Source organism: Thamnophis elegans, chromosome 10 (genome assembly GCF_009769535.1).
Source record: "Thamnophis elegans isolate rThaEle1 chromosome 10, rThaEle1.pri, whole genome shotgun sequence".
Lineage (NCBI taxonomy): Eukaryota > Metazoa > Chordata > Lepidosauria > Squamata > Colubridae > Thamnophis > Thamnophis elegans.
The window spans coordinates 10,460,110-10,604,288 of record NC_045550.1 but is presented as its reverse complement, the minus strand read 5'-3'; the positions used below and the strand labels follow the sequence as shown (position 1 = coordinate 10,604,288).

At 38.3% G+C, this 144,179-nt stretch overlaps 3 protein-coding genes across 4 annotated transcripts; 2 read left to right on the top strand and 1 right to left on the bottom strand.

The window, feature by feature from the left end:
- The first annotated feature begins 26,542 nt into the window (after positions 1–26,542).
- Positions 26,543–80,138, top strand: INPP5F (inositol polyphosphate-5-phosphatase F). The gene is made up of 20 exons (XM_032225310.1): positions 26,543–26,853; positions 37,085–37,165; positions 44,724–44,860; positions 45,767–45,895; positions 49,166–49,333; positions 52,033–52,089; positions 54,409–54,607; positions 55,699–55,878; positions 61,839–61,906; positions 63,488–63,612; positions 63,992–64,069; positions 64,839–64,959; positions 66,062–66,190; positions 67,079–67,196; positions 67,733–67,931; positions 74,548–74,619; positions 74,730–74,803; positions 76,301–76,429; positions 77,059–77,146; positions 78,203–80,138. Exons 1-20 carry the CDS (start codon positions 26,757–26,759, stop codon positions 79,356–79,358), a joined length of 3,405 nt encoding a protein of 1,134 aa, XP_032081201.1. The 5' UTR covers positions 26,543–26,756; the 3' UTR covers positions 79,359–80,138.
- A 141-nt stretch (positions 80,139–80,279) lies between these two features.
- MCMBP (minichromosome maintenance complex binding protein) lies at positions 80,280–107,773 on the bottom strand. Of its 2 annotated transcripts, none has more exons than XM_032225312.1 (16): positions 107,685–107,773; positions 102,501–102,586; positions 101,416–101,556; positions 100,398–100,439; positions 98,875–98,976; positions 97,139–97,268; positions 96,015–96,166; positions 95,215–95,315; positions 94,136–94,311; positions 91,441–91,564; positions 90,334–90,451; positions 88,727–88,892; positions 85,586–85,719; positions 84,928–85,092; positions 84,154–84,242; positions 80,280–82,020 (listed from the first exon to the last, which is right to left on the bottom strand). In XM_032225312.1, the coding sequence occupies exons 1-16, from the start codon at positions 107,740–107,742 to the stop codon at positions 81,894–81,896; spliced, it is 1,911 nt and encodes a 636-aa protein (XP_032081203.1). In that variant the 5' UTR covers positions 107,743–107,773; the 3' UTR covers positions 80,280–81,893. The 2 variants fall into 2 exon arrangements, with proteins under 2 accessions (XP_032081203.1, XP_032081204.1); XM_032225313.1 differs by lacking the exon at positions 107,685–107,773 and adding an exon at positions 105,576–105,840.
- Positions 107,774–108,023: 250 nt separating this feature from the next.
- Positions 108,024–139,763, top strand: SEC23IP (SEC23 interacting protein). The gene is made up of 19 exons (XM_032225311.1): positions 108,024–108,242; positions 110,902–111,440; positions 112,155–112,341; positions 113,228–113,421; positions 114,666–114,755; positions 116,304–116,424; positions 116,803–116,892; positions 117,768–117,909; positions 119,460–119,668; positions 119,806–119,918; positions 121,539–121,709; positions 125,810–125,905; positions 126,703–126,894; positions 127,346–127,501; positions 128,620–128,722; positions 130,021–130,206; positions 131,299–131,458; positions 134,760–134,868; positions 138,120–139,763. Exons 1-18 carry the CDS (start codon positions 108,074–108,076, stop codon positions 134,839–134,841), a joined length of 3,000 nt encoding a protein of 999 aa, XP_032081202.1. The 5' UTR covers positions 108,024–108,073; the 3' UTR covers positions 134,842–134,868; positions 138,120–139,763.
- Positions 139,764–144,179: the final 4,416 nt, after the last annotated feature.

Below are 144,179 nucleotides of genomic sequence, written 5' to 3'. Positions count from 1 at the left end.
ACGTTAACAGTTAGGTTTAGGGTTAGGTTTAGGGTTAGGTTAAGGGTTAGGTTTAGGGTTAGGTTTGGGGGGGTTAGGTTTATGTTTACGCGTTAATTTTAGCTTTACCGCTCACAGCGTGCATTTTTGTCGCGCTGTGATGACGTCAGGTACGCGGTTTCGTCGAGCGCGCTTTAGTCGACCGTGGTTTTGTGGTGGAACCGTATTTTCTTTGATATTCTCTCAGCTAATCTGGCTGCATAATATTGTTTTGCCCAAACTTCAGTTCAATCTCTTAGCCAATCATGGATAGCCCTGCTTTAAACCAGAGTTGGAAAAGACAAGAATCATGTAGAAGTATAGAATTTTGGCCGTGAAATGTAGAACGATTCTGAAATGACAGAAAAATGAACTTCCTACCCTTGGCTAATTTCCACAAGCCAGGGCAAATGAAGATCTATTTAGATAATCATTTACAGTATACACTGCTTTTTGTGTTGGGCGAGTCATGTTTCAACAAGATGATGGCAGGTGTGCCTTTGTGGAACCTCCAAAAACAAAAGGCAACATTGCTTAATGAGATGGTATTTAGGTTGATCCCTTACATCCTGGATAATTCTTCAAGCAAGGATGATATTTGCAGGAGTGCCTCCACTGCACCACAATTCTAATTGTCTCAGTTTTTATTTCTACAATTTGGAACCAATATTTTTTTCAGTACGTTTATACCATGCAGTGTGTGTAAAGAACCTTATTCTTGGCATTTGTATTATGTAGTATTCCTGACTTTCTAAAAGTTGATTTCAACTATAGCAGTGTTTCTCAACCTTAGCAACTTGAAGATGTCCAGACTTCAACTCCCAGAATTCCCCAGCCAGCGAATGCTGGCTGGGGAATTCTGGGAGTTGAAGTCCGGACATCTTCAAGTTGCCAAGGTTGAGAAACACTGAACTATAGGTATAACAATAGCAATGGTCAGAAAGCTGTAAAATATAGACTTTTAGATATCAAAGATATCACTTTTCTATAGTACATCATTGTTAAATCTTGGAATCCAATAACTTTAAAGGCCAAATAGCAACAGCAGATGGTGTGCTTGTTTTTTTTAATTAATTAATTTCCCCCTATAACGAGGGGGGTGGAGAGAAATTTAGACTAACCAAACCAAAAGCCATTTAAAAATCTCTGGGACACAACTGAAATCTGAATTTTGCGAAAAGTGATAGTTTTCTCAAATATAAGCCACAAAAAATACCCCGTGTTTATTTTGAATCATATTTTGTAAAGCCTTGTTGCTATTTTCTTTTTACGTCAGAGAGTGCATTTTCAGTAGATTAAGTTTGCTACAACCTCAAGATGTGTTTTTCAAAATCATTTTGATGTGTAACACTAGACTAGCTTTGGCAGTATCTGCAGTTTACATTATAATACTGTAAAATCTCAGATTTCTCCATTATTTTCTACAGAAAGCTTTCATTTCCTCCTCAAGACAGAAAATAAGATTACCCAGTTTAAAGGTGAGGGTTTCTCCTTACTTTTTTCTTTTTATGGCTAATTGGAAAAATCTTGTATGGTTGGTTTATGTGATCATATTACCTTCATTGCCCTTTTGTTCTAAAAAACAAGACTAAGACTTCTTTGCATTCCTTGACGTCTAACAGGAGGTTGACACTAAACAGGCATTTCTAAAGACCCCAAAATAGAAGTGCCATTGAAAACATCCACTAACAATGTCCACTCATTAAGAAATTTAAAAGACAAAATGTACTAGCGCAGTGGTGGGTTTCAAAAATTGTTTGAAGCTACTCTGTGGGTGTGGCCTCCTTTGTGGGAGTGGCTTGCCGCCCATGTGACCGGATGGGAGTGGCTTGCTGCCCATGTGACCGGATATGAAGATGCCGACGACACTTGTCAGAACCACCTTAAATTACCTCACACACAGCACTGGCATGCATAAGAATAGGATGTAAACTTGTTTTTTAAAAGGCATCTTTGGTTTGCGTTAAAACAACTTCAACACACGCAATGTTCTGATTGCACCACAAACGCAGAAGTCATCCTTACCTTTCACAGAGGCACTGAGTTTTATAAATATGAGCATGATAGTGTAGAATAATCATATCCAAGGACCAGTGGTGGGTTTCAAAAAAATGTGGAACCTCTTCTGTAAGTGTGGCCTGCTTTCCGGGTCCACTGGTGGAACCTCCTCTAACTGGTTTGGTAGATTTGACGAACCGGTTCTACCGAATAGGTACAAACTGGTAGGAACCCACCTCTGTACTAGCGTGTCATATAGCATGTATGAAATAGATACAAATCTCTGTTATGGTAAAATGGGTGACAAACTCTGGCAGTTTAGAAAAATACTTTTATAAAATAGCACAATTGGTGATGCTTGTTTTTAATAAATTCAAAGGTAAGTAACTAGTTGTGTAGGTGGCAGGGATGTAGTGCATCAACTAGTCTGTGGAGGTGAATAGATGATGCAATTCTACACACAGTCACCTGTGAATAAATTGCACTGTTTTCAGTAGGAACTTGACTTCTAGATGGACCTATATAGTGTTGCGTCTTAATCTGACAGTTGCAGTACTGCTGGTTTGCTCGTGTGTGCATGCACACTTGATGCACACTGCATATGCATGATGCCCGCTGCGCAAGCATGCACAGTGCAATTAAAATTGTTCTGAGCATGTGCAGAACCCAAAAACAAGATGGCGACACCCACAGCGGTGCCAGAGAATCAGTTCGGGAGCGTGGCAGGACTGGGTCGCTGCCAGTTCCAGTGACCCAGGGCGCAAACCACTACTGGTTCAGCCAAACCGGTCTGAACCAGTAGGAATCCACCACTGATACATACACACCCACACACCCCACAGGCTAAAATACCCAAAATAGGTCAAAGCTTGACTGGTTGTCATATTCCTGACTCTTGTGCTCCATCCATATGGATGTTCCTACACTATAACCATATACTGATGGAAAACTGGAAAAGTTCAAGCTGGAAATTTATGTCAAGTGAAGAAGGGTCAGTAATGGAACTAAAGTCATTAAAAGAAAGCCAGGACCAACCCATTTTTGAAATTTGTGAAGAACATGACACCAGTAAAAAGACATGATCCAGGGCAGTGGTGGGATTCAAAAATTTTTACTGCCAGTTTTGTGGGCGTGGCTTGGTGTGCGTGGCAGAGGAAGGATACTACAAAATCCCCATTCCCTCCCCACTCTTGGGGGAAAATTACTGCAAAATCCCCATTCCTTCCCCACCCCACTAACCTGCTTTCCAGCTCTGTTCTTCTGTTCAGAGCAAGAAAAGAAGATCAGCTGGGAGACAGCGGGGGCGAGGCCAGCCTATTTGCCGGTTCTCCGAACTACTCAAAATTTCAGCTACCGGTTCTCCAGAACCTATCAGAACTGGCTGAATACCACCTCTGATCCAGGGGTATCATGTAGGCACTGAAATTTCCCAAGAAGTAGATATTAATAAAAAAATAATAAACTGACATTAATCCTATACTAAGATATATTGAGATGATTGCCATTCAGTGTTATAATAGATGGGAAAGGATTTGCAAAAGACAAATTAAGCTTCCTAAATTGGCTTTTGGCCTCATTCAGGCAGACAAAACAACGGGGTCACAAAGGAAATGATGATCTGATCTTTTAATCTGTTCTTTTTTCTCTATTTTTTATTTCTTTATTCTTTTTTAAATATGTATTTCTGTAAGCCCCCGGAGCCCTTCGGGATTGGGCTGCCTATAAATTTATTAAATACTTAAAATACTTAATACTTTCTTGCTTTTGTCAGAATGATGGAAGCTTCAGAATATTGTGCTTCAGAATCTGTTCCTTTGGCCATGTCTGAGATGTTGTGATACATATAGTAAAGAGACAGACTTGTGATAAACTGCTTTGACATTATTTTTGTGAGTCTGATCTCTCTTGATCCTCAACACCCCCTCATAACCCCACTCCTACGTGGATGCTGCCCAACTGAAAGTTTCATGTAGTAGGCTTGAGTAGACAAATTGAGAGACACCATAATATATATTTTTCCATTGTTATGCATACAATAACATGTAAAATTCAATATATGAATTTTATACAGTATGTCTTGGCAGAACTGTACAAATATTGCATTATTAATAGTTTAAAAATTAAATGATAATGGAAAAATAAATGCTAACATCTAGATACTGTATCCGTAGATTTATAAAATATATTTAGAGAACATTACATATAAACAAAGAAACCTGACTGCTTTATATTTCTCTTAAACCTTAATATTGTGTAATTGTATCGTAAGAATGATGGTATCGGCTATATTACTAATAATTATATTGTTTAGCCCATTAACACTGAAAAGCCAAAGTGTCCTTTTCTGCCAACTGCTAGAAAAATAAATTTCGTGTAACATTCGTTTCTCCATTTTACTGAACAACCAAGAAAATTATTATACACATGTACTGATGGTTAATTTAAACATAATAAATTGAAAATAATTAAGACTATTAGCTGTACCTTAGTATAATAAACAGTGGCCTGAGTTTCAATCTTATCAATTGCAATCTCAGTTTTATCAGTTTGTTATATAAATGTATGTAGCAGCAAACTTGCTAGGGTTGAAAAACAGGTCAAACTGTTTTCTTTTGGCCCTTCTAATCTACTGCCAGAACTCAAGTGCTGCTGTTATAGCGTCCATGTTCATATTGCACAATAAGCATTTTATAAAATTAATACCTTCCGCAAGAAAGATATTAAGATATATTTCATGAAACGATTGAATGGAACATTCTGACTTTGATGTTGTTCATTTCTAAATGAGTAAGCAACCTGTTAGGATTTCACAAGACATAAATTGCTTTTGAAATCCCACCTTTGGAGTCTAGGGATTTTCACAAAGTTTCAGTGAATGCACACAAGCACTGTTGTTCACTGACTCATCTAGCCAACAAGAAAGGCAAAAGCAAAATGCTCCATAAATTGGTTTACATATTGTGGTTTAGTTTGCTATGTTTCAGCTTAGTCCACCCAATTTGCCAAGCCATAAATTATGGGTGTTTTTTTAAATAACGCTTAGGTTTACAAAACAGAGGAATCCTCAAACTAAGAAGCCTCCATGTAGCTCCGCTTGCTCTGATGTACATAGGATCCTTTGTGTGGTAAACCTTGTTGTTGGTAAACCGACCTGCTAGACAAGATAGCTGTTCCGCCACTCGCTTCCACCTCTTCCCTGTATTTAAAACAGTTGGGATTATACCTTTTCTGACTGTTGTGTTTAACGTTGCTATGGGAAAATAAAAATCATCTTTAGAATCATAAGATGTGTTTATTTGTCAGAATGGTGATTGCAACATGTTGCATGCCAGACAACTAGAGGAGCACTTCATCTGGCACAATTTCATCATTGTACATTATTTATCCATGGGGGTTTCTTGGTATAATACAGAAAGATTTACCACTGTCTTCTCCTGCTCATCTGCTCATCTCCTGCTCGTCCACCTCTTGCCTCTTCCTATATTGCTGCTACCTAATTTATTATAGATGTTGGCTTGCTTCAGCTGAGCAGTTGGAATGAGCTTCATGTCTCAGGCGATCCTACTGGAACTGTAGGCTCTTGGCGTTCTTCCCAGAGTTCTTCGTTTACATTTCCCAGAACCAACTCCACAACGAATAGCAATAGCAGTTAGACTTATATACCGCTTCATAGGGCTTTCAGCCCTCTCTAAGCGGTTTACAGAGTCAGCATATCGCCCCCACAGTCTGGGTCCTCATTTCACCCACCTCGGAAGGATGGAAGGCTGAGTCAACCTTGAGCCGGTGAGATTAGAACCGCTGAAATGCAGATAACAGTCAGCTGACGTGGCCTGCAGTACTGCACCCTAACCACTGCGCCACCTCGGCTCGAAACAGCATCGGATGGCTTAACCCAGTGTTTTTCAACCTTTTTTGTGCAAAGGCACACTTTTTTCATGAAAAAAATCACGAGGCACACCACCATTAGAAAATGTTAAAAATTTTTAACTCTGTGCCTATATTGACTATATATAAGGTGTTTTTCCCACGGCACACCTTACACTATGTCACGGCACACTAGTGTGCCGTGGCACAGTGGTTGAAAAACATTGGCTTAACCTGCCCACTATTTGGTGGTGAAGGTCATGGTTTTTTTGAATTCAAGCAAAAATTTTCCAGGTACAATTGCTTTATTAGATAAAACAGCCTTTCCTGATTTGTAGCTCCAAATGGGCTACGGCTAAAACTCCCACAACATGGATGGAAAATCGGGAAGTTGCAATCCCGAAATAATGGGATTGCAGCAGGGATGGGTTGCTGCTGGCATTACTGCCAGTTTGGTGCCTGTGCAATTTTACATGCACTCACTCGCTTCACTCACGCGCCTGGGCAGTTGCCCCTAAATAGGTCCGCGCATGCGCAGAACATTAAAAAATGAAAAATTCCGTGCCGACTGAGGAACCAGTTCCAAGGCATGGCAGGCCTGGGCCACTGCCGGATCCAGTGACCCAGGCTGGCAAATCACTACCGGTTCGGGTCTGAACCAGTAGGAACCCATCTCTGAATTGCAGTAATGAATTGGGTGCAGCTGCTCTTTAATCAAAAATGAATCTTTCCCTGCCTTTGCCAGCAGAGGGCATTTCTCTACCATGTATGTAAGTGAACAAAACCTTCACCTCCCATTGCTCCTTTCTGTTTCTCTGCCTTCCAACCTGTAATAAGAGTTTCTTGTAGACTAGTAAACATTACAATGAAAATATCCTGCAGCAAAATTTCAGCAAATGTACAAAAAGGAGAAAAGCATTTCATGTGATTTTATTCTCCTTTTCAAAGTTATATCCTTTGCAGTCCAATGCAGAATACCAGTCTCTATCAAAGTCACTCTGCCTTCTACTTAAAAAGGTAAATGTAAAGCTTCCCCTCGCACATATCTGCTATTTGTTCCCGACTCTAGGGGGGATGCTCACCTTCAATACAAAGCCGAAGAGCCAGTCTGTCTGAAGACGTTTCTGTGGTCATGTGGTCGGCATGACTAAATGCCGAAGGCGCATAGAATGCTGTTACCTTCCCACCAAAGGTGGTCCCTATTTTTCTACTTGCATTTTTACGTGCTTTTGAACTGCTAGGTTGGCAGAAGCTGGGACAAGTAACAGGAGCTCACTCTGTTACACAGCACTAGGGATTCGAACCGCCGAACTGCCAATCTTTCTGATTGTCAAGCTCAGCATCTTAGCCACTGAGTCCCTTCTACACCAAGTAGAAGTCTACTTCTCCTTGGTGTTTGCCAAATATGGCTTAGTCTCTGGCCCCGATATTCCCAGACACCAATAAGGCACCGAGGTAGGACGATCACTTACGATTTATTCAGAACATTTTGATTTAGCAATAGCAATAGCAATAGCAGTTAGACTTATCTACCGCTTCATAGGGCTTTCAGCCCTCTCTAAGCGGTTTACAGAGTCAGCATATTGCCCCCAACAATCCGGGTCCTCATTTTACCCACCTCGGAAGGATGGAAGGCTGAGTCAACCTTGAGCCTGGTGGGATATGAACAGCCGAAGTGCAGAACTGCAGTCAGCTGAAGTAGCCTGCAGTGCTGCATTTAACCACTGCGCCACCTCAGCTCTTTAAAAGGTTCCTCTCAAAGAGGGAACCCCGAGTTCAAATATTTGAACCCAACTATTGAATTCAAAATAAATAATGTAATTTCTTGGTGGCTGCAACTTTAATTTGAAATAAACACATGAAATGTCAAATACAGTTGTTAGCCCACTTTTAAATGCTGTCAACCACTGCCTGGGAACTATTAAACATTCACGTTTAAGGTGTAATAATGAAGGCAAATATTAAGTATAAGTTATTATAATTTAGTTATGAAATGTCAGAGGGAAAACCAAACACACACACACACACAGAGTTTAAGGAGAATAGAAAAAATGAATAGAAGCATTATTTACCTTAAATCTCAACAGTGCAAAGCAATGAACTTTCCCAGTTCAGTCTGTTTAGCATAAAGATCTGATAAAAGATCTGAGAAGCAGTAGAATATAAAACAGTTGTATCTTGAAGTTGTGCAGTCATATCTGAACTGTGAATAGATTTATGAAATCTATTTTTAGAAATCAGCAATGATAATAATGCCCTGTGCAACTCCAAAGAGGTTTCCAAATTATTAAGTTTTGGCGTTTTCTATGAAAAATAATACATTATTAAAATCTGAATCTTTTAACACAAAAGTCACAAGCTGAATAAGTTATTTGATTGTTCAGAATGCTAGGATATTCAGAATCGTGCGCTGTGAAATAAATCTGAGAAAAGTGGGTCGTAAATGTTTGTGTTACGTCTGTGTGTGTAGGATTTGCTGTTTACAAAAACAATTATGTTCTGCTGGGAGAAAAATTACAAGTGATTATGCAATTATGCGTTTGGTGTTATTGTACTTTTTTATAGTGATCTGTCAGAACACATAAGCTGAAAAGGTTAATGGGTTGAACTTTCTTTTCCCACTACTGTGCCCCAGTTAGTCTTTGGCTTGTATAAGTTGAATACCATCTCTCTTCTCTGCCACTCTGGATCATATGGCAATCCAATATCTAACTATCTGTCTGTCTGTCCATTCATCCAATTCATAGTTCACTTGCAGAGCCATCCTGGCAGCTAATGGGATTTAAAAACCTCACACTACAAGATAACGATAGAAAAATGAGAGTTCACCGACAAATGCGCGCTCGACAAAAGCGCGCCGACAAAACTGCTGTGAAAAAACCGCAAGTTCGAAATCGCGCTGACGAATGAGCGCAGAAGCGCGATGACAACAGTGCACCGACAGAAGTGCGCTCTAAACCTAACCCTAAACCTAACCCTAAACCTAACTCTTAACCTAACCCTAAACCTAACCCTTAACCTAACCCTAAACTTAACCCCTAAACCTAACCCTAAACCTAACCCTAAACCTAACCCTAAACCTAACCCTTACCTTAACCATAATCGCGCTTCTGTCGGCACCCTTTTGTCGACGTGCCTTTGTGGGTATGCTGTCGACATCGCGGTTTTATCGCCGCGGTTTTGTCAGGCGCGCTGTTGTTGGGCGCGCATTTGTCAGGTCACGAAAAATGAGACACACACTGGTGCATCAGGAACAAAAATCATTCACATATTTCAGTCTGGCTCAGTGCCTGGAGGAGATACAGGTCTTCATAGTCTTTTCAACAGCAGGTGAAGTCAGGAGATATTGTTACCAAGGGCAGGTGGTAGAACAAAGAAACAGTGCCTTTTGGATTACATCAGATGACATTAATTGATAGGACCCAGAACATGTCAACCTTGCTGAGTTTTGTGGGGCAGGCAGAGATAATTGGAAACAGACAGTTCCCTTATATATCCAGATCCTTCCTGTGCTCTTTCAAAATTGAACAGACCTTTAAAAAGTGAGATAACTCAGGGGCCGACTTTTTGTTTGCATTTAGGATCAACAATCACCCTAAGAGCATTCAAACTCTTAGGCCTCATACTTCAGGCCAGGGGTGAAATTTAGTAGGTTCTGGAGAACCGGTAGCCGAAATTTTGAGTAGTTTGGAGAACCAGCAAATACCAACTCTGGCTGGCTGGGGAGGGAATGGGAATTTTGCAGTATCCTTCCCCTGCCACGCCCATCAAGCACAGAACCAGTAGTAAAAAAAAATTGAATTTCACTACTGCTTGAGGCCTATGCATGGTGTTACAGCCCAACTACCTGGTTACTAGTATTGGATATGCAGGAAGGGCCTCCCTCCCCAGAATGAAATATTCCACAGAATAAGAAAAGAAGCAGAATACAATATTCCCCTAAAGAAAGAGAAAAGTGTTCTTAACAAAGGCAAAAAACAAGCCACAGTTTTTCCTCTACTAAAACAGCCTGAAAGTTTTAAGGAAATTAAGTTCGAAATCGCGCCGACGAATGAGCGCAGAAGCGATGACAACAGTGCACCGACAGAAGTGCGCTCTAAACCTAACCCTAAACCTAACCCTTAACCTAACCCTAAACTTAACCCCTAAACCTAATCCTAATCCTAAACCTAACCCTAAACCTAACCCTAAACCTAACCTTAACCCTAACCCTAAACCTAACCCTTACCTTAACCATAATCCCTCTTTTCTGTTCAGGAGCTCAAGCCATGTGATATTGTCCACCATTAAACCATCTTTCCAAGCAATAGCAATAGCAGTTAGACTTATATACCACTTCATAGGCCTTTCAGCCCTCTCTAAGCGGTTTACAGAGTCAGCATATCGCCCCCACAGTCTGGGTCCTCATTTCACCCACCTCAGAAGGATGGAAGGCTGAGTCAACCTTGAGCCGGTGAGATTTGAACAGCCGAACTGCAGAACTGCAGTCAGCTGAAGTAGCCTGCAGTGCTGCATTCTAACCCAGTGTTTTTCAACCTTTTTGTGCAAAGGCACACTTTTTTCATGAAAAAAATCACGAGGCACACCACCATTAGAAAATGTTAAAAAAATTTAACTCTGTGCCTATATTGACTATAGGCAGGTGTTTTTCCCACGGCACACCTTACACTATGTCACGGCACACTAGTGTGCCGCGGCACAGTGGTTGAAAAACACTGTTCTAACCACTGCGCCACCTCGGCTCATCCTATGCAGCCTCCATGTTTCCAGTGTCTTTTTCCCCACTTGGAACTGAACCCAGAAGGACATTTCTTCCAACAGTTCTCTTTGTATTTTGTGGATGGCTAACTGCCAAAAAACACAGGCTGCTCTGCCTTTCTCTCTTATGCCATCACTGAAGTATTTAAAGCAAGAGGAATTGATCTGTTTATCCCATCCTTGGTTATTTTTTTACATTGTTATTAAGGTGTGAAGTGAACAGTTATGTAACAGTATAGAAAGAAGAAACCGGCAAATTCTTATGCCCTCTTCTTAAATGTAAAAGACTTCATATCATCTCTACCTTGCCAGGATCAACATTTATTATTTATAATTACAGTCTTTGCTCAAAGAGTAAAGGACAGTTGTAAAGGGCTTCCCTGATCAACCATCCTTCCCATGATTTAACTGCATAAAGCTGTGGCTGACTCCTGTGATATATCCTTGCACTTATCGATGAACTGCTTACATGATGCAGTATGGATGATATAAGGAAAGAGAAATGCACCAATTTGGGAGAGGTGACTCAGTATTCTTACTGAGAATTCATGAATGAAAGGAAGGATAAAAGACAAGGGGTCCTTTGAAAAGAACACATTTATTATACTTCTGTGACAGCAGAAATAATACTCAAGGTCACATTGTCAGAAGGAAAAAACTGCCGGACATTTTTTGGTTGCTAAATCCTTTTGGATAATTGCAAAGGTATATCTATCCCTCTGCCAAGGTTATGGACTTGGCTATATATAATAAATGACTGGGGTAAACATTTTTAAATTATTAAAAATGATAGTGTTTAGCAATTCCAATTTGGAGAGTAAATGAAATGATTTCAGAGAGAGCTGCTTTCCTTTAATCTTTCTGTTCTCCCTTTTGAAATAAGAAAAAATGTTCAGTAATGTTATGCAAAAACATTCTGAAAGCAGCCATTTGATGCCCTAGTTAGGGAGAAAGACATAGATGATTATACTCTTTAATTCAGAAGTTAACTTTTGTAGATCTCTTGTAATACTGCAGAACAAAATGTCCCAAAGAAAAAGTCTAACATAAAATGAAAGGTTTTTATAAAAAAAAAAAGTCATTCTAGAAATTCTTGTGGGCGATGTGAGATACATGGTTCAAAACAGATACACCCTATCGTATGGAATATTTTATGCTTTTGAATCAGTTGTCAGCCAGTTTTATTTAAGTGCTTTTAAAGCTATTAATGGTAAATCATCCCCAACACTCTAGGGAATGTTTTTCAAAAAGCGTTGGAATTAATTTAACAAAAGTAAAGTGCACACATTTTACTTCAGCACATAAAAGTTCTACAGTTTGACTCATCTCCGCTTTATGTACCATCTAGTTAAAAGGAAACCTGGTGGGAATTACTTAACAAGCAAATAAATGGAAGCATTGGCATGTTCTGGTTTCATTATATCCAATATCCAGTGCGGTACAAAAAAACAGCAGCCTCCAAGCATTCCTTTTGTAGCCCCAGAAGAACGGTGTTAAAAATATTAGCTGTTTTTGGTACCTTTAGATTTGCAGTTGCTTAATGCAGTTCTTTCATCCCTTTCGCTTCCTAACCTTCCTTCCAAAATGGGTACTGAACCAGCCTGCTTTTAATTTGCTCCCCAGCTTGCCACACAAAGCCAGCTGCATCCCTCTGGCTGATGGAAATTTCACAGCTTTGCAATTCAGTCCTAGAGGAATGCTTTTATCACATTCACATTAGCGATATGCCCGCTTTCTAAGCCAGGTTTTCTGAAAAAAAGGCCTAGAAACAAATATTATTAGAGTCAATAATACAAAACATATAATGCCACCAGTTCTAGGGATGCAAAAATCTGGACAACCACTAGATGACAAGAAAAAGGTAGAAAACTAAGGCTATCTCATGGTCATCCAAATTGTGGCAACCATGTTTGTTCTTTTATCTTTGATCCATTCAAGTTCTTCTCCAGTTTGCACTCTCTAAATGTATTATTATTGGATATATTATTTATTTATTTGAATCAAATACTTTTTTATTTCCCATTTTCATAACATACAATCACATGTATACTATTACATAGCCAGTATCCTATTGTATTAAGTAGTAATTACATCAGTTCCTCTTGTCATCAATGCATTAGCTCTTCTGCTCTCCATACACCTCTTTCTTCTACCTCTCTTCCTACCTCCTTTCTTTCCTTCATCATCCTTTCCTACTCTACTTCCCCTTCCTTTCTCCTTCTCCTCTCTCTACATTCCACTCCTCCTTATCTTCCTCATCTTTCCCCCTTACCCTCTCTCCTATCCCTCTCTTCCCATCTTTCTTCTCTCTTCTGTTTCCCACTCTTCCTCTCATTGGTGTATTTCCGCTTCTGAGCAAACTCCAATCTATGTTGATGGTATTTATGCTTCCATATCAATATACTTAACATATCCTAGTTTTAAAGATATATTATTTATTATCACTATATCTGACCATCAAAATGGCTTGCCACATTAAAAATACATATGTTAAACTAAGACAGCATTAATGCATTTTAAATACTGATAAAGTAATGAATATTAAAATAACTTGGATTCAGGGGTGGGATTCTACCGGTTCAGACTGCTTCAGGAGAACTGTTAGCTCCGACTATCAGCTGGGAGTGAACCGGTTCGCTCCAACTTTCAGCTGGGCCCATCTGCCCCTGTGCTTTACTCACCTATATTCCCTTTTCTGAAGCCAAGTTGACAGGTGCGGCAGAGTGGATTGTCTCACTTCAGCTGTTTTCCTCCCCAGCAGTAATGCTGAAGGTGATTTCTCTGTAAAAACTGCACATGTGCACTCAGCAAAACAGTTGTTAAACCGGTAGGATCCCATCCCTGCTTGGATTACAGTTCTTATCATTCTAAGAAGCTTTGCTCCAGTTTATTAAAACTGTGGAATTTGTAGTCCCTTATATCACGATAGCCTGTTTGTTTGGTCTGTTGGCTTCTGTTGTGTGCTTTTGTTCTAAAATGGAGATAGTAATGCGCGAACCCATTCAGACATAATTCACATTGTCATCCTTGTGTGCACTGTTCCCTCTAAGGTGTGCGGCTGCGTGGCCGTGCACGTGGCAAGAAAACACTGTGCGGCAGTTTTTAACTGCCGCACAGTGATTTCTGTCACAGGCTCCAGAAGCTGAAGGGGCCTCAGAAAATCTAGGGTTAGCACGGCACAGCCGGTTTCCTAGGACCTCCTAGGCGCTGGCTGCACCGCTCACTACTGTCAGTCGCCCCGTGTTCAGCAAAGCAAACATGGGGAAGTCCTTTGCAGGTGGCTAGAACTGGAGCCCGCAAAGGACCTCCCCAGACTTGTTTTGATGAGCACGGATTGACTGATGGTAGTTTGCGCTGGCCGCGGCTGCCCAATCCTAGCCACTTGCGCTCGGCGCTATAGCTGAAGTGAAACCGCCAAACCTCCGCTGCCACTGGAATATCTGCTGCCACCTCTTCCTCCTCCAACAGCACTGCCGGATTTCCCGCCTAACGCTGCGGCTGAGGTGAAGCCACCAAAGCTCCCGCAGGCACCCCTGCCCATGGCAGTGGTGCCTCCCCCTCCATGCGGAGCACCTGAACTGGGCCCCACGTTATCCGTCGCCCCTCCTCCTCCGTCATGCTTTTGATGAGCCATGAGACCGCGGGAGCCAGTAGGAGGCGGCGGAGGAGGCGGGAGCAGGAAAAAAAGGCCTCATGGCTTCTCAAAAGCATGGTGGAGGAGGAAGTGGTGGCAGGGGTAATGCAGAGCCCAGCTCAGGTGCTCCGAGCGGAGGGGGAGGCACCGCCGCTGCTGCCACGGGCAGGGGCACCAGCGGGAGCTTTGGCGGCTTCACCTCAGCCGCAGCACTGGGCAGCAAATGTGGTGGTGATGTTGTAGGAGGAGGAGGAGGAGGCGGCAGCAGTTATTCTGGTGGTGGCGGGGCCTCGTCAGCATCTTCAGTGGCAGCCCTGCCCCCAGTGAAAAAAATGAAGATGGAGCAGATCCATGCAGATGATGTCGTCGCAACATGACTGGAGGAGGAATTCTAGGAGTTGAAGTCCACAAGTCTTAAAGCTGTCAGGTTTGAAGACCCCTGGGTTTTTTTTCCTAAAGGGTTATGGGTGCAAGGATTTTGTAACAACAGCTTTAAGACTTGCGTGCTTCAAATGCCAGACTTTCTGAGCCAACATTTTGGTTGCTAAGGAGGAGCGTTGTTAAGTGATACTGATATTATATAACTCTTTTAATTAAGCAGGTACCTTGAATAAACATAACTTTGAGTTTCAAATAATACTGATTTCGTTGTTGTCTTAGGTGACATCTGTGAAAAAAATTCAGGTGCTCAGGCATGAAAATGTGCTGCTCAAACACTATACTTTTCTGCTCACACTGAAAAAAAATTAGAGGGAACATTGCTTGTGTGTTTTCATCTGTATGACACATCTGTTTCTGCTGGCCTTCACTGTACCTTTAGCCAGACATAAAGGGAAATAAATGTGGATTTTAAATATTCAAACTATAATTTGATCTAATTGTCAAGAGAAAATTATGCATTGTTATTTATACGGGAAATGCTACACAATTAATCTTCATCAGGACCCATCTGCAAGTGTATTCCAAATAAACTGTGTTAAAATATGATATATGGCATCATTGCCTAATTAAAACATCTGCTCAAACCCATGAACACTAATGGCTTACTCTGTAATCCCTGATCTTTGAACGAGTTGATTTACCAGAGAGACTTAATTGCCTGCTGATGCTGCCACTGAAATGTAATATGTTTTCCCCCAAATAAGAGTTATTTCCACAAAATTGTGGAAATTTGGAGACAGCAACTAATTATTTTTCCTGAAGTAGCAATACTTGTATCTTAGATTTGTTATTAACCATGGGAAACTTTTACTTCATTTTGCTCCTATGTGGAACTTCAAACATCTTGTGAAATATCAGAAAAAGATGCCTTCCAACTCCCTTCCATTAGCCAGTGACTGTATTAGGTTTTGCCATAGATTTAAGTCCCATACTGGCATGAAACCTAGTATGGTGATTGTCATAAGTAATTACATGCTGTCACATACTACAGTGAAGTGGAAGCAACAATTGATTTTTTTCCCCCAAAGCCTTGTATACCTTTTTTGTTGTAGTTCTTGCTTAAACCATGTGTTCATTGACTACTTCTGGCACATCACATTTTTATGCATTGTAAATATCTGTCGTTGCCCCTATACAGCCACTAGGGTTAATGAAATGAAGGTATGTGGCATCTTTCCAGACAGATCATAACTTAGAAATGATGTCATTCTTAAAATGACAAGAATAAATAATGTAACCAAAGAGGTTTTCAAGGAAATGGAATGGTAGGAATGGTAATTTAGAAAATTTGGCACTGGTGGGTTCAATGAAACACACACAATTTTTATTAAAGAAGCTTGTCCGCAGAGTAAAAACCAGAGGTGGGTTCCTACCAGTTCGCACCTATTCGGTAGAACCGGTTCGTCAAATCTACCGAACCGGTTAGAAGAGTTTCCACCAGTGGACCCGGAAAGCAGGCCACACCTACAGAAGAGGTTTCAAAAATTTTTGAAACCCACCACTGGTCCTTGGATATGATTATTCTACACTATCATGCTCATATTTATAAAACTCAGTGCCTCTGTGAAAGGTAAGGATGACTACTGCGTTTGTGGTGCAATCAGAACATTGCGTGTGTTGAAGTTGTTTTAACGCAAACCAAAGATGCCTTTTAAAAAACAAGTTTGCATCCTATTCTTATGCATGCCAGTGCTGTGTGTGAGGTAATTTAAGGTGGTTCTGACAAGTGTCGTCGGCTTCTTCATATCCGGTCACATGGGCGGCAAGCTACTCCCATCTGGTCACATGGCGGTAAGCCACTCCCACAAAGGAGGCCACACCCACAGAGTAGGTTCAAACAATTTTTGAAACCCACCACTGGTAAAAACAATACAAATTTTGAGTTAAAGATAAGAGAAATTGGGAAAAGTATGTTAAGTCATAAATTCTTTACACTGATTAGGCTATCAATCTTGTTGCCTGCCAGCAGTCTATGAGTGTATATATATCTAATAAATAACAAGCAATTCTGCATCTGCTTTTAGTAGCTCTTACTCATCTTTATGAAGACTGTAGTGCCAGATCTCGCAGCAATTAATCTTTCTTTTTTTCCAGTCAAGAAAGAAAAAGCTCAGAGCCCATTATTTATGGTCTGGTGCCTGATCCTGGAGCTCTCCTGCAAAGATTTATTGCTTTATATGCCAAAATCAGGCTTACTAAGTAAATGCTAAAGTGCAAATATACCTTGAAGAAATCGGAAACAGCATGACATTCTTATACTAATCTCATAAACACCTGTACCTTAATTTGATTAGAACTAGCAAGTCAAAAGGATTTCAGATATTTCACTCCCTTCGCAGCCTTCCCCTGTGTAGAAAGTCAGCACCCTCCCTCCCTCCTGGAGAATGAAATAGTAAAAAGGCAGGATAGAATATTTCCACTAAAGGAGAAATGGTAAAAATCTTAATGGAGGCAGAAACCAGCCCCAATCTCCCTACACCAAGCAGAAACTGAGGAAGCCAGCTTTTAGAAATGCAGATTTGGTAATCCACTCAGAAAGACTGAACAGATACTTCAGATAAGCAATACAAGTAGGCAAGGGAAAGGTTGATAAGATTAGCTCAGACAAACACCTAAGATTTGCATTTCCCTAAGGCAGAGGAAGAATGGGAGGGAATGTAAGAGTAGGAAAGAGGGGAGGAATGGGAAGAAGAGGGGAAGGGTAAAGGTGAGGAAGGGGAAGGAGAGAAGGGAAAGGAGAGGAGGAAGGAAGGAAGGAGAGAAGAAAGAGAAGAAAGGGGGGTAGGAAGGAGGGAGGGAAGGAGGGAGGGAAGCAAGGAGGGAAGGAAGGAGGGAAGGAAGGAGAGAAGGAGAGAAGAAAGGAGGGAAGGAAGGAGGGAAGGAAGGAGAGAAGGAGAGAAGAAAAGAGGGAAGGAAGGAGGGAATGTAGGAGAGAAGGAAGGGGGAAGGAAGGAGGAAAGGAAGGGGGGAAGGAAGGAGAGAAGGAGGAAAGAAAGGAGGGAAGGAAGGAAGGAGGGAAGGAAGGAGAGAAGGAGAGAAGGAGGGAAGGGGAAGGAGGGAGGGAAGGAAGGGGAGTAGGAGAGAAGAAACGAGGGAAGGAAAGAGGGAGGGAGGGAAGAAGAAGTAGGACCGTTGTAAGATAAGATGGCTCTATGGGATGTTAAAAAAGCAATCTTCAAGTATATTGTCAACAGTAGGGGAAAATTGTTATAAATACATATTATTAATAACAGTTATGAGATCATATAATTGTGAATGTATATATGAAATTGATAAAATTAAAATAATTAAAAAAAAAAAGATTTGCATTTCCCCTTCTGCCTATAGAGCCAGCCATGACCCCACAGGAATCTGACAACATCCATTAGAATATTAAAGGACATGTTCTTGCACAGGAACAGGAATCTCAAATACCAAGGCCAAAGAAGGTATAAAAATCCATCCACTCTCAACTCCATTTTGTCAGCTGTGCCAGAACTGCAGGCTGTGTGTGTGTTCATCGATAAACAGAATCTTTCTTTCCAATCAGCCTCCATTTTATTTCCGGCTTGGCCCTGGAGCTGGATATTTCTTCCAACACCTGCCATTGCTTAGGTGACTTGAGAGAAAAATTGCTAAGTTAAAATAATCTGCTCATAGCATTCTGTTTGGAATGATGCTGTGCTTTCTTTGCCATTGCTACTCACACCCTCAAAATTATTTTTAATTGAGTGATTTATAAGGACTTTGTCCTTTCTGCATTTAGTTCTATACATTAGCTTTAGCTGCAGTTGCAGCTGATCGAACGGTGACTTGCATTGCCAAAATATCATTCTATTTCTGATAAGAGTAGTAGAGTTGCTTAGTTGATGTGTTGAATTTGTACTCCCTAAGGAAATATACTTCAATAAATATGCATTTGTTTCTCCTCTTGGCTATTGAAATACTCCTATGGCTGGAGGAGGGGGCTTTATTCTATTGTTATTGCAACATGGCTGAAACTTTCACACCACTTCCATAAATTGCAAGATGTATTGTTCTTGCATGCTGGAGTGTACTAGAGGCATATTTTAGTTAATGTTTTAACAATTCAATATTTACAGAAGGAGGTTCTTTGAAGTTTTCTATTGTGTATTAATATGCAAGTTTCAGTAAGGACACAGGTTATAACAGGCTCCTGGTGAAGGGCATTAGCAAAATGACCCAGCCTCTAAGGTTACTGGTGGTTTCGAATTTCTTTTAAAAGGAAGAGGATGCCAGTTAAGATTGCTCTGCATATTTGTAGCATATGTTTTGGAGGACAAAGGACATGAGCAGGCACTATAATAGCTATACTAGAGCGATCATACTGTATTCGGCACAGAAATCTTTTTGCTATAGTAGCAAGTAGACACTAAAACTGCCCACCCTTTGTTGCCATAGAATAACTGTCTGTATTAATTATTATTTATTTACATTTATTACCAGCTCAACTCCAATGAACTCTGGGTGGCATAGAAAAATACACAGAAAAAGCTAACACATTAAATCAGACAACCAAGTGTGGTAAGATCATCCAGCCCTCTTCCAGAAAAATGAAATATCCTAGGAAATATTGAAAAGGCAGAATATTTCTCTGGATGTGAAAAGAAAGAAACATGCTTTAAAAGACAGAATAGTTTCCTGTAGCTTCCTGCCCATCCACACTTTCTCAATAGGCCATTGAGGAGGTCAGGCTAGCCCACTTTACATAATAAAGACTTCCCCACTGCAGCTGTAGGGGGAAGGGATATTACTCAACTCTCCGCATGGCATCTGAGAACTCATACCTGTATTCAAAACAGCCTAGAGAGTAGCCCCCTGCATGGCACCATGGGAGTCTGACAACCAATCAGAATACATTTCTTACACAGGAACAGGAAACAGAGAGGTGGGACTAAACAGGTTATAAAAAGGCTAGCAAGCCCCTCCCTCAGCCCTTCTCTTCTTCTCCACCAACATTGAAGCATGTGATCACCTTTTCTGGTCAGGGCTCAAGCCATGTGGCCCTGTCCAACAATAAACCATCTTTCCAAGCAGCCTCCATGTCTCCGGTGTCTTCTTCCCCACTTGGAGCTGAACCCAGAAGGACATTTCTTTCAACACAAGATTAAAATGATCTAATAAAAAACAAAAGCAGAATAGGGTCTTATATAAATAATCATCATCAACCCAAGGCCTGGAACCAAATAGGTCAGCTGCCAAATACAGTATAAAGGGTTACAGGGAAGATGGCCATATTTGATAACACTTTCACATTGTTTCCATAATGGTACTGTGATTACCACCAACTATAATGGCATTACTACCCCACATTTCTTAATGAAAATCTAAGATCTGACCTTTAGCTGCCATATTATCATCTGTCTTATAAATCTATATTCAGCTACTGTTCTTTGTATTATTAAACAAATAGCGGAATTTTTACTGTCTCAATATGGAGGAAAATGGACCTCACATTCAATACCTTAATTTCTTTTTGTCAACAGAGAATCCAATGTTGGAGCTCAAGGTTTGCATATATTTATTTCCAGGCTCCTGCAATAATGTACTGGCAAATATTCATAAAATGTACCAGGTGCCTACAAAAACAATCTGGCGTGCATATGATCATTGAAGTGATTGCTAATATTGCCTGAAGCTTGGTAAGAAGCCTTTGGGAACACCTGTAACTCTGTTCCTGAATCTTGATTCATTTGAACACCAATCTCTTTTTTCACAATATTCTTCTACTGAGAAGTTAATTAAGAATGCAAATAGCTATTAACCTTTTCAAACTAATCAGATATTATTATTATGCATTTCAAATTACAGTAGACTCTCTGGTCACGACCATAATTTGTTCCATAACTTTGGTCGCAACCCGATTTGGTTGTGATCCGAATCTAATTTTGGAAATTTGGTACTTACAAAAAATGGCGCAGAAGGGGAAATTGGCTGCGGGGAAAAAAATCTGATTTTTTGGGTTGGAACCCGATTTGGTCGTGGTCAGAAGTGTTTGTGACCAGAGATTCTATTGTATAAGATCTTCTTCCTAGTGAATTCCCGCAACTGCAGGATTCGGTTTTTGGATTATTGAACGCCATTTTGCATGGTCAGCTGCATTTCCAGCGTGCAGGCCCATGGTTTGCATATGGTTTCTTGCCATACTTGGACACCTACAAGGTTGCTGGCCATTGACTTTTAGGTGGTAGGAAGTCTTGGCAATGGTGGAAAGTGCTGCTTTCTGGACATATCCATACCAGCGGAGTGGGCCTTCTCTCATCTTCTCTATAATTGGTGCCACACCAAAATGCTGTTGAATGGTGTCATTTGTGATGTGGTCAAGAAGGGAGATGCCCAATACCAACAGACCATTCGCATTTCCATGGCATGAAGATAGCTTTCAGTTCCTGTTGTTGCTACCCAGCATTCAGTGTCATACAGTGCAACAGGGCAGATGGTTCAGTGCAACAGGGCAGATGGCTGTCTTGTAAATCTTAGATTTAATTCCAAATTATAAGATCCTTCTCTTTAAATATTCAGGTTAAACTTCCCAGGAGTTGAAATATTAAATCTGACTGCATAAACAAAATAGAAATATTTTTTACATTGAATCGCAACTCATGTTGGTAGGATAGTATTTTTAGCAAAAGTGGGAAAACATAGAATAGCTGTCATAATCATGTCTATTTTTGTCTGGAGACAAATTCAGGTTTTCATGATTAGGCAATTTCATCATATCCTAAGCAGTTAATAGACATTATTAATGGGTTGGTACTTTTAGTTAATGAAGAGAAGGATTAGAAAACATCATAGGTTGGGAACTACTGATGATATAAGGAAGTTTAAATTTGTGCCTGAAGATTGTGGAATTTCCTAACTCAGTGTATTGAAAACAAGAGATGATGTTGAAACCTCACAGCTAAATATAAGTGTCAGCTGCAAAAAGCCAGGGCCACACATGAAGGTCCAACTGAATTGATTTATTGCTAAAAGTCTTATCCACAGGAATATTCTCAACTAACAGCCTCTGCTTTAAGATAAGGGTCAATGGAATTCAAAGGAATGGGGATTAGACAGTTCACTTGTGGCTAAGTAGAGATTCTAAGATGATCTTTTAACTCTGCTCCCAGGTTCTGCCACTCCTTCTCTTATGTTGGAAGAAATCTTGTCCATCTTGCTGGGAGAAAGGTGCTGGAAATAGAATGGAAGCTGATTGGAAAGAAAGTTTATCGATAAGCAGACCCACAGGGTGCAGTTCTGGGATAACTGACAAATTATCTTGATGAGTGCAAGGATTTTTACAGAGTTTACAGAGTTTTGTAATTTTGAGGTTTGCTTTGTGTGGTTTTATTATTTGATTGGTTTAACTTGTTTCCGCAAAGGCTCATGATGGGTCTTAATTATCAGCTTCCTCTCCAAATTACACATGGATTTTATCTTGTTATCTATTGCCTCTAGCCTGCCTTTCTTAATGGATCGGTATTGTTTCCACCTTTCTCAATGAATGCGGTTAAGGTCATGCCCTGTCCTTTAGCCCATCACCTGGAGGTGAAGGTTTTTTGTTTGTGAATAGGCTTGACCCAGGATTTCTTAATGGGCATCTGTTTAATAAGAAAGAGGAGGGGGGGTGCTTTCTGCCTCTAAGAACATGTTTCTCTAGATCTCCTTTGGGGAAATGTAATATTCTACCTCTTTTAATATTCCCCAAAATATTTCAGTCTCTAGGAGTGGGCAGGGGGAACCTTCCCACAGCTACAATAAACAAAATTCTTGAAGGAATTAAAAATAAGTATGTAAAAAAATAACTGAACAGGAATGTTCAGGGAAGCTTTATTACAATGCTTTTAGTATTACGTATATTACATATTTCTATAATATTACATATTATATGACTATAAATATGTATGGCCAAGGTGTTCTCAGAGCTGGAAAGCAATAGAGTACACTTGGTTCATTTCTTAATGTATAACTGATGAAAGAAATGTCCTTCTGGGTTTGGCTCCGTATGTGTTTGAATAAATTAATATTACATGTCTGAATATGCACAGATTTGTGCTGTACATTTTAGTTTCTAGTGTCATTGTTTCCAGGGGGATACAATTCCTCAATAATTCTCTGAGAATAAGCATCATTTATTTCAGGCAACAGAAAGAGATCTTAATCTTCAGATCTCTCTTCCACTGCAGCTGAAATAAACAAACTATCCCTTACCTGCTTTGCTTTCTGAGAAGAGAAAGATTAAAGAGATTGTTTCCAGTAAGGAACATATGACTCAGAATGAAAGTAAAATGGAGTAGAGAGAATAGAGAAAAAGACCTTATTAAATGAAAAAAAGAACCTGAGAAAAATAAAGAAAATGCTCAATCTTTATGTATTTTTCACAAATAAATATGTTGTTGATATGAATCAATGTCACTATTGTACCAACTGATTCATGTTCAATAGCCTTGCAAAGATATGTAGTCTGCAGATACATAAATTGATTTAAACACGGATAATTCAAGTTTATAGGAAGATGTTAAGTTGTGGCAAAAAGAAAAAAAGTTTTCAGAGACAAACAATGCACTTTAGACCTTATGAGAGTATAAACTATAATTGTGACCAGATAGCAAAAATTGTGTTCTATATAGTTTCTATTTGAAAAATGGTACCTGGCAATTTTGTTTTTAATTTGAAAAAGCAATAGTCATCAAAAGGGTGCTGATTGATTCCTATCCCAGGCAGAGTTGGGGGGCAGGAAGGGGCTTCAGTTGTACTACAGGTAAGTCCTCAACTACAACAGTTAGTTTAGTGACTGTTCAAAGTTACACTGGCACTGAAAAAAAAATTGAATTATGATCGGTTTTCACACTTATGACTGTTACAGCATCCCCATGGTCATGTGATCAAAATTCAGATGCTTGACAAGTGGTTCATATTTGTGACCATTGCAGCATCCCGAAGTCATGTGATCCTCTTTTGTAACCTTCTGACAAGCCAAGTCAGTGGGGAAGCCAGATTCACTTATTAACCAGGTTCAGAGGTGGGTTCCTACCAGTTTGCCGTGACCCATCAAAACCGCGGTCCACAAAAGCGCGCTCAACGAAAGCGCGCATTTGACGTCATCACAGCGCGACGAAAAAAATTAAAAATTGAAATAAAAATAAAATTAAAGCAAGCCGATTCACATAAAGGTAAGGGTTAGGGTTAGGGTTAGGGTTAGGGTTAGGTTAAGGGTTAGGGTTAGGTTTAGAGCGTTAGGGTTACGTTTAGCGTTAGGTTAAGGGTTAGCGTTAGGTTTAGCGTTAGGTTAAGGGTTAGGTTTAGGGTTAGGTTAAGGGTTAGGTTTAGGGTTAGGTTAAGGGTTAGGGTTAGGGTTAGGTTTGGGGGGGTTAGTGTAAGGTTTTCGCTTTATTTTTACATTTATCGATCACAGCGCGATGTTTTCGTCGCGCTGTGATGACGTCAAATGCGCGCTTTCGTCGAGCGCGATTTTGTCATCCGCGGTTTTGTGGTGGAACCCCAGTTTGCACCTATTCGGTAGAACCGGTTCGTCAAATCTACCGAACCGGTTAGAAGAGGTTCCACCAGTGGACCCGGAAAGCCGCCACACCTACAGAAGAGGTTCCAAAAAATTTTGAAACCCACCACTGGTCCTTGGATATGATTATTCTACACTGTCATGCTCATATTTATAAAACTCAGTGCCTCTGTGAAAGGTAAAGATGACTACTGCGTTTGTGGTGTAATCAGAACATTGCCTGTGTTGAAGTTGTTTTGACGCAAACCAAAGATGCCTTTTAAAAAACAAGTTTATATCATATTCTTATGCATGCCAGTGCTGTGTGTGAGGTAATTTAAGGTGATTCTGACAAGTGTCGTCGGCATCTTCATATCCGGTCACATGGGCAGCAAGCCACTCCCATCCAGTCACATGTGTGGCAAGCCACTCCCACAAAAGAGGCCACACCCACAGAGTAGGTTCGAACAATTTTTGAAACCCACCACTGACCAGGTTACTAACTTATCAACTGCAGTGATTCACTTAACTGTGGCAAGAAAATGGGGCAAAACTCACTCACCTCATCTTAACAACATAAATTTTGGGCTCAATTGTTTGTTGTCAAGGACCATCGGTAGTTGCCGGGTTGACTTTTTTGACCACACCCAACTCAGCCCACTTACCTCACAGGGCTGTTGATGTTCTGGGGAAAATAAAAACGAGGACGCTCTGTGTATGTTGCCTTAAGCTCCCAAGGGAAGATGGATACAGGTGATCCTCAACTTACGACCACAATTGAGTCCCAAATTTATGTCGTTGAAACATTTGTTAAGTGAGTCTGCTCCATTTTACGACTTTCCTCGCCACATTTGTTAAGTGAACCACTGCAGTTCTTAAATTAGCAACATGGTTGCTAAGCGAATCTAGTCTCCCCATTTGACTTTTGCTTGTCAGAAGGTTGCAAAAGGGGATTGTATAACTCCGGGACACCACAACAGTCATAAATATGAGTCAGCTCAGGGGTGGGTTTCAACCGGTTCGCGGCGGTCCCCGCGAACCGGTTGGTCGGCGAACCCGGAAGTAAGTAACTTCCGGGAACGGCGAAGGGCCCACCCGCCCGCCCGCGCTCCTTACCGGTCTTTGAAGGCTTCTGCACTTCCACGCAGGCGCATGGCACATACAGCGCCTGCGCGATGCTCCGCGAGCAGCTGGATGGCACTTACAGCGCCTGCGCGAGTCGCCGCGAGCAGCTGGAGCATCGCGCAGGCGCTAAGACGCATGCGTGAACTGCGCGCGTGCACGAGGACGCCGCCGGCCCCGTTTCCAACCCAACCGGTTGGAACGGGATTAGCAACCCACCCCTGAGTCAGCGGCTAATCAGGTGAATTTGAATTTTGATCAGGTGACCAACTCTGCCTGGGATAGGAATCAATCAGCACCCTTTTGATGACTATTGCTTTTGCAAAATTGAAAACAAAATTGCCAGGTACCATTTTTCAAATAGAAACTATATAGAGCACAGTTTTTGCTATCTGGTCATCACGGTTATAGTTTATACTCTCATAAGGTCTATGGAGCAACGGTCGTAAGTGTGAAAAATGGTCCTCCATCACTCCCTCCTCACCCCCCCACCCGTGCCCTTGTAACTTTGAACAGGTCACTAAAATGAACTGTTGCAAGCCGAGATCTACACGTGTTTAACTTGAGCCCCCTTAACCCAGTGTTTCTCAACCTTGGCCACTTGAAGATGTCTGGACTTCAACTCCCAGAATTCCCCAGCCAGCGAATGCTGGCTGGGGAATTCTGGGAGTTGAAGTCCAGACATCTTCAAGTGGCCAAGGTTGAGAAACACTGCCCTAGAGTGACACAAGTTACTGTCCCTTGAGCCACATTGGCTGCTGGTCTGCTTCCAGATGCAGTTCAAGATGTTGGTTATTACCTTTAAAGCCGCTCATAAGATACCCACACACCAATTAGAGATCAGTGTTTCTCAATCTTGGCAACTTGAAGATGTCCGGACTTCAACTCCCAGAATTCCCCAGCCAGCATTCGCAAGTGTGAAAAAATGGCATTCGCTGGCTGGGGAATTCTGGGAGTTGAAGTCCAGACATCTTCCAAGCGGCCAAGGTTGAGAAACACTGCCCTAACCAATCAACCAAGAGACGGAAATAGATCGATTTATTTCGCGCGCACAAACCCCCCCCCCCGCCCCTCCGAATTCCCTTCACGCGAAGCCGCGACGTTTTCTCTTTAAACGACAAAAAAAAAAGGAGGGGGGAGGAGGAGGTAAAGGGAAGGTCACGTGCCCACCGGTATGCGCGCGCCGGAACCCGTCCGGCCGGAGCAGAAACCAACGAGCTCGGCGGCGGCGGCGGGTGTCGCGCGCGTCTCCGCGGCTCTTCCCGGAATAGCCGCCCTTTAAGAGGGGTTGGGTCGCGCCCGGTTTCGTCGGCGGCGGGGGGGGGGGGGGGAAGTGTCCGGTCGGGTTTGGCTGCCGCTTCTCCGGCTAGGGCTTCCCTGAGCGCGGCGGTTGCTCTCTTGCCTTTCCTGCCTGCCTGCCTTTCCATTGGCTGCCCCGCCATGGAGCTTTTCCAAGCCAAGGATCACTACATCTTGCAACAGGAGAACCGGGCGCTCTGGTGTAGCCGCGCCGACGGCAGCCTCCAGCTCCGACCCGGTGAGTTGGTGGGCAGACGGGTGGCCCGGATCGAGCCACCCCGCTGGGCGAAAGGAGCGGGGAGCGGGAGCAAGAACTCTTTAGCGGGAGGTAAACCTGGCGTCGGCGGGGTTTTGCCGGCTCCGAGGAAGGGAAGAGAGGTCGGGGTGGCTACGGGGTAGCTGGGAGGAGGAGGAAGGGCACCTACTGAGAGGCAGAAGGGAGAGGCGGCTCTCGGAGTGCCGAGAGGGCGGGTGGGCGGTTTATCCACTGGGCGAGGGAGTTGCAGGTTGACTCACCTGGAGATACAAATAAACAGAGTTGGAAGGGACCTTATAGGTCATCTAGTCCACCCCCCCCAGAAGGTGTCCCCTGTTACTGGAAGGGGGAAAGTGCAACACCTCCAAATAGAGGAGTGGACAAGTCCTCTCAGCTTCCCTTGACGTGGAGAAATGAGCACATAGGGCAGTGTTTTTCAACCACTGTGCCGTGGCACACTAGTGTGCCGTGACATAGTGTAAGGTGTGCCGTGGGAAAAACACTTTATATATAGTCAATATAGGCACAGAGTTAAATTTTTTTAACATTTTCTAATGGTGGTGTGCCTCGTGATTTTTTTTCATGAAAAAAGTGTGCCTTTGCACAAAAAGGTTGAAAAACACTGACATAGGGGGATAGCAATAGCAATAGCAGTTAGACTTATATACCGCTTCATAGGGCTTTCAGCCCTCTCTAAGCGGTTTACAGAGTCAGCATATTGCCCCCAACAATCCGGGTCCTCATTTTACCCACCTCGGAAGGATGGAAGGCTGAGTCAACCCTGAGCCGGTGAGATTTGAACAGCCAAACTGCCAAACTAGCAATCAGCTGAAGTAGCCTGCAGTACTGCACTCTAACCACTGCGCCACCTTGGCTCAGGATGTTGGGACCTCGGGATGTTGGGACCTGAGGGAAGAGGGGGGGGGTGTCTTTAAATTCCTGAAGTCCAGGTAGTCCTTGACTTACGGCCACAACTGAGCCCAAAATTTATGTTGTTGAGTGAGACGTTTGTTAGGTGAGTCCCCATTTTATGACCTTTGTTGCCACATTTGTTAAACGAATCGCTGCCGTTGTTGAATTAGTAACTTAACGGTTTGTTAAGTGAATCTGGGTTTCTCCATTGACTTGGCTTGTCAGAAGGTTGCAGAAGGTGATCACATGACCCCAGGGAAACTGCAACGGTCATAACTATGAGTCAGTTGTCAAGCATCCAGATGTAATTCACATGACCGTGGGGGAGGTTGCAATGGTCATAAGTGCAAAAAATGGTCGTAAGTTACTTTTTTCAGTGCCGTTGTAACTTTGAACGGTCACTAAACGAACTTTTGTAAGTCGAGAGCTACCTGTACTTGGAGTAAACCAGTAAAGGGCCTTGGGATACATTGGATCTTACGGTACCTGTGGCGGTTTTATCTTTCCCTAATACCTTCTCTCAGGATGGTAACATTTGTCTCATCATAGCCTTCCTTTTTCTACTGTTGGCTGTGGATTTCCTGTGCCAATATCTCTGGGCTTGTTGCATTTGACATTTAGAGAGTTAAAAAGCATGGGGGTTCTGGGGTTTACTGTGGATATATCCAACGACCGGTTTGAAATATTGGTATATGGCCTTTTTTCCTTCTTCCTATTTTAATGTTTGAATTGTAACAGGTTATTTGGGCAATGGGAATAAAGTTGAGACCTGGTTTAATGGATGTAATGTTTGTCAAATGGTCAGTTTGTCTTACCAATAATCAGTTGGATATATGCGTAAGAGATTTTGTTTGCCATTTGGAAAAGAGATCTGGGAGTGGGAGCTAGGCTTGTAGCAGTGATAACGTGCTATCCACCTGTCCTTGGGATTATAGCACTGCTGTACCATCATGGAATTAGTTCCCATTGCTAAATTGCTAATTCTGCAATCTTCCTTTTATTGGCATATGGTAGCGTGCTGCTTGTATAACTATAGCGTGTCACTGTAAGCAATGTACCCGTAAGTAAAATCCTCTTTTTCTTGATGGGAATCCATCTATCAATCAGAGTGATGTGAAAGTGAGTTTTGAAAGATGGCTGAGCCACGTCTTCTTCCTATGTGGGTCAAAGCAGGAGTGAAACCTGGGGGAGAGGCCCAGTAAAACAGAAGAACCAGTTCTCTCAAAAATCCAGCAGCTCTCTCCTATGATGATCAGCTCTGCTGCTTTACTTAGAGCTGCCCAGAGTTTTGTGGGGCTGGGTTTTTTGAAAGAGTAATCGCTTTTCATTTGCTTCCCAACTTCCCCCACTGCTGATCAGCTATTGGCAAGGCTGGTGGGTGAGGGACCCTGCTGGATTTTTAAATAGTTGTCTCTCTCACTTTATCATACAGCTTTCCTGTATAATTATATATGGAGATGACCTTGGGAGGCAGAGCCTAGGGAATGGTTAGGTAAGAGACAGCATCGTCTATAGATGTATAATGGGCAGGGTGAGAGACTCAGAAGAGACCCTAATTTCTTCGGTTGTAAAGGAGACTGGGAGAATTGCATAATAAAGTAGAATTAGCTCATCTGATCAGGTTTTCTTTGTGGTCTACTGGTAACCTGACATCAGCTGTGGTTGATCAGCTGTGGTTTTCACCTCCCCAACTCCCATTGGGGAATTACCCTATAAAGTGGGAGAGGGTCCCTACTGCACTTTCCCCATCGTTTCGGTCAGCTCTTTTGCAGGCTTCTTTACACAACAGATTTAGTGCTCATACATTGGTAAGCTGACACAGCCAGATGAGTTAACCTACTTACAGTCATACAGAGAATAAAATTATTAAGTGTTGGTGAAGAGTATGAAGTTCTAAAAATATGTCCATTTAGGAGAATTATGGTGATTTTAGTATATTAATAGCAAGATCCTTTATAGAAAAAGAGGTAGGTATACTCCTGGAAAATGATGTAGCCACATCATTTATTATTCTACTTTAGAGATGAAGTTGCTTAGAGAAGGTTGTTAAAGAAATTGGGGTACTTGACACATAGTAAAATGGCAAGATAAAGTCTTCAGCTAAGCCTTGAATGGATTATTTCATTTTTTCATGTATTTTTTAAAAGGTTCTCCTCATACAAGTATGCAGTTGTGTTTTTTTAACCTTTTATCTCTGTTATAATTCAGATAAGTGAGACTTACCAGTCTCATAATTTGAAGAAGTGCCAATAATGGATTGCTGATATGTCTTACAAAGAGCTCTTGATGGTAGCTTTGCTGCTCTTTTTCTGACATTGTTCTAAGCTGGTTTCTGAACATTTTAGGAAGAATCATAGCTATATTGTCTGTGACAGGAGATTTGACTAAGCACTGAATTCCTGCTGATTGAGCAGAGTCATTGAAACGTATTGAAATGACAATATGCTTGTTTTTTTATTATCCTTGTCTGAAGATAGTTTTTGCTTCAAAGACAATCTGTTCACATTTTCTATTTTTGAGTTTAGAGTTTGTGCTGATGAAATGGTTGGTTAGCTAAAATGGTTGGTTGGTTTATTTGGGGCATTATGTAGCAAAGTTTGCTATCCTGGCTTTTTCAAACTGTGTAAGCAGTTTAACAACAATGGCCAAATTTGCCAGTTACATACAAGTAGTCCTAGGTTTTCAGGACTGTTGCAGCATCCCCATGGTCGCGTAATCAAAATTTGGATGCTTGTCAACCGGTTCATATTTATGACAGTTGCAGTGTCCTGGGATCAGCTTTTGTGCCCTTCTGACAAGCAAAGTCAATGGTGTAGCCAGATTCACTTAATCATGTTAATAATTTAACAACTGCAACGATTTATTTGACAATTGTGGCAAGAAAGGTCGTAAAATGGGGCAAAACTCACTTAAAATTCAGCAACATAAATTTTGGGCTCACTTGTGGTCGTAAGTCAAGATTTACCTGTAATTTATCCACAACAATTTTAATTGGATGTATTTGGGGGTCTATATTTTTTCTTTTTTCCCCCCAATATGGCACAACAGGTTTGTGTAATTAAATTTGTGATTAAATAAAGAATCCCTGATACTGTAGATACTCAAACATTACTTGGCAATCAGTTATTGCAAAAAATATTTCTTGAAGGTAAATATTGGAAAATCACTGTCAAATTAATGCATTTGCTAGAATTTTAAACATACTTTGAAGATTGAATTTTGAAATTCTGTAATAAGAACTATATTATCTTTGAAGAAAATACATTAGCATTAGGAAGGTTCTTTGGCATTCTCTGATGCCTGGAAGGATTTTCCTTGATACTATACTGATTTTGGAGATACTTAAAAAGCAGCACAACTTTCTGATGTATTATTTCCAGTATTTTCAATAGCACATCTATGTTTTCTCTTGAATTTCAAATTGCATAGGGATCCTCTTTCCCCTTGGTTTCATTTTGGAATCCCTTGGATTGTCATTTTTAAGAGGTGTTTGGAATTGTGGAAAACTATTCATTTTGAAACAGATAATTTGTGTAATTATTTGCTTTTGGTGTTTCTGCTTTCAAGTCAGTCTCGACTACTAACAACTATATGGACAAATCAATATATGGACAGTTTTTTCAGCAACCTTTTCAGAAGTGGTAACTGACTAGAAATTGTCCTTGGCTTAGTGCCTAGCCCTAGGTCATAGTCTTCGTCCAGTTAGCTTAGTTTCTAGGCAAGACTAGAACTTATAGTCTTCCAGTTTCTAGCTCTATGTCTTTAACCTCAACTCCAAAGTAGCTTTTAATTTGCTAGTGGTTGAAATTAAATCAGATTCCATTTCCCACTACTTCTTCCTACTTTTAGAATGCCTCTCTTTGACTATTGACCAAATGTGACCCATAATTTGAAAAAAAAAGTGTATTCCTGCCATAGGGTATCATGCTATGGCCAATTTATTTTACATTCATGAAGTGAAACATTTAAAACTAGATGATTTTGAGTTCTCTTGCTGTGATTCCCATTTATCACATACAACTGTAATTACTCTGTTCTTTATCAATCACTTCTTTGCCAAATATCTAAGAATATATCCAATTAACAATTGATTAATTTTTGTGTTACATGTAGTTTGGTCTGAAACATATTGAAATTTGTACCTTGTTCTTCCAATGTCTATTCTTCACTTGGGTGCTGAAAAATGTAAAGAAATAAAATGCGGAAATACAAACCAGAAAAATAAAATGCAATAAAAATTGCTGCTGTACAGTTAAAATAGTTTGATGTAAACTATATTTGCTGTTAAACAAATGTTTCTTTGAATAAGATGTTTATTAACACAATACAGAACTCTTAATTAATTTCCTGTATTGTTTTAGGTTCTTCATTTTTGTTGTGGGAAGATGTTCCTGCATTTTTCTGCTTCCACTTCCCCAATACTCATATATTGAAGTTTAACTTTAATAATATTGTATAAGGGTTTGATTTAAAAATACAGTAGAGCTAGATTACTGTAATTTCAGATAGTGAAGTGGACAAGGAGTCTGGTACCAGTTTCTGAATGCTTCTGTATCATTGAATTATGAAACATGATAGATCTCTTTTGGTTTTACCTTAAAATAAGCTATGGTAGTTTGTTTGAACTGTGTATGGTAAAAGCTGTAAAGAAAGAAGGTACAGTGCTCTGTAACTGTGTAAGGCTACCTTTGTAATTAAGTTTAAGTCTGTGTTAAGTGAATTGTTTAAATGAATTTTCAGAGCTATTTTTGTGCATTTACTTTTGTTGAAGATTCTTTTTCTGGGTTGAACAATTACACTTCTTTTATAATGCAGTTTACTCCTTTGAATTAAGAAAAAAAAATCTTTGTTAATCTTAGTCAACTTTAGACATATGTGTCAAAAGAGAAACTTGTAAAAATTTCTAATAAGGAATCTTAAAATCTGAACTTAGAGGGAATCCATTTTTATTATTTTCATTTCAAAGTAGTGAATATTAGGTTGCCCATTTTCCTCTTCCTAAAAATTTCTTGTCTCTGTTGTATCTCCCCATGGGTTTTGTGGCCCTGCTTCAACAGAATTAAAGATCAGCAAGGAACTCAACAGAATCTTTCATCCTGTCCTCATTAGTATAATGATAAAATTTGTGTTTGATGCTACAACTGTTTGATGGCTTCATAATTGGCTGAATGACCTCAGCTACAGTTATAAATTGCTCTGCATTAGCTGAATAAAACTGAATAGGGTGCTAAGGGTCCTTTCTTTGTTGTTCCACATTTATATTTAAATCATTTATATGCCTTCTGACTCCCAGCAATAGACGATTTACAAATAGTTTTAAATATTTTTTAAAAAAATAAGAGTACAAAAATACAAGATTGCAAAGAAAATTAACCTGGATGGGAACAAGGGAAAGGATGAAAGGAAGCATAAATTATCCTTGCCAAATAGCTGGGGGAATAGCTTTGCCAAATAGCTTTGTCTTCAAAATATCACAGGGTGGGGGACGTTTGAATCTTAAGGCGAACCTCTTTCCATGAGGCAGGTGTTGCTGCAGAGAATATATTTTCCTGGGTCGCAAAAGATGGTATTGTTTAGTTGTTGGAACCCAGAATGTGCCAGCCCTGCTGGATTGAATTTGCCAAGCAGATATATGGGAGATTGGTGGCCCCTCAAGTAACCATGTTCTCTGCCATGTTAGGCTTTAGAGGTAATGACCAGCTCCTTGAATTCACACAGAAGCAACGTAGCAAGCAAAGCAGATATTGCACGTAAACCATTAAAGGGAAAGGGAAGATTGGACACTGGTTAATAGATATCGAAGACTGTTGGATCTAATGGTGGCTCTTGAGAAATATTCCACCACCTCTTTTAAGACTGGTGCATTGCCCCGCTCTGTCAGAGAGGCTACTATTATGATCCAGAAAGCAGCTGGATCCAGTGAACAGATGACAGTATGTGGAGCCATGTCTGTTTCCTCAGGAGTTACCATCATAAACCTATCCCAGATCACATCACCAGACTGTAGTTCAGGCACTGTTGCCTGACATAATCAGAGTTCAAGGCAGAGTGAAACTGAGTGATTTTATCTTATAGCCAGCCAGAATAATCTAAAAAAAAAATGCCTCAGATGTTCTGGACAGAGCCCTCCTTACCCAGCAGAACTGAGTTATAGGAAACAGTTCTGCTGGATGGTTATTAGCAGATGCAATAAGAGTGAAGAAACACTGACATTTTGCCACTCTCATTGCGATGAGGTAATGCCTGATATGGCTCTTTACATGGGGCTGGTCAAAATTCACTTTGAGTTTTCCTCCAATTGCAGAAGATTTCTTCCTCCTGGCATCTCTTCCAGCACTTCATTTTCCAGAGCTGTTAATAAAGTAGTTGTACTTGAATTGGCATACAGGAAGAGGCCAAATCCAAGGCCTCACCCACCCATCTATTGCAGGCAGGGACTTTATCATATCCTACAATGTAATGCACTCTACATGGGGCTGCCCTTGAAGAGTGTTCGAAGACTTCAGTTAATCCAGAACGCAGCCGCGCGAGCGATTGTGGGTGCACCCAGGTACACCCACGTCACACCTATCCTCCGTGAGCTGCACTGGCTACCCATTAGTCTTCGAATCCGCTTCAAGGTGCTGGTCGCTACCTATAAAGCCCTACATGGCATCGGACCTGGGTACCTGAGAGACCGCCTCCTGCCGATTACCTCCCATAGACCGATCAGATCTCACAGGTTAGGTCTCCTCCGGATTCCATCCGCCAGCCAATGTCGGCTGGCAACCCCCCGGGGGAGAGCCTTCTCTGTTGCAGCTCCAGCCCTCTGGAATGATCTCCCTGTCGAGATCCGGACCCTTACGACCCTCCCGGCTTTCCGCAAAGCCACCAAGTCCTGGCTGCTCCAGCAGGCCGGGGGGCCTGTGAAACATCCAGCCCCCGCGGAAATTGTGAATGTTGCGGTTTTGTTTTTAAAGTGTCTTTGTCTAGTCTTCCCCCTTCCCTTGTCTATTGTGAGCTGCCCGGAGTCCTTCGGGAGTGGGCTGCATACAAGACAAATAAATACAAATACAACAACTAAGGGATTGGACTAGGTGATTTCTGATCATATTTTACAGCTGTAAGATTGTATGATCTCTCTTGTTGTGAGGCACTGTAAGAAAATGTTTTCTTGTCTTGTCTTACGTACCACATTCATGATACTGACATACTAACTTTCACATACGAGCTTTGAGAAATCTGAGAGAACTAGCAAAGTGCCAGGAGAAGAACAAATGCTCCTATTTTTTAAAAGTAAGAAAAGGAAAATGTAGAAAGTTATATAGCAGTCTGACAATGCTGTTTGGGAAGATTCTTAAGGAAATCATAAGATGGTTGATTAAAAGCACCTTGAAAACATTCCGTTAATTACTAGAAGTCAGCATGGATAGGAAAATAATAATTATTGGCTTTTTTTTGCTTTCTGATAAGGCAATTTCCTTGGTTAGCTATGAGAATAATAGACATAGTTGATTTTAAAGGATTTGATAATGTGCATCATATTTTTTGATTAGAAAGCTAGTTAAATATGGACTGTGGGATATGAGAATTAATAGAATATATAATTGAGATGAAAATTATGCTCAAAGAAAAGTTCCTTTAAATTGGAGTAAATATTGAGATGCCACAGGGTTTAGCTTGCTATCCCCAATCTTTAATATTTTTATTAATATGTTATAAGGTGTGTTCAAGTTTCACAAAACTTTGGATGGAAAACAAATCCAAAATACTTTTGAGAAGTTAGAGAAATGGTATAAACAACAGAATAAAAATAACAGAGGCAACCAAAGTTCTTTATTTAGGAAATTATGCATAAGAAAGGGCTTGGAAATATTTGGTTCATTAATACTGCTTGTGAAAAAAATGGGAATATTAATTGATTACAAACTGAATATGTGTCAACAGGATGATGTGGCTATAAAATAATCAAGTGGAGTTTTTGGCTTTATCAACAGGACCACTGTTTCCAAACAGCTCAATTTTATTCCAGTTTGGACAGACCTCCTCATGAACAATTGTGTTCAGTCGTGGGGATGATACTTGAAAAATTTAGAGAACTTGAAACAAGTTCAGAAAAAGACAACGAAAGATCAGGGGATTAGTAATTAAGTCCTATAGAATGGTATGGAAGAATGTTTAGCTTTGAAACAAAGGAACGAAGGAAAGTTAGCACTCCTCAGGTATCTGAATAACATGGAAAAATGGATTTAAGTTATGAGAAGGCAGTGAATGTAGGTAAAAGAAGCTTGACAGTAATTACTTGGAGAGGTAGTTGGCTCCCTGTCACTGGAGGGGTTCAAGAATATGTTAGAGAGTTTTATAGACATCTGTCTGTGATGTTGCATTTCTGCAGTGGGCAGGATGTTAGATTTGTTGGCATCATTCATCTCTATAATTCAATAATTCTCAAGAGCTGCTTGTGTAAGCTGATAATAACTATTGATTTTATTTAGATTCTCTGTGTTAGAAGTGTTGCTTTTCTTGTTTTTCCCCCTGGTGTTTCCTTTTCCCAATAAAATGCACTTTTATTTCTAGAATTTGGGAATCAATGGTTTTAAAGAATATTTAATTAAAACTAAAAGTATATTGATAAAAATTACGGGAAACTTTGCCAATTGAGTATTGTTTCCTTATGTATTTAGTTCCCTGAAGCCACCTGAAGAAGGAATTCAGAACTCAGAATCACCCACTTATATGTTTTCTGCTAGCAATATTAAACATGTTAGGTGGTAAGAATAGGCAATAAAAACATTGGCAGAGCTTTTATACACATTCTAAAACTTGTTGGTTTTCCAGGTATCTTATTTTGTTTAATATTATGTAGAAATGACTGAGTTCCATTTTCTTTATTTTGAAGAAGGTGGCCCAGCCAGGAAACAGTGCTATGTACATTTCTTCATAACAGAATTAGGAAAGAATGAATATATTGTCTTATGAAATTGGACTTTCCAAGGAGTTAATCCTACTTTGATTAAGAACCACTATCCTGTTGGTAAAGGGACATGGCAGGTTTTGAATTGCTCTTCCTAATGTCTTGGCTGGGGGAAAAAAATGAAACTTAATTTTAGTCAGGGCATTAGATCAAGAAATATATGTTTTCTTAAAAGGAATTGTTCTTAACTAGATGGAGTAGTATGTACCTAGTATGTTTACACTATCATCTTGCATAGTAGAAACCCAATTTTTCCAGATAAGTAATAAAACAAGAAATGTGTATTTGAATTATATGGATAAAACAGTTTATATTTACGTGTCTAACTAAACTCCTCTTCCTCTGCAGCTACTGATCTTCTTTTGGCTTGGAATCCAGTTTGTCTGGGTTTGATCGAAGGAATTATTGGCAAAATTCAGCTTCATACAGGTATGGACAATAAAATATTTCTACAGTCTACAGCCTACAGAAATAGTTAAAATAATACTCAGTTTCTTATGCCTATTGGGTTAGGAAACTCCACTCTAAAATTACCTATGACTGACAAAATATATCTGATCTTTGCCAATGCTTCTATCAATATAATGTGTCACTTTTTTGTTGAATTAATAAAGAATTGGAAAGGAAATGGCTGTTCAAAACTATGTCATAGTTCTTGATGAATTGTGTTTTTGTGATTTATCAAATGACATTAGGAAAGAAAAATATACACACATGAATGAAAATATATACACGTTCACAAACGTATTATGGAAGTTTGAAAAGGTTTAAGTTCAGTCATTAGTAATTTATGTATAATATATTAGTAATATGTGGCTGTAAAATATTAATGAGAATTCTTGTCACTGTAAATTTGGTTGGAATTATAAATAAATGCTGAATTGAAAATTCTGGAAGAAACATAGAAATTTCACCAATATTATATGAAAAAGCAGCTTTTTGAAGAGCCAATTACCGTATTAATTGATCTCTACAAAGCATTTAAAAAAGATGCCTTACAAAACATGTTGTTATGAATATAGTACTTTTTTTCAGAGCTTTGAAGGGTGTTCCTGGCTTTCTTCTTTGTGTTTATATACACATTCCTTGCTATTAATCACATCAGAAGTGCCTGGGTATGCACATACATGCAGAGGTGCTTTGGGGACAACTTTTGAAACTCTGGTATGATACTCCAAAGGATAACAATTGCTTTTATGCTCTGAAGAAAGGTGCTTCATTCATGCTAGCATGCTTTGTGTATCACTTTTTCCCAAATGGTTTGCACAATCCAAGTTACTACAAATTATTAAAGATTTACTTCTCTTAAGTGGTTTCATGTGCTTTACATTACTGTAAAAGCTAGACAAGTTGTCTATGGTAGTAGCCCCATACCTTTTGTGCACCAGGAACCGGTTCCATGGAACAAGGTTTTTGTGTTGAACGGAGAGGTTGTGGTTTCGCATGCTGCCTGCATTTCGTGGATGGGGCTTCACTTGTTTGTACGACCTGGTTTCTGGCATTCTGCATTCCGGACCAGGACCAATCTATGGACTAAGGGATGGGGACCTCAATCATTAAAGTCATAGTTGTCCCAAAGATGTTTTTTTTTTTTTACTCAAAAGGCAACTGAAAAGAAAGTCAGGTGAAAAATGGCCCAAAAACATTCTGAAAAATGCCCACAAAACAGGCTGTTCTTTGGACTGTTTTCCAGGCCCAAATCAGCCCCCAAATAACCTGAAAACAGCCTCCAAAAAACCAGCTTATCCAGCTTCTCTTCCTCTTGCAGCAGCTTTCCCAGTCTAGCTTGATGCATTTTTTGTCTCTCTCTCTCTCCCTCTCTCTCTCACACACACTCACACACAATCTCCCCCCCCCGATTCCCTCCCCAACCCTGCCTGTCCCATATAAGTACCACCCACAAAAGTGACGTAGAGTTGGCCATGCCCACTCAGTGACATGACTCCCAAGCCATGCCCACCCAGCAGATAAGCGGTTAAAAATTTGGAACCACTGGACATACTGCTGAAAAATAGAATAGTATTGTGCACACACCTTAAATATTTCAGAAGTGAGGTCAGCCTGTTTTAGATTCTCTTGGCTTGTCCTCTGACTTTCTTTACCTCATTTTAAAATAATACTTAGGCAAGCAATATCTCTTGTGAATTGTTTGTGATGATTACTACAGATCGGTTAATACAATTACCTTATTTTTCAGAGTATAAGACAGAGAGTATAAAAATGAGGGTGAAAATCTGGGTGCGTCTTATACACCGAATACAGCACTTTTGGCCTACCAAACCCTGTCCCATGCATCCCTTTTTTTCACAAAAATTGATGCACAGAGAGTTTGGGAAGCCTGGGGGCCAGGGAGGGCAAACCCTTTTTTAAAAAAAAAATCTCTTCAAAAACCTGGTGCGTCTTATAGTCGGAAAAATACGGTATTTCTCACAAACCAAATTGAAGCATAAAATTCAAGCTAATTTCAAATTAAAAAATGGTCTACACATTTTACTTTCATTTGTCTGGCTTGTTCCAGTATTTTGAAAGAAAGCTAGGTATGAGAAACTACCATATGCTGTATTTGTCATAATATGCTACTTAAAGATGCAGCAAACTAGATTTTATTCTAGAACTTGAAACCTGTACATAGATTTTATAGTTTGCATTTTATGTCCATAAAGTACTGATTATTAATATTGATGCTCTGAGGAAATAAGTTTAAAAGAAACTTGAATGTTTGTGTCTCTTAGCATTTTACAAAGGTATATACTTGGGAACAAGCTTTCATTGATAATTGGTTTCAGTACCTCCTTTATCCTGTTAGAAAGCTATAAGGAAAGTAAGTATAGTGGATTGTACCTAGAGAATCAATACATAAATTTAAGTACTCCCCGCCTTTTTGGAAGTGTTTGTGTGAGGCAACCCCCCCCCCCCCTTTCGCAATCTAGTCCAATGTTTCTACTGTATCCTGCAAAAATCTAATGGGATGGTAAACTATTTCTTAGAGATAATAGAGCCTGTTTCAGAAAATGCAACAGGGAGCTACTGTGGACTGTTTTTGTAAGTCTATTTTGCAGATATAGCTCAGTTCTCTGTGGCCTTAAACTGAGCAAGCTGTACTTTGTGAATGTTTCCTCTGACAGTTATGGGTGGAAAATCTATCCCACTGCTGTTTCTTCATCCTCTTTCTGAAAAATTGCTAAGAGGATAGTGTTACTTCATTTAGAATTTTAGAAAAGCAAAGAATTGATGCTACTATTTTTCGTTCTCATTCATAAGAAATTAAAGGAAGAAGGGAAACTTTATTTTTAGATATGTTTATTGTAGCAAAGAAGTTTGTTGATTAAGGGTCAGTCAGAAGAGCCAAGGTGGCGCAGTGGTTAAATGCAGCACTGCAGGCTACTGCTAGATCAGCAGGTCAGCGGTTCAAATCTCACCGGCTCAGGGTTGACTCAGCCTTCCATCCTTCCGAGGTGGGTAAAATGAGGACCCAGATTGTTGGGGGCAATATGCTGACTCTCTGTAAACCGCTTAGAGAGGCCTGAAAGGCCTATGAAGCGGTATATAAGTCTACTGCTATATTGCTATATATTGCTATATCCCCAGGAATTCCTGCCAATGGAAAAGTAGGACTGTAGTTGAGGGATAACATTGGGTATTTTGCAAAGGAAGAATGGTGTTACACTATTTTATAGGGAACTATATGAGAATTCTATGGGATAGTCCAAAATATTCCTTGATATTTTAAGGATTTATTATGAAAATGTAATTTAGAGTTTGAAGCTCATTCTAGTAGCAGAAATGGAATTTTGTAGTTGTTGTGTGTATATGGTTTAAAATAGCTCCTCAGAAATTCAGTTTTATTAATTTTTGCATATTTATGGGTTTAATTGTTTTGCTGTAAAAGCAAGTAACGTATTCAACTGAGAGACTGTTTTTCAAATAATTTACCTCCAAAATCAAACAAAAATTAAATACCTCACAAGTACAATAACGTAGTCACATATTTTTGAATATATGAAGTTTTGAATATTTTAAATATAGTAAATTTATTTATAATGAATAAATAAATAGTCTGGGTACTATCGTATTCTAAATCTGTTTGAACAAATTACTGCTGAAAATATATTCATATCCCTGTTTTTCCCTTCCTCTCTGGAGGCAGATTAATAGAAGGGACTGCATTGTGATTGGATACAAAGGGTATTTAGTTGGAACATTAGAGATAAAAAGGGTTTTCATTTTTTTTTTTTTGGCAGCAAAATTGTTTTCTAGATGCTGCAGATAAAATACAAAAACCAATTGTCAACACCGTCATTGAACTGTGTATATAAACAATTGCAGCATTAGTAACAGCTTGCTTCATCTTGCCTGGTATGGGGTTTGCTCCTGTTGTTGAAAGATGGGCATGTATTCTGTTTATTTCATTTGTATGCCGCCCTTTTCCCCCCAGGGGGACTCAGGGCGGCTCACAGCTCAAAGGGAAGAGGGGATACAAACAATTTAACAACAACATAAAACAATACATAATTTAAAAGCGCAACAATCATACCATTCGAGATAGGGGCACGGTTCTTTAGCCCCAGGCCTGTCGGAACAGCCAGGTTTTAAGGGCTTTGCGGAAGGCCTGGAGGGTGGTGAGGGTTATTAGTCAAAACAAGAGAAATATCCACTGTGTTTTGAGGTGGGTGGAGCCGTAATTTTTTTTTGCTTGTTTCTTCCTGGCTGTAAATACTGCTTTCTCCCAGACCCAGCATCGTCCATGATTATGAGGAATACTTTCATTTACATTTGAATGATTGTAACAAGGTCTAAAACAGAAGAAACATGTTTGAAGATCATCTCATGAATGGTCCCATTGTTCTTTTAAGATCTTCAGATACTTAAGGGAAAGCCTGAACAAAGTGGTCAATGCGAGACAACAGATAGATTAGTAGACTTGTTTTAATGTAACTTGTGCCACTCAAGTTGGATCTTTCTTTTATTTGTGCAATGACCTATTTTTTTTTTAAAAAAATCTTGCTTATGCTTTATAATATATTTTTAATCAGATAAGCATACTTGCCCAAAAGAAAATTAGATATTTTTTTTATCCTCAAGAAAAAAAAAACTTAATTTAACATGGTCTTCTCAAAATAGGCAAGTAAATAATAAAAAAGACAGAAAATCCTTTGAAACACCTATGTATAAATCTGGTATGAAAACTTGGAGATCTTACCCTTCCAATTAATCTCTGCATAGCTATGTATGGCCATGAGGTACACACCCACACACACCCACACTTGGCCTGAAACTCTACTCTAGAAGAAAATAGGGCCACAACAACAGCAAAATGAAATGGATATTTATTCATCAAAATATCTATATATAAAAAAAATGGCTGTGTGTGTGTGTGTTCCAGCATAACTCAGGAACGCCTCGAGCAATTTTAACCAAGTTTGGTACACAGATGACTTACTCTGTGGAGAAAAAAATATTGTGTAGGACACCCCTAACACTCCCCGTGGTATGTGTTTTGTTAAGATACAGCCTGTTGTTCCATTCTACTGTACAGCGCAGTGGAGTTGCCATGGTAATGGCTTCATAGTACTCCGTAAGGGGGAAAAATCTAAGATTAGAAATAACATTTGGTCCGGACATTTTCCCCTATAAATAAATACCTGGGCAACACGGGGTTATCGGCTAGTTGCCTATAAACATGAAATGATAAAAGTCATTTGATCTTTCTTCCTCTCGCCAAATAAAACAATCATTCTCTTTTCTCACACACAAACCACTGTCATAAAGGAAAACATGTATAGAAACCCCTCATCTTTTCTTCAACTGAAATTAGTTATGAAACAACATTACATAAGTAGAAGTCTGTTTGCATGATTGCATTTTCTTCACCTCACAGGAACTGCAAAGAATATTCTTCTCCCAATCCTAACAACGATTTTGAGAACATATAGGCTGGTTGATAGATTGTGATGTCATAAAGCATTTGAAAAGACATAAACACCTGGGGAATTATTTCTTTTGTGGATGGAAGAGTTCTTTTCATCCGTGAAAGACCCTGAGATTAAGTTGCTTCCTTTTGAAAGATGTGATGGAACTATTTTTACCAATTCCCTCTTCAGCCCCCTGCCATTTTCCAATTTGTTGTTGTTTTTTGAAACAGCTTGTCACAGGCTATAAGAAGCTTAAAGGGCAAGGGGGCAAAGGGGAATTACTTTTCCTGAAGATTTTTTTTCTTTTGCTGTTAGAGCATCTCTTAAGTGGAGTTGTACAGTTGTAACTATGGATATACGCTATTTGAGATTTTTAAGTCTTATTTAGTTCAGCAATGAAACAAACAGATGCATTAGTTCTCCTTCAGCTACAAAAATAAAGTCACTATTGATGCCGACCAATGGAAACGAATATTAGCATAAACATTATCCTTTAGGTACAGTGTATTTTACTGTTCTGTAAATGAAGTTGTAATTACATGAATTATCTATTCCGATTCTGGTTTTGGGTTTTATTACAATGATAGCACGCTATTGTATCATTCCCTTTTAAAGTATTTGTAAAAAAAGTAAGCTGGAAGCATTAAATTTGAATCGTCAGAACATGTTTAATGCGTGCATTGTCATTAAATGTTATATAGTCTTCATAAGGACTGAAAAACATTCTGCAAAAATCATCAAAATATAGGTTTTTGTTATTGTGTCTCTGATTTAGTGGGATATTCAAGGTAAGTAACAGTGATTAAGATGCAGACCATAAACTAAAACATAACTGGAATCAGCAAGCTTGTGGCAAAACGACTATAGATAATGTTAGTCAGATGTGGCTCTCCTGAGAGTGTATGCTGCAGGCCTAGAGATTTTGCAGTAACTCTGATTTTGCATTTCAATAAAAAATCCCCCTACTTGGTAAATACATTACTATTTATTGGATTTAAATCCCATTTGTTTTGGGGGCTCAAATCAGTGCTACTCATTTTATCATAGCCTGGGTTAAGAATGATTGGGCCAAAGCTCCCCAAAAAGTAACAATGCCCCATATGATTCATAGTCTAACATATTAACTTGATTAATAAGTTATTTAATAGCATTGTAAACCAGATTGTATATGCCGTGCAGTGGTGGGTTTCAAAAATTGTTCGAACCTACTCTGTGGGTGTGGCCTCCTTTGTGGGAGTGGCTTGCCTCCCATGTGACCGGATGGGAGTGGCTTGCTGCCCATGTGACCGGATATGAAATTATGAATTAGTACTTAGGTCGGTCCAAGTAGCTATTCAGAAACTCTGGCATTGAAGCATGCAGGTCTTAAAGCTGTCAAGTTACAAGATCCTTGCACCCCTAACCCTTTAGAAAAAAAAACCTAGGGGTCTTCAAACCTGACAGTTTTAAGACATGGACTTCATCTCCCAGAATTCCTCCTCCAGTCATGTTGGCTCAGAAACTCTGGCATTGAAGCATGCAAGTCAGTGGTGGGTTTCAAAAAATTTTGGAACCTCTTCTGTAGGTGTGGCCTGCTTTCCGGGTCCACTGGTGGAACCTCTTCTAACCGGTTTGGTAGATTTGACGAACCGGTTCTACCAAATAGGTGCGAACTGGTAGGAACCCACCTCTGATGCCGTGTTAGCATGGTTAGGCAAGTGGCAGGGCACAGGAAGAATAATTAGGATGAACTTAAATTAAAACTGAAAAATTTAAACTGTAAAAATGTATTTTTTTATTTTAACCACCATGTTCATTATTAGAAAAATACCAAAAATCCTCTCTGTCTTGGGAAGGGACAGATGATGGTTTGTTCTAGTGGAAGAAAAATAATATTTTTTTCCCCCAGTTTTTCCAGCCCTGGGGTTCTGTAACTCTTAATTCCATATTGAGAAGAGGCTTTTCCACTTAAGTGTTAGACTGTAATTTTGTCAGCCTGAATGGAGAGAATATATACATTTAAAGGTTGCTATTCACCCGGTAAAAATTATAATTAAAATTTTCTTTCCAAACTAATAGATTTGTATTTCTTACAGATTTGCCTTGGTGGCTGCTTCTAATTCGCCAAAAAGTAGTTGTTGGCAAGCTTCCAGGAGATCATGATGTATGTAAAATTACAAAAATTGTTGCAATACCACTTTCTGAAGCAGAACCTCAGGATCTGGACTTGGAGGTAAGAGGGGATCCCAGCAATTCATAAAATGAATGCTCCAACCAATTTAACATGATTGGAATGATATTTAAGTGGAAATGAAAGTTACGTGATCAAATCAGGCAGCCATGCTGAATAACAATTTTTAGGTAAACATTTATTATGTGATCATTAACATCAAGGTTGATTTCCATCCTTCTGAGGTCGGTAAAATGAGGACCCAGCTTGTTGGGGGCAATAGGCTGATTTGTAAACCACTTAGAAAGGGCTCTAAAGTCCTGTGAAGTGGTATATAAGTCTAAGTGCTATTGCTATTATTTTGACCCAAAGGATAACTGAATAGTAAATGGATGTAAACATTTCTTATCAAACATTTGGAACCATCTTTCCATCTCTCAAATGCTGTCTTTTACTGTACAGTTTATTTACTCCATTTATATCTTGTTTCTTCTCTACAGTCATTTGCATTGTATCAGATATCTTTTTAATGAGATGTCTCTGCTGCGATTAGATATACAAATGACAATTAGTTTTGCCAAAAATCTTACTCCAACCGATTTGTTAATTAAATCTTTGACAGTGACCTTTCTCAAGGTTAGACAGTAGATGGGGTAGAAAAAGCTTTTTAAAATGTAGAACTTTCTAATTTTTAGCAGATACTAGATAATTCTTCAGTGATAGCTAGAATGAATTCTATACAACTTTTCCAGGTTTTTTAGCTGTTTATTATCCTTGTTTTATTGTAAGTATACAGAATATGAAGGGTAGTAGTATATATTCAATAAATAAATATTTTAAAAATGTATTTGATATCATGCAAATGTTAGCTTTTATTTAATGTTCTTAAAAGAATATTAATCAGTGAATTCATATTTTATATAACTAAATTCATTAAGCATCTTCTTAACAAAATGTATTGCTTTACAGCCCTGTAAAAAACATCATTTTGGAATATACAAAACAGAAAAAATTACACAGTCTCCAGATGATTCTAAATTTCTGCTGAGAACCTTCACTCAGATAAAAACAAATGTTTCCTCTTCTAATAAAAAGAAGGTGAGAATTATTTTTAGATTTTAAAGAATTTTGGATGGTAGACACTTTAAACACTACTCACCTATTTATTTAATTTTGTACTTTTCCTTCAATGAGTTGATTAACAAAGTCACAAATATTTAAACATATTTCTAATTCACTTGTTTTGGTTAAACTTCTTGATTAAATTTCCCCTTTCACCTTGTCTTCCACTGTTTATTCTGCTGCCTTTTTTTCCTGTTATAGTTCTGAACTTTGCTAAAATTCCCACAAGCATGATCAAGGGCACTATTTGCCAGGTCAATTGTTTATTTCCTATTTTCATTCTGCTTAGATACAGTCGACCAAACTTTACTACTTGAAGCCCTTTAGGCCTTTATATGATTTGACTGGTTCCATATTCCCATTTGTCAGATTCACTACTAATAGTGCCTTTACTTTGTTCTTTCTCTCTCCTTGGGCCCCCAAATATATGTATTTACTGTTCTCACTTGGAATTTTGTGGGCACTGTCTTTCAGTATTTCATGTGAGTTTGAAACTCTGCTCTATTCCTGATAATTTCTAACTGGACAATTGTATAAGCTCTAATTATATATTTCAGATTACTACTTGGCTATGTTATCACCATTTCAATCAATATGTTCAATACTGCTTCTAATCTCTCTTCTAAAGTTCTTCTCCAAATATGCCCCTGTCTGCCTGCATCTGTTTTCCCCATGAAAGAATCCCTAGGAACACTTTAAACAATTTATTGTTTTTATCAGTTGCAAAGCCTTGGATTCATTTGCCTTTTTTGTTTCCTACATTCAGTTTGTGATTGACTCCACTATGTTACTGTTGAACTTTGCAACAATGTTTAGTTTCTCCCCCCCCCCCAACCGCCCTCTCCGTTCATAGTCAAATCTCAGAAATTTCAGCTTTCTATTTGATTTTCTACAGTTATATTTTTGTCTTCTTGTGTCTGGCTACAATTGTATGCTGATATTCATATGGTCATTCATGCTGATATCAACAGTAATCTCAGTATTGTTTCCCCCCCTCTGTTTTAAGATACAGATTAAATTTATTATCCTTAATTGCTAATAGGTTATTATCCCATGAATTTCCAACTTTGCAACTGAATCATGCTTTTCTCATAAATGGCTATATTTTGTCTTTTTAAATTAGCTGTATTTGCTGTCATGCCCTGGTGATTGTCTGTTTTTTTTTTAACTTAAAGGAGGTCAGTCCACATGAAAAAGAAATTAAAAATATAATTCCCTCCTGATTGTGTTTAGGAACTGAAATATAGTGCAGTACAGAATATGATAACATTTACTACTTTATGTTTCAAATGAAATTAGTCTGATTCTGCACTACCAACTAGTGTTTCATACATTAAACCTCCTTATTCTGAAAATATATATATATAGAATTTCAGGATACTAGTTTCTAGATGATGAACAGCAAGGGCAATAAAGGACATCCTACAATTATCTGGAGGCCCTTGTGCAATAAAAGACGTTGATCCTTTGCTGATGATGTGGAACCAAAAGCAATATTGAAAATGCAGTGAGGGAAAGGGTGAAAATCAAATACTAAAACTATTACTGCATAGTAGATTATTAGTAACATCAATTCCCATTCAACATATTCCCTACTAAAGCATATAACAAAAACAAAATGTCTGAGTACTAGAGAGAGAAAAAATACAACTCGTGATACAAATGCTTCGATATGCACATCAGTAAATATTAAATATGGTAACCACATTAATAGCCATGGTCTATAGAGCATATAAGAATGTAGACTAATATGTTATTTTGAAACACAACTGGGTATAAATCAAAGTTACAATGCCTCCATTATTATAATTTCTCCATAAATACATTTTTCAACAGAAATTTATACGCTGTAGTTGCTTTGAATTGTTTCCATTAATGCTGATTCAGAAAATGTTTAATGCAATATTAGCATACATCTTACATTTATATGGGACTTCCCTTGAAATGCATTCAGCAGCTTCAAATGGTACAAAGTACGGCAGCACAATTAGTCTTTGTGGCCCAAGGAGTGACCCAAGTTACAGCACTGTTTTACGAGCTGGCAGTTTGCTTCCAGGGGCAAAGATATTGGTTATGATCTTCAAAACGCTACATAGGATAGATCCAGATTACTTGATGAACCATTTTGCCCTTCTAAGACAAGCCCATTGGTCAAGGAACTCCAACTGATGGGATCCAGGAGAATGGGATCTCTGCTGTAGCCTTCTGGAACATTCTGCCCTCCTGGATGAGGTTTGCCCTCATCCTCCTATTTTTCCCTCAAGGTCCTGAAGACCTGATCCCACCTCTCCCCTGCACTTCTTGTTCTCCCCTGCTCATCTTTTTAATTTCATATTAATGTACTTCCATTATTTACCGTTTTATTCCTTTGCTATTGTTGTTTACATTTTTAATTACCCCCCCCCCATTTTGTTGCATCCAGAAAAGTCCCATGGCAAGATGGAAATTAAACAAATAAGTAAATAATTAAATACCAACCTCCTGAGTAGACTTAATGGATCATGTCTTCATTTATGAAGTCTATCAATTATTAATTGCTGTATTTTGAAGCAAATAGATTTTGTGGTTCAGGAGAAGAAATTATATTTACAATTCACAACTTTTGAAGTGCTTTATTTATGAATGGCCATTTGCAGTAAGCATCTAGAAAGATTGTCTTTTGAAGTTGTGTATACAGGATTTAAAGCTTATGAGCAGTACTTTTAAAAAAAATAGGAGATGTGATTCCTCTTTCTTTCATCAAATAAAAATAGTACCTTTTACATTTTTTTATTTAGGACGTTGTTGGAATATGTTTGAGTAACATTACGTAATATATAAAACTAGTACAATCCTACCCTGTTTCCCTGAAAATAAGCCCTCCCCGGATGATAAGCCCTCCCTGTCTTTATTTTCGGGAAACACGGTATCTAATGAAGATTCTGTGCAGTCTTTCCTCCTGTGACTCTATATGTTTCTTTATACTATTCTTGGTCATAAATTTTGTAGGTAACTTTACTTGAAGTGTTATTTCTTAGCCTTGTAGAATATAATAATAAATAGCAGCATATTTTATATTGGAAACGTATCTGCAAAGTTGCAATTCTCACTGTATTTCTTTGAAAAGACATAATCTATGAAGGGTTTATAATTCTTTTATTTAAACAAAAGCAAATGGTTGATGGTACATTATGGAAAATCATGTTTAGGTTAGTGACAGGTATCTAACTCACTGTACTGAAATAGAACATTCTGCCCTTTTTTTAGGTTAAAGAAAGTAAAGAGAAAGAAAGACTGGAGAGGCGTCTATTGGAAGAACTGTTCAAAATGTTTATGGATGCTGATTCTTTTTATTATAGTGTGACCTATGACTTAACAAACTGTGTACAAAGGCAAAGTGCATGTGAGAAGACTAACTTGCCCCTCTGGAAAAAGGTAATAATATGTCTCTTGAAAGATTAGCCATAGATACATATGGGCATATATTTAAAGGAAAGAAACAGTGTTTCCTTATCTTTCTCAAATGAAGTTCTTTTTCCTGGACTGTTTTGATCAATATAAATCAGTGGTTCCCAAAGTGGGCGGTACCGCCCCCCGGGGGGGGGGGGCGGTGGGATGACTTAGGGCGGTGGCGCTAAAAGGGCGAGGAAAAAAGGATTGTGTATTGTGTTGGCTGCAGAGGGCGTTGCCCCTAGGTTGGCAGCTTCCCCATAGCTAATTCTCAGATGGACAGGAGAAACTTGCCAAGCAGAAGATGGACTTTTTAAAGCCCATCGGCACGGGCAGGATGAAATTACCCAAACAAACCTGGAAATAGCTGCGGATTTCCCTTTAAGCAACGTCACCACTCTCCCCTCCAATCACCGCCTTCCTCCCAGGAGAGAAGCATGCGCTGCTTCAATTGCCCACCCCCCAACACCGCCGGCGTCTTAACTGACCGGCTTGGCTTGTGAAAAGGTTTTTTTTTTAAACGGTCGTTGGGCGGAGAGATCGTGCACGGTGTTGTTAGGGGGAAAAAGACCCCCACCAATCAAATTCTAGTTGAGCTTGCGAGAGAACTCTTTGCCACTGGTTTAAAAAACCGTCACATATTTCGTGCCATCCTTTTCCTTTGCATGGAGACGCTGCTGGGTAAAAGTAACTGGGGGGAGAGGGTGATGAGCAGAAGTGCGGTCGCTCCCTTTTGATGATGTGGAGTTTGGTTAGGGAGGTTTGGATTACCAGCAGGAGGGAGCTCTCATTGCAATCTTCCATTTCTAGCCTTGGAAATATGGGTGTTGTTAAACTCACGGGAGCTTTCTTTGATATAGGTATATTATACTATATATATACTATATATATACTACTATAGCATAGGTCAGGAGTCCCCAAACTTGGCAACTTTAAGACATGTGGACTTTAACTCCCACAATTCTCCAGCCAGCATAGCTGGGAATTGAAGTCCATAGCTGTCTGGAGAATTCTGGGAGTCCACAAGTCTTAAAGTTGCCAAGTTTGAAGACCTCTGGTATAGGTTCTCCTGCTTGAGCAGGGGGCTGGACCAGAAGACCTCCAAGGTCCCTTCCAGCTCATTTATTCTAATCTAAAGCTTATAAAAGCTCCATTCAATGCTAGTTGCGGGTTAGGATGTGTTTAGTTTTTGAAATATCCCCATTCCCATCCTCTCTCCTTGCAGAGTTATTGGTTTTGAATAGTTGGTTAGGCGAGCAGAAGTTTAGCCATTGAAACCACGTAAGCATTTAAAGGCAGAATGTCTGTGTCGTGCAAAATAATTGGCAATCTGAAGGAGATAAGATTATATTGTATGCCTTTGTATGTATGTGTGGATATGTGCACACATAAATTTTGCAGCAGGGTTAACAATGACCAGAGCACCTCTTGGTTAGCATAGCCAATAAGAAATTTGGCTAATAATATTAAGGCAAGTATGAGTAATTATCTGTCCATGGTTGCTTAAAAAAATGACACAAGGGTTTCTTGCCATTTTTGGATGGGGACTGGATGAAAACAGTAATACAAATCTTAAAATTGAGATTTTTTTTAAAAAAAGGAAAAATACATTGTACTTCAGTTTTGCTTAGATGTGTGATGTGAATCAACCGTTTTTGATATTTAGACCACCAAATCTTAAAACTCTGCAGATGGTTTGGAAGAGGTTAGTAGCAAAGCTAGTGTTGATATTGTTGAAATTAATAAAACTGAAAATTACAATGATGTTATTGCAGGGATGTGACTATCCAGCTAAAGTTGTTTCTCTGACATTCTAAAACTTAGATGTCTGAGTGATATCAGAATCTTCTTTTGATGGAAATTCCAGATTGGGTGATAAATCCATTTTCAGATACTGAGGAAGATGGGGTAGTGGAGGAACAACTCATAGAGCTACATTGAGCTGAAGCCAAAGTTTAAGAAATCGTACCAAGAGTTTTGGTTACAGAAAGAAATTTCTGGTCACTACCCTGCATTATGGACAGTGGTTAAGAAGCTTCTTGTTGCATTTCCAACATCATATTTGGTGGAACGTGGCTTCAGTGTGGTCATCCAACTTCTCTCCAAGCAAAGAAATCGACTCCAGATTACTGAATGTGGCGATTTAAGACTTCTGTTAAGTGACTTAAAACCAGATATTGGGAAACTGGTATCGCTTCATCAAACCCATCCATCACATTAAGAATTTACTGAACAGTGAAGTAGTTACTAAATTTTACTGAGTTTACTAAGTTACTAGTTACTAAGGTTCTTGATAAATGACTATCAGACTTTGAAAACCTGGTATCACTGGATCATGGTCAACAGTTTTGTTGAATTAACATTAACTAAAAAGTTTTTTAAATTGGATTTTGAATAAATGTGCAATTAATTGTTACAGTTTTGAGTTTTACTGTTACTATCTTCCTTCCGTCATGCAAACCGCCCAGTCACATGACTCCCCCCAGCCACACCCACAGAACCGGTAGTAAAAAAAATTGAATTCCACCACTGGGTGGGGAGCACTGAGTATCAGTTTGTAGCACCAACGGGGCAGTGGACTGAAAAAGTTTGGGAACCACTGATATAAATTGTTCTGTAGTCTTCAAGATTTCACACTTTTCTGTAATATTTGTATACAAAAGGTTTATTTTTATGTGTTTCAGGTTGATGATAGATTCTTTTGGAATAAGCACATGATTGAAGATCTGATAAACCTTGGAGTAAGTAATATTCCATATACTTATGGTTCCTTGAATTAATCAGATAATGCTCTTTTCTTGATACCATTTAGTCTAAAGAACTCATTAATGTTTCATGTAATTTATCCTAATTTTGTGTGACATGAAAATTTAGGTTTCTAATAGAGCTTCTATTTAAGTAACAAGTGGAATTGTTACTGACTTAAAATGACTTTTCCATCTGTAATATCATACATTCCTCCATGATTCCAGCTTTCTCAGATATGTGATTTCTGATGCTCCCTGCTAGCTTCCCCACAAGGAAACTCAATGGGCAGGCTGGCAGGAAGTGGGAAGTTACTTTTGCTCCCACTGATTTTTTGCCCGCCCATGTTCATTGTTTTTTCTGTTTAAGTGAGGAAATACCTTTGAAACAATGACTCAATGGAACACAGGTTGTCTAGTGAATTATATAGCCCAAAGCCTGAGCAAAAAAGAAAATATTACAATAAAGCATAAAGTAGAGAAATTGTATAGTGTCTTAAGATGGGGATACACATAAAGCAATGAAGAAAAGATTTGGGAATATCTTCCAGATATATAAGCCATAGAAATAAAAAATCTAACATATCACATATCAATCATGAAACACTATATATTTTTGTAAGAATTTTTTTAATTTAAAAAAATGTGAAAAGAGTATATTTTTTTTCTTGGGTTTGTCACCTTTCAACAAGTTATGATACCTAGATTGGCAATAAGCATGTTATGAGTTTCTTGAAAGAGCTTTCCTAGCAGATAAATAATGAAGCTTGAACACACTGGCAGATATTCACCCCATTCAGATGGCTTTATCTGCTGCTGGAAAAGTATTTCTTAGTTGCCTTTTGATCTAGATCAGTGTTTCTCAACCTTGGCGACTTTAAGTCCCGTGGACTTCAACTCCCAGAATCCCCCAGCCAGCAGAGCTGGGGGTTGAAGTCCATGGGACTTAAAGTCGCCAAGGTTGAGAAACACTGATCTAGATAACACTACAAAGGTGGCCTGCAACTAAGTATTTTAAAGCAAACTAAAAAACATCATTCAACTCAAGCTGGAAAAAGTAGATTAAAAAAACAAAGTTGATAACACTTTAAAATGACTTTGGGTAGAAATGTGCAGAACAAAAATATTTCTACAGTCCATCTAAAATATAATTCATAAAACTATATGCAGCATGTTTTAAGTGACTCGGTTCTAGCTAACCTGTACTAGCAAAATCCTTTCGTAAAATAACAGTTTATATGGTATCAAATGTGACTGTTGGGTGGAACAAAAGCAACAAGAGTGTCTTTACTCTCTTTCCTTGAAAGATAATCTGTTGAAAAGTATTTAGTTTCATTCTGTCTCTCTGTTGCCATCATTTGTTGTACAACCTTGGTTGGAAAAGGGATATTGAAGACTCATTATTAATCATCTAAGTTTTTCATCTAAGTTTCTTTTAGAGGAAGATAAACTTCCAAATAACTCCTATTTATGACCATGTAATCCTTTATAAACATTCATAATTCCCACTAAGCAGTTACTTGGTGTTTTCCATCTAATTGTCAGGTTCCGAAGTGTTAATGAAACAGCCAAACACAGAAACGGTTTGTAAATGTAGTTTGTATTCTTCCTTCGGCACGATCTGACCAACAAAGCACTAAGGCAATGAATAAATTGTCAGAGCTGCCACCCTGTGCTTCCTACCACCTTTTATAGCTACATTGGTAATTAAGATAAGCCGCACCCCGTGCGTGCGCACACCCATCAACTTGTGACCCAGAGTGAAACCACTTGGGAATTAATCGTGGATTCTTAGCAGGAGTTTCTTCAGCTTGTTTAGGTGGGACGGTGAGTCTTGGCAGCTGGCCCAGTCTTCTCCCCTCAATGGCAGCTCCAGGCCTCTGAGCTGTCCGGAGCTGACACTAATTTTATTAGCTCATATTGGTAAGATTCAAATAGTCAGTAGTCCAAGTGTCCCTGAATTTATTTTGGATTGTCTATTGAATTTGTTTTCTTAATTTTTAATAGTTACTTTTAAGTTTAGCTATGTAGTAAAATTATTATTATTATGCGCTAGAACTTCCTAATATATTAAATATAGTAATAAATGAAACTGTCCAGAGTCGCTGCAACAATAAGATTACATATAAATTAAATAAATAAATTACAGAGCAAAAAAAATTGCTTAGCTATTTTATTGTTATCTATAGTCAGATATTTATTAAACAAATTTAAAATTTAAAATAAGAACTCTGTATATTACTGTTGCAGCTATTTCCATTTACTTAAACTTTGGGTTCTATAAATTTCATGTATATATGTTTTAATATCCTGCAGCAACCTGAAGTGGACTTTTGGATTATCCCCATCATCCAGGGATTTGTGCAAATTGAAGAACTTGTAGTGAATTACAATGAAGCAGCAGATGAGGAGAAAAGCAGCCCTGAAACGCCATCTCAGGAGCCTGTTTGCGTAGATTACATTCATCCAAGTTTCCTTGTGGCGCTTATCTCACGGAGAAGCCGTCACAGAGCGGGTAAGTTTACTCGGTATAGCCTAGAGCAGTGTTTCTCAACCTTGGCAACTTGAAGATGTCCGGACTTCAACTCCCAGAATTCCCCAGCCAGCATTCGCTGGCTGGGGAATTCTGGGAGTTGAAGTCCAGACATCTTCAAGTTGCCAAGGTTGAGAAACACTGGTCTAGAGACCAAAAAGTTTTAGTGATAATTTTTTATGGAAACAAGTACTTAAATCCTATTTGCATTTCTATACAGAAATTAAAAGTCTCACTTAAGGCCATAAGAAGCAGTTGAAAAATTAGACAAGACTTGACTTCTTTCAGACAATATCTCCTCCATTCAGAGAGCAGGACTTGTTTCCTTTCTTTGTGGGATGTGGGTAGAATGAAGGGGATGTTCGTGCTAAGGATATTATATGCTTGCCTGTGTTGTAATGAATTTCACCAGTTAATTATGCAATGTATGCATTGAAGTCATATGGAAACTGTTTGAATCCCATGATTGAGAGACCGCCTGCTGCCAATTACCTCCCACAGACCCATTAGATCTCACAAGGTTGGCCTCCTCCGGGTGCCATCTACCAGCCAATGCCACCTGGCTATTACCCGGGGGAGGGCCTTCTCTGTGGCAGCTCCGGCCCTCTGGAATGAACTCCCCGCAGGGATTCGGAGCCTTACCTCTCTCCAGGCCTTCCGAAAAGCCGTCAAAACCTGGCTTTGCCGGCAGGCCTGGGGGGGATGAGTTCCCTCCCCTCTCGACATGTATGGCTGTGCGACTGTTGTCTACTTTTATTATTTGTATTTTGTCTTTTATGTTCCCCCTTTTTTCCCCCTTGAATTGTTCGCCGCCCTGAGTCCTCCCGGAGAAGGGCGGCATACAAATAATAAAATACAAATACAAATACAAATGATCATATTGTGTGTGGAGTTCCTTGAGCTGTATTATCTCATAAATGCTAATATTTTTGAGAGACTTTGACGAGGAATTTTATGAAAGACTTTTGGAAATGCAATATTAAGTAGCTAGGGTGTTAAATGAACAAATGTTATATGAGAAATTAACATGCGTGTTCAATCTTTTTCCTGAAATTCTTTGCTTTTCTCCTTAGGGATGCGTTACAAACGAAGAGGAGTGGATAAAAATGGGAATGTAGCAAATTATGTAGAGACGGAACAGTTGATCCATGTTCATAATCACACTCTATCTTTTGTTCAGACAAGAGGCTCTGTGCCTGTTTTCTGGAGTCAGGTTGGTTATAGATACAACCCACGGCCACGTCTTGATAAGTGTAAGTATTTATATATAATACAGTTACAACATTATTGAATCCTTTTTCAAATTAATGTGGTAATTTTTATCTTTGATAACTTTTCTGTTTACCATATTTTTCGGAGTATAAGATGCTCCAAAGTATAAGACGCACCTAGCTTTTGGGGAAGAAAACAAGGGACAAATATCTGCCTCTTGCCTCCTAGCAATTTGCCTCCTTGCAGCAAACAGCAAACAGTACATACAATATACAGTTTGTACTGTTTCATTTCAGACTATGCTTGTACAGATGCTGTTAAAATTGATGTGCTTTCTGGAAGTGTAAGTTATTCTCTGCTCTTTAAAAGAAGATACAATAGTACTGCGCCTCTTCAGATCAAGCACTTATTTTAAAAAGCTTCATTTTGTTAAGCTGTCTGGAACAATAATAAAGCAGTATTTAAAAAATAAGTCTAATAATTTGAACGTTCTATAGGCATTTATAGTTATTGACTTACCTCCTTGCGGCAAACAGCCTGATTAGCACAAGAAAAAAAAATCTGCCTCTGCCTCCCAGCAGTTTGCCTAGTGGAGCAAGTAGCAGGTTTCACTTTCCGTTTCTCCCGATCATCAGCTGTTTCAGGCTGCAGGATTGCTATAGCCTATTGCAGCCTCTGCAAGCCCCCCCTTTGCTGTAAGGAGGTAAATTGCTGGGAGGCAGAGGCCAAAGGCTTGGGGCCGGTGGGTGGGGCTACATTCATTGTATAAGACACACCCAAGTTTTCACTCTCTTTTAGGGGGAAAAGGTGCGTCTTATACTCTGAAAAATACAGTATGTCTCCTTAATGTATTTAGGCTGTCATTGTCATCTTCATGGTTATGTTTATATCAATGTAGTACATGTTAAATAAAGATTTTCTTGTTTTTTTAATTAAAAAAGCCAACGGTATTTGATAGAAATATTATAACCTGAATTTGAATTTAGTTGAATGTTTTACAAATATTTAACTTTATTTTCTCTAGCAAATTCTTAGAATGACATGGTATTCCAAGTAAATGTGCATCTTATGTTTGTTTATATGTGTATCCATAGGTGTACATATATGTAGGTTTCGTGTTTTTCTGGAGAAGTAACAACTACTTAACATAGTCATATCTTCTGGTGGTTTTCTTTCCTTTCTGACAGGATATGAATAGGGTTAAAAGACATTATTTTGGTACTACATTGTCTTCACCCACTTTTTCCAGAAAATCCCTATTGAGCAATTTACTGGATATAACCTGTCCCTTCCTCATTCCTCAAACAAGCAGCAGTTAAAACGGAAAGGAAAAGAAAGAAAAACTGGTAGTTCCTTAAGCCCTGATTTACAGAAAACCTTACCTCTGCTCATTCTGACTTTCAGACTCTGCTGTTATCCTCTTTTCCAATACCCATCTTCTGTCCCCAAACCTTTGCAACTTTGCAACTTTAATAAGATTTGTATGCCGCCCACTCCCTAGGGACTCTGGGTGGCTGCCCAGCATGCTATATCCATTTCTTCAATCTGATTCAACAGCCAGTTTGGTATAGTAGTAAAGGCAACAGTCTAGAAAGAGGGGAATTTTTTGAGAAGCCCAAAGTTACCATTGAGCTCACATGACTTAGGGTGGACTTGTGTTTCTCCATTCCTACTATAAAGTTACAGCTGGGATTACTGGTTACTCAGTTAATCTGAACTACAAGAAGACGTATGCTTGTTGTCTTGATTTTATTTGACATGCTATTCTTGATATGTTAGAGTTAGAGTTAGAGTTTGAGTTTTATTGATTTGCATGCAGCCCACTCTCGAAGGACTCCGGGCGGTTTACAGTAAAACAAGGGAGGGGGGATAATACACAAACAACATATTAAAATATACAACAGTCACAATTTCCGAGGAGCTGGATATTTCGAGAGCCCCCCCGCCTGCTGGAGCAGCCAGGACTTAACGGCTTGGCGGAAGGCCGGGAGGGTAGTAAGGGTCCGGATCTCCACGGGGAGATCGTTCCAGAGGGCTGGAGCTGCAACAGAGAAGGCTCTCCCCCGGGGAGTCGCCAGCCGACATTGGCTGGCAGATGGAATCCGGAGGAGACCTAACCTATGTGATCTAATCGGTCTATGGGAGGTGATCGGGAGGTGATGTTATAAAGAGTCACCTTAAATAGGCTATTAGTGTGAGTTCATGCACTATATCTTAATACAGTTAAATCTGAAATTGAAATTTGATGGTTGCTTGAAAATATTGGGAGACAGCAGCAGCCATGAGGTGACCACGCTCGCCGCCCCATGCACCTCAAAAATAACAAGACCTCCCCAAAAATAAGGCCATGTGTTTTGGGGGGATTTAAAAGAAAATAAGACCCTGTCTTATTTTCGGGAAAACACAGTATTGCATTATCATCCTCTTTTCTATAAATTACAACCTTTAGAATAATTACTAAATTCTTGCATGAAGGCCATTTGAAGATTTTATTTATTTATTTGTTTTAATCTCAAGTAACTTTGGGTGGATAGAAATACAGTCAACCCCCCACAAAAAATAAATTGATAATTGGCAGCCAAAATAAAAACAACAATAACAAAATCAATTATAAGTAGACATATAGTACAAATATTTCAATAAAATTAATATAATTCCAAGTCTGGGAACCCAGCCATTTCTTCAGGGCCTTGTGAAAGGCCAACAGGTTTTAACAAATGTTAAAAATATAAGACCTTGCTGAGATTAATTTTTTAAAAATGTTCTTGTGTATTGCAAAGATGAAATTGCAGATTTGTCTTAGAGGATTAGATGTAGTGATTTAATAAATCTGATTTTTGCTAACCAACTGGTGGTGAAGATGGATTTTATCCATCTTTACCATCAGTTGGAGGAGCCAACGTCACTACGAGACGGACATGCTATCTCAATGCTCTGAGATCGCTGCCAAAACCTTTATCGCTGGGTGGTCCAATCGGACCTAAACCGTCCTGCAGAGACAGCAAACAGGAAGAATATGTCCTGCTGATCTCAGGGACACCGCAAAGTCCCTGATCGACCCAGGAAAGGTTTTTCTAGCTGGCGATAAAAGCACAGCCCCATGGCTGATGAAGTTGGGACGGCTCTGAACGGAAGGAAACGGAAAGAGAAAGTGTTTACAGCTGGTGAAGAATTTTTACCGTTTTAAGAGACTGCCTACAAAAAACTTAAAATTAATTTAAATCTGAGAACAAAAGAAATAAGCGGCGGAATTAAGCTTTGAATGGTTTTGGTCAGTGTGTTATCTTGCTCTTAAATGCTATTTTTATGGATGGAATTTATGGAAGCCTTTTAAAACGAATGGATTAAGTTTTCTTCTTCTATCTTTTTTTAATTATTATTTTTGCAACCTGTGGACTAAAATTCTCCTTCCTTATTACTCTGTGTGTTTTCCTCTTTTTCTCCTCTATTTTACTCAACAATTTTATTTTTATTTTTTTTACTTGGAATATAAAAAAAGAAAAGAAAAGAAGGAAACAAAGAGAATTCTAACAACAGAGGGAAAGTTAGTGCTGCTGCTCGGAGTCTGGAGGCTTGTGTATTGGGAACAAAGCACTTTTACTTTCCTCACTGAACAGTCTGGCTTGTTAATTCAAAGTCTCACAGTTTGTTTATAGAGAGTGATAAGGACCAAAGGACGAATTGTTTACACACGTGTCCTTTTGAACTATATCTCTAACCAGAGAAAGTGAAAAGAAGATTTTACTGTGAATTTATGTTTAATCTTGTAAAAAATCCTTCAAGCCAGAGCAGCAGTATTTGTCAGCTAGAAATTATGACACAACTTCAACAGCAGAAAAAAGCTTTAAGTTTGCAAAAGATAATGTTTGAAATTCAGAAATTATTAAACACATTTGAGAGGATGGAGAAGAAGTTGGAAAATCTAGGGCATCTAACATTAAAATATGATGAAGAAGTTGGAGATGTTTATCAAGTGGAAAAAGGTGGAAGTTAGAGTCCTAAAAATCGAAGAGAAAAGACCAAAGAAATCAAATCTGCTGATATCTATGGTGATTGGTTTGTGTCTGGAAATGGAAAGAGTGGAATACAGAAAGAGGAATTAAATGGAGGGACACTCTACCCCAAATGGCAAGATACAGAAGAAGAAAAAACAAAAGAATTTATGGATTAAAGAGAGAAATTTTATTAGCAACATCTTTGATAACACCACTGATAAAGATAAGCTGATCAAGGAAACAGAAGAAGGGCATCGGAATTACAAGAGACTCAATAAGCAATAAGAGAAGTCCATGCAAATTTGATTAAGGAGATGATTAGATGACTGATACCACAAATGGCAGAAGACATGAGATTGTTTTGCTACTGGAAAGATACAGGTAGATAGATGAAAGTGTATTATTTAAAACTAGTTAAATTTAGTGAAATTTAGTGATAATAGATATGGTTAAATAAACAACTGATAATGTATACATATGTATTGATATGACAAGTAGTATTTGGATATGAATATTGAATGGTACCTATGAAAGGAAGATTAGAAATTATTTGGTTATATATAAAGGTTAATACAAAAGAACTAAGTTGAATTTAGCTACGTTTTGATTATTGGGGGGGGAATGCTATGATAATGGATAGAGTTAAATGAAGGAGGGATAATGATAACAATATATATATGTATAGGTACAACATAAGGAAATTGGATGTAAATTGTAACAGTGATTTGGAAAGGAGGATTAGAAATTTTTGTTACTAAATATTATTGATGTTTAGTCAGAATAGGCCATAAGGATATAGTGTTATTGGAGGATATTAGAAATAACAAATGAAATGTCAGTATGTGGTCAGGTTTTAAATCTTGGTACGTTTTATGATGAAGGATGTTTAAACAATTATAGTCAAATGAAAATGGAGGTATGATGATGGTAATATGTATAAAAATATCTGATTTAAAATACTTGAGTTAATACGAATTTTGTGACGACAGTGGAAGAGACGCACAAAAGCTTTTTGTAACCAACTGATACACTTTCTACAGTATGTAAAGAAGGAGGATTCTTTGTGTTTTTGTTTTGAAAATTTAAAATAAAAAAAACTTAATAAAAAAAAGATGGATTTTATCGAGTGTTTGAAAGGGACCAACGTAGTAATGGAAGACCTTCCATGGTTCTCCAATGATGGCAGGACATTCTTTCTGGTCTCTCAAGAAAAAGACGTTTCTCCAAATATTTTCTATCTCTAACATTAATGGTATATAATCAAACACAACCCCATCAGTGTCATTTTTAGGGTGTAAGATTGAGGGAGCAAACATTTGGAAATTTTCCTTTGGGGAGATAGGTGAAGTTAAGTGCCAAAATGGCTGCTTTAAGTTCTTCAAATGTTTAAGGCAATTGTTTCACTCCTTAAACTCTGAAACTGCTTTCCCAAATATGTCCTAGTCCTGTCCAGTTTTTAAATTGTGGTTGTTGATATACCTGTGCCATGAAAACCTCTTGAAAGGATGATATTTGTGGAACAGTATTGTGGTGGGTCAGAGGACCACATCAACTTGCCAGTCTCCTGGGCTGCTGCTGAGGTCTCTTTTCTGCTACTAATTTTTTTAAAAGAAAAATTGCTTTACTATAATGTAGTTATTTTGCTGAATTTTGGCAGTATGTAAGTGTTGTAAAGTGATTTGGCAGTTGTAATTGATGTATTCAACTGGCATGCTGCCTCATAGTCTCCTAAAAACTTATACACACAGACCAACATTAAAAAAAAAAAACTGCAGTTAAAAATGTGTAGCTACAAAAAGATTTTCCATTATTTATTTGTGACATACATTTCTTAATAATTATTTCTAAATATTATTGCACTGAATTCTAGAATCTATAATAATTCTTTAAAATACCTTAATTACATCTCTAATTCAGTCCAGTGATATGCTGTTCCAATCTAATATTGCTGCTTTTCATGGAAACATCTCAAAGGAGCAATCAACCAATATACCTTTCTTTTGTAGGTGAGAAGGAAACCGTTACTTACTTCTGTGCACATTTTGAAGAACAATTAAACATTTATAAAAAACAGGTAGGCTTCACCATCTTATAAGATCTAATGGAAACTACTGGTGGTTTTGCAATTTTATACAGTATAGGTAGTCCTCGGCTTACAATTGTTCATTTAACAATGGTTCAAAGTTCCAGTTGTCTCAAAAAAGTGACTTACAACCTGTCTTTCAAGTTACAAATGTCGCACCACCTCGATGCTTACTTGATCATAATTTAGGTGCTTGGCAACTAGCTAGCATTTATGAGAGCTGCAGAGTCTTCCAATCTCATGATTGTGATTTGCGGCTTTCTGAGTTGGCTTCCAATAAGCACAGTCAATTCGGGAAGATGAAGTCACTTAATGATAGTGTGATTAGGGTAATGATAGCACTGATTTGCTTAACAACCTCAGTAAAATTGGTCATGATTTTGGGGAGGCAGGGAATATTGCGGGTCCCATTTCCGAGGGGGATACACCTGGTGGGACCCAAAAGAAGAGCCTTCTCCATGGTGGCTCCCTCTCTCTGGAACATAATTAACCCAGAGATTAGAACGTCTCACACTCTAATACTCTTCCGGAAGGCACTGAAGGCCTGGTTCTGCCAGTGGGCCTGGGGAACCCAGAACGGGATGGAGCCCATTAATTAAATGGCTCGCGATCTGCTATTGCCGGGGAAGGGGGTGAGGCGTGATTTTATTATACTATATTAATTAATTTGATTCTTTTTATTAGTTTTATTGTTTTAAATGTGGTTTTATATTCTGTAAGCCTCGTTGAGTCGCCATGGGTGAATGGCGGCAGCAGTATAAATTCAATAAATATATAATAAATAAGTAATCAAATAAACATATAAATAATAAGTCGCTTAATGACCATATCACTTAAGTAACCAAAATTTCACTCCCAAATGAGGTCATAAGTCATGGACTACCTATATACTGTGCTTTAGTATTTTGGAAAAAAAAGAAAAGATTTTGGCAATATCTAGTACTTTGTGAATTATAAAAAATTGCTTACCAAGTAATTCTGGGTTGTCTCTAATGGTGGTTTTGTGTTAGTGGAAAGCATTTTGACTTATATTTGGTGAGGCAGCTGGGAGTTGCTGAATATTCCCATATCTCCTGCATTTCTGTCCTATCACTGGTCATGTTCCATAGGAGTTTTCTGGGGCAAACATTTCTAGAAACTGAAGAGGCAAAAGCTTAAATTCTCATGTTACATAAACAAAAATGTATCCCTTTAAGGCAATATTTCTCAACTCATGTCACTTTAAGATGGATGGACTTCAACTCCCAGAATTCCTCAGTTAGGGTGGAAGGGTTCACCCATCTTAAAGCTGCCAAAATTGAGAAACACTAGTTTAGAGTGAAGCATTTAGTGAACATGATTGTCCATTTAGTGCATTTCTTCTGACTGAGATAAAATGTGAGATTAAATATGATTTTTAAAAAATTGGTGAAGCTTTTAATATTCATTGATTGAATGCTTCTTAGCAGTCATTTAGAAAACAAGCCCTTAAAAATTAAAATAAGAACAGCTTCTCCTGTACTTCGAAGTGGAATTAAGACATGCACATTCATATTTTAAAACATGTTTTTATATTTTCCTATCTTTAAACAGATTATCATTAACCTAGTGGACCAGGCTGGACGAGAAAAAATTATTGGCGATGCTTACCTTAAGCAAGTTTTATTGTATAATAATCCAAGCCTCACATATGTTTCATTTGATTTCCATGAACATTGGTAAGACTAGGAAACAAACATAACCTAACAAATATTGGAATGTACAGGCTATTGCTATAGTTGATATTATATGATACATGATAGAAGTTCTTCATAGCTAAGATATGGGGGTTTCCCACGAGAGTTTTCCTGGGTGAAAGGCTTTTGTAAACTTCATTTTTTAAAAAAAAATGTTCCTTAATAAACAATGTATTTTCTTATGTGTATGCATATATATATATATTAAAATTAGGGTGTAGCGGTCCATCGTTATTTGGTGGATTGTAAAAAAAGGGAAAAAAACATGGGGATTTTTTTTTCAGATTCTGTGTAATAAGCAGAATATTCTTTTAGTACAATAAAAAATTACAGCAAACTGTGCCTTCTTTCTACTTTTTAGCCGTGGAATGAAGTTTGAAAACGTTCAAACCCTTACGGATGCCATTTCTGACATAATCACCGATGTGAAGTGGTGCTGGTAGGTATCCTTTGTGGCTTGGATCAGGAATGAGGGGAAGGCTTGGCAAGTACAAAGCAAGATGCATCTCTAAAACAATTTTCATTCAGAGCTTTCTGTTTGCCACGTAGATGAGAAATTCTGCAAACACAGCAATAGCAATAGCAATATCAGTTAGACTTATATACCGCTTCATGGGGCTTTCAGCCCTCTCTAAGCGGTTTACAGAGTCAGCATATTGCCCCCAACAATCCGGGTCCTCATTTTACCCACCTCGGAAGGATGGAAGGCTGAGTCAACCTTGAGCCGGTGAGATTTGAACAGCCGAAGTGCAGTCAGCTGACGTAGCCTGCAGTGCTGCACTCTAACCACTGCGCCACCTCGGCTCACAGATTTGTTGGGGCTTGATATGATTAACAGTATGAGTAACAGACTGTATGTAAGGACCAAAAGCTGTTTTATATTATACAATAAGAATATAAATATATGCTGTGGTACCTACTCATTGTTGATTGGTTCTGGGAGATATGATGAAAACCAAAAACAATGAGTACCAAAAAAATTTATCCCGTAAGAAATAATATGAGTCACAAAGTAGCTGTCATCGACAAGTTCCGACTTGTGCATTGAGTGCCAAACAGAATGACAAAATGTGTTGAATACCAAACTCAATGAGTTTCCAAGCAGTTAAGTACCTGTGTGTGTGTGTATGTGCGTCCGTGTGTGTGCATGTAGAGAATAGCCATTTAAATAAAAGTTTTTCAATTATTTTATGTCGCTTTTTTGGAAGGGTGGACCAAGCTGGTGTAATTTGTAAACAGGAAGGAATTTTCCGTGTCAACTGTATGGATTGCCTGGATCGAACCAATGTTGTTCAAGCAGCAATTGCTCGCGCCGTTATGGAACAGCAGGTACAGCAATGTAAACTATAGTGATTGCCCTTAAAGGAAACACTTAGTATAGGGATTTGGGAAAGCCTGCTTATCTTTAAATTGCTTTCGAATAATTCTTATAGAAGAGTTGAACTTACTGAAGAAAAATAGCTATAGTAGTGCTGGAATTTTTTTCTCTAGAAGTTGTATAGATAATGCTAAAATTCAAAATTTAAATGTACCTTTACACTGACGCTTTTCAGTAAATGAATTAAAATTCCCTTTTCGATTTTAGCCTGGTCATGCAAATTAAGTACAAAGTCCCCTATTAAAGAGGAAAACGAATAAGGAACTTGCAGTGAATACACATTTTCAGTAACAGGATCTCATTATTTCTAGAATATAGTATAGTAAGGATTGTTTGAGTTTGTTTGAGTTTGTTTGTTTATTATTTATAGGCTGCCCTTTTCCCTGAGGGGACTCAGGGCGGCTTACAAAATATAGGGAGGGGGGTACAAAACAGTAAACATAAAACAATACATAGGTAAAATCGTACACAACATTCATTCATCATTCGGGTGGGGACAGATTACGATCTTTATCCCCAGGCCTGACGGGATAGCCAGGTCTTGAGGGCTGTGCGGAAGGTCTGGACGGTGGTGAGGGTGCGAATCTCCACGGGGAGGTCATTCCAAAGGGTCGGAGCTACTACTGAAAAGGCTCTCCTCCGCATAGTTGCCAGTCGACACTGACTGGCGGATGGAACTCGGAGGAGGCCTAATCTGTGTGATCTAATAGGTCGTAGGGAGGTAATTGGCAGGAGGCGGTCTCTCAAGTACTCAGATCCACTACCATGGAGGGCTTTATGGGTGGTAAGTAGCACCTTGAAGCGCACCCGGAGATCAACAGGTTTGGAAGATTTCATCTAAAAATTGTTATAAGAGCACAGAAAGCTTTCCTCCATTTGGTGCCCTCTGTATATATTAAACTATAACTTTTATCACGTAAAAGCGAATTGTTACCTGATATATTTGGATGTAATTGGATAGGAGAAGACTGGTTGGAAGTTTTCATTTTATTTTTCATTTTATAGTTTTCAATTAAAAAATGACCATTAATAATAAATACTTTTAAATTTCAGCTAAAAAAATTAGGAGTGATGCCCCCAGAACAAGCATTGCCAGTGAAATGCAATAGAATTTATCAGATCATATGGGCTAACAACGGTGATGCCATAAGCAGGCAATATGCTGGAACAGCAGCTTTAAAGGTAAATATTTTTCTTTTGATAAAAAGAAAAGGAAAGAACATTTTTCAGGAATAAGCATGTATTGTCTTATATTTTGAATATACAATGTTTTATAAATATATGGATAAAAGACTCAGCCCTGTCTGTGCTGTATTGCATATTAGACAAATTGTTTTATGCAATTTCAGTTCAGCGTTTATAATTTTTGTTACTTTCTTTTGCAAAAGGTTTTTTTGTTCATTTTATTGCATAAAAGCAAAATGAGTCATACCAAAGTCAATAGGAATATAGAAGGGCTGTTGTTTATACATTACACAAAAGCAGAAATTATGATTTGTTAATTCCATTTGCTTGGTTTCCTAAAATACTAAACCAAAATCAAACAAACCACAATATGATTTAGCATTCTGTGTGAATCTAGCAAAGATGTATTCATTTTTATATTGAATGTGTTTATTTACCAGACGTAAACTATTTACCAGATTTATTCATTTTTCCCTGTTTGCATAAAATATTGAACATGTAATATGTTCTGATGACTATACATACAAACAAATCATAGTTGTTCATTCTAGTGTTTACATTTGCAATCTCTTGTTCTTAAATTGGCTTGCTTAAATATGTTGTGTGAATATAGCCACTGTGCATTTATGTATTATATTGATTATGTGGAGAATTTGTGGGCTGGTGGTACTGTTTTCAGGGCAGATAGGGATATATTTGGGTTTGAAGAACTTTAACACATTCCTTTCCAGCAACTAATTTTTGTTAACAAGGCAACCCAATTTGAGGAATGTTTTGAAGGCCAAAAAGTGAAGCTGCAGAGCTATTCAATATTGAAAGAAGAACTTTTTCTAAATGATATCTAAATTGCACATTGAATATTCAGAGATGCATTTTATATAATAGGGTGACTTCACAAGGACTGGTGAAAGGAAGCTGGCAGGAGTTATGAAAGATGGTGTTAACTCTGCAAATAGATACTACTTAAACCGCTTCAGAGATGCTTATAGACAAGCAGTCATAGGTAAGACGGTTGCCTCCATTTTACACTAAATAGATAAAGTATTGTGTTATTCATGAATGAACAAAGCACTGGGTATATTCCTCACCATTCCTAATTGGCTCTTCATGACTAAACAAATCTTTTTTTCTTCATTTCACTTCCTTGTAATCTGTGATGTTGATATGCATGTATATACATGTATCATGTTATTTAAATATAGTTTTGATTGGTTCATTGTTAGCTGATTCTTCTTGAAATATTAAAACAAATCCCTTCTAATATTAGCATATTTATTTTTAAGTTGCATTGATATTATTTTTTTCAAATATGGCTAAAAGGAAGACATAACTATGCCCCAGATTTTCTCCAGCTATGTCCAAGTTCTGATATGGAGATTAGAAAAGCACGGCAAATGGTAAGGAAGGAGCCGATCTTCCTCCATCAACAATTAAGCACTATTTTTATTAGATTGAATGTTTAAAACTGAATTTTCATGGTGCAGCTGTTTTCTGTGCCTTGCTCTCATTTAATCATGCATGTACTCTCTGTTTGTCTAGATTTAATGCAGGGTATTCCTGTGACAGAAGATCTCTATTCCATATTTACCAAAGAAAAAGAGCATGAAGCCTTACACAAGGAAAATTTGAGGACTCACCAGGAATTGATTAGCCAATTATTGCAGAGTTACATGAAATTGCTTTTACCAGACGATGAAAAATTTCATGGTGGTTGGGCACTGATTGACTGCGACCCCAGGTATGCAGAGTCTAAAATATTTAATTATAAAATTCTACGTTTTTCCACAATTTGTCCTAAGACAAATTGTGAGAATAAAACATATGAATTGTAATAATTCTCTTTTTTGCAATTTGTTATGAATTCCAAGTGAGCAGAGTAAGAAAGTTGATAATATGTATACTGTTGACGAACAAAAACAGCAGATGAATGTAAGAATTTGTATAAAATCAAAATCTTACTATTTTCAGCGTTAGGCAGATAGAATTTTTTATAATTATTTTTTCAGAATGGTTGGTACTTTTATGTAACTGTATCATATACAATACTGATTTCACTCGTAGAAATTTTAGTAATAGCCATTACAAATTTTGAAATGTCAAGTGGATTCAAAATAGGATAATCAACGTTTTTGACCTTTAAAGAACTTTAAAATTTGGGACCTTTATACTGATGGTCTGCTTATGCTGATGTACTGCTGAGATTTATTTATTCTCCAGGGCGCTGCTTAGAGAATCCAAAGGAATGGGTTAATTTTGGTCTGGTTGCCTAGAGACTGAATTGAAAAAACTTGGCCACGCCTCTCTTTTTCACTCGGCTTATCAGTTTTTTCAATTCAGTCTGCCTAAAGAGACGTATCCACATTTTCTCCTGTACCTTTAAGAAGGTTTTCCTTTGGATTCTTCTTAGCAGGTATTAAATTTCTTTATTTATTTAGGTTAATCTGTAATTTGTTTGTTTGGCGGACATGCTGGTTAGCCCGGTCTGCCGGCAAGAATCGCTGGCGAGGTTTTTCCCCTCCAGGGGAGGGCGTATGTGCTCGGCTGCTTCTGCCTGATCACTCAGGCTAGTCCGTTCTCGATTGCTGCCTGGTTCCGAGGGCTGTGAGTTTGGTGTGCCATTCTCGAGCCCCTCTGTCTGCTCTTGGAGGCTTGGTACACCATCCTCCCATCGCTGCTGCCTTTACCGCTTCGGACTTGCAGAGCCACCATTTTGGTCCGGATCTCAAATTGCGCGTGCGGGGGGCTGTGCCTGGAAATACGGATCGCTGATTGGCTGTATTTGATTGGCTGGCCATTGTTTCTCAGCGCCAATTAGGCTCCTGAGCAGAGTCGGCCATTTTAAAGTGCCATTGCGAGCCGGCTTCCGAAGAGAACAGCAGCATGGTTTTGATCTCGCTGACTAATATCCGCAGGCGATCTCAATTTGGGTGGCTTTGGCGCTTCTTTCACGATGATTGCATATCACCTATTGAGCAGCCAGGATCGCTGGGTCCCTTGCAGGTTTGCTTTGTATTTCCCCGATAAGTCACTCCGTAAGTAATTACTGAGAATGGCAGACCATGCTCCCATTGCAGCATCGGGGGAAGGAGTTTCCCCTGGAAGTTCGCCCTTGAGGGATTCTCCCCCTGGCAGGGTGGGGAGGGCTACCAACAGGAGAACGGCCATAGACCTAAGGCCTCTTCTGTTTCAGCAGCTGCTGATAAGGACGCCTGTTCCAAGCCCCAGGCCCCTTCTAAGAGGGTCTCTAAAGCCCCTAAACCATCCAGGGCCCCCATTTCTCCTCTGCCCTTGCAGATAGAAGCTCTGCCTTCTTTATCGCTCCAGGGCTCCCCCTCGAGAACGGCCAGAGGTTGGTCCCTGGATAATATCCAGGTTCAAAGCCTTTCTGAGGAGGAGGTGGACCTAGGTTCTGGTTCCACACCAAGTGCTTTGCATAGGCCTCTCGTACCAGACACTCCACTCCTGCTGCCAGGCGTTCTCCGCCCGAGGCCATATTCACCCCCACAGCTGCTGGGCTTTGTGGGGCGGAAAATCAGATTATGGATCTACCCAGAGATTTCAGGGAGCTTATCTCTGCTGCTGTTTCACAATGGGTTGATTCTGAACTCCGCAGGAGGTCCAGGCATTTGAGGGCACCTTCACGGCCTGCCTCCAGTCCTGCAGGGGACCCTCCGTCCCCCGCACCCTCTGTTCACAGTGAAGAGTCGCTATTGGATGTTAAGGAGCAAGGTGACCATGAATTATCAGACGATGAGGGAGCCCGCCTGGATGTCCCCACTCCTGGGGCCTCTTCCAGCCTACTCTATTCAAATCCCTGCTCTTCAAAGCTAGGTCTACCACTAACATCGGTGGCAAGGGCACACCAGTGGAACCCTCCTGGGGATAGATTTCACGGAACGCTTGTTTTCAGAACCATTGGCTACTACGGTCACATCCCGTCGCCTTCTCTGGCTCCGTCATTGGCAGGTAGACAAGTGCTTTAAGTGGCGCCTGGTGGCAGCCCTATTCAAGCATAGGAAGCTTTTTGGGGAAGCTCTGGATCCCATTCTCATAGAAAACAAAGATAAAAAGAAAGTGCTTCCCTTCATTCAGAGACGGACAGACCGCAGGTCTCAACTGTACTCCCGCCGGCAGCCCTTTCAGGGGGACTCAGGATCCACCGAACCCCAATACCAGAGATCCTATAGACCCCAGGACAGATCCGGATTTCAGAACAGGGGCAGGCAACAGCAGCAGCCCCAGCAGCATCAGCAGTCCCAGACCAGACGTGGAAGCCGAGGCTCCGGCTATCGACCCTTCCATCAGTACCGCTGACTCCCAGGTTAGTATTCCCATTGGTGGTCCACTCACTTACTTCGTCGACCAATGGGATCAGTCAACCTTGGACGCTTGGGTTCTCCAGACCGTACGGATCGGCCTCACTCTAGACTTTCTGTCCACCCCCTCTGAGACGGTTCGTTCGGTGCCCCATTCCAAGGTGCTGGGTCATGAGGGCTCTCATGGACAACGAAATCCAGCACCTTCTGAATATTTGCGCCATCAATCCGGTCCCTTCAGATCAAGAGCGGAGGGGATTTTACTCTATTCTGTTCTTAGCGCCCAAAAATTCCCGGGGGGGGGAGCGATCCTGGATCTCAAGAGGTTGAATGTATACCTGGTGTAGAAGCGTTTCAAAATGCAGTCACTGCAAACCATCTTGGGCTGCATTCACCAGGGAGACTACCTAACATCACTAGACATCAAGGAGGCATACCTTCATGTGCCTATTTGTCACTCACACATGAAGTTTCTACGATTCACTTATGCAGGGTGCCATTTCCAATACCGGGCCCTGCCGTTTGGCCTCTTGTTGGCCCCAAGGACATTCACGAAACTGCTTCCCATCAGACTTCAAGCCTATCTCGACGATGTCTTGATACACCATCATCTCCAAGGCAGGCCCACCAACACCATTGAGTGACAATTCGGTCACTGCAGCTTCACGGATTTATGGTAAATATGGACAAAAGCCAATTACTACCAGCCACATCACTGTTACATCTAGGGGCTGTAATAGATACTGCTCAATGTCAGGTGTCTCTGTCTCATGACCGTTACTCCATCATCCGGACCCTGGCAAACCAGGTTCTTACCCAAAGATCAATGCATCTTTCCATTCTTTACACACTACTCAGGAAACTGATCTCTTGCATAGGGATCATTCCCTGAGCCAGACTTCATGCACAGCAGCTCCAATGGTTCCTCCTACCCCACCAAAGGAGGCACAAGGGAGTTCCAGACATCACAGTGCGGCTGTCTTCCAAGGTGAACTGCTCTCTCTACTGGTGGACCTCCTCAGCCTTGCTGAAAGGTTCTCTCTTCAGAGAGCCGGATCGGGTCAGAATTACAACCAATGCCAGCTTCTACAGTTAGAGAGCTCACCCACTCCTGTGTAGCCCAGGAACGTTGGAGTCCCCAGGACTTAACAAACAACATCAATTGGCTAGAACTTCGGGCTGTCCACCTGGCCCTTCAGGAGTTCAGAGACCTAGTGACAGAGTGGCATGTGTTGATCCTCACGGACGTGGCCACCAAAACACACAAAAACATCAACCGCCAGGGAGGCATGCACCCCAAGACTCTGATGTTGGAGGCACAGGCACACGATTGTGGGCAAAGTCTCACCTTCTTTCCATCAGGGCGGACCACATCTCCGGCTCCACGAACGTGCAAGCGGATTGGCTGAGTCGGATGACTGGACCAGCCAGAGTGGTGTCTCCATCCGGACCTCTTCCATGACCTCTCCCACAGGTTCAACCCCCCGATAGTAGACCTGTTTGCATCACTAGCCAATGCACACCTACCTCGGTTCTTCAGCAGGTTCCAGACACCCGGAGCAGAGTGGTTCGATGCTCTCTGCTGCCCCTGGCCCTGGGGGCTGTTGTATGAGTTCCCACCTTTACCACTCATCCAGAGGGTGATTCGCAAGATTCTGTTGGAGCAGGTAGAGGTGTTGCTGGTCGCCCCCCACTGGCCCCGCAGGTCCTGGTTCACCGACCTAACCAGCCTGTCCATCGCCCCTCCTTGGAGGATCCCGGACAACAGGATAATCCTCACCCAAGGGGCCCTTCTCCACCCAGACCCTCAGTGGCTCCAGTTGGCCATTTGGCCATTGAGGGAAACATGCTGATATGTGACAATTTCTCCACACATGTCATCCATACCATCCAAGCTGTTAGATGTCCATCTACTACGCGAGTGTACAAAGCAACCTAGTCAGCTTTCTGCAGGTGGTGCCGTCCCCAGGGAATCACCCTGAGATCGGTTTCCCTTCCTCAAGTCCTGGAATTCCTCCAGGATGGCCTGGATAGGGGACTGGCCCCTAACACCTTATGAAGACAGACGGCGGCTCTTTCCACGGTTCTTCACGGTGGAACCAGCCATTCCCTGGCACAGCATCCCAGGGTTAGTGCCTTTCTGAGGGGAGCTGCCAACCTTTGACTTCCGACAGTCCATCGTTATCCGTCGTGGGAGCTGCCCATCGTGTTAGAAACCTTGACAGTAGCTCCCTTTGAGCCCATCTGTTCCATCAGTTTTCGGTTACTGACCTTGAAGGTGGCCTTTCTCGTGGCCATAACTTCGGCTCAGTGGGTATCGGAGTTGGGGGCCCTGTCAGTCCGCAGCGACCTCTGCATTTTCCACCCCAATAGAGTGATCATTGATCAGGACTCGTCCTTCCTCCCGAAGATCAACTCCTGGTTTCATAGGGCCCAGGAGTTGGTGTTACCTGACCTTTTTCCTCATCCAGCGCATCCCGTGAGCGGAAATGGCACCACCTCGACATGTGTCGAACTCTTCAATGTTACATCAAGCACACGGCATCCTTTCAACGATCAGAGGCCCTTTTTGTTGCCTTCCTTTCCGGTTCTATGGGACAAAGTCTCGTCCACCACTATTGGAAGATATCGCCAAGGTGTATGAGGCGCATGGCTGGCCATCGCCCCGGAATGTCACAGCCCACTCAACGCACAGTGCAGCCACGACCATGGCCTGGGCAATGCAAGCCTCTGTCGAGGAGATTTGTAGGGCAGCAACATGGTCATCTCTGTCGTCCTTCATTAAATATTACAAGTTGGATGTCTATGCTTCAGCCGAGGCGGCCTTCGGATGTTGGGTACTGCAGGCAGTTCACCCAGACTCTGGCTCCCTGGACCGGTTATCTACCTGCCCTTAGGTCAGTATGCTTAGGCATATCCCATTGCTTTGGATTTTCTAAGAAGCGCACTGGAGAAAGACGGTTGTACTTACCTGAACGGTCGTTCTCAGTGCGCTGCGTGAAAATCCAACCCCGCCCATTCACTTTTCGGCCCAGGGTCGCAGGTGGCAAGTGAGTGTCGCAGTTAGCAGGACATCTAATGTGTCATCTCTTGAAACGCCCATGCCTTCCATTGAAAAAACTGATGAGCCGAGTGAAAAAGAGAGGCGTGGCCAAGTTTATTCAATTCAGTCTCTAGGCAACCAGACCGAAATTAACCCATTCCTTTGGATTCTCATGCAGCACATCGAGAACGACCGTTCAGGTAGGTACAATGGTCTTTTGTTGCTTATTCTGGTTGCTTAGCATAAAATATTCAAAGGATTTATTCTTTGTAGAGGGGATACTCAGTATCTTTAGACTTAGTAAAAAGGTATTAGGGAAAGTATATTTTACATAACACAATTATAGAATATTCTTGCTAGAAAGTTTTTCTTGTGTTTACTTTATGGTCCATGCTTGGTGCTAGAGAAAGTACTTTTCCCTTCATATTTTCTAAGCTTCAGGTTTTAGTCTGTTTTTTATTGTTGTTAGTGGTTTCTAAGCAGTACTTTAATCACTTTGTTTTTCATTGTATGATTTAGCATCCATGAATGTTTGTTTCAAGAATGAAATAAAATCATTATAATGTTGCAGCCCTTCTAACTCTTTACATGAGACTGTGCTATATCATGATTGCAACTCCTTGGGTTTAGCTGATGCTAGAATAACAATAATTTGTATTGCATGTTAATGAAGGATAATATAATTCAGGACATTTACTCTCAGGACATTTACTCTCTTAAGGACATCAATATTAGGAAAGTATTTCTTCAGCAGTTAAAGGTGAAGTTGAACTGTGGGAGGTGAATCCAGTGGGATGAATGTGCTTAGAACAGGAATCTCAGAATGTGGGGCAGGAGGTGAAGCCTCCTTCTGCTTGGCTCAGGAATCAGGAACTGGGTTTATGATTTATTAATAAATGTTTCCATCCTAACAACAAAATAGAAAAAATCTTCAAAAAGTGTTTTATGAGATTTATGCTTCAACATTTTTGTTATTACTGTCCTTTTATTTTTAGCCTTATTGATGCTACTCATAGAGATGTGGATGTTCTTCTTCTACTTTCTAACTCTGCATACTACGTAGCCTAGTAAGTAATAATTTTTATTTCACATTGTAGACAAAGTTGTCAGAACTGCATTATCCAGGGTTTGTCTATCAGTGAAGATTTAATTCTTGGCACTTTTTTCCCCTTTATAGCTATGATGATGAAATAGATAAAGTCAATCAGTATCAAAGGCTGAGCCTTGAAAATTTGGAGAAGATAGAAATAGGTATGTATTTTGCTTTCTATATCCCTATTTCTTGCCAGGGCAATTGTAGCATATCGGCAATTGGGGAAAAAAACAATTTGAAAAAAACTTTTGTATAATGATTGTAATTCTTTATCATGAAACAAATGAACACATATTTTGTTTCCAATTTGAGAAAACAAACTCATGAATAGTGGCTCTGAAATTAGCCAAACTGTTCTGAGCAGGTTGCAATTAGCTGAAGTGAATCCAGCAACATCTTAATTGTTGCAGGTTGTGGCCTAGGTAAATTCTGGAGGATCTTACCAGGTGACTAAGCAAAGCTGCTGCATTTTTCTCTCAGCTCCCCTTCTGTGTCGCCTGTGAACTAATTTGTCCACTGTTGTCCCAGTGCCTTCTCTTCCCCCTTTCCCTTTAGTTGGTGCTTTGGTCTTGGAACTCAATTCCTTATGAGCAACATAAGCCAACTGCCTGCCTTTTCATGTGGAAGGGATGGGAGGTGAAATATACTAATTCGTAATTAATTAATTCATAATTTAATGAGCTTATATGCCACCCAATGCCGGAGGACTCCGGGCAGCTTACAAATACGAAATAAAATAAAAGTAACAAATAGGGGAGAGAAACAAAAACAGTTTAAAAAAAAACACAACATACATTCGGCTTAGCTGGGGGTTGGATCCGATTTATAGAACTGCCGGAACAGCCAGGTTTTGGTGGCTTTTTGGAAGGCCGCGAGAGTGGGAAGGGTCCGGATCTCTGCGGGCAGATCGTTCCACAGAGCCGGAGCAGCTACAGAAAAGACTCTCCCCCGAGTGGTCGCCAGCCGGCATTGTCCGGTCGACGGCACCAGGAGGGATACTGCTCTTAAGGATGGCAGAGGCTAAAGGAAGCCGAGTAAGGAGCAAACTGGGGGAAAAAAAACAGAGGAGAGGTGTATTGGGTTTAATAAAACGGTGGCTGTGGCATGGAACAGCCATATAGCATATAACAACTGTTCTAGATATTTCTTTTCTTTACCTATTTCGCTACTGCCAGTGGCTGTTTCCATGCATGTAATGCTATGGAGGAATCCCTGTGTTTAAAATTTTAAAGCAATTCTCTAGAAAAGGTGGTGAGCTTTTATGAAAATGTTTTCTTGATATTCTGCCTTTTGCCAAGGAACTCAAAGTACAAAAAAAATTCTTGCTCCTCTTAATTTGAGAGATTGACTAATTGGTGAGCTTCATTGCTAAACCGGATATAAACCAAATTATCCTCAGCCTCAATGTTCACTTATTACCACTCACTGGTATAAGGAAGAAAAACACAACAAAATCCATGGGATTAATCTTTTAATAGTATATAACTGAAGCTATAGAACAGAATCACAGCATACAGTTCAGAGATAAGTGGAACCCAGTAGTACTTCATCCCAGTTGAACTAGGAAAGTCCTTGTTCCTGGTGGATATAACGAAGTGTGTTGTTTAAAAAGTAGACTCGGCATTCCTGAATTGTTACTGCTTTTTTAAAATAAGGTCCTGAACCAACATTCTTCGGAAAACCCAAGTTCTCATGCATGAGACTTCATCATAAATACAAAGATACAAGTGGGTACTTTCATACGCTTAGAACTGTGGTGCGCAGCCCTGAAGAGGATGGAAAAGGTAAGTATCTACTTTTTTTTTGAACGAATAGAATCAACTTAGATGTTTCTGAGCAATTACAATTTAGCTATGAAAATGAAATGGGGCATTTAAATAGTTGAATGAGAGAGTAACTTGCTTGAAAATGAACTATATTTTAAATTAATTAGCCAATTTAATTACTGAATTACTGACACCAGAACTGTGTCCACTCCTGATTTTTGAGCAGAGAGGAGGTTTCTGAAAGGGCAGCATACACATTTAAGAGAAGTTGCACCCTTTCAATTATACTTCACTTTCAATTATACTTTCACTGCCATGCATTTTGCAGTATATCTCGGACAATAGATGTACCACTCCAATGAGTACTACAACATGTGTCTAGTACAAATCTTCATTTTTTATTTTATGTCAAGGATAAAAATGAATCTTTGCAATTAAAAAAGGCTTAATTCTTTTGCTTTATGCTTAAGTACCTATCTTTCTTAATATGAGTCATTTGATGTAAAATGAAGGTGAACCTTTCATGTTTAGTACATAGTACATAGTGCATACATTATTTTTGGAAGGCAAATCTATCCAAATAAACTGTCATAGCATGTAGTGAAAAATATGATCTTTTCAGGAATTCTTGATTCTTTGTATTTCAGACACTCTTCAGTGCATTGCAGAAATGCTGCGAATCACCAAGCAGGCCATGGGATTAGATGTCCCCATTATTGAGAAAAAACTGGAGAGGTGAACTTTAATTTTTTCATGTTCATAAATTCCCTGACATCTAATTCACTTTAAGCTACAACTCTTGTAGTATGCATTACAGATAGTCCTCAACTTACAGCTACAATCAAGGCCAGAATTTCAACGGCTAAGCAGGGCAGTTGTTAATGCGCCTGATTTTACTACCTTTTTTGACACATTGGTTGAGCAAATTACTGCAGTTGTTAAGTGAACCACATGATTGTTAAACAAATCCAGCTTTCTTCTTTAACTTCACTTGTCAGAAGCCGGCTGGGGAAGTTGTATTGTAAATATTGTAATACAATATTGTATTGTAAATAGACGCCAGTTGCCAAGGACCTGAATTTTCACATGATTGTGGGGCTGCTGCGATGGTTGTAAATGTGAGGACTGGTTGTAAGTCACTTTTTTCAGTATTATTGTAACTTCTAATGGTTGCTAAAGGAATAGTTGTGAGTTGAGGACTACCTATACACCAGCCATCTTTTAGTATTAATGCATCATTACTTACCTGCTTTTATGTAAATAAAATAAAATAAATTTGGGTCCTTTGCTTTTGGGGTTGAGTAGCACTGAGTGGTTACTTAACTGGATACTGAAACACTTACAAGAAAACATTCCAAGTTCAGAGGGCGCTAAGGACTCTAAACAGTTCTTAAATATTTATATTACCTGAAGATTCTGTCTTGCAATACTGAGGATGCTGAGTGCCTCAGTACTAATAAACCCCAATAAAAAAAGGAATTATATATCCAGGGTGCACCAAAGTCAGGCCCTTTAAGCCAATCAGAATGCTCTATTGATATTTTTTTTTGGCCAGAGAAAATATGACTGTACCTTGGAATGCTTAAAGGTCATGCATGAAATGAGTAAGGTGTATTTAAAAGAAAATGGTAACCCTAACTCTAACCAATTCAAACATTTAATATAACTTGTGTAATAAATTGTCTGTGAAGCCCGATTTTTGGTACACTGTGTAATAAAAGAAGGGATCAAAAGCAGCTGTTTTTATTGTACAAGTAACAAAGGAACTTATTGCTTTTCTCATTTTTTCAGGAAGAGCAGCAAACCACATGAGGACATCATTGGGATCAGATCCCAGAACAGAGGTTCTTTGGCCCTGGGGAAGAATTACTTAATGAACAAGTTTTCATCTCTTAATCAAAAAGTGAAACAAACCAAATCCAACGTGAATATCAGCAATCTTAGAAAACTGGGAAACTTTACAAAGCCTGAAATGAAAGTCAATTTCTTAAAGCCCAATCTGAAAGTAAATCTTTGGAAATCCGACAGTAGTCTTGAAACCATGGAAAATGCCATGACTGATACTAATGCCAATATAGAATCGGATATTGAGATTTCGTCTGATAACGACTCGTTCCATTCAGATGATTTCCTGACAAATTCCAGATCTGACGACGACCAGCAATTCATGGACTCTTTAGAGAGCGGGCAGATAGATTATGTCTTACCTAGTTGTGGTATCATTGCATCTGCTCCTCGGTTAAGTAGTCGGTCCCAATCTGTGAGCAGCACCGATATCAATATTAGCATCCCTGTTCCTTCAGACATCCACGCTGCACAATCTGGACACCGAATGAACAAGGAGCGTGAAGGCAAAACTTTTCAAGAAGCTCTTTCTGCTGAAGATACAACACTAGATACCACTAAACAGATTGATGTTTACTGTCACAGATTTGTCCAGGATGCTAAAATCAAGATGAACAACAGTGTTTCAGAATATGAGAGAAGTCCTCAAGAACTCCCAGAAGTGGCGCATAACACTAGCAATAATGCTCCAAGGGCAGCTGATTGTTTGGGAACTAATAAGGCTCCTTCTAGACCATCTAAACTGGATGTATCGTTTTCCGAGACAGGACCACAGTATTTAGTGGTTGAACAGATGAATTTATTTAAGTCTCCTAAAAGCCCAGGCTCCTCATCCATTGTTCTTGAAGCTGAGCCAGGGTTTCCTGCGACTCCTTCACCAGCAGAGAATAATGGTAGCAGGGCCGTCTCTCCCTTTGCAAAGATACGCAGTTCAATGGCACAGGTAGCTAACATTACACAAGCTGGCTTAACCCAAGGGATCAACTTTGCTGTGGCTAAAGTCCAGAAGAGCCCAGCTGAACCAGAAACTATTAATGAAAGTCAGCAAAATGAATTGAAAGAAATGTTTACCCAGTGTCAAACACGAATAATTCAAATTTAGAGCTCAAGATTCCATTGTATATACTATTGAAGAAATATTGTGTAACATAAAATTCTAGGGAAGAAGGGCAAACTGAGTATTGTTATTAAGAATACCGGTAACAATGTTTACAGAAACCGATGAGAAAAATTAGTTAGGTTTTGAACAGGTTTCAGAACTGTTTTGTAGCAAGTGAGCGACAGTAAATTATACTAAACAAGTAACTTGCACAGCAATTGTTGACGTGCATGCTGTTTGTTTAGGTGATCGGATACACAATTATATCTTTTGGGGCAAGTTTTTTATAAGTCTTCAGATTTGTGTAGAATATTTATATTAAGGATCTGGTACTAAACACCTGTTACCTTATTAATCTTGCACTGTACCAGTGAATATTTTACTCATAGATGGCATTCTATTTATTTTTCTTCAGATTTTTTTTATTTAATTTTTTAAACATTTGTGTTCCTTGAACAGGTTTCATTCCTAAGGAAATGGTCACTGAGGAGGGAGTATTTAAAAAAAAATATGCCTAGGCATTTATTCTACCTCTCCTTCACCAGTTCCTTGCTTCTTTCTACCTCTGTTGGTTTAGTAGTTATGGTGTCTGAAAGTATGTTTGTTAAAGCTTTCAGGGCAACTGCTGAAAGGGCTTTTCTAGCTGAAAATAATAATAATCCTCTTTTAAAAATAAAATCAATATGTCTGGTAACCATAATACATTATTTTACAAGACACTAGTTGCATATTCTTAGAGTGTAGTCTTTTGTGGAATAAAGCAAAATTCTTAAGCTTGATATCAAATTTTGATTAAAAATATATCCATGAGGAGATATTATCTAAACATATCCAAGGGATCATTTTCAGTAATAACTGACAACATATTCCTCCATAATACTTTACCTTATTCTGTCTAAAATGTGATCAGTGCAATGTGTTTCAGAAGTTACTGTAGCTATAATCTTAACATCAGTTTTAGCAGAGAAATGAATGTTTAAATACTAGCTCATTTTTTAGAAGCATTCTGTTGCCCAAGAGTCTTGTGATAGATGAACTACAATAGAATGTAGCAGCAGAAACAACACTGAATGCAATCTTGTTCCTTCATCCTTATTATCTTTATTCTGGAAGTTGGGTTTCTGTTAGTACACGTGTACTATAGCTAGATTGCATGTAGTATTCTGAACAGCTAATGAGTCAATTATAATGTCTGAATGTGTCTACTATATCAGAAGTGATAACTTACTTAAGCTGTCTTTTGTGTGATACTTTTGTACTGTTTGTATTTTGTTATTTATTTATTAATACTTTGTGTGTGTTCTTTTGAGAGTATCTATACATTTAAGTATATTTAGAATAAAACTATTGTTTTAATGTGGGAAACAAGAGCTATTTTAATAAAAAAATAAAATACTATGCATTTTGGCGTATATGGTTCAAGATACTAAGGATCTCTGTCAATTCATTACATGACTAAAACTGCTTCTATGCTTGTTTTTTTCCCCTTAAGACATCTTTACTATATTCTTTGGATAACAACGTAATTACTAAAAAATAATCCAAGGATGCTGTTTTGATTATGTCAGAGGAGCAACTGCACAGATCTCTCTGGGGCCATGAGAAATAGGATCTTAATGTACTTGGTAACAGATTGAAGGGATGTCTAAATAATTACCATGAACACTTTCTATCGCTTTTCTTCAAGGTAGAAGGAATTGGAAATATCAGACTGCTAGCTGATCAGCCATAAGAGCTGATATAAGTCATATTTAAAATTTTGCTTCTCAGGTAACATTAGACTGTTATTTTTACAGAAAAGAGTTTACTCTTTTTTTCCCTGCTTAATGTTCCTGAGTTACATATTCTGAAAATACCCTTTGATCAAATTCATCTCTATGAGGATTATATATATATATATCTAATTTTCTAAATAACCACTGAAACAAGTTGAGGAACTTAGGTTATCCTGGCACATTAAAGAGTTAACTAGCAATGCTAACATCAGTAGGTATGACACATAAAGAATAATCTCCATTTTGATGGCTTAAATAAAGATGACAAAGATATAGATAACTCTATACTGATTTACCTTTTTACATTCTGAGTAAATAGTAAATTTATGACTATTTAGGATATATTCACACAGCTAAACTTGGTGAAAAGTAATCATTTATGGAACCAATTGTAAGTGGAGAGCTACTTTCAACAAATTATACTTTTTATTATGCCTTTCAGACCAATCCCATTAAAATCTGGTGTGTTCTAATGCCATAAAGTGTTTATCTGTTACTGATTCTTAATAAAAGTGTGACATCATTTTTATAGTAACTCTTTAATATCAAACAGATTTTCCATAGTTGCTAATTTGGTTACAAAACAAGCACCAAAATTTATCAGTGTTAATCTGCTGAACACCATAAATCTGGTTCATTTGAGAAAAGAGCCATAACTTTGATATAAATTATCTACAAAACCCGGTATAAACATATGCTCTGTTCATATCAGCTCTACAAATGTTAGGCATGTTTACAGTCTTATAAACATGGTACTGTTGTCCTAAAGTTCATTTCCATTTACAGATTTTTGTGGCTGTAATCTGGCTTTACGTAGTGCCTCCAATTGTTTTGCTCTTAGCCACCTCTCTCTTGATAGTGTTGTCTGCCCAGCACTGAGAGAAAGGAACCTGTGGACAAGAAACAAGAGATAAACCTCTTTATAAACTATATAGTACTAAAACTCTGATTCTTGTAACCTTTCACTGGGGCGAAACGGTGCACCATTGGACAAAACCTTTTGAACCAAGGTACTTCTAATGAGTTCATGTACTGAATGCATTCAAAATTTAGGAGCTAGATTCTTGTGGAATTGAAATTTGGCAAAATTTATAAAAGGCTTCTTGGGCTATTGGTTGACTATGCTTTGTAGTTCAACATGAGCTATTTTCAAGGCAGATACATCTCTGAATGTATTTCATCTTTTCTGCTGAAGGCAGTCTATTAGAAGGTCTGTGATATGGAGGAATCTGGTAAGGAAGTATCGCTGAAATGATGACCAATAACGACCGGGTGTGTGGTGCAAACGAAATAAAAATGAGGCAAATATAGGAAGCCTATACATAAGGTGTCAAACTTACAGCCTTTGGGCCAGATTTGTCACGTGCTGGCCATGCTCACCCCTGTTTTAATGAAGGGGAAAAAAGTTGTGTGATACATGATGTGGCAATGTGTCGTGGGGAGTTTAACACCCCTGATATAAATAATGAAACCTGTGTACAGAGAAAGTTATACCCTGAAGCTCATTTAAGAATTCCCCTCAAGTCCAGCTCAGCTGTTGGTGATTACAGAAACACTGCTCTGCCCTTGTCTTGGCAGCAGCAGCAAGGGGCTTGTTTATTTCTGGAATTGGGTCATGATTTCCTGCCTAGCCAACACCCTGGAATTCCCTGGCAATTCCTTCCAAGTACTAACCAGGCCTGAAAATGTTTTAGCTAAAATAACATTTGATAGATGCTGCCGTTGGTTGAGAAAAAAAAGCTCCTTTGGGCTTTGCAAATAACTCATTTTGCGGAATCAAATACATAATGGAGCCCTGAAAACACAGATCTCAACCACAGCATCTAAAAGATTGCAACACGGATTGTTACAGGGATGTATGGTAAGTATGAAATAACGGAAGAAAAATAATATAGCCATTCCTTGTTTAGTGGCTACCATGTTTAGCAATAGTTTGCAAATGTGACAAAGTTCATTTTCTTGCTAATAGACACATTTAGACCAATTTTTTTCACCCCACAAAAGCCCTCAAGGTGAAACTCATTAAAGTCTTAATGAGTTTCAGGCAGCCCTGCAAGCAGATGGGAAGAGTTCTAATCTAATCAAGGTCACAGAGCTGAGCTTGTTAACTTGCAGTTTTTAGGGAAGTGCTCTGTTGCAGAGAAAAAAGAGCTCATTTAAGCAATTGTTCCACCCTTCCAAAGGGGCAAAACAAAAACAAACAGGTACAGAACACTGGTGAGACCTTTATCTAAACGAGACAGCAGATCTTATTGAAAGGGAAAGGAAGAGGAAAAGACTTGCTCTTAAAATCTCCAGGCTGATTTCCAGGAAAACAACTGGGAGGAGGTGGAAAAGAATGTGGATTCTGTTTTTTTACTCTTCCTGTGACATGAAAGAAAAATTCATGGTCTTAGCTACAAAAGCCTGCTGGGTAATTTTGGGGCAGTTACTCACTCTCAGTCCAACCTACCTCACATGATCGTTGTAGAAAAATAGGAAGAGGAAGGTGTGTTGGATATGTTCGTCATCTTGAGTTAACAACAGAGTTGGGATACAATGAAAGGAAAAAAAATGCACCCAAACCTTGCAGTCTTTTCTATGCAATCATTCTATGCATAACGTATCTCTTACTTTAAAAACATTAAAGCACTGTTGGAGGAGGATTATTCTCCTGCTGTTCTAGCCTGTTTTATTTTCATGATTCCTGGGATGCATTTTCATTAGCCAAACATAGCTTAGTTTCTGAATTTGGGATGATGCTACCAAATGCAAAACCTGACTGATCCAGACAACAAATGGGACAAATCCTATTACTATTTTCCCACTATTTCACCCACACTTTGCTTGTACGGCTGGAGCCATTTTCTATGTGGGCCCGAAAGCTTGGTTCATAAGTCCTGACTTCTTATGCATTATTATGCATTTTCTTTCTTTCACGAAAGCCAAAGCCTGAGCTGACATCAGCATCGACACATGTTCTTGTTTTTGATTGCTTTAGTAAGTGATAACTTCAGTAAACTACTTAACATTTGTGCCCTCACCTTGCTACCAGTAGAGTTCTGTGAAGATCGTCTGCTGTTATACTCTCAGGATCGTTTTTACGCATTTCTACAAAATCATCTTCTACTGCCTGTTGAAGAGATTGATTAAAGCTTTATCATTTAACTTAGATTTACCTCCCAAAGTCCAGAAGAAAATTGAACTATAATTTTCTCCCTTCAAATACTAATTTTTAGTATTCAGTGTTTTTGCATGTGATAGTGCTATGTTAAAAGAAATTTTCTACCATATGAACATACACTCTTCAGGCATAAAATATTTTCACATCCTACATTTCCATTAAGAGAGGTAAAGTTTACTAATTTATATAGTGCCAAGATCCAGCTGTGATTTTACAATGGCCAGGGAAAAGAACCATACAATAAATTTTCATTACAATGCAAGATTATACACGAAAGCTTCCTTGATAACTATTAAAATGCTGAATTTAGTACCAGGTTTTTTTTAAAATTTCATGGCCAATGACAAGAACTAGTTTTTTTCAGATAGCGTGCCTTTATTTTCTATCCCAAACTGGGACTTTTTAAACCTTTCAACATTTCAAATTGGCACTTTTTAAATATTCCAATGGAAGAAAGCTTCTAATGTTTTAATGTTCCACCATACAGGTAGTACTAGAAATTCAAAACAAGCCTCTTCCTCCTAGAAGTTTCATTTTAGGTGAGAAAGGGGGTTGAGTGCTTCCTCAGCATACCTCCTAATACTAATAGAATTTTGTCCCAATCTGAACACTTAATGATAAATGATTTCTATACCTTTGTGACTTCATCCGATATGCTATAATCCAGCAGTCTCAACAAGCTTAGATAGATGCGGAACTTGTTGAGGATTGATGGCAGCACAGCTGTGAGAAGGCTGTGCATGTGCTCCTCCATATTAGGGGGAAGGAGCTCTGGCTGTAGATGGACTTGGCAATCTGACTGTGGGGAAAAAGTTTAAATCGTTAGTTTACATTTCAATTATTAAAACAAAGAAAGTTATCAATCTTCACTCCGACTAAACCCCCAAACCATTAAACGATTTTTAAAAAATATTGGCTCTAAAAGCATCTACATGCTATATATATAGAGTTCTGTCTGACAAATTAGATAACAAGAATTAGTTGAAAAGTCTTTTTAATCCAATTGGTTTAGTTATCTATAAATGCAATAGTACCCTAATAATTGCAGATTTTAAAAATAACATCCAAAATCATACACTTAAAAGGTTTAATTGATCTATATGTATGAATGTTGTTTACAGACACTATTTTTGTTTCTTCCAAGGTTTATAATGCCAAATTTTTCACAGAAAAGCAATCAACTGTGTTGTACATCCATGATTCATACTGGATACTGTACAACACAGTTAATTATCTTTGTATTCTTTCCTTCTTCTTTACAAAGAAGGAAGGGCAGGGAAGCTTTGCTATACCGGTAGGAGTGATCTGCCCTCTGAAGTGATAAGGACATTAATGTTGCATGGAAATTCCATCTGATGGTAACTGAAGTCATAATCCACCTTCTGCCAAGTTATCAAGTGGCCCAGTGCTTTCACATTGTGCACACCTACAAAATAATGAAAAAAGAAAAAAAATGACGATTTATTATCAAAGATTCAGATATAAAATAAAATATAGTATTTTAATTTTTATTCTTTAAGAATTCTGTCCTATGAATTAATATGTAAAGCTAGTTCCTAGGTAAAATTCCTTTAGGAGTTAAGAAGTTGAGCAAATGATCATTGGGAACTTGGGAGAAATTCTGCAAAAATATATTTTCTTGCACAATCAAAGAGGAAATTCAAAGAGGAAATTATAAATTATCACAATGCAATACCCTTCATATGTTTTAGAAGTTAAAAAGAGCTTCCCTCCCCCTAAAAAGTAAACCTCGTTGTTAGTCCCAGGATAGCTGTTCTGAAAGGGAAACAGCTACCTGGGTTAACTGTAATTTAAAGAATACAGTATCTTTGCAACAACCTTAGTAAATTGATGTTTGATTTTCTTAACTAGCTTCCAGAGTAATTTGATTTCTAAGTGACCAATATACAGTCATTCCTCTAACCAGGCTAGATAAGTGATGGCGAACCTTTTTCTTACAATGTGCCAAAATTGCATGTGTGCGTGCTATTGTGTGCGCATGCCCACTCAATCCTCCCCGCCTACACGACCCCCCCTCTGCATACACGCATGACCCCTCTGTGCATATGGACTCCTCCCCAGGATCCGGAGGCATTTTTGAAGCCTGGGGAAGATGAAAACGGCCTCCCCAAACCCTCCGGAAGGGCGGAAAATCAGCTGGCCGGCTTTCACATGCGCACTGGATTGACAGATGGCGTACCACCAAATATGGCTCCACGTGCCATAGGTTTGCCCTCACGGGGCTAGGTGGTTTGCACCCACCAGAAATCCTGTTTTACTTACTTCCTTTCCCACCATGATATGTATTGAGTCAGGAATCATGGATTGCTGACAAACTGATATTAAACTGAGATAGAAGCAGGTGTAAAACATGGAAGAGTGGAAGGAGGCCTGGGGGGTTCTATCAATACTACGCTCTATGTGCCATATCAATAGCTTTTGCTCTAGCTTTATCTCACCATTACGTGGGTCACACACAAGAGTCTATATATTCCAGTTGCTGACGGACACTTCTACAACATATATTGCTAGTTTCTGTGCTAGTTTCTACCACAGTTGGACTCTGATAGATTTAATTAGCTATATATTAGCTTTTATACTACCCTGCATTTATTTAAAGTACTTACGTATCTACCTTGGCAATTTTTGTTTTTATATCTTTTACTTTTTAAAAATTGCTTGTATACCATCCACTTTTATGCTGTTCTAGTTAGATCACAAGAACACCATGAATTGTTACACTATTGTTTTCTAAGATTTAATATTTTTATCTGTCAAGGATAGTAAAATCAAACCAAAACATTAATCACGGCTTGTAATGCATCAGAAATAACGTTAGTTTTTCTTAAAATAAATTCTTCCTTTAGTATCTATACTAGATAGTTGTATTTTAGAGAAAAGTCACATGATGTACATAACTGTTCACACTTGGAATTCCTTACTTGCCAATGGCTGAACATTAGACTTTAAAATACACATGTTCCTTTAGAAATATTTTTCTTATTCTTTTATTAAAAATAAATAAGAAAAGAATATACCAAATGTACTTTTTGGTTCACCGTATTTAACAAATTAATTGTTTCAAGAACATGTCTGGATGCTTGCCAAAATGTAATAATTAATAAGCTAGGGAAAGCATGCCAAAACTAGTTTCTGGTGTTTTTTCCTATTATCTTTAATATAGTATAGCCGAAGATAGCGAAATTTCTATGCAGTCAGGTGGATATGACTAGGAGTTAGAGCTTAGAATGGAACAATTGCCAATATTCCTAGCAGCTAACCAACTATCTCTTCACAGAGCTGTAATAGGGATTTTTCTTCTGAAATATTTTTCTCTGCCATGATGTAATATAGTCCATTTTTGAATTTTTGTCAATTTTCTTTCCTACATCACGTTTTATCTTGCTCTGCCCTATTTTCATAGATCTTGTTGAATGACAGAGAAAGATATACAGTGTTACGAGACTACTTACATAACTTCTGTACAACAGTCCATTGGAATGGAAATATATAAAAAAAATAAGTAAAAAACCTATTTAAATATAGAACTTTTAATTCCTATGAACATGAATAGGGATTAGAATGTCCTGACTGATGCGTGGCTCATGCTACGATCACCACTCAGTTGGATAATTCCCGTGTACATTTCATGGTTTTAGGATGTTGGATTTTCTCTTATATTAATTGTTTATGATGATTTTTATGTAATCAAAATTTTATTTATTTGATGTTCTCCACTGTTGTGAATTATAAGCATGGTGAACCATCAGAATTAAGACATGGGTGGAAAAGCAGAAAAACAGCCTAAGGAAGATTTAGGTCCATTGATAGCAGAAGACAACTGGGAAGCAGCATGACAGATGTAACATTCTTCAATAATAGATGGATGAAAATCCCACTTTTTTTAAAATAAAAAGGAGTAGCTTCTGGTGAGGCAATTGAACTAAATGCAGTTAAAAAGAGGGACAGGCTTTATATGGCTATACTACTATTCCCGTGAAGAAGGTAATCCAAATAAAAAATTGTATAGTTTCTGCCTGTCTCTGGTTGTTAAGATAACTGGATTTCAGAAGATGAATTTGATGTTAAATCTGCAAAGTTGAAGGAAGTTTTATCTGTATTTTAAATTGGGATTATCTTATTTCCAGTTAGATTAATTTCTTTTCCCCAAACTCACACAATACATGTTACAGTAACTAAGCAAACATACTAAACCTCCTTCTGATCTTATTTCTTGCTTTACTTAGCTGCTTGCATTTACAATTTTAACATTTATAACTGATGATCTCAGGTGACAAGATAGGCATGTATATGCTTATATAATGTAAAATAAAAGAATCAGAGAGGCAACTCTATTTTTGCTTCAACCATGTTTTTTTTAACATTTATTCATGCAAGATATTTGAACAGAAACTGTATCCATGAATACTAACCTTTTGTGTCAAGCTGTCCTCGCTCTAGCAGGGTTTCATCTATGACAAAAGAGGTACTGTTGGCCAATTGTAATATTCCACTGACTAAGCGGTTAGCTGTGTAGTCCTTGTGTGGGTTAAATTTTAAGCTGTTCATATTCTCTATAGTCATCTCTAGGCGATATGACTGCCAAAAAAAAATCACTATAATGAATTGTCATATGGAACATGTACTTAATAACTGACGTAAAAGATTAACGATTTAATAAAAATCAAGGAATCATGTAATTGCAGAAATTCTGGCTAAAGACACCCAATTCTTCCAGAGTAAAAGAAATACACTCTTTCTTTCATAAGTCAGTAAATATTTAAAAAAATCAGAGGTGTAATAAAATTTATGCAAATTGGTTTTAAAAGACAGAATCTTAAAAATATTCCATTGTCTTTGAAAGCATCAAACTTACATAACGTTGCTTGAAAAAATGCATTATATACATATGCAGAAGTGTTTAATTACACTTTATTTTTTTATTTTGTCATTATAACTAAGCATACTGTCAGGCATAAGCAAGGACAGAAACCATATTGTTAAAATTATGGCACCTGCATTTCCTTGAGCCATAGAGGAATTAGAGATAAACTGTCTTATTGGGTACAGATCCATCATTCTGTATATGTCATACAAGCAGTCATGCATTGGTGACATACAGGTAGGCTTATGACAGCAATTGGGAACAGAATTTCCACCAGACTGCACTACATGGTGATGGCAATCCCTGCAGTCTTGGTTACCACTCTAATTAATCCCAAGCAGCTTTCTGTCGGCTTCCCTTATGTCAGTGGGGAAGTCGGCAGGAAGGTGAAAGCACCAGGAGCCTCCCAGGCAGGACAGCAGGTAATGAGTGACTGCTGCCAGATGGGGAAGGGCATGAGGAGCCAGATGGGGAAGGGCAAGAGAGGCAAGGCATGGTGTGCAACAGTGTAGTGAGAGTTGGGAGGGTGTCAGAAAGGTGTGACGAGGATGCAAGAGATGGAACAGTGAAGCTTGGGGAGGATACACAAGCAGTAAAGGAAGCTTGGGAGGGTATGCGGGGATGTGTGAGTCATTGGTGCAGTGCAAGCACTGGGAGAGGATATGTACGTGGGGAAGACTCACCCCAGAAACTTGAGACCCTGCTGTCTTCCCAATAACTTTCTGGGGAAACTGACAGGAAAGGTCACAAATGGCGATTGTGTGATTGCGGGGTACTGCAACCACTTTTAACTGTGACACAGTTGCTAGCACCCAAATCACAATCATGTGAGGGCAAGGGCACTAGGATGGGCAGAACAAACGGTTGTAAGTTGTGGACTATCAACCCTATAGAGGATTATCAGTATACAAAGAACTCACTCTGTCTGTCTGTCTGTCTCTCTCTCTCACACACACTTCTCAATTGTCCATTTAAGTACCCAATCTGAAGTACAGTAAATTGATTAAGCAATTTTACACACTGCATTAAGACATAAACTGTGATTTACAAATGGCTATTGAAATCCACGTTCATTACAATTTAATGTGGCAGGTGAACCCAGATACTGACATGAAGGAGCAGTTAAAGTAAACAGCTTATAAATGTAATTCTTACTGCAGGAACAAGCTGCTGAATAATACGGTATACATGCTCTGTGAAGACACTGTTTCTTGGACAGCCACTTAAATTCAGGGTGAATTTTCCTAGAGGAAGGACATCTCTTCTTGCATAGCTAGATAACACAAAGGACAGAAATATAGGCTATGAGCAAAAACTTCTATTGGTGATCTTTGTAAACAATTTTATGTTAGGAATGTTTTGGCTAAAGAGCAATATTGACTTTGAAAGCATATATACTGTGAAATTAGAAGAACAATTATGAACAAGACCCATTAGATCCCACAGATTAGGCCTCCTCCGAATTCCATCTGCCGGCCAATGCCGGCTGTCGACCACCCGGAGGAGGGCCTTCTCTGTGGCTGCTCCAGCCCTTTGGAACGATCTCCCCGTGGAGATTCGGACTCTCGCCACCCTTCAGGCTTTCTATAAAGCCGTTAAGACCTGGCTGTTCCAGCAGGCCTGGGGCTGTTGAGTTCCACCCCTACTCGAATTGGTTGTGCTTGTTATGACTTTTTAAATTGTTTTGTATTGTTGTTTTGTTTCTGTTTTACTCTTTGTATTTGTTCCCCTTCCCTCCTGGTTTGTCAGCCGCCCTGAGTCCCTTCGGGAATAGGGCGGCATACAAGTCGAATAAACCACTAAACCAACCACTAAACCACAAGCACCAACAAGGATATAGAATAGAATTTTTTTTTTCCTTCCTCTCCTCCTCCCTTTTAATTTAGGAAAGACTAGGAATAGGAAACTGAACATAAAGGAAAGCTACCTAGAAGGAGTTAAACATTTTTATATTAACAATTGTTACATTACTCCTTCTAGACAGCTTTTTTTTAAAACTGTCAGCCTAGTGATTTAAGTTTAGCAATTATATGGTAAGAGAGTGATTCAAACTGTTAAGGATCATCAAGGAAGCTTCCTAAATAAATATGCAAGGAATTGAGATTACAAGGACAAATTATTTTACTTTATTTTCAGGATAAAAATTAGAACAATTTTAGGTTGCAGAATATTACTGTATTTTTGTCTTAATTAAATACTTTCTGCCTTTTACCTCCTGTCCCACAGGAATAGATACATTAAACAGGTGAATTGGTTACTTACACTGTGGAAATGAGGTGTAATATAACGTATTCAGCAGCCAAGCTGTCTCCCAAAAAGGCATGACTGAGGAAGCCAAGAAGCTCTGCTCTAATTGGTGATAGTTCAGACATAAAACTAGAGACAACTAAAACAGACAGCATAGGCAAGAATCAGAAATAACACATGCATTTTTCTATACAGGTAGCCTTCAACTTATAGCCATTTGTTTAATAATTGTTCAAAGTTACAGCAGCACTGAAAAGAGTGTCTTATGATTAGTTTCCACACTTGCAGAATCCCCATGGTCACATGATCAAAATGCAGGTGCTTGGCAACTGGCGTGTATTTATGACAGTTGCACTGCCCTGGGGGCATGTGATCATCATTTGTAACCTTTTCAGCTGGAATTCAACAAAGTCACAAGATTCACCTAACCACCATGACTCACTTAACAACGGCAGTGATTCATTCAACAAATGTGGCAAAATAGGTCATAAAATGGGACACAACTCACTTAACAGCTGTCTTGCTTAGCAACAGAAATTTGAGGCTCCATTGTGGTTGTAAGTCTACCTGTACTGTGCAGGTGGTCCTCAATTTGACTGGTCGCTTAATTACCATTCCAAGTAACAATGGACCTCCCCAAAACTACTTACAATCTATTTTGTTGGTTGCCCCCTCTGCAATCATGAGATCACATTTGTATGGCGGTTCCACCACAAAATCGCGGAGGACAAAATCGCGCTCGACGAAAGCGCGCATTTGACATCATCACAGCGCGACGAAAACATCGCGCTGTGATCGAAAAATGTAAAAATAAAGCTAAAACCTTACCCTAACCCCCCCAAACCTAACCCTAAACCTAACCCTTAACCTAACCCTAAACCTAACCGTTAACGTAACGCTAAACCTAACGCTAACCCTTAACCTAACGCTAAACCTAACGCTAACGCTCTAAACCTAACCCTAACCCTTAACCTAACCCTAACCCTAACCCTTACCTTTATGTGAATCGGCTTGCTTTAATTTTAATTTTATTTCAATTTTTAATTTTTTTCGTCGCACTGTGATGACGTCACATGCGCGCTTTCGTCGAGCGCGATTTTGTCCTCCGCGCTTTTGACGGGTCACGTTGTATGGCACTTGACAATTGGTTCACCTTTATGGCCATTTGTTGTATTTGGCAACGCATGACTGTGATTTACAATGTTTGTTTTGTTGGTTTCTGTGGTTTACTTCTGGTGTCCCAACAAAAAATGCCCACTGAGGAAAATGCATTTGCTTAACAATTTTTGTAAAAAAACGGTCGTAACTTTGCATGAGGTCACAAAATGCCTCAACTTATAAATGCAATGATTTATGATGTAATTGAGCTCCATTAAGGTCATAAGTTGAGGATTACCTGTACACTTAATTATCATTTGCAGAAGACAGTTAATGATATACAACTCTGCATCAACCATACATATATTTTAACTTTTTTAGCTAAGCGTCGTATTGACAACAGATTTTAATGCTGTATTTAAAAATGACAAGTGACAAACAAAATAAATAATTTAAATAGCTAAGGAATGTACCCCACACTAGTTATTGACTATGCTATTAATTCATTAAATTTTGTCTTTAAATCAAAGGAACTCTTTATTTCCTTTAACTGATGAAATTCTTTTTTTAGTGGACTAAGGGGCCTGGACAATTTCTGAAGGAATGTAGACGATGCAGAATATGATGGGGTATGACTCTAATAAAGTTTGATTTGATTTTATGGTGTGGAGGAAATGTAACTTGCTTGCATGATTAACTTAAATCTCAGATATTTTATTTTATTCATAGTATCATGATTGTTTTGGCAATTTATTATCTTAAAAAAGAATTGTTTCCCTAAAATATGAGAGTTCTGGAAGTAGTACTTTATTGTAGCTTCAAATGCTACCTAATTTTAGGGGTCAGTATAGCTGTCCATTTGAAAGAAGCCAATTTTGTTAAAGATTAGCTCAATATTTCTATCAAATAAGAAAAGCTAATCAGCAGCAAGACTGAAAATTGCTGAAAATTGGCTTGAAGTCACACCAACTCTGTTAGTAGACAATTAAAAAGTGGAAGCCATATTTAATCTATGATAGGTGCATATAATTTACTTTTTTATCTCTTCTCTTTAAAAGATATTATTAGAGCAATTGTTAAAATATTTAGAATTTTTCCATAAATCACTTTATAGATAACCTGGGCTTCAAAAGTAGAAATAATTTTACAAGCTAAAATGGAACACTATTGTTGTCACATACATGTAGTCTACAGGATTTTCAGAAATATATTTGTATATACAGTACACAGAGATGTATTTGGCAAGAGCATTACTACTATGAGGAAAGGATGGGTGGTGCCTTATATTGAACAATTTCCTGTGCTCTTCAGGATCACTATCAAGCAAGCTGGACACTTTTTGATTATTACATGGACGGGTATCAAACTTGCCATGCCACATTGCCGTCTCGTGACGTATTATGATGATTTTTCCCTTCGAGAAGCATAGTACATAACTCAAAGGGGAAGCAAAATGGCTTATACAACGTTTACAAATGTCCTTTATGCTTTAAATGTTAATGACGTAGGAACAAACTGACATTTTTGTGTACAAAGAAGTAGAAACAATAAAATCCAATTCAGGCATCTGATAGTAACAAGGTAATCTTCCGTAAATAGTTGAAATACTTACAGCTCTTGCTTTCTTCTTCATTAAGGCAAGCAGGCAACAATGGATTTATGTGCTGAAGTTTCTGTGCCAGAATTACATGGATTCTGGGAACTAAAGATGCTGGAGGACTATGAACTCTCTGTTCTTCCACAGTATCCATACAATCCATAGACTCCACTGGAGAGGAGGAATTCTCCCTAAAACATAAAAATAGATGTATTTAGGCACATTTCATTTCAAAATTACATGCAACATTCTTTCCTGCCAGAGAAAAAGGTATTTTATTGAAAAACAAAATGTCAGCAGATAGTCCTTAACTTACAACCACAATTCAGCCCAAAATTTCTTGTTGTGAAACATTTGTTAAGTGAGTTTTGCCCCATTTTACGATTTTTCTTGCCATACTTGTTAACTGAATCACTGTAGTTTATAAGTTAGTAACATGGTTAAGTGAATCTTGCCTGTTGATTTTGCTTGTCAAAAATTTGCAAAAAATGATCACATGACCTTGGGACATAGCAATGGTCATAAGTATGAACCAGTTGCCAAGCATCTGAATTTTGATCACATAATCATGAGGATAAGGTTGTAAGTGTAAAAATCGGTAATAAGTCACTTATGTGCCGTTGTAACTTTGATTGGTTACTAAATGAACTATTGTAAATTAAGAACTATCTGTATCATAAATAGAATAAATTAAGTTATTGAATTTATTTCATACTTTTGCAACATCAAAGTAAAATCCTCAGTTATATCTTTTAAAAATGCTCCTGAATATAAAGAACTGACATCACCTTTTTATTTTTTACAGGGGTGCAATGAACTAAGTATTATTTAGAATTGGGACAAATTCAGATGTCTAAAATTTAGTTATAAATTCAACACTGTAAACTAGCAATTTGTGGGTTAGGACTAATCTTCCAACAATTTTTGGAATTATTGTTCAGCTTTTCTGAAACACAGACAAAGAAGAAAATTCAATGTTGCTGCTAATTTTTTATAGAAACTTTACAAATTACCTATTATTTGTGGACCAAATACATGTATCTCTTCAGTCACACTGATGGCAAACTTGCATTTTATCATCACTAAAATGTTACCTTTCTTCATTGTTCAGCATGTTCAGGACCGGATCGACAGACAAAATCCCATACACTTCAAGAATATCATTGACTTTGAAACTGTCCCCATTTTCATATATCTGCCACAAACAGAACATGTTAAGAGGATAAATTGCAGTAAAACCATATGAAGTAGTATAAAAGCAATAGCTACTTGAACATATTAATAAATTATGGCTTGGTATTATGGGAGAAGGTTTGCATCATAACTGTCCTTCGTAACTTTCTGCTTCAATAAAAAATTGTAGTTGTACAGAATTACAGTGTTCTAAATTCTAACAATATACAGTCAGGCTAGATTTACATGAAGCAGTGTGATATATAAACCCAGGTAGTCCTCGACGTACGACTACAATTGAGCCCAGAATTTCCATTGCTGTGTGAAAGAGTTAAGTGAATTTAGCCCCACTTTACAACCTTTCTTGCCACAGTAGCTATTCAGTTAGTAACACGGTTGTTAAGATGAATCTAGCTTCCCTTGACTTTGCTTGTCAAAATATCACAAAAGGTGATCACATGACATCAGGATACTGCAATTGTCATAAATATGAATCAGATGCTGCAATGGTTGTAAGTGTGAAAAATGATCATAAGTCACTTCCCCCCCCCATTGTCATTGTAACTTTGAATGATCACTAAATGAACTGTTGTAAATCGAAAACTACCTGTACATGGCCTTGATTTATGTACCAGTTCTAAATCTATATTACAACTCCTCTCCACACTTCTAACGCGTGCAAAAGTGATCCTGTTCCAGACACTGCTTAAGATATTATTACCTTCACAAGACATGCCGGGCCCTTTTCCCCTGGGAGTGGAAAATTCAGATCTAGTGGAGACGAACAGTTTAAGGAAATCATCTGATGCCTTGCAGAAGCTTCTGTTTCTAATCGCTTTGGCTCTCCACTCCCCTGGATATCGAGCACATTTCCTAGAATTAAAACATCAACAACAACAGTTTCCACTACCTTAAAACTCATCGTTTGAGATTAATATTTATTGCTGCTTTTTGAAAAAAAAAAATTACATCATGCTGAGTCACAAGTGCATGTTGCAAACACTGGAGCTTAGATTCTTTTCAGAACAGCAATTCCCCAAAAGTATTTTAATTTACAAAAGGAGTACTAAGTCCTAGATGAAACCAAGGAAATGAGTACTCTCTCAGAAAACTATGAAGGGTAGGAAAAGAAATGGAAATGTGTAGAAACAAAACAAGGGGAAAGCTGTTATTTTATTTGTTTTGTACACTTTTTTTCTCCTTGACCTTAACATCTGTATTAGTTGACTGGAATAAGGTGCTTATTTCTGGACTTTCTATATATGGTGTTTTAAAAACTATGTTAGAAGTACAAAAATATAGATGACTCTGCAAATGGCCCGCCTCTGATTTAACTCAGCACATATTTTTTTCAATAACTGAGCCAAATAAAGAGAACCATGAAGTTCATAACCCCCTTCATTATTTTTCTGCCGCATCTGGCATTCAGTTATATATTGTCCTATTTATTTTCATGGCTAACAATTAAATGTATCATCTCTCCATGAGTTTGCTCTTGCTCTTTCTATAAATCAGAAGAATCCTTGATTTTCAAGAATATAGTATTTGCAAATACTGGTCTGTAAAAAATATATCTGTAGCTACAAACTGACCCATGGATAACACATCAGACCAGTGGTACATTCAGAAACTTGCTCTCTTTGCAACTATACCTGAACTCATCGAATTATTTCAAAAACCAGATAACGGTATATAAAATCATATTCTAAATCTATTCTGAGTCTATTCTAAGTCAACAAGAATTCACTTCAATTAAATCACTTCAATACAAATGGATACACCATAATAGTAATTCTGAAAAACAAGTAACTTTCAGGAGAAAGACAACATTATCTCAGCTGATACCGATGTGCTGTTCTCTTTGTTTCGATGGATGCAACTCCATGTCTTCATCATCCTCATAACTTCTCTTATGGCGACTTGGTGTGTATGATGTTGATGGACAAACTCGAGCTTGACTTGCACTATTATAAGCGTATGTTTTAAGTTAAGGACAGAATCAATCTGATGGCATGAATAAACTTATCTGGAAATTTAATTAAGCATTTATTTTAAAGTTAAGGCAATGCTATCGTTTCCAAAGATGAAGAAAAAGATAATAGCATTTTGTAAGTTTAACCTAAGTACATCATATAATGTTTCATTGTTGTTGTTAGTTGTGAAGTCGTGTCTAACCCATCACGACCCCATGGACAAAGTTCCTCCAGGCCTTTCTGTCCTAATATTTCATATTCTTATAGAAGTTCCTTTATTAATTGCCAAGGATTCAGAAAATCTTGATTCTATTATTATAGTTAAGAAAAGCTCTTTAAAAAGTTATTTTTATTAATGCTTCTTCAAATAGACGTTTTGTTCAGCATCTTTAGCTTTTGTTGGTGGAGTCAAAAGATAAATTCTGAAGTTCAAACTCTGATCTATCTATATCTACAAAGATCAGAGTTCTGCAAGCAATGATTTTCCCTGTAACACTCTGTGGAAGCAAACACTGGACTTTGAAGAAACAGGATAGAAAGAGTACTCTGCTTGCTGTATAACATATTGTATACAGCAGTTACCGTATATACTCGAGCATAGGCTGGCCCGAATATAAGCCGAGGCACCTAATTTTACCACAAAAAACTGGAAAAGTTATTGACTCGAGTATAAGCCTAGGGTGGGAAATGCAGCAGCTACCGGTAAATTTCAAAAATAAAAATAGATACCAATAATGTTTTTGAATATTTATTTCAAAGAAAAACAGTAAACTAGCTCTGGGACATCGTTATGTGGCTGCTTGCCATAACAAGGAGGATGTGGGACATCGTTGCAGAGCGGCAGGAGGGGGAGGAAGGGGAATCGTAAGACAGCCCTGCATTACATTAGAACGTGAGGAGGGGGTATGGTGCGGTGCGCGCTGCGCGGCAAACTGACACAGAGGGAGGGGAAACTCACAGGGGCGCCGGGCCATTCATGAGCGTCACCCAGCGGCATTGACCCGCCCCTTTTTCTCCTCCATTTCGGGCAAATTTTTCACTGACTCGAGTATAAGCCGAGGCGGCTTTTTTCAGCCCAAAAAGTGGGCTGAAAAACTCGGCTTATACTTGAGTATATACGGTATATATGGTAAGTATACCATATATAACCAAGTTATCTACATTGTGGACAGCCCTGTTAGATGTCAAGGTCCTCTTCGAACATGATGGATGAACATCATTATCAAGATAACCAAGGAATAAACGAATGGATAATAGAACAAATCAATCTAGAATTTTCAATGGAGATGACACTAATGCTCAAATTATATTTTGGATATATGATGCAAAGACTTAGCTGCCTTAAGACTTCTTATGCTGGTAAATCTGGAGAAGAGTCTAATCAGAAGCAAGGTGGGTGGATTTAATTACAGCAGCAATAGTTGCATCACTGGATAGAGGAAGTCCATCTCAGTGGTCATTTCGAGTTGACACAACTTGATGGCATAGAATCAAGCAATCAATCAATATTTTTATATCAAATGTTAAATACCTTGCATTATCAGTGTTACCACTACTAGTTCAGTATTTAGTATACCAGTCTACAATATAATAAGCTACAAAGGATATTTCTTTCACCCACGCTGATTCTCCTGGCACTGGAACACAGTAAAAAGTCTGTCTATCTGCAGTTACAATTTGTTTAGGATTTAAATCTATTTCTTGATGAGGCTAGAAGAAGAGATATTACACATCACTAGCATACTATAAAAAGAAAAAAATATTGTAAAGTTGTTATAAAAATGAAATACTTTTAATTTTTTTAAAAGGGAAGTAATCTTAAAATAAATTTATAGTTAGTGTGCTAGAAAGTAATATTTATCCTAAGGAATTGTAAGGGATGAACTCTAATCTCTGTGGATCAAAAGTTCTAATAACAACTTTTTTGACATACCTAAAATAAAGAAATGCTGGTTCTGGTTTTTTATATTAATAATACCACAGTGCTAGTTTTAACTATATCATTTGAAGCATGACATATATTGTCAGCAATATAGTATTCAAGTAGAAGCGCTAGTGAAATGTATGGAGCCAAATTTAAATTATATCCATGTCTACACAATACATATTAATGTATGCTATTGATCAATCCATTTTCTAAGTATTTTAATGTCATCAATGTAGCACCAAATATCTGTATGTAAGTGACATAAGCATATAAATTAGCAGGTGTGACCCCAAAACAAGCCTTATAAGAAAAGAGATCCCAGAACACTCCTAGCAACAGAAGTAGAATGTATGTTTGGAAAGTAGAGGAACAGAATATCTCACAAAAAGGGTAATGATTAGCATAAAGATCTCCTGCACGGGAATATCATACATTGTAAAATCTATTTTTTTAACTACAACCTCTATGCTTCCCTCTGTCTTAGACTTACAGTATTTTCCAATCTCAAGTTTTTGAAGTAATGTCAAGTGTTAAAATGACAATGCTAAAAATACACATTCATATAGCATTCTGTGTTTGTCTTAGTGTAAATCTACTCCAAGTATCTGATAAGGGTGAGTTTTTCTTCCCCTTATAAAATATTAGAATGTGTGAGGGACTAAAACCCACTGATACTGGCATTACTGCCTTCTACATTCAAAATAGAGACACAGATTCTGCAGAGATATGTTTAAGGAGGGCTAGTTTTTGTCACTGATTCCATACACTAAATAAGGATACATCAGTGCAAATGAATGCTCAGTTATATCTTTATTTTAAAAAAAGCACAGGAGAAGGGTATGAGAGGTACATTATACTCTATTCTATTCTATCCTTTATTAAAAAACCTATATTTATGCTGTGTGATTATTTATTTCAAAAACTTGTGTTCATCTCCATTTCTTGATTGTACAAGTTGCTTATAGTATTACTTTCAGAAGCTTTAAAATCAACACATTTAACACAAGTATAACAAAAAAATTCAATGTACCACCATTTGGGCTTGCAAGGAAACAAATTCATCCCCAAATGCCTTTTTGACAAGCCATGTTTTTTAAGTTCTCCAAAAAGGTATCTACAGAATCAGTGAAAAATAAAATAGGGAAAAAAGATAAATATTATAGTAACTTAAATGTGTTGCCATAATTTCAGGAGCTGGACTTACCCCACATTCTGCTACATCTCTGTATTTTCCAAAATGCATAACCTGTTAAAAAACATAAAATTACTATGTAATTCTATTCTATACAACCTCTTACCATGTTCTTTTTGGGGAGATTTGTGGAGATTTTGTAAATATTTACTGTTACTTCTTCACCATTATCTTTTCTATGAACATAGTGGTTCTATTCTCTGCTAAGCTCAATATATTCTTTTTTTAATGTTTCATTCGGAAAAAGCCAAGGGTTAATTTATAATATTTTATTGGTTCCAGGCAAAGCATCTGTTCCATTCCAATATATGTATACATGAGCAGAATTGCTAAGGAACTATTATCGGATGTGGATTGTTGATATTTCACTTCAGAATACACATAGAAAAACCTTAAGATTTCCTTTATTTCATGTGATACTCTTACAAAAGAGGCATTGGCGGTTCTTACAAAAGTTCTATGTCACATGGAATAAAAAGGAAATGATGGACCTAGCAAAGATGGATAACCTTGTAGTGGGCAAGATCACACTTAACTCAGGAAGGAAGACAAGCTCACAAAGTGGGTAAGGCCAAAGCACAAATGGTAGTCCTGTAAGGTGGCGCAGTGGTTAGGGTGCAGTACTGCAGCCACTTCAGCTGACTGCTAGTTCTGCAGCTTGGCGGTTCAAATCTCACCGGCTCAGGGTTGACTCAGCCTTCCATCCTTCCGAGGTGGGTAAAATGAGGACCCAGATTGTGGGGGAAATATGCTGACTCTGTAAACCGCTTAGAGAGGGCTGAAAGCCCTATGAAGCAGTATATAAGTCTAACTGCTATTGCTATTGTTTTGATAAAAGTTTGATGATTTGGTTTTGATGTTATTCCTATTTAATACTGCAGGTTTTTTTTAAATCACTCTAAGCAACAATTTATGAAAAACTGCTCTAAATTTTCAACGATCATAGCAAGAGGAACAAGGACCACAAAAGGAACAACATGGCTGGGTATGAATATAGGTAATCAGAACTATAGTAAAGAAACTAACTTACACGTGATTTAGTAACTGTATCAACTGTTTCATAAACATTCATATAAAATTCAGGATCAAACATATCTTGAACCATACAGCGAAATTTTATTAAGCTATTTGGCTTCAGATAATGTAAAGGAACATCATTCAATGATGGTACCTGTAAAACAAAATTCAATAATTATCAGCTTCATGACGCAAGCAGAATTTTATGCCTTCATTTTCAATTATTATTAATCTAATTATAATTTAATTTAAGTAAGTTTGAAGATCTAATACCTACACAGAAAGGAGGATAGAATTTACATTGATTTTATCAGAAAAAAATCTTAGTAATCACTGAACATGATTTAATTCGGTTATGCATATTTGAGATTTAGTCAGTTAACTAAATGTATTCTATAGATATGGATCTATAAAATGTTTAACAAAAAAAATAAAAAATGGACCAATCAGTGAAACTCTATTTTTCAAACAACTGGTCAGTTACTGAAATAAAATGACTGACTAAATGTATAAACATGTCATACAATTTCTAATGAGCCAGAATTCAATTTTCTGAATGTGTAGGTTTAATTTGTTCATCTCTTGGGATCAGGACTGAATTACTAAAAATGTATTGTAAATATTTGTGTATTTCTTGCATTTTTGGTATTGCATCTTTTTCCTTATTCAAACAAAAATATTATTTTATTATAAAATGACAATGTATTCTATAATCAAATATGTATTATCTTTGGGTTATGGAAATTATAGAAAAAACCCTAATGAAATTATCATACGTATTCTTGAATGTGCAGAAAATTTACTCGGAATCCAAAATTTAAAGACTATACATTTAAAGATCTTAAAGATCTTATATCCAAAATTTAAAGACTATACATTTAAAGATCTTATATCCAGTTCCAATAGCAATGTCCTGTTTTATTTCTGTACCGATATACTTAATTAGAAACTCAATTTATTTTATAATCCCTTTTAGCTCTACAGTATGCTTAAAGTTATTCAATGCCATTCAATGCCATTCAAGTTATCCAAGTTGCCTAAAGATTTTGAAATCCATCCTTAAATAATTTAAAATTTGATAAGTACATATAGCCTTACCCAGTTAGTTGCATTATTTTCTTTTAATTTCTCTTTGAAGTACTCTGTTACTTTTCTTTCCCATTCAGGATTTAGACTATTCTGAGCTAAGCAAGACAAAAAAAAATCAAATCACATTATTTTAATTTGTAAAAAGCATAGGCTGTAAATGTAAAATGTAGTATAGTACATTTAAATTTTTACTTTGCTAATACAGTATTTATTATTCAGTAATTAATCAACAAATAGCATTTTAGGTTTTAAATACACACACACACACATTATGGTAATTAAGTTTATTGAACCTCAAAGAAACAACAGTAATCTAGAATTGGAAGTCAAAACCAAATCTCTGACAGACGCTTGCTGGAATGGTTTGCTTTTAACAGTAGCATCCACATCTAGTTCTGGGTTCCAATAGCCAATCATAGTTGTCAGACAGTTCAAAGGTCAGGAGGGCACAGACAGGATCTGGATAACAGACAGGTGCTTGCAAGGAGGGATCATGGGTCAGGGCGCTCCTTAAATCAAACCGCAGTCAGCTGTAACTAATTAAGAGATTTACTCCCTTGCTTGGCAAGGAGCCTCAAAGAACCTCTCTGTTCTGTTCCCTTTTCTATTCACCTATGCCAGGGGTTGGGTGGCCTTTTCATCTCTCGTTGCTTTCGTTGTCCACGTAATCCTTGTTTTTTGATTAGCCTCATGTGATACTTAGCTTGGGGACTCCTGAGGCTGAAACAGTTTCTTCAGAATCAGATTCAGATCCTGAACCTGGGCTCTAACAGTGAGGAACCTTTCCTTAAAGCATTACAGCAGACATATTTTTAGAAGCCTAAAAGTGGAGCCAAAGACTGCAGCAGAATGAAAAGCTTGTGAATAGACTGACTTTTCATAATCCTTCAGATAAGAAGACTGGAGATTGCCCACAAGTGTTCTATACAATTTCTCCTTACAAAGTAACTACATGACAGTGGTTTGTGGCAGGTTCTGGGAGATGATGGAATAGCCATTTTTCTCAAATCATCAAACACTAAAAGAGTTATTTAATGCTTAGTGAAAGAGATTTGAAGCAGAGTTTAAGGACACAGGTTTTATTTTAAAATAAAATGTATTAAAAGATGTTATAAAGGTGTAATGTTATTGGAGGATTTTCTGAAATAACTAACGAACGCCATTATGTGGCTGTGTCTTTAAGTATGAATGATTTGAGGTAAAAGCATGTTCAAATAATTGTAGTCAAATGAGAATTGTGGTACATTGATAGTAATATATTCAAAGATTTTTGATTTAAAGTGTATAATCTAATATGAACTATAAATAATGACTGTGGAAGAAATGCACGAAAGTCACCTGTAACCAATCGACACGCTTTCTACAAGATGTAATGAAGGATGACTCTTTTTTTTGTGTTTTTGTTCAATTAAAATAAAATTTTAAAAAAAGTATCAAGCAGCTGAGTTTACTGGTCAGCAAATCAATCTATTTCATTTATTGCTTAACAAAAAATAAAAATCCTTAACAGTACATGTGATCTCTAGGCTGGAATACTGTAATGTGCTCTACATGGGGCTGCCCTTGAAGAGCATCCGAAGACTTCAGCTAGTCCAGAATGCGGCCGCGCGAGTGATCGTGGGCGCACCACGGTTCGCCCACATAACACCGATCCTCCGTGAGCTGCACTGGCTACCTGTTGGTCCCCGGGTGCACTTCAAGGTTTTACTCACCACCTATAAAGCGCTCCATGGTAGTGGATCTGGCTATTTGAGAGACCGCCTTCTGCCAATTACCTCCCTGCGTCCCATAAGATCGCATAGAGTTGGCCTCCTCCGTATTCCATCCGCCAGTCAGTGCCGACTGGCGACTACTCGGAGGAGAGCCTTCTCTGTTGCGGCTCCGACACTATGGAACAATCTCCCCGTGGAGATTCGTACCCTCACCACCGTCCAGGCCTTCCGTACAGCCCTCAAGAACTGGCTAACCCATCAGGCCTGGGGATAATCTTATTTCGCTCCTCCCGAATGCTGAGTGAATGTTGAGTTTTATTGTCTAATTTACTTTGTGCACATTTCTTTTTTTGTATTGTCCTACACTCCCCTTCCTTTTTTGATTGTAAGCCGCCCTGAGTCCCCTCAGGGAAAAGGGCGGCCTATAAATAAACTACAAACTACAAACTACAAACATGGCTATTAGCATGTAAATTATTATCCATTATTAATATCTAGTATGTATACAGAAATTCTATTTCACATATTTTTTATGAAATGTGATTTTTAAAATCACAATTCTCCAACTTATTGGGCACAGAAGATACCATTTTCCTGTACAAACAGCTGCTGGGTATTATTAATCCACCTTTTTTGTTATAACATTGATAGGGCTACTTAATTATTCCACTACTACACTTTTAATCACAGCTCAGCCACATAATATTTCAGATATACTATTGTGACCACAAATAATCATAATATAAAAAGCTACCATAACTTTATTAGCTCATGGGAAAAAATCTATATTACATAATTGGGAAGTAGCTTTATTAGAATTACTCAAAGGGACAAATTTATTACTCAGATTCTTCTGCAAACGGTAATGTTATATATTACAATAGCAAATGACATGGCAACCAAACTTAAAACACATTTACTCCCAATCTTAGTGAATTTTTTCTAGTATTTTATCCTTAGAATTACAATTGAGAGAAGATAATAAGTGCCCAAGAGTCACTTGCAAAAGTTATTATGAACCTGATTCCTAGTCAATCCCATTCCAATATTTTCTTTTCCAATATCTAAATGTTTTATATTATATACACAATTTAATTACATTCCCTTTAAAATAATGTAAAATTACAATTCTTACAATGGAATTGATTTCTTATATGGACAGTTATATGGAAAAGTAAATTCATTTCCCATTGATCCCATCTAGATTTCTCAGTATTTATTGGGCCTATTATGGGCATATTAAACATTCCCATTTCCCAAGTTTTTCCTTGTGAGGTAGATTACATTGAGAGTGGCCCACTGCACCCAGTAAGTTTCTATGGTTGAAAGTAGACTTCCTAATTCAACATCTTTACCTTCAATGTTCACTTACATTGATTACACTGTCTCTTCCATGTCACGAAGTATCACTTCTTCTGCCCAATAATTGATCTTTGTTGTAGCAATTTTCAAGCGGTTGGTTTTCAATTAAAGAATATCATCTGGTGGGACTCAGGCGAAATACCTACTCTAACAATTCCTGTTCTTTGGAATGAGTTCCACCAGAGATTCATATGGTTCCCACCCTTCTGTTGTTTAGGAAATTCCTAAACATTGGATGAGTACCCAGATTGCTTGTGTGTGTGTGTGTGTGTATGGGGAGAGATGCTGACTCTATAAACCACAGAGAGGGACTGTAAAGCACTATGAAGTGGTATATAAGTCTAAGTACTATTGCTATTGTTCTAATTAGCTTCTTACACAGAGTGATTGTGTCCCTATTTTGTTTCCTGGTTTGAATTATTCTGGTTTGTTATGGCATTTTGCACTTCCTGTCAGCTGCATTTTGCCAAATGTTGGTTTTTCAGTTATATGAGCTAAGCACAGTCTCTTGGGAGCCTGCCAATTAATTAATATTTTGCTTGTAAGGTTAATAAAAACAATTAAGACAATTATTCAGATGCGCTGGGAGATTTTAGGATTAACTTTGGGTCACATTTAACCGAGAGTTGGTTCAATTGCAAAATACTTGTGTTAAAAATGACATAGCAAACAGTTTTGCTAAAAAAAAAAAAAATAGGAAGGAGGGAGGGAAGAAGGTAGGGAAGCAAGGAGGGAAAAAGGGAGGGAAGGAAGGAGAGAAGATAGGAAGGAGGGAACGTAAGAGAAGAGAAAGGAGGGAAGGAAGGAAGAAAGGAGGGAGGGAAGGTATGAGAGGAGGAGGGGGGGATGGAGAGAGGAAAGGGAAGGAAAGGAGGGAAGGAAGGAGAGAAGGAAGGAAGGGGAGTGGGAAAGAAGAAACAAGGGAAGGAAAGAGGGAGGGAGGGAAGAAGATACCTAACCTTTGATGTCTATAATGATTTTGATATCACGGGAATGTCTTGAAACGTAGTCAAATGTAAAGCAAAACAGTGGAATCTTGTATTGTCTTTTACCAGCTATTGGTTGTTGTATTTTTCTTTTACTAATAAAAATAATTTAAAAAAAATGACATAGCAAACCGTTTTGCTAAAAAAAAAAACAACCCAAAATAGGCAAAAACACAACAATGTTAAACCCGGAACATTCGGGTTTAGAAAGCCGCGCATAAGATACCAACACACCAATTAGATCAGTGTTTCTCAACCTTGGCAACTTGAAGATGTCCGGACTTCAACTCCCAGAATTCCCCAGCCAGCATTCGCTGGCTGGGGAATTCTGGGAGTTGAAGTCCGGACATCTTCAAGTTTGCCAAGGTTGAGAAACACTGAATTAGATACAAGAGCAATTGATAGCCACCAAAAAGAGAAGCCAGAAGATTCCAGTTCAGCTCTGACAAGCAGAAGCCTAATAATACCATGCCCTGTTCTTTTTTAATTACAGCAGTAAACTAGTAATTAAGCACTCAAAAGGAAAGACGCCAGGCCTCACATTGAATAGGGAAAAGCCCCCTTCAGTGTCTTTAAGAAGCGTTATTCTCCCTCTCTGCGCCTCCCCATCGTCCCTTTCCGAGAAGCCGAAAGAAACATCGCAGCGCACATGCTCAGGAACACTCTTCTTCTTCCCACGAGGCTTCGAACTTTCGGCCCTTCCCGCAGCCAACTTTGCCTCACACAAACACACACAACCCCGAGGCTGCTTTTGGCTCCGCTCGGCCCAGCGGGGGGGTTCCTGACTTCGCCAGGCCAAACTCGGTTTATTAGCTTTGTCGCCGGCGGTCAGTCCCGCTAATTCCTACACCCCCACCCGCCTCCAACCCGTTCCTCAAGGAGTGGCGAGGTGCCGCCGTTTCTCCCCTTCCCGGTCGTCGCCGGTGCCAGAGCCGTTCTCAGCAATGCCGCCGTCTTCTCTTCCCTCTCGTGCTTTTTCTTTTTCTGGGACTCGGCCGGCTTCCCCTCTGCGTCGCACCCGGGTATTACCTCAGGCCGCTTCCCCCGCCGCCTCGACCTGCCTTATAACAGCTTCCTCACAGGGCTCCCGTGCCTTGCCATCCCCTCGCACCCCTCCCTAAGCCCGGTCTCACCGAAAATGCCTTGCACGATACTGAGGGGGCAGTTCAGCCAGTCCGCCACACACGGCATCTTTTCGGCTCTTCGACGCGTTTAAAAAGGCCTTGGAGAGAGTGGTCTCCCTTCAGAGAGGAGCCGCTTTTGCCCCCCCCCCCTCGAGCTGGGCGGATAGCGCTTAAGATAGCAGGCGGGTCGGGCGTTCCAGGCTGGGCTGAAAGAGGCGCAAGCCAGGCCGGGGCGGACTTCCAAGCCTCACTTCACTGCTGCTCTAAGCGCGGGCTCGGGTTGGCGGGAGAAGAGGGAAGAGAGCGGCGCCGGCGCCATCTTAGGGTCGGGCGGAAGGGGCGGGGCTTCGCCGGGGAGGGGCTCCAGAGAGTCGGGAGACGTGGAAGTCCCCTCCGTCATGGCTGCCCCCAAAACCTCCGCCGCCGCGGGCGGCATCTCTTCGACGAGCGCCGGCACTAACTTGCTCTTCTCCTCCTCGGCCACCGAGTTCAATTTCACCGTCCCTTTCATCCCCGTCAGCCAAGCCCCTCCTGTAGCCGGTACGGGACCTGGGCTCCTTCCCACAGGTAATGGTTGGGGGGCGAGGAAGTGGGGGGGAAGAGACACACGGGAGTCGGAATCCCCGCTTGGAATCCATTTTCACTCCCCCCCCCAACCGCTTCGTTTTGATGGGCGACTCTGAGGCATTTATTAGGGAGGAAAATAATCCCCGCCTGCTTTAAAACTCTTCCATTTTACCGATCGGGGGGGGGTCTCGTAACCTCCAGGACCTGCGATGGACGGGGGGGGGGATGAATGGAGGGGGTTTTGAGAAGGTGGGCTATTCCAGGGATGTGACATTTATTCATTTATAACGGGAAACGGATGTATTGTTGGCGTTGGCCTGCATTTCTTTATATCGGGGTTTGCAATTGAGTTACTTCGCTGGTGAGATCCCCGAATTTCCTGGCTTGCTGCCCCCAAATCCCCTTTACAATCTTTTTGACAGTTTAGGGGGCAGCATTCCATGCCCCTGAAGACTTTAGTGCACAAAAAGTGTGTGCTTTCACAGCCTTGGTTTTTGCAATCTTATTACTGACGATGCAGGGAAAGTTCTTCCCACCAAGAGACTTGCCCAATCAGTGGGTATGATTTCCTGGCTCATGTGACCTGTTGCATTTCTTTTTCTTGCAATTAAGCTTCCCAAAGTTTGGGAGATATTTATTTGGAGATATTTATTTGGAGATAACTACAGGTAGTCCTCGATTAACAACAGTTTAACCTAGTGACCGTTCAAAGTTACAATGGCACTTGAAAAAGTGACTTATGACCATTTTTTATTACTTACGACGGTTGCAGCATCCACAGGGTCACGTGATTTACATTCGGATGCTTGGCAACTGACTCGCTTTTATTTATTTATTTTTATTTATTTATTAGACTTATATACCGCTTCATAGGGCTTTCAGCCCCCTCTAAGCGGTTTACAGATTTTTTAGCAAATTGAGTCAGCAAATTGCCCCCACAGTCTGGGTCCTCATTTCACCCACCTCGGAAGGATGGAAGGCTGAGTCAACCTTGAGCCGGTGAGATTTGAACCGGTGAGATTTGAACCGCTGAACTGTAGATCACAGTCAGCTGAAGTGGCCTGCAGTACTGCACCCTAACCACTGCGCCACCTCGGCTCTCATCTTGTCAGAATCATTTTATGATGGTTGCGGTATCCTGGAGTCGTGTGATCACCTTTTACAATCTTCTGAAAGGCAACGTCAACAGGGAAACCAGATTCACTTAACAATGGTGTTAACTAATTTAACAACTGAAGCAATTCACTTCACAAATGTGGCAAAAAAGTTGTAAAATGAGGCTCATTTAACAAATTTCTCACCACAAATTTTGAGTTCAATTGTGGTCATAAGTTGAGGACTACCTGTTGTAATGTGGAAAAACATAATGTTGCTGTCTTTCTCGGTTAGAAGCATAGCAGACAAGATTTGGAGGGATCAATTTATTAGGATGTTGATTGGAGACAGGTGTAAGGCATCAGCTGATAGTAGTGAAAATCAGTGACATAAGATGGGAGAGAGGAAAATGTGTCATTCAAAAGAGGCTTTGTAGCATTAACCTAACTCAGTGGTCTCCAACCTTGGCAACTTTAAGACCTGTGGACTTCAACTCCCAGAGTTCTGTGATCTCTGTGAGTTGAAGTCCACAAGTCTTAAAGTTGCCAAGGTTGGAGACCACTGACCTAACTGACACATTCGTATTTCTCCTATATTCCCCAAATTTATTTATTTGGTCACATACTTGACTCTAGGCAGTGTGTACAAAGTTAAAAAACACAAAAATGATGCAACAAACTAACCAAAAGAATCAAAGCAAAAATTATAAAAAGTTTAAAACATTAAAAATAATTTGCAGAAGGGTACAGCCAATTTCCCTGGTAATAAAACCCCTTGTATGCTCCATACCCATGCTACTGGATCCCAGGCCAGATGGCAAAGACATGTTTTCAGATCTTTCTGGAAGGTCAGCAAAATCAGTTTGAGCTTTGCTGCCTGTTTATATGCCGTAACTTAGTTCTCATTCTGGCATTGAAGAACGGCCTCAAAAATTAGGCAGAGTTAAGGAAAGAAATGGTCCTATCACTAGGAGAAAATGAGCAGAGCCACAGTAAAAATGGTGGTGTTAATTTTATCAAATGCAGAACAGATTAATCAATAAACTGATTAGATAATATTCTTACCCCAAATAAGCTCTAAAATAGGATTCATACTATCAAAAACTAACTTTCTCAATCTCTTCCAAATCTGAAAGATTCTGCCCCCATCCATGTCTATATTGTACACAGTTTACTTGCATTTTGTCCCATTTTTGAGGAATAATGATCCCCCATTCCTTTGTTAAATGGGGTGTATAGCCATCAAAGGAAAGTTCTCCTTCTAGATTAATTGATGGTGTCTTGATAGTTTAAAAATCTGGCTGATATATTAGCATTAATATTCCGTTGGCTACTGTATTGAGTGAACATCCTTATTGGAATAATGAAAGCTTGCCAAAAGAAGAAATTACTATCTTATTGAGGTAATACAAATACCGCAGCTGAACAGCAAGACTTGAAAATGGTAGAGATGTTTGTGGCTGAAATGCAATGAACTATAGCACTGTTGATTTTTAGTTGATGTTATGGAGGAGATGCTATTCTTTCATATTTTTTGTTGATCCTTACTATATTCTTTAATGCAGATGATAACACAGATGTTGGTGAAGAAGACAGCTTCCTAGGCCAGACATCAACAAATGTGAACCCCCCATCTACATTCAGTTATTTCTCTCAAATTCCTAGCAGTAGTGATCCCTTTGGAAGCATTGGACAACCACCTTTAGGAGTGGCAACCTCAACCCAAGCTGGAACATTTGTTTTCTCTAAACCTCCAGTTTCTTTCCCTCTTCTTCCTTCATCACAAGATGGGCCAAATGTATTTTCAGCTTCCACTCCAAAATCACAATCTTTTAATACTCCGTCTACTTCAGTGCAAGGAATTGGAACTTATCAAACACCTCAGCAAAGTGGTCCTCCACCAGCTGTCTTTTCAACACCACCTCAGGGAGCATCACAACAAGGTTATAACCCCTATCGTCATACTAACTTAAGTAGTAGAGCCAATCCTTATATCACTCCCCCACAGCTTCAACAGACCCAAGCACCTGCCCAGAGTCTGCAGCCTTCACCTTTGGTACCACCTATGCAGAAGTATCCAACTCCTGCAGGACCAATCCCACCGGTAGGAAGATTATCTTTCAGTATATTGCAATTCCTATAAAAAAGTTAAGGACTCAATATTGTAGTTTGTTGCTCCTCTTAACAATTATAGTTTCACTCTCTCACATCTTCCAAAAGCTCAATAATTTATGATTGGCTGAATATGGTTTGTAACTTGATTTAACTGAGAAAGGAGAATCTAGACATATATGAACAAAAGCATTTGATACGAATGTTGCCCTTAAAATAAAGTTACATGCATTTGCTATCTTAACCCTTGATTATTATTTTGCATGAAAACAAAAATGAAATGTTTTTGATTTTAGGAATTTTTGACACTGTTTAATTATATCAAGTAAAGAGTTAATACTTGCTTAGTTTATTGGTCATATCTGAATGTAAAATATTTGCAAAATTATGAAACTGATTAATTCTTGTTTTTAATTCGATAACTTTTGAAAGTTACATTGAATAGAGTTTTGATTAGGATTCAATTGTGAAACCTAATGTCTTCCACCTAGATCAAATTTGAAAATAACTGGCAATCAGATATACAAAATTAAGACACAATTCCCTTATTGCTTTTTCTTGCTATGCTAATTCAAAATCTATAAGAATAATGTATACCTGTAATTCAGAAAGGAATTAATTGTACATAATGAAGACCTGTATCAATATATCAAGTAAAACTTTGAAATATTAATGAAACTTTCCCCGCTTCTCTCTTTCATTCCAGTCAGTCCTATCACCTCAGACATCAATGTTAGCAGGCCCACTTGTGAAGGCACCACCAGTCTTATTACAAAACCAGTATGAACCAGTTCAGCCACATTGGTTTTACTGTAAGGAAGTGGAAAACAAAGAACTATGGATGCCTTTCAGTGATCTAGATTCTACAACTCTAGACAAGGTTTATAATTCTGGTAAGACTTAAGGATGTTCTTTGTTAATAATTTATACTTTTGGACATGAAGAGAACAGACAAGCATATTATATAATATGCAGATCATTTTTACAATGACATATTGTTTGCATATATTTAAAAGTGAAAATATATTTCCCAGTGAAAATATGAGACCTGGTAGATTCTTGTTTGGAGGCAATGTTTCTTCAGAAACACTAGGTGCTCTTTTCCTTTTCCTGATATTTTCTGAGAATTGTCCTGGAAATGATCAAACTGAGCATTTCTTACAGATGCTATAGCTCAAAGAGTGATCAGTAATTATATACATTTTTACCTGTCATAGTACAGTATTTGATTTATATAAAACATTTAATGATATTGATGACAGTTATTCGTGTAGTCAAGATTAAATGGCCAATTCTATCAGAGAGATTTTTGTTCACTCTGGGCTTCCTTTAAGCAAGTTTACTACGGAAGGTTCCATGTATTTGAGTAATGAAGAGCAATTCTGTCAAAATTCTTCAGAGAAAACTCTAGACATTTCAAAATAACAAGATTGAATATCTCATTACTCAAAGAGTGTGTCCCCCTAGTTTTCAGATTATTTCTCCTGTTTCTTGTTTTTCTCTATTGGATCTACTGAACTTTTCTATTCTATCCATACTGGTGTATTTTGTATATTGTCTGATTCTGACATCTCCAATGAGCAAAGTGGAACAACTGTTGAAAGAGATAAACATTAAATCTAGAACACTTTCCATCTTGCCCTCATTTTCCAATAGAAGCTTTCGTTCAGAAACAAAATATCACTGTTCAGCGTAAAACCTGAAGCTTTCTCATTTCCAGTATTCACAGGTTAAATGGAGAAAGGTTGATAAAGTAATAACTTTCTTGTTAATCTTTAGTGCAACCTGATCCAGAGAGTGTGGTCTTGAGTACTGATGGAGGACGTTATGATGTTTATCTATATGACCGTGTGAGAAAAGCTGTATATTGGGAAGAACAACAATCTGAAGTAAGACGATGTACTTGGTTTTATAAGGGAGATAAGGACAGCAGATTTATTCCTTATACGGAGGATTTCAGTGAAAAACTAGAGGTGAGTATTTTTAAAAAGGAAGGCAACAATGTTAGCTGTAGATTTTTTTAAAAAATCACAAATTAAAAAGTAAAATTTCTTTTGAATAATAAAATAATAATGTGCTACCACATCCATATCATTATCATCAGTTCCTTTTGCGTGTAGCGCATAGGACAGCAAGCTTTTCCCAATGAATCTATTTTAAAAATCATTTTATTATTTTATGGCCTTTCAGTTATAAAAATGTTGCTGTAATATTAATTTTAAACCAAAATTTTAGTGTAAAGTAAAAAATGTTGAAAATTGGGTTATTTTTTTAAAAAATACAAAATTATACTGAATAAATTATATGTGGCAAATATGTATATATGTTATTTATTCTTACTAGATGATTTCATTTTACTGCTAATATGTTTTGAAACTAGAGCCTGCGCCACAGGTGGCATGCGGAGCCATTTGTTAGGACACGTGAGGCGCTGCCCTGTCAGCTGGCCAGCACACATACGTGCACTGGCCAGCACACATAAGCGCATTGGCCAGCTGACTTCGGCCTTCTTTTGAGGCCATTTTTCGCCCTCCGGAGGCTTCCAGAACGCGAAAAACCAGCCCTACGGGCAAACTGGAATGAACTTCCAGTTTGGCCGTAGGGCTATTTTTCACCCTCGGGAGCCTTCAGGAAGCTTCCCTTAAAAAGAGCGTCGGGGAGGGGCTGTTTTCGCCCTCCACAGACTCCTAGAAAGCCTCTGGAGCCTGGGGAGAGCGAAAAAACCACACCAAAAGTGGGGTGGTCGTATCGCTGGTCAGATGCGCATGGGGGGGTGTAGCACGCATAGCATTATGGTTATAGCACGCCTGTGCACACCCCCCCCCCTGCGCTCCCCCCACTTTTGGCACGGGAGCCAAAAAAGGTTCACCATCACTGAACTAGAGCATTCTATGCTGCATTAGCAGAAAATAGAATTTCATATTGTTGGTATCTGACTTTCATTGTGGCTTCAAATCTTGGGGGCAAGTGCCATTTAGAACATGCTAGGCATGAAACACTATGGGAAAAACATCTTTGTCTTCCTAGTTTTAATTATATTTAAATAGTGGCTGCCTTTAGAAATTTGATTAATTGGTAAGAAATGCATAGTCTTTATCCATAAGTTGTGGGAACAATTTAATATAATATTACAAATGAAATTAAATTGCATTCTTGTCATATTGTCTTTTGATGTGGTTTCTTGATATTCAAGTTGTATCATTTATGTTTGTTGTAGGCAGAGTATAAGAAAGCTGTTACCACAAATCAATGGCATCGGCGATTAGAATTTCCAGGTGGAGAAACTTTCGTTATGCATAATCCTAAGGTAATGAGAATGTTGCTTAATTAGATACTCTGGAGACCACCAGTAATGTACTGGTATTATCACTTTGGAGGATGTTCATAATTAGATATAGAAGCGGGAGCCTGTTTGGGCAAAAGGGGAAGGTTCAAATGTATTCAGGTGGTTTGGGGTAGTTTTAAGGGTAGATTATGAAGATTTAAGGAAGAGAATTGGAATGGTTTGACTGCCAGGGGCCTCCTATTACAATTTCCATTCTTAAAACCCTGAAAAGTACTAACATTGGAAAAAAATATCCAACACCCAATTGGTTTAAAGTGGTTGGAAAGCATGCTGCTAAAATTCCACTAGTTTTTAATAATTTGGGGATATGGGAGGATGGTCCTATTTGGCGCCTAAAATGATACCATTTTGCTTTTAAAAGAGCAGTTAATCATATCTGACTATCAATCACCCTACTTTAAGGAATTGCTGATTTATCTTAGAACCCACCTTATCTACATTTCCTGGTGAAATACATGGGAAAATCCCAAAGGGGGAGTAAATCGACTCAGGGTTATGGTTAGGTCTCCATGAATTCGGACAGCAAAATGATATTGCTAACAGATTTATAGTGCTTTGATATCTTAGGGAAGATGCTGACTTTTGCAGTCCGTCTTACCTGTATAGGTTTCCTGGTAAAATAAATGGGAAAACTCCATTGGTGAGTAAATACATTTAGGGTTAGAGTTAGGTCTACACGAATTTGGACAGCAAAAGGGACATCTTCAATGGATTTGTAGTTTGTTGGTATGCTTAGGGTTGTGTTAACTTTTCAGGCCAGCATTATCTACCTTTCCCGGTAAAATACATGGGGAAATCCCTTTGAGAGGCCAAATATTCCTAGGGTTAGGGTTAAGTGTCCATGAATTTGAATATCAAAATGGACATCTCCAATGGATTTGAAGTGCATTGGTATGCTTAGGAGGGTGCTGAATTCTGAAATCGGTGTTATCAACATTTCCTGGGAAAATACCATCGGGGGGAGGGGATCCACTTGGGATTAGGTCTCCATGAATGTGGGCAGGGTTCTCTGTGAATTTGGACATTGCCAATAAATTTGTAGTGCGTCAGTATGATTAGTATGGCACTTTTGAGCCAGCATTATCTACTTTCTTTGTAAAATATATGGAAATATCCTGTTGAGGGACCAATCCACTTAGGGCTCCGTTGCCACGAATTCAGGCAGCAAAATGGACATCACCAATGAATTTGCAGCATGCCCAGCACAATCTTATATTAGGAGGCATTTTGGATGTTTCTTTCTAACAGTGCAGTTTAACTGTTTGAATAGTGTGCTGTCACAAGTCATTATTTCAGGTGTTGAGAATCTTTTAAATCAATTTGGAAATTGAAATAAATATAAACATAATTTTTGTCTAGTATATGTTAAACAGTCTAATGCCATTTTTTTCTTCAAAAAAATCTGTAGTACCTATGAATTTAATCCACCTAAGCTATAGCGTACATTTATTGCATAATATCGCAGTATGTTAAATTGGGTATAAATGTGATACACTGATTTTATCTCAGGTGATAGTTCAGTTCCAGCCTTCTTCAATACCAGATGAATGGGGCACCACACAAGATGATCAGACCAGACCAAGAGTAGTTAAACGTGGAATTGATGATGATCATGAGGATATTCCAGATGGTAAGTTGTATAGGAATCATACAAAAGGTTCCCTTAAAAATCTCTTGCTTTCTCCTCACATGCCGGCATGATACATATGTTTTGGCTGAAGAATATATTGGCTCCCAGCAAGCTTCTGAATATTGACTGTATAGATGCAGATAATGAGTAAGGCTGCTTTCCAGAATAGATATAAACACTTGTCCTCTGAATATCTGGTATTTACCTTGAGATGTCTGAGAGGCTATTTCCTCATTTTGAGATCACAATGGATGACTTAAAATGCCTTCAAAGTTGAATAGAAAATCATTGCAAATATAGAGAAATATTTAAATTGGAAAATATGTCTTCTAGTATTTATGAATGTAACAGATGGCATTTTTATTTTTATTTTTATAGGTGAAATGTCTCAAATTGATCATTTGGTATTTATGGTCCATGGAATTGGCCCAGTCTGCGATCTGCGCTTCAGAAGCATTGTTGAATGTGGTAAGATTATTTGAGTATGGATACAGGAATGCATATGAAGCATATTTCTTTGTTCCTTTTTTCAGCTAGTATCTTACTATGTAGTGGTTCTTAGATCTTTATTTAGAGTTGTTTGTAAAATCACTTAGTCTAATACACTAAAGCAGTGTTTCTCAACCTTGTCAACTTGAAGATGTCTGGACTTCAACTCCCAGAATTCGCTGGCTGGGGAATTCTGGGAGTTGAAGTCCAGACATCTTCAAGTTGATAAGGTTGAGAAACACTGCACTAAAGCATTTAGGCTGGTCTTTAAATTGGGTTTCAAATCGCAACAATTGTTGCATCAGAAATATAAACATACAAATTAAATGTGGTTAAGAAGATAAGGGAATGAATAAACTGCTCTAAAGGTATAATCCTCTTAAAAGCTATTCAAATAAATGATATATTAGTTTTAAAAGCTATTAGTGAAAGAAAACAGAATTATAAACTATTATTATTGATAATATTTAGAAGTCAAGCTTTCCCATCAGGAGAGATGAAATGGTAAATTGCTTCTATGCTTTATCCAAATCAACTGCATTCATATTTTCTAATGGCTTAGAAGGTAAACACCCTAGAACAGTGTTTCTCAACCTTAGCAACTTGAAGATGTCCGGACTTCAACTCCCAGAATTCCCCAGCCAGCATTCGCTGGGATTTTAAAAATCAAAATAAGTGGAGTATATACAAAATTTTAGCTATACTTTTACAAGTCCACCTGCAGAGTTTGGTCTATAAAATATTTATTTTCAGAAATTGGAAATTCTGTTAGCGTCACTATGTACATAATTACTGTAAACTTCTACAGTTAATATTGTATGAAACCATTATTATTTTTCTCCCTTTTTAAAAAGTTGATGACTTTCGGACAGTATCCCTGAAATTGCTGCAAACACATTTTAAGAAATCAATAGAAGAACATAAAGTGAGTAGAGTTGAATTCCTGCCAGTTCATTGGCACAATGCTTTGCATGGAGATGCAACAGGGGTGGATAGGTAGGTCTACTGTACTCATATATTTTAAGAAAGTAGAATTGTTCTTTGATCATTGATTACTCTCTCAAAGTTGATCAAGTGTATAATTTTGGTGACTTTTTAGTTTAGAATTACTAAATGTTGTTACATATGAACAAGCATCATATATCAATAATTTATATCATACTAACTTTTTCATTAGAAAAGGTGGTGATTTTTTCCTAGCATTTTATTCCGTTTTTCATAATTGTATTTTATTGTACTATAACTGATTTGTCTGAAATAGTTGAAAGTTACACCATAGTTTTGAAGTTAGTCTGATCCAACCGTGTTTAAGGCTGATCACACTTTAGAGCTTGTATGAGGATGCGGAAAATAGAAAATAGATTTAATAACTCTTGTTCTTGCCATATTAAATATTTGCTAATTGTAATATTTGAATACAACCAGTGTCATTCCTTGAATATTTGAGCCAGTCATTCTAGGATAATAGAACTAAATGAAATGTTGCACTAGTTAAGCGTTTTTAAATAATTCATCTGAGATCATGGAAGTGCAAATTGTGATATGACAAAGTGATATATACTGTGGCATTCTTCATATCACCATGTTTAACCTAACTTGCAGGCTCTTTAATAATCTATTTATGATGTATGAAGGGAACAGATTTGTCTCTGTCTGGTATATTGATTAAATTCACTCATTCATTAATTCATTCTCCACTTTTATTATTTTTATACATGACTGAAGATGAAATAATACACCTTTGTCCTATTTCCCTCATAATAACCCTGTGAAGGTAGGTTAGGTAGGTAGGTAGGTAGGTAGAAAGAGAGAGAGGGAGAGAGGGAGGGAGGGAGAGGGAGAGAGAGACACAGAGACAGACTGACTGACTGACTGACTGACTGACTGGCTCAAAGTCACCCTGCTTGCTTTCTTATCTAAAGCAGGACTAGAATTCACAGTATTTCAGTTTCTAGCTTGGAGTCTTATCAACTAGACCAGGGTTTCTCAACCCTGGCAACTTGAAGATGTCCGGACTTCAACTCCTAGAATTCCCCAGCCAGTGAATGCTGGCTGGGGAATTCTGGGAGTTGAAGTCCAGACATCTTCAAGTTGCTAAGGTTGAGAAACACTGCGCTAAACCAAACTAGGGCATCACATACTGCATTCATAGTTTGCCTAACTATGGGTTATTGAATACATAACCACTAATTAGGTTCGCACAAAGTGAAACTTCAGTTTATTGAACCTTGATACAACATAACCAAATTTGTGACAATTTAAATGATGATATCATCAAAGTTAATCTCTACGATGGTGTAACTTTCAATTCAACGGAGGATCATGACTTACAGACTTCTTTTTCCTAAATGGTCTGTTTAATTGGGGCAAGACTGTTAAAATTGAGTAAGGAAGCTACCAGGAAGATAATATAGTGACCACGATTGCTTTATAGACTTGAAAAATGATTTGTGACAATTTGGCAATTTTTACTCTCAAATTTCTTAATTTTAGCAAAGTTTATTTGAAATAACTTTTTAATAACCTGTGTAATTGTGTTTTTCAAGGAACATTAAAAAAATAACATTGCCAACTATTGGACGCCTCCGCCACTTCACCAATGAGACTCTACTTGATATCCTGTTTTACAATAGCCCCACTTACTGCCAAACAGTTGTGGAGAAAGTAACAGTAGAGATGAACCATCTTTATGCACTATTTATGAGCAGAAACCCTGACTTTAAAGGAGGAATCTCTGTTGCTGGCCACAGTTTAGGTAATGCAATGTTTGAATATAATTATTAGTTCAATATACGTTTAGTGGGAAACATACCTAAGGTAATTACTGTTTAAACTCAGTCTGTTTAGATATCTCAAACTTCTATTTCTAACAATAGAGTTTGTATCTCCTAGGAGCCTTGGTTCTATTTGACATACTGTCCAATCAGAAGGATTGGACGTCTGCAGTTAATTCTACTCCTGTTGCTTCCAACGGTGCTGTGAAAGATGTGACAGATGACCAGCAGGTATTTGTATTACCAAACAATTTTCCTTAATATTTGTTTGATTCCTAGAAAAAACTTTAAATGATCACTGCAGTATTCAGAACATTAGAAATATGTAGCCTAATCAAATTACGCAGAACTGCTATCATAATTTACTGAATGTCTTCTTCCAAGACATTCCAAGGAGGAGAGCCTTTTCTGTTGCAGCTCCGACCCTGTGGAACGACCTCCCCGTTGAGATCCGTACCCTCACCACTATCCAGACCTTCCGCGCAGCCCTCAAGATCTGGCTCTCCCAGCAGGCCTGGGGATAGGTTCCCAATTTACCCGCCCGAGTGTTTGATTGCTGAATGAAAGTTGTGTTTTTACTATTTTTTCTTTGTTCACATACTGTTCTGTTTTTGACACTGCACCCCCCTCCCTTGTGGTTGTAAGCCGCCCTGAGTCCCCTCAGGGAAAAGGGCGGCATATAAATCCCAATAAAACTCTAAAACTCTAAACTCTAAGTACCGTATTTTTCGGAGTATAAGATGTGCCGGAGTATAAGACGCACCAAGATTTAGAAAAGGTAAATTAAAAAAAAAGTTTTTGCAATCTACAGGCCTCCCAAACCCTCTGCATTCTTCATTTTTTGTGGAAAACGGGCATGCAGAAAGTTTGAGAGGCCTGGGGGTTGGGGGTTGGGCAAAAACGAGCAAAAAAAACGAACCGTTTTTTGCAAAACTGGGCCTGTTTTTTGCCAAAAAAAGGGGCATGCATAGCCTTTAGAAAGCTTGTAAAGTGCTCTGGGGGGGGGGAATGAGCAAAAAAGGCTTGTTTTTCACAAAAACAGGTCTGTTTTTTGCCAAAAAAAAGGGCATGCATAGTTTTTAGGAGGCTTGTAGAGTGCTCCTGGGAGCTGCCAGCCCCCCAAAAACGAGCAAAAAAATGCCCATTTGTCCCTCATTTTTGTCCTCTCACATCCCCCAGGAGCACTTTGCAGGCCTCCCAAGCCCTCTGCACGTCCATTATGTAAGGGAGTGGGGTTTCGGGAGGCCAACAATGTTGTATTCAGTGGATAAGACGCACCTAGATTTTCACTCTCTTTTTTGGGGGAAAAAGGTGCGTCTTATACTCCGAAAAATACAAAATATGTAATTTATTTTAACAAATAGAATCGCTTCCTCTCATAAATGATCAGTTCATAAGGATGGTTACACTGCATTAATCAAAGAAAAACATTTTATATATTCAACATGCATATATGGTGTATTCTAATTAACCAGGTTTCTAAAATGTCCTCTGTATTTTTCTTTAGCATATTAGCTTGTTAAAAAGAATTCAGTCATAAATAGTTGTCTTGCCGCTATTGCAGAATATATATTTTTTTCTGTATGAGTTTTTACGATCCTTTAATGCCTTTGAGAGTTAACACTAATTAGTACTTAATCCCAGTGTTTTTTAGATACAAATTAGATGTTCTGCAATCTAGGTTGGGCTTCTCTTTGTGACATGGTAGATTGAAGTGAGCACCAAATATACATATACTCACTCTATGAGATTTATTTTTTAGCTATCCACATTCATTAGTAAATGATTTATTTTGACTTTCCTTTGGTTTTAAATTTTATAACCTAATGCAGATTTTTCCCCCTTTTCAAGGGATCATTGAATTCTAATTCTGCTGGTGGCCTACTGTCTCATTTAAATGATGAAAATGGGGATCATGAGGAGGAGGATGATATTGCAACCTTGCAAAGAACTTTGGAAGTGCTTAGTTTGTCAGAGTATATCAGTACTTTTGAAAAGGAGAAGATTGACATGGAATCTCTGGTATAGTAAACATTAAAATAATATCATGGCTTGTTTGAATTCAAAACAACAATCCCATTTTATGCACATCCTGAAGTATCTATTGAGCCAGGAATTACTGTTATCCAGAGGTACTGTTACCGTGTTTCCCGAAAATAAGTTAGGGTCTTATTTTCTTTTTACACACAAAATATGGATTGGGCCTTATTATGAGGGGAGGGTTTAATGTTTTGGGGTCACCGGATGGCTGCTTTCTTGTGAGCACGCCGGGCACAGCCTCATGGGTGAATGGCTGTGTTGCGTTGTCACAGCAGCGCAACACAGCAGCCATGAAGCAACCACACTCATGAGCAGCCACCCGACAAACCCCCTTTCTAGCCGGGCACAGCGCCATTCATTGACCTATGGGGTATCGCCAAGCCGTGTGAGTGCCTGTTTGCCGCCCGGCTCCCGCGGCTTGGTGCCTTCGAAATGCCAGTGAATGACACACTGCATGGCTGGGGGGTTGCGCGAGCCAGGGGACCTCCACATGGCTTTTTCTGCAGCTTCCAAATCGAGTCTTCCGGCAGTGGCCACTCTGGGCATATGCTCTATGGTTGTGGGCCAGCTTCTGGCAGAGTGTACAACCATAGAGCGTACGCCCAGACCGGCCACTGCCAGAAGACCCGATTTGGAAGCTGCTGAAAAAGTGTTGCAGTGGCGGCGGCAGCAGAGGTCCCATGGCTCTGCGGAGAGAGCTGGGCCAGGGCATCGTGAGGCTGGGAGGAGCGTAAGCAAGAGCGGAACAGCCACTCGCCCAATCCCCCTCTTCAGCTGGGCACAGAGCCGCTCACCAACCTAGCGGTATCCTGAAGGCGCTAAGCATTTACATGAAACCGCTGGGCGAGATCATCCGAAGGCACGGGATAAAATACCACCAATATGCGGACGATACACAGTTGTATCTGTCCGCCCCGTGCCAACTCAATGAAGCGGTGGACGTGATGAACCGGGGTCTAGAAGCCGTTAAAGACTGGATGAGAGCAAACAAGCTGATACTCAACCCAGACAAGACCGAGTGGCTGTTGTGTTTCCCTCCCAAAAATTTGACCAACATACCATCACTCAGGCTGGGGGGACAAAACTTACACCCCTCAGAAAGGGCCCGCAACTTGGGAGTCCTCCTGGACCCACAGCTGACTTTTGACCACCATCTCTCAGCTGTGACCAGGGGGGCATTTGCCCAGGTTCGCCTGGTGCGCCAGTTGCGGCCCTACCTGAATCGGGAGGCCCTCACAACAGTCACTCGAGCCCTTGTGATCTCCAGGCTGGAATACTGTAATGTGCTCTACATGGGGCTGCCCTTGAAGAGCATCCAGAGACTTCAGCTAGTCCAGAATGTGGCCGCGCGAGTGATTGTGGGCGCACCACGGTTCGCCCACATAACACCGATCCTCTGTGAGCTGCACTGGCTACCTGTCGATCTCCGGGTGCACTTCAAGGTTCTACTCACCACCTATAAAGCGCTCCATGGTAGTGGATCTGGCTATTTGAGAGACCGCCTTCTGCCAATTACCTCCCTGCGTCCCATCAGATCTCATAGAGTTGGCCTCCTCCGTATTCCATCCGCCAGTCAGTGCCGACTGGCGACTACTCGGAGGAGAGCCTTCTCTGTTGCGGCTCCGACACTATGGAACAATCTCCCCGTGGAGATTCGTATCCTCACCACCGTCCAGGCCTTCCGCACAGCCCTCAAGAACTGGCTAGCCCGTCAGGCCTGGGGATAAGTTTACTTTTGCCCCTCCCGAATGTTGAGTGAATGTTGAGTTTTACTATTTAATTTACTTTTGTGCACATTTCTTTTTGTATTGTCCTACACTCCCTTTCCTTTTTGATTGTAAGCCGCCCTGAGTCCCCTCAGGGAAAAGGGCGGCCTATAAATGTCTAATAAATACAAAAAAAATACAAATACAAAATAAGCAACGCTATCACCTTTGCCTCCCCCCTGGTTCCCGCGGCTTGACACCTTTGGGATACAGCTAGGTTGATGAGGGGCGCTCTGCCTGGCCAGAGGTGGGAGGTTATTTGCGGGGGAGGGCTTATATTTTTGCCCACCAGAAAAATGTGGCATGGCCTTATTATCAGGACATGTCATAATTTTGGGGAAATATAATATAAAGTTAGTGAACATGAGATCATTAGTACCCCACTTCCTCTTGATCATTCAATGCCTGAAATATTTGCACCCTCTAAAATAATTTTAGGGTAGCATAGAAATAATAAATCCTTGAGAAGAATAACTATTATTTTAGTATTTGCACAGAATTTGTCTTATGTTAATTAGTGACAAATTAACATAAGTATTTTCAGTTCAATAACCAGTTCTAGTGAATAAAAAAGACGAGAAGAAACACTTATACAAAATATAGAAGTATACAAATTTCTCAGTGGGCATCATCACGCTTCAGAGTATGCGTTATTAATAGGAAGTAGCTGCATATTTTTTTACTTTTACAATTTCATGTGTTTTTTTGGGGGGGTGGGGGGAGTTTGGCTTCCTGTGAAAAAGGATTTCATATTGGCCCAAAGCACTAATGAAAGCAGGATCCTCATATTTAGCATTCAACCATCAGTACTCCATGAGAGCAGCCATATGGCATCATATGTATGTTGCCAAATGTCATTTTGCTGGAGTTGGCATTGGTGTTGACCTAGTGAAGGTGTTAAGGTTTGACTGAAGGACAAGCCAAAGTATGAAGTTGAACTGATCCCAGGAGACTATACAGGACCCGGATTGTTGGGGGCAATATGCTGACTCTGTAAACCGCTTAGAGAGGGCTGAAAGCCCTATGAAGCGGTATATAAGTCTAACTGCTATTGCTATTGCTATATGCTTGAATTAGAAAACTTGGAGTACATTCTTTGGCGTATAAAGGAGTTATTGGAACAAGTATTGTTTAGGTCAACCGAATCTGTAGCATTTACCTTTGGTGAGAGTTGAGCAGGAAGTAGGAGAGATCCTTTAAATATACTTGTTGAAGTTTCATGATCAGCAACCTGGGATTTGAGAAAAAGTTGAACTGCAATTGGCATGAGATGTTTACTGGTACATTAGGGGCCAGTATCCTGGCAAGTTGAAACTGAGAAATGAATTGCCTATGCCTTTGACACTGCCACTTCTGGAGTTAAATGATCCAAATTAAACTTTTGAGATTGGAAAGAGCTTGTTTCAAATCATTAAGTCTTTTCAAAATAATAATCTGATCTTTCAGAGTTGAGAGGATGTAGAAAAATAAAAGCTTAGTTTCTGGAGATAAATTAAAATGCATTAAAAACTAAAATTAAAACAAAAAAACAACAGTGCTGCAGCTACATTGCTATTACAGTGGTAAGCTGAATGGGTATGATTTATTGGTCATGATAACCTATTTTACTTAGGATTTCTCTGTGATGACATTTGGGGAATAATGGATTAGGTTTATAGTATTGGTTTTTAACATGTATTTTGATCTATTTTTATAAGCTCTGGCTCCTACTGCTTTCAATCTACAAAGCAAGGATAAATGTGGGGAAATAGCTGTTCTTTCAATTACACAGACTTGGTTATACTGGAGTATCTTGACTTACCCCCCCAGGATTCATGGTAATTGTCACCAATGTATATGTGAGTCCTCGATTAACAACTACAGTGTCCAACATTTCTGTTATTAAGTGAGACATGTGTTAAGTACGTTTTGCCTCATTTTGCAACCTTTCTTGACATAGTTGTTAAGTGAATCACTGCAGTTAAGTTAGTAACATGGTTGTTAAGTGGCTTTGACATTGACTCTGAAGGATGCAAAAGGAGATCACATGACCCCAGGCCACTGCAACTATCATAAATACAAGATAATTGCCAAGCATTTGAATTTTGATCATGTGACCAAGGGGATGCTGTAACAGTCATAGGCATGAAAAACAGTCATAAGCTGTTGTAATTTCGAATGGTGACTAAATGAACTGTTGTAAATCAAGGACTATCTGTAGTACTAAAATGTTTATACTTCTTTTTTGTAACTAACCAGCTATAGGGAAATATATTTGTATTTGCATTTTTTAATGGAAAAATACCAAATTTGATTTCCTTCATTTTATTTTGAAAGTTGCTGTGTACAATTGATGACCTGAAGGAAATGGGAATACCTCTTGGGCCTCGGAAGAAGATAGCAAACTTTGTAAAAGACAGAGCAGCCAAACAGGTGGGAAGCAATCTCACTGAGTCTCCCTTTGTCTCTTTGGATATTAACATTGCACCACAGAAATGTGATGAAATATAAAATAAGCAGGGTGATAACATATTTTACTGACCCTATATGTGGAAGAAACACCTTTTGTCAAAGTATTGTGAACAAATATTTAACATTCAGCTCCTAGTTAGAATTTTGTATTTGAAACCCTGAGAGCCAGTTTGGGGTAAGGGTTAAATGGAAAGCTGTGAAAAACCAAGAAAACTTCCGGGATTTAAACCCTTAAAGTTTTAGAGAGAATGACAGTGGGGAAAAAAGAGAAACTTATTTACCTTCATCTTTGTAGTTGTCTTATTTTTATCTTTGGATTATAAATAATCCATCAGAAAAGCTGCAAAGCAAAATGAGGCAAGGAGAGGCTCATTAGATCAACTGATAGAAAAAGAAATTAGCCAGAAATATTATAGAAAACATTTGAATAAATGGAAAAAAAAATAAGATTCTATAGGGCTTCTTAGGAGAGAAATTGTGAATTTTTAATGTGAAAATTTTATCAAGTAAAGCAGAAATAATAAACAGTTGAAAAAGGACACAGACAATTTGGTTTTCCTGGAATTGAAAGAAAAAAAAATTAAAAAGAATTCTGTCTGATATTTTGAGCTGTTCCAGAGGATCCTGAAGAAAAGATAATTGAACCTCTAACAAAATGTGTTTGTGTATGTGTGCGCGCGTGCCCAAATACAAATGCACATATTTATTAAAGAGTCATTCTTTGATTCTTCAGTTTTTAAAAATCTTTGTTTCAATAGGAACAAAAAAAGGCATTACTAGAGAAAAAGGCTGCAATGGAAGAAGTTGCTCAGAAAGATAAGTTGTCTTCAGCTACTGCATCTTCAGAACCTGCCATTCCTCAGGAGGCATCCAAACGAAAACGCCCATTTGGAACATCTGTTTCATCTGCACACATAGACTACGAATTTTTTGAAATGGGAACAGGCCAGGTACAAGATATATATATATATATATATATATATATATATATATATATATATATGTATGTATGTATGTATGTATGTATGTATGTATGTATGTAAATGAATACATTTTGTTTGCAACTGGTACAATTGTCTCCTTTTGGAACATAGTTTTTTCTGCTTAGCCTATGCAGTTACAGATAAGGGATTGTGTATTAGAGAATAAAATGAAAACATAAAATATTCCTGGAGTACAGATGATATAATGTGCACATGGTTTGTTATGAACCTACTCATAGAGCATCAATTTCACATAAAACTCTTAACAGTGAAAGGCATTTTGCAATTTACTGTTTCCAAAATCAACTTTGTTATGTCCAGTCTGGGGATACATGTAATAGGCTGAAAGTGAAGTAGCTGACATACAAACAGAATTATTCCTTTTCTTTTTAAAAATAAAATACTTTCTGTCTTGTAGGTGTCCGTGGTATACAACACGCTTGATTTTGAACCAAATATTTTCTTTGCTTTGGGTTCTCCAATTGGTGTATTTCTCACTGTTAGAGGAGTGGAAAAAATTGATGAAAGCTACAGGCTGCCAACCTGCAAGGGATTTTTTAACATATATCATCCGGTTAGTGACAAGAACAGGTTTTCAATTACATTTAGTGAAAGTAATTGTATCTTACATATCTATATTCTAAGTTTAACTTTTTTGAAAACTAAGAAAATGTATTTGTGTAGCATTAATTTCTGATACATTTTTATCGTATTTTATATTTTCAAAAGATTGCATTGTTTATTTAGAGTTAGAGAGAAAATTGAATATTTGAAATCCTAAGTTATTATGCAAATCAGAGGAACTTTACACTTTTACATGGGTAGTTGTAACTAAACAAATATAACCATTTGTTTAGTTACTATTCAGAATTACAGTGGTACTGAAGAAAATTACTTATGACTGTTTCTTATGACTACAACCTTTATAGTATCCCCATAGTCACTTGATAAAAACTTGTGTGCTTGGCAACTGATATGTATTTATGATGGTTGCAGTGTCTCAGGGTCATGTGACTGCCATGTGCGACCTTCCTGTCCATCTTCCCGCAAGGAAAAATCAATGGCGGAAACTAAATTTACTGAACAGCCACTTGTATCATTTAACAGTGGCAATGATTTGCTTAACCACCACCGCAAAAAAGGTTGTAGAACTGGATGTGACTTATTTAACAACCAATTTGCTTAACAACAGAAATTCAGATCCCAATTGTGGTCACAAGTCAACCCGATGTTTCATTGTTTGTTTATCAATGTACTAATTATATATGACCTCATGCATGATAATGTATTTGCAGATAAATATAGAAATATAGAAATAAATAGCATGTGAGCAAATAGAAATAGAAAAGCTTTGTTAAGGATAATACCTGACTTTAGATACCTGTTTTCCCAAAAATAAGACCTCCCTGGATACTAAGCCTAATTGGGCTTTTGAGCGCATACGTCAAAATAAGCCCTCCCTGAAAATAAGCACTTATTTCGGGGGTGGGGTGGGGGTGTCAAAAGAAAATAAGACCCTGTCTTGTTTTCGGGGAAACACGTATTTCATCTGCAACTTTTTTCATGTACTTTCTTTCCCAACTATGTATTCTGTGTTGGACCTTTGGCTGCTATTGGGAAATCAGTCCAATATTTTTGTGTGAAACTAGCTGTGCTTAGACTTGAAATCTTATGTGCTTTTTTATTATTTAGCTTGATCCGGTGGCATACAGGCTAGAACCTATGATTATTTCTGATTTTGATGTGAAACCAGTCCTCATTCCACACCACAAAGGCAGAAAAAGACTCCACCTTGGTAAATAAAGCGAATTGAAATATTTTCTAATATCTGACTTGAAGATACACCTAGTATGTACGTTATAAAGCATAAACAGAAGAAGCTTGCAAAGAGAGAAAGCAGCAACATACCAACATATAAAGTATTCAGTATCAATCGATTGCACATTGTATGACAAAAATATTTTATAAAGCTTTCCCTCCAAACTGCTGTTTTCTCTACATTGGTAATTTTGGGATGATTAGTGGTAAGGAATGCTACTATTTTTAAAAGTGTCTGCCATTTAGTCTGTGTCTTTAACCTGACATCACAATGTGTGTAGGCAGGAAAAGGGTTGTTGAAGTAGAGAATGAACAAGTAATTAAATAAGGCAGAATTAAAGTGGTCATATAAATAGTTTATTGCAACAGTAGTAAACTACACATCTTTCTATGTAGCATTAGTAGGTGCCTAATAAGCATAAAATGAAATAGGCTCAGTTGAAATACAATGATGATTAACAATTTGTAAATCTTTTTGAACTAAACTGTGATCTACTCTCTATACAAGTCCTAAAACTAAAGAAAAGTAATTAAACAATGAATCAAAAACTTTATAGTTTTTCATTAATTAGAGAAAACGATCCATATCCACGTATAACAGATTTTAAGGACCGCTTTAGGACATCTAGAGAACTAGTTGGACCTCATCTGAAATTAAAGAATCCTATAAAAATATTGTTAGTTACTTTTTCCTGACCACTACTCACAGCAAAATAACAGTGGTCACTACTTATGGTTACAATTATATGTTTGGTATAGTGCTGCTTCAGGTAATTCTTGGTTAATAATAATAATTGGATATGGAGTTTTGGTTGCTAAGTAATATGGACATCCACTTAAGTTTGACTGATAAATAAATATGATGATTTTAAAGATTCATACTCCAATCTTTAAGGAGCCTGTTTAGATTGTGCAGTACTTCAAATCCCTGTATTCATTTAATTTATTTTGCACATGAAGCATCCAAAGGATTCCACAACCCTACTATTAATGTAAATGAGAAATGAAACAAGGAAGATCCATCAGTATACCAGGTTAATAAATGTAAACATTTTTAAAACCAGGACAGCGAACCAGATAATCACTTCAGACTGAACAGAGCTACAATAAATGATTGTCTATGGATGGCAGAACAGATTTTGTTGTTGTTATTTAATTGAAGCTGTATTCTGTATTTACTTCTAGGTAACTATTTAACATTTGTATTTAACAAAGTGATTGCCTTTTGAACTTACAGTGGTTGGATCTAATTTATATTTCTTTCTTTTTTATTAGAATTGAAAGATTCTCTCTCTCGTATGGGATCAGACTTGAAACAAGGCTTTCTCAGCTCTTTGAAAAGTGCTTGGCAAACCCTTAACGAATTTGCACGTGCCCATACGTCTTCTTCTATACTCCAAGCAGAATTGGAGAAAGTGGCCCACCAGATTAAAGCAGAAGAGGAAAAAGATGAGGCAGAAGGTTAGTTGATACACGCATATCCTTTTCAGTAACTGCTCAACTTGATAAAACTGAACTGTGTTTCTATCTCTTTACTTGCAGGATTGAAGTCTAGAATCTCATGTTAGGAACTCACATCTCGTACCCTGAAACTTGATAAAGTTTTATATAGTTTCCTCCAATATGCAAACTCTAATTTTTATCCTGGAAAGGATAAAAGTTTTCCTAGAAGGGAAATAGTTACAGGTAGTCCTCAACTAACAGCCATTTGTTTAATGACAGTTTATGTTACGATGGGCTCGGAAAAAGTGACTTATGACCCATGTTTGAAGTTGTGACTGTCACAATATCTCTGCAAGGACATGACTGCAATTTTGGTGCTTGGCAAGTGACTCACATTTATGACAGTTGCAGCATCTTTTGGTCAATGAACACAAATTGTGACCTTCCAAACCTGTTTCTGATAAACAAAGTCAATTGGGGAAGCCAGCTTTGCTTAATAACTGTGTGATTGATTTAACAATCACAGTAATGCATTTAATGACCACAGTAGAAATGGTTGTAAACCAAGTCCCAAATCAAGGGCTACCTGTACTTGTAAAAACCGTACTTTGCACATAATAAATGCATTGGTTTAATCAAACACCAAGACAAACCAAGTTATCTAAATAAAAACACTGGAGATAATCAAATACTGACTTTCTAGACAGAAAAAGTTTGTTTTATTCTATCTCTGTTGAATTTTTTTACTTAACTTTTCTTAAATGATTAAAGCTAAAGTACTTTTATTGAAAAAAGAATCTGAAGTTATTGTTGCAATGAAATATAATTTGAGATCCTCTTTGAAGTGCTCATCTCTTTATCTGCCTTCTCATCACCTGCTGTTAGTTTGAAATTCCAGTGAATTTCAAGATAGAATGAGTATTCCTATTGTGTTATGGACTAACTAAAACATATTCATATTCGCAGAAGTGTAAATATATCGGGAGAAAAAAATGTAACTGTTATAAATAGGCCTAATACTCAATATTGCAGTAAAGAAAAAGAGAGTGGCAAAAGGAGGATTCAACTTGTATTGTATTTTTCATACTCAATTTCTTTTCCCTGGAACAGAAAAGATAGTGGAAAGTCCAGAACTTTCAAAGGATGAAGACTTGAGTATAAAAATTGGTTTGCTAAATGGAGGCCGTCGTATTGATTATGTTCTTCAAGAAAAACCTATAGAAAGTTTTAATGAGTATCTTTTTGCTCTACAGAGTCACTTGTGCTATTGGTAAGAATTTATTTATTTCTATAACAAACTGGTGCGAAATTTTGTTTCTTTAGATATTCTTCTTTTTCAGCTGGTATGTGAGTGTAGTTATCATCTCTCAAAAAGTAATAAACATAAAAATTATCAGTGTGACCCCCCAAATTTGGGGATGATTGGGCAGATCAGTGTACATTTGGGGCATCATAAAAAAGATACTGAGGACATAAAGAGTTTCTACCTCCCTGGACCAACAAGGGCAAAGTCTCTATAAATGAGGAATCCCATAAATGTTTTCCACCGATAGTCCTGATGGGAAATATTAGTAAACAATCAAGCCTAAACAAAACAAAAACAACTACTTAGGTGAAAACCAATCCCTTACCTGTGGTGGTAGGGCAAACTACTGTATATAAATATGAGATATGAGATACTCTGCTGCATCAGTTTAAGAACAAAGGACCTGTTTACTGAAGTAATGTTACACAAAACCAAGTGCTTGGTTTCAGGCTCCCGGAGTGGGCAAATTCTTATACGTACAACTAAAGTAGCCCTTGATATATTCCTATAATATTGACTTTATAGCATTTTGGTTCAAAAGATAAAATGAGGGCTTGTAAATGTAGTCTATTACTTTGCTAAAAACTTTGAAGTGGGAGTATTGCATCTGGCATCTAAATATGGAAATGTTTTGTATTTGATGTACTTTAGTAAAATATACCATCCTGCTATTTCTTATCAAATATTCTGCCACAGCTAGTCTGAGATCTACTGGGAGAACACTTGAAATCAGTGGTGTTCTTTCTTTTACTTTCCCAACAATTTTATTATCTATGAATTGAGTTTCCCACACTTTAAACATTTCCAAGTTGATTACCATCACTATATTAGGAGATTGTAAATAACAGTAATTTATTCATCTTACATGCCTTAAAAAAATAGGGAGGCTTAGAATTTATGTCCCAGTTTGCCTGCTTCTATTTTGCTTCAGCAATGTTCCAATTTCCTTTGCTTGATCTATGCTGCAAGGCTGTTAGATAGTATTTCCATAAGGTGGCACTCTTGCGTTAAAGAAAATTCTGTTGACTAATAAATGATAAAATTGTTAGGTTCTTATATAGTAGGGTGAAGTCAAATACATCATACATCGCTGATTAATAAAATAAACCTTGACGAAGTAGACAAATAATATTTTTTCTATTAATAAGAAATTGTCTTTCTGTCTCCCTGCCCTTTGAGTATACGGCTGAAGAGATTCAAGGATTCACATAATAAATGATTTTTTTGGTCTTTCTATATGCTGTTCTATTTCAGTATGACGCCTTAGTGTACTCAAATAAATTATACAAAAATTCTTCTGGTGATTAGCTCACCATTATATCCTTTCCTGAAATCTATTTGGACAACTTGAAGGTTATTTAATTATTTATAAAACAATAGAAAATTGTTGCATTAGATCCAGTAATCTACTATAGGGACTGATATTGTAGGATGCTGTACTGGATTACAAATAAAAATAGTCTTGGTTTTTGGTGGTTTTTTTTGGTATTAATATACTCATTACATAATTTGGTATAAGAGGAAGTCCAACCACCTACAAATAATTAGAAATATCAATACATTAATACAGAACCTGAGTCCCTGAACTTGTACAAACATTAAATTAGAGTGCTGCTAACTGTATTACAAAAAAGTTAAAACATTTTGCTAGTACATTATTTTTACGATAGTGCAGCATTAATAAACAAAATAAACATAGTTCCACTCTATGAATGGAGTCAAATTTTGTTCCTTTACTAAGAAGCTTGATACTACGAGCAAAAGGATCTATTTACCATTGCTTCCAAATGCATTTTAGCTATACAAACATTTGTATGTCACATACAAAATTATGGTTAACTTACAATAAGAACAAACAATAAGAAAAACACAACTAAAATCTCAGTAGTGCTTTCTACCACTACATTTTCATGTACCACATGCCTATGTGAAAGAGTGCCATTTTTACAATCCTCTAAATTTTAGCAAGATGGGGACTCTCTGATTTGGGGATTCAGAGTTTTGGAGTACGGGGGTTACTACTAAGGCTATTCTGTAGGCCCATCTACTCAATCTCCAATCTTGAGCCTGTTGGGCAGGCAGATTCTACCTGAATATATGATCCAAGAACTAGAAAGATAGAACATACATTTTAATAATATAACTGCAATAACAATCTGTCCCCAGTTTCATTAGCAATGTATTCTTCTTTGTAATAATGTTTAGGACAGCCTTAATACCTATTAATTAGAATTACAATCAAATTGAATCTATAAATGTCACCTGATCAAAAATGTAAAATAAGTGAAAAAGATGAATTTTATTAATAAAAGTTACAGAATACATCCCAGAAACTGTTTTTCCCCTAATTATAGCAGAGCTAGTGTGCTGTTATGAGATTTAAAAGATATTTAATTTTCTGAGCAGTAGAATGCTTGTAGACCAATTGGGTGGAAAGGAGACTGATTAGTGAAATCATGGTCAATTCAGTGGTGATTAAAACTGAGCCTGAAATCATGATAGAATAAAGTCTAAAATCAGAAGTTGTCTAAATGGGGGAAGAAAACGGGCAACGAAATGAGATACAAGAATTGGAAGAAATATAGATGTAAATCATAGAGAGTAAATTAAGGACAATTAATTATGTGTCAAAGGGGCACAGTGGCTTAGTGACTAAGACACTGAGCTTGTTGATCAGAAAGGTTGGCAGTTCAGTGATTCAAATCCCTAGTGTCATGTAACAGAGTGAGCTCCCGTTACTTGTCCCAGCTTTTGCCAAGCTACCAGTTCAAAAGCATATAAAATGCAAGTAGAAAAATAGGAACCACCTTTGGTGGGAAGGTAACAGCATTCCGTGCGCCTTCGGTGTTTAGTCATGCCAGCCATATGATTGGAGACGTCTTCGGACAGTGCTGGCTCTTCGGCTTTGAAAAGGAGACGAGCACCGCCCCTTAGAGTTGGAAATGACTAGCACATATGTATGAGGGGAACCTTTACCTTTAGCTTAATTTTGGTTAAAATGATTGAGATGCTGTGTTTTGTATATTGATGTTAAAATCATAGCTGAAGGATAAATGACCTAAGTAAACTATTATGTTGCGGAGAGACATAAGTTTGAGACATGTTAAAGAAATTAATTTAAAAAGCAATCAAAGAAAAGCAACAGGATAGCAATTTTTCAAGTCTCCTTAGTTAGGTATTTGCCTCCTCTGCATTACAGAATAGAATAAACTTGTTCAAATTAGGCAATTCACTGAAAATTAGCATGTTTTTTTTTAATCTGCAGGGAATCAGAAGATACTTCTCTACTTCTTCTAAAAGAAATCTATAGAACTATGAATATTTCTCCTGAACAACCACAACATTGATATTAGAACACCTGTAATATAAAATGTGTAAGTAATACCTAATATAAATAGAACACAATATTATTTCCTTAAAACTTCAGAACCCCTGGTATAGAAAGGTTCTTCTATGCTTGAAATATATTTGTATCACTTTGTGTAGAGGTAGTTCTTGAGTCACAACTACTCCTTCAACAACCATTCAAAGGTATGATGGCACTGAATAAGGGGTTATCATTGAAGACAACTGGATTTGCTGCAGTGGTTAGAATGCAGTACTGCAGGCTACTTCTGCTGATCACCGGCTGCCAGCAATTTGGCAGTTTGGGTCTCACTGGCTCTAGGTTGACTCAGCTTTCCATCCTTCCGAGGTCGGTAAAATGAGGACCCAGATTGTTGGGGGCAATATGCTGACTCTGTAAATAGCTTAGAGAGGGCTCTAAAGCACTGAAGTGGTATATAAGTCTAAGTGCTATTGCTGGGAATGCCATCGCAAAGCAATGTGATCATATGTACGACTACATTGCTTATCAATATATGTTCTGGTCCCAAATGAAGTTGTAATTCAAAGACTAGCTGGGTGTTCCATTTTAAAACATTTGTCTGTGGAAGGAATTACTTTATGGTAATTTTTGTGAGTTTAGATGTTAGAAAAGCCCTAATGTATTTTTTTTCATGTCTCCTAATTAGTAAATTTGATGACCGTGATAATGTAAGTCTTTTTTACCATTTTCTCCAATTATGGCACAAAAAAAATAACATCAGTTACCTGGCGGGCATAGTTACAGTCATTTTGATAACATTGAAGTTGGAATTCTTATGTCTCCTTTCTGAGGTTAGCTTCATTAAAGTTATCTGAAGTCATGTTAGAATAATTTTTAGTACTAATGATGTAATCCCCCTTCTGCTTATAAAAATTACGTTATCAAAAAAATTACATTTTTGAAATACTTTTTGCCTAATAGGCCCATGATTCTAATGATGAAACTCTGAGCAAATGAAACAATTCTGCTTATATAACTTAAGCATAAAATGACTAGGACTAATTTTATGTTCCCCATCTTTCAGCATTTTGCAAACATCCTTCTGTTAGCAAATATATGTACATGTTAGGAAAGAAATGAATTATATTTTTCTCTTTTTTAAATAACTATATGCAGGAAATAAAAAAGAAATAATAAATATGTAACTGTCTTTATAGCAGTGTTTTTCAACCTTTTTTGTGCAAAGGCACACTTTTTTCATGAAAAAAATCACGAGGCACACCACCATTAGAAAATGTTAAAAAAATTTAACTCTGTGCCTATATTGACTATATATAAAGTAATTTTCCCACGGCACACCTTACACTATGTCACGGCACACTAGTGTGCCGCGGCACAGTGGTTGAAAAACACTGCTTTATAGAATTAAATTCTGAAACACTGATCTGTTCAATGAATTGACAACATTTTCAGCTGATACACATTCAATTTTGATTAGAAAAATATATATTGCAGAGTTTAGTTGAGCAATTAATGTGTTTTCTTTGGCTTAAATCATTTAAACTTGTATTAAGAATTTGTTATATGCTTCTGAATTAGGTACTTCTGACCATTTAACATATTTTGGGATCAATATATGTGAAATATTTATCACTGTTAGCAATTTTTCTTATGCACACACAGACATCCTATTGCAATTCTAGTAAATAATACATAACAGTAGAAATTATTTTAATTACTCCCAGAGTTTAGTAAACAATTTGCTCATATCATGCTGCTTCATGACATATTCATGCTTTGCTTGTTGAGAGAAGCTTTGTTTAAAATATACAGATAAATGACTCTAATTTTCAGCACTTAAATGTAAACTTCCCAAATGAGCCATCTGCAGAAATAACAAGTGGAGAACAATACTTCTGCAATTGCCGCTTGAACCGTTGTCCAAAAAGTTTGTAGAAACGTATTTGTGAAAATATGAAGGGAACATTCAAATTCTGCGATTTTATTGCATTATTTCGACAATAAAGATACAGTCTGTATGTTTGTAATGCTGTAGCTTCTACTTGAAAAATAATATATATTAACTTCCCTTTCTAACATAGTACATTACTCTAGCAGTACATCAGAGTAGAATTTATACCTGGGGCATGACGCTGTCCACTAGAATAGTCTGAATAATCCTTCTCTGTTTCCAAAGACAGTTTAGTTGGCCATTAGAAAGATGGGGTTTGTGCACATTTTCCACTTCCCAATATAGTTTTCCTTCTTTGCCTCAAAAGCACTTCTAACATTCAACGATTGCATTTATTTCATCCACTAACATTACTTTGAGGAGAAATATACCTACTTACTTATGCATGAAAAGTCCTATTTTTGAGACAAATATGCAGATTTCCTAGGAAACTTTTCTGCAGTCAGTTATTAACTGATATGCATCCCCTGGGACTTTTCACATGTAAGAAAATTGAAGTTCCAGAGGGAAAATTAGGTTGAATTTTTACTGTCTTCCATACTGAAATGGGAATAAGACTGTCATTGCCTCCAGATCTGTTTTAGTACATTCTATAAATGACTTAATCCAACTTTAAATGTTTGATTTTAATAGAAGCAAAAATAAAATAGGTCTTTTCTATGGTTATTGAGCTAAACTCATTGAATTCTTGACTAAAGTATTTGAAGTGTAAAATTCTGTCAGAAGAACATTTTAGAAACTTTTGATATTTTGGGGTAAGTGGGAAATGTTATTCTTTTGATGTTTGCTTTGTCATAATTTGACCATAATTAGGGATAGATTACTGTTTTTATGTTTTTAAATTTATTTGCTGCCCACAGTAGCTAGACAGAAAACAGGATTATTATAAATAAATACATTTGCACAAATAGCTACTGTTCTATGCTTAGTTCAAATTTGCATTGAGTTGTAAAGCTGTCTGAAAATATTTTTGTGTGTGGCCATTGTGTAAATGATTTTTTGTGTGTGCTAAAAACAAGTTATTTGATGAGATGGCTTCAGATTATATATCTTTTAGAAAATCTTATGTTAATAATATTAAAAAAACAATAACAGAAAGATTACGATAATTACTGCTAAAGAAGTTGTATGACAGGATTATATCTTACACAGACCTGTTTTTTTCCCCCTAATATACCTACGTTAGCACTGGTATGGGCAGAAAATGTCCTAGTAGAAATTAAATGGATAGAGACATTCCTATATTTTCCAGTGATATTTTTATATTTCTTGGCAATTGTCAATTGTATTGCAGTTAACAAAGTTTTCTGCAGCTTACCCTCTATTTCTCTTTTTTCTTTTTTCAGCAATTCTCATCTTTGATTTGGCATGCTAACAGCCTTTGAAGAAAAAGATACCAATTCCCTATCCATAGATGACAGAAGTTGTTTCAGTATTCAGCACTCAGTTTCTAAACCACCTTTTTGGGTCATTTAGAAAAGAAAACATCGGATGTAGAAAAAAAGGTTTTTTTTAAAAGAACATATATACTGTTTTCATAGTCTTGAATCACTTGTGGCATTTTTGCCAAACTTTATCTTTAAAAAAAGATAAACGCAAATTAATAATTTCTAATCTGTCTTAGTTCCTAAGGTTATCAGGCCTGTGTTTTTGATCAGGATTCTATTTTTAAAATAATATCTTCATGGTAAATAGCAATAATGGTTTTATTTAATAAATCCATTTGATCTGATTTCTTTAAAAAATGTAAACTTAACATCAAATTTTGTTAATGTACCTTTACCTGAAGCCATTATATTTTCAAAATAAATAATTAGAATCATTTCCATGCAACATCAGAGTTACCATTACATTTTTATAAAAGAGTTCTGAGCCTCTGAAAGAGATGCATTTTTATTTTTGTGACACGAAACTTTATTCTAAGTTATATAGAGAATTGTTGTAAACTTAGCATTTGTACTTCTTGTTTATTTGTCTGCTTATTGAGTAGAGACCAAGGAGCTAAATTTGGTTTGGCATTGATGAACCTGCTAGGATACATGACTTTATATGTGATTTGAGGACTAGACCTAGAAAAATATCTGCATTTATGGCCCTGGGGTTGGAGGAATGCTTTAGTTAGTCCTGACATTGCCTAGTTTTCATAGCAAAATATTTCAGAGTTTCATTAAATAAATTTATCAACACTGGACTTCGGAAGTTTATTTTCTTTCATCACTTTAATACCCCCTCCTGCATATTAAGCTATGTTTCATTAAAGTGATATTGCAATGGCTACTTGCCATGAGTTAATTTAGGTTCCCCCTCCCCCTCCCAAATATGATTTTGCTGTGTGCAGGAGGTGGTAATATTTATCCTGAAACAGACATTATATTGGTTCCTGAACAGAAGGACCAAGAGATGAGATTTGTAATTTAATCATCTACCTGTTGTATGGTCTATGCAATTAAAAAAATGTATATTTTTAAATTAACAGAAGTAAATTCATTGCAGTATATTATCACATAGCTATTTTATATATCTTTAAATACTGTAATATTAGTACACCTTTTGGGAAGGTTTTATGGTTCTTTTGCTAATTCTGATATTATTTTCCAAAAGCAAGTATTTGCTATGATCCTTGTCATAATGAAATTTAACATGTTTCTTGTTAAACCTGAGTAAATTCCAGCATAGAAATAGTGAATGAAGCAGCTTCTTGTCATAAAGTAACTGGAGAAGTCATTCAATATTACTCAGATTAAATTTATCTCTGAATCAATGTTTGTCAACCTTAGCAGCTTTGAGGTGTGTGGATTTCAACTCCTAGCATGCTGGCTAATGTCCCCAATTATGGACATTAGAATCCACTTAAAAGTTGATGAGGTTGAGAAACACTGTTCTAAAAAGGTTTACATTATACGTTTGGTATTCAGATCACATTCCCAGTCATTATGGTCATCTAAAAAAGAAAGACATACAAAGGTTTTCAAAAATCAGAAACAATATTTGTATATAGAGTATACTGAAGTGAAAATGTAGTGAGGTAAAATAAATGTATTGATTGCCACTATGAAAAATGCAGAAGTGTTTATTATCAAGTTTAATTTAAAGAAGTTCATTTTGCTTTTGATGGAACATTGTTTATTGCCTTGGAAATAAATAATGCAAACCTGATAAACTGTTTTTGGATGTTTGCGTAGAATTTAAGTTTGGTTTTGAATATTTTAAAGCCATCAAAATATTTCAATTTCTGAAAGTATGCCATATGCTTTATTCATTTCAATATATGGATAAAGTTTAGTTGCAAATTACACATTTAGATTGGGGATGGAGATGTAAATATCTAAAGTATAAACTTAATACTGTTGTACTTCACATTAATTAACTACCTGCTGTGCACATTATATGTTACTGCTATCCTTGCTTATATATTTTATTTGATAACTGGGTTTTAATCTGTGTCAGAAGTTTCAATAATTTATGAAACAACATGCATTCAAACGAAGATTTTTGGTTTTTAAAATTAGAACCTAGTTTGTAACTTCACCATCAGCAAAATCTCTGCTGCATTTCACCACTCAGAGAAAAACGTGGAAGTAACAGCTGTGAGCATTTTCTTTCCTCAGCCTGCTAAGATTGACAGCAGTGCTGTGACTATTGGTTTATGCTGTTTTATTGTTTTCTTGCAAAAAAGAGGAATAGATACAAAAAACAAAGAATCAGAAATGGCCAAACCAGCATCTGCCTGTTATTGGTACTGTAGCCATAACAATGGATTCTTATTTTCCACAAATCCTTGTAGCACCTTTATACTGGGAGCATTTTTGGAAATTACAATGGTTGCTGCTGTGGTTAGATAAGCCTGAAGCGAAACTATTCCCTGATTGGGCTCTCAGAGCTGGAAGTAGACCTGACATTTTCTCAAATGTATCTGCAATCAATGTTCCCTCTAATTTTTTTTCAGTGTGTGCGGAAAAGTATAGTATTTGAGCAGCACATTTTCATGCCTGAGCACCTGAATTTTTTTCACAGATGTTTCACAGAGCAATTGATTTATAGGATCCGAATTGGAATGGAGAAAAATGGTTTTGTGCGTGAGTGTGTGTGTGTGTGTGTGTGTTTGAATGAGCGAGGGATCCAGTAAGGGAACTGCGCCTATTTAGAAAAGAAGGTAAATTATTGCAAACATGATCAATCGAAGATAAGTATGGGGACAGGTTGGGCAGTAGAGAGAAAGTGATAAAAGAGTGGGAGAGAGGAAGAAAAAGGTTCCACCACAAAACCACGCTCGATTAAACCGTGTCTGACTAAACCGCGTAGCTGACGTTATCAACAGGGCGACAACAGCGCGGAGACAGAAGCACGCTGTAAACCCTAAACCTAAAATTAACCCCTAAACCTAACCCCCCTAAACCTAATCCTAAACCTAATCCTAACCCTTAACCTAACCCTAACCCTTAACCTAACCCTAACCCTTAACCTAACCCTAAACCTAACCCTAAAGCTAACCCTAAACCTAACCCTTACCTTAAGTTGAATCGGCTTGCTTTCAAAGCGCTATTTAAAGCACCCTTCTTTCTCCGCGCTGGCTGTTGTCGCCCTGTTGATGACATCAGCGACGCGGTTTAATCGGGCGCGGTTTAGTCGAGCGCGGTTTTGACGGGTCACGGAAGAAAAAAAGAGGGAAGAGAGACAGAAAGAGACAGAGAAGGACAGAGAAAGTGACAGAAGAGTGGGAAAGAAGGAGAGAGAAAGAGACAAAGAAAGAGGGTGAAAGAGACAGAAAGTGACAAAGAGGAGAGAGAAGGGAGAAGGAGAAAGTGACAGAAGAATGGAAAAGAGGGAGAGAGAAAGAGAAGAGAGACAAAGAGAAAGAGGATGAGACAGAGAGAGAAGAGAGGAAGAGGAAAGAGTAAGAGAGAACATCTCATTCAACCCTGAGGTGCAAATATTCTCTTTGATTGGTAATTTTATTTGTCCATTTACTATCCAATACTCTCATTTCTCCTTAAATTCATCAAGAATTCCCTTCTTTTTTATTGAATTTATCACAATACCATGAGAACAACTTTTTCAGCATAGCTTTACAGCTATTTAAAATTATAGTAATTTAGGTCAGGTTTTCAGAACATTAGTCTATTTATAAGTCACTAAGTGCAACAAAAAAGAATTCAGAAAGTTGGCTTCCCTTTTTGTAATTGCCTATTGTCTGCTTAATTTTCTACCTACATTTTTGATAACTGATATTCACTGTTGACCCAAGAAGCCCATCGTAGAAAGAAACGCTCCCTATGAACTTTGTTGGGTTTCCATGGAATGAAGTTTGATCTTTTTCTCAACCATACAGTAGCATATTCTTTCTGAGGATATAATCAAGATAGTCCATAATTGCCTATCAATCTAACAGTATGGCGATTGACAATCTCTTTATATTTCAACTCTAACTCTTTCAGTCTTAAAGGTTTGGTGAGGAGAAATCCAAACATTCTTTTAAAGAGGAAAAAAATGCTTGCACAATTGCACTCATTGAGACATGTTGAGACACAACACACAGAGAAACAAACTTAACAAAGTGCTAAGTCTGCCCACCAACTAACTAACTCACTCACTCTCTCTCTCTGTCTCTGTCTCTGTCTCTGTCTCTGAGAGAGAGAGAGAGAGAGAGAGAGGAGAGAGAGAGAATCCCTCCTTCCTTCAGCCCAACACTCTTGCTGGCATCCCGGACGGATGAGAGGGACTGCAGAGGGTCTCCTCGAGTCTAGGGCAGCGAGTCATTCGATGGGAAAGTTGCCTCTTGGAAAGAATGACCCGGATTGGCTCTCGCTTCATCTCTCCTGCTTTGTCTCTCCTGCCTCTTTGCTTCTCCATTCAGTCTTTGGGCGGCAGATCGAAAGCGGAAGCTCACGCTCTCCCTCACTCCCTCCCTTCCCTCCTCCTGCTCCCTCCTTTCCTCTCTCTCTCTCAAATGGCAAATCTGAGCAGCCGCTGCTGGGAGCCGGTCCCATGCCTTCTCCCAACCCCCACACCCCTTCTCTCAGCTACTTCCTGCCGTGATTGCTGTCTCCAGGCTGCCTGGCTCTCCCCTCCTATTATCGTGGAAAGCGTCTCACAAAAACCACTGGACGGCAGTTGGAAACTGCTGCGCGGTGTTTTGTTGCCACGTGCGCGGCCACTCACCCGCGCACGTGGCACCTTAGAGGGAACAGTGTCTGCAATGAGATTGCTGAGTTGCATCCAAAGAACACCATACCTACTGTGAAGCACGGGGGTGGCAACAATATGATTTGGGGCTGTTTCTCAGCAAAGGGACCAGGATGACTGATCTGTGTATAGGAAAGAATGAATGGGGCCATGTATTGTGAGATTTTGAGTGCAAGCTTCCATCAGCAAGGTCATTGAAGATGAAACTTGGCTGGGTCTTTCAACATGACAATGATTCCAAACACACCGCCTGGGGAACGAAGGAGTGTCTTTGTAAGAAGCATTTCAAGGTCCTGGAGAGGCCTAGCCAGTCTCCAGATCTCAACCCCATAGAAAACCTTTGGAGGGAGTTGAAAGTCCGTGTTGCCCAGCTACAGCCCCAAAACATCACTGCTCTAGAGGAGATCTGCATGGAGGAATGTGCCAACATACCAGCAACAGTGTGTGCCAACCTTGTGAAGACTTACAGAAAACGTTTGACCTCTGTCATTGCAACAAAGGATATATAACGAAGTATTGAGATGAACTTTTGATATTGACCAAATACTTATTTCCCACCATAATTTGCAAAAAAAATCTTTCCAAATCAGACAATGTGATTGTCTGGATTTGTTTTCCCATTTTGTGTCTCATAGTTGAGGTCTACCTATGATATCAATTACAGGCCTCTCTCATCTTTTTAAGTGGGAGAACTTGCACAATTGGTGGTTGACTAAATACTTTTTTGCCCCACTGTACAATTTTACTTTTGTGGAGTCTGTTAACCATACTGTCAACAAACTTCAATTCTTCACATTCTGTTTTGTATTTATATTTCTAGTTAATTTAAATATAAGACGTAATGAAACCACACGTCGGGCTCTTGAGGTTATGAAGAACCTGACTTACAATTTCATTCCCTCTTTCCATATTTTTTAAACTTAATTTTGCTTTCACTGTCTGTGCTATTTTTATGTGCTTTGTAAAACAGCCAGATGATTTACATTTTGGCAAGGGCTTCTATCATTGTAGCAAATTAATTCTTTAATGACTATATCAGTGGCTTATGATGAGTGTTTTTTTTTTTTTGAAATTTTAATATTGATATTTAAATTTCTGGCCTGTTCATTTAAGCCTTTTTTTCTTCATCTTCTCTTTTTCTGAAATTGGCACAATTTACCAGGGGTCCTACATAACCGTTTTGTGTAGGTCAGTAGGGTGTAGTTTACATGAGAACTTAGTGC

Coding starts and splice junctions, on each gene's coding strand:
- MCMBP (XM_032225312.1), bottom strand. CDS start 107,742: ATGCCGTGTGTGGCGGACTGGCTGAACTGCCCCCTCAGTATCGTGCAA. Junction 97,269..98,874: donor AATCAGCGTGGGTGAAAGAA/ATATCCTTTGTA, acceptor CTTAAAACATAC/GCTTATAATAGTGCAAGTCA. Junction 82,021..84,153: donor AGAACTCTACTGGTAGCAAG/GTGAGGGCACAA, acceptor TCTTGTCCACAG/GTTCCTTTCTCTCAGTGCTG.
- INPP5F (XM_032225310.1), top strand. CDS start 26,757: ATGGAGCTTTTCCAAGCCAAGGATCACTACATCTTGCAACAGGAGAAC. Junction 44,861..45,766: donor CTCAGGATCTGGACTTGGAG/GTAAGAGGGGAT, acceptor ATTGCTTTACAG/CCCTGTAAAAAACATCATTT. Junction 74,620..74,729: donor TCTGCATACTACGTAGCCTA/GTAAGTAATAAT, acceptor TCCCCTTTATAG/CTATGATGATGAAATAGATA.
- SEC23IP (XM_032225311.1), top strand. CDS start 108,074: ATGGCTGCCCCCAAAACCTCCGCCGCCGCGGGCGGCATCTCTTCGACG. Junction 113,422..114,665: donor ATTTCAGTGAAAAACTAGAG/GTGAGTATTTTT, acceptor TGTTTGTTGTAG/GCAGAGTATAAGAAAGCTGT. Junction 125,906..126,702: donor AAGACAGAGCAGCCAAACAG/GTGGGAAGCAAT, acceptor TTGTTTCAATAG/GAACAAAAAAAGGCATTACT.